Consider the following 144,179-nt stretch of genomic DNA (forward strand, 5'->3'; position numbering starts at 1 on the left):
CCTTTGTACATTTCCTAGCTCCGTAACTTATCATCCGAATAAATCCACACCTGCGTTTCTAACTTAAATGCCTTAAAACTTCCCACATACAGGACAACACTACAAAGGGTTAGCTAAAATAAACAGACACCTGCATTCCTCTTCCAGCCAGGCTTTCAGAAAAATTCATTCCGCAGTCACAAAATCACACAGGGACTCTCACTCAACGACCAGACATTTACAACAGTCTCTCTTCTTTCCTATTAATTTTTGGATCCATGACCTTTCAGGGAATTCGTAGTTTTGTCTAAATAATTCCTCACATAACTTTTGTAGTGGACTACCGGTATTGTTTTTTTTTTCGTTCCTTCACCCACCATTCCCATTGGGCTGCTGGCAGGTCCCACCCTGCTCTAATCATTTTCTCCATTAGTTTCTTTTGCTTTTCCGCCAGATGGCAGGTAAGCGACCCTTCTGGTCCCCACTCGAGGTTACTTGTTTTCATGGCCATTCCTGGGTAGGACTAGTACCGTTTGGAATCTACTCTCAGTGGTCCGCTTCCTTCCTAGCGCAACTTGGAGTAGACCGTCTCCTGGCTACTGTCAGGTCACAAGTTCTGTTGTTACACAAATTTATACAATTCTTAAAACGCGTTTAAGCAATTCCCGCAGTGCTCTACGTATCCTTAACGACTACCTACCACCGCTCTGCCCGTTGGTCCGACCCTGTTCACAGGTTTGGATTCCGTTAGCCGCTGTACACCGTTTTTTTCAAATTACTCTACTGGGTCCGGAAGATGTCTTTCAGTATCACGATCCCACGGTCTAAGTGTGTTCCCTACGCCTACTTGGTTCCTGGCCGTTACGTGGGACAAAAGTCCTCTTAATTGAGGCTCAGGCTAGGCGTTTGAGATATTAGACCATCTCCTCATGTCGATCAACCAGCTTCCACCTTCCGCATCCTTTATAATTAAAAATAGTTTTTTATACTCACCCGGGTTTTTGCAAGGGCGTCCAGCGACTCCGGGAAATCCTGCCGACTATGCCACTGTTAGCGTGAATGTTTTCTCAGAAGAATCACTCAACACTCAGAGTCGGTTCCAACGCCAATGCGGCCTTTATTAACGCTCAGCGGGGAGGAAGTCTCAGGACTGGATCCAGCCTTCTCTCCACAGAACAAAGGGTTTCATGGATTTTTATATGTTTCACAACAGTTTACTACAGTTACTCAGCCCATTACGGCTGGACACAATCCGATCATAACGATTATAGATTACATATAGGTTCTTTTAACCCAATAGAATTCCCCCGGTACCTCAGAAACTGCATGTTAGGTTTTTGTCAGCTCGGGCTGATTAATGACCTTGTTAGATGAGATAGGTTCTCTCCTTATCTCTCTCTTCCTGGGGAAATAACTGGTTCATTATTCTTATCTTGTATCCAAGGCATTCCTGGTAGTGGGCCTCACAGGGTCATTGCTCGGTCATTGCTCGGTCAGTCCCAGTTCATTACTTGACTAACGGGGTTTCCATCATGCTTGGGCAGCCATTTTATATGTGGCCATATTCAACTTATATGAGTTTAGATATATTCAGCAGGTGCCTAATTCCTTCAACATGACCCAGAATGTGACACCGCGTGAACCGGATTGTGACCCCATGTGAGGCAGACTGTGACCCCATGTGACCCAGAGTGTGACCCAATGTGACCCAGAGTGTGACCGCATGTGAACAATAGTGTGACACCATATGATCCAGAGTGTGTCCCCGTGTGACCCAGAGTGTGACCCCATGTGACCCAGAGAGTGGCAAAGTGTGACGAAGTGTGTGACCTCATGTGACCCAAAGTGCGCCCCCGTGTGACCCAGAGTGACCACCATGTGAACCAGAGTGACACCATGTGACCAGTGTGTGGCCCCGTGTAAACCAGTGTGTGACACTATGTGACCCATAGTGTGACACCGTGTGACCCAGAGTGTGAGCCCACGTGACCCAGAGTGTGATATTTTGTGACCCAGAGTCTGACACCTCGTGACCCAGCATGTGACCCCATGTGCCCCAGAGTGTGACCCCATGTGACCCAGAGTGATACCATGTGACCCGGATTGACACATGTGACCCAGTGTGTAACCCCATATGATGAAGTGTGTGACCCCGTGTGACCCAGAGTGTGACCCCGTGTGATTCAAAGTGCGACCCCGTGTGACCCCTTGTGACCACCATGTGACGCAGAGTGTGACCCCATGTGACCCAGAGTGTGATCCCATGTGACCCAGAGTGTGACCCCATGTGACCCAAAGAGTGACCCCATGTGATCCAGAGAGTGACACCATGTGACCCAGAGTTTGACCCCGGGTGAGCCAGACTGTGACCCCATGTGACCCAGAGTGACCACCACGTAACCCAGACTGACACCATGTGACCAGTGTGTGACCCCGTGTAAACCAGTGTGTGACAGCATGTGACCCATAGTGTGACACCGTGTGACCCAGAGTGTGAGCCCATGTGACCCAGAGTGTGATGCTTTGTGACCCACAGTGTGACAATACGTGACCCAGTGTGTGACCCCATGTGCCGCAGAGTGTGACCCCATGTGACCCAGAGTGACACCATGTGACCCGGAGTGATACCATGTGACCCAGTGTGTGACCACATATGACCAAGTGTGTGACCACGTGTGAACCAGATTGTGACCCCATGTGAACCAGCGTGTGACACCGTGAGATCCAGATTGTGACCCCATGTGACGCGGAGTGTGATACCACGTGACCTAGAGAGTGACCCAGTGTGACCCAGAATGTGACTCCTTGTGACCCAGAGTCACCACCATGTGACCCAGAGTGTGAGCCCATGTGACCCAGAGTGTGACGCCACGTGACCCAGAGTGTGACCCTTTGTGAAACACAGTGTGACACCATGTGACCCAGAGTGTGATCCTTTGTGAACCGGAGTGTGACACCATGTGACCCAGAGTCTGACACCACGTGACCCAGCGTGTGACACCATGTGACCCAGACTGTGACTCCATGTCACCCAGAGAGTGACACCGTATGACGCAGAGTGTGAACCCATGTGACACAGAGTGTGACCCCGTGTGACCCAAAGTGCGACCCCGTGTGACCCAGAGTGACCACCATGTTATCCAGAGTGTGACGCCACGTGCCCCAGAGTGTGACACCACGTGAACTAGAATGTGACACCAAGTGACCCAGAGAGTGAGACCATGTGACCCAGTGTGTAAGCACATCTGACGCAGAGTGTGACTCCACGTGACTCAGTGTGACACCACGTTCCCCAGAGTGTGACACCACGTGACCCTGAGTGTGACCCCGTGTGACCCAGACAGTGACACCATGTGACCCAGTATGTAACCCCATGTGACCCAGACTGTGACTCCACGTGACTCAGTGTGACACCACATAGAAACATAGAAACATAGAAAATAGGTGCAGGAGTAGGCCATTCGGCCCTTCGAGCCTGCACCGCCATTCAATAAGATCATGGCTGATCATTCCTTCAGTACCCCTTTCCTCCTTTCTCTCCATACCCCTTGATCCCCTTAACCGTAAGGGCCATATCTAACTCCCTCTTGAATATATCCAATGAACTGGCGTCAACAACTCTCTGCGGCAGGGAATTCCACAGGTCAACAACTCTCTGAGTGAAGAAGTTTCACCTCATCTCAGTCCTAAATGGCCTAACTCTTATACTAAGACTATGTCCCCTGGTGCTGGACTTCCCCAGCATCGGGAACATTCTTCCCGCATCTAACCTATCCAGTCCCGTCAGAATCTTATATGTTTCTATGAGATCCCCTCTCATCCTTCTAAATGCTAGTGAATAAAGACCCAGTTAATCCAGCCTCTCCTCATATGACAGTCCAGCCATCCCTGGAATCAGTCTGGTGAACCTTCGCTGCACTCCCTCAATAGCAAGAACATCCTTCCTCAGACTAGGAGACCAAAACTGAACACAATTTTCCAGGTGAGGCCTCACTAAGGCCCTGTACAACTGCAGTAAGACCTCCCTGCTCCTATACTCAAATCCCCTTGCTATGAAGGCCAACATACCATTTGCCTTCTTTACCGCCTGCTGTACCTGCATGCCAACTTTCAGTGAATGATGAACCATGACACCAGGGTGTCATTGCACCTCCCATTTTCTAGTCTGCCGCCATTCAGATAATATTCTGCTTTCGTGTTTTTGCCCCCAAAATGGATAACCTCACATTTATCCACATTATATTGCATTTGCCATGTATTTGCCCACTCACCTAACCTGTCCAAGTCACCCTGCAGCCTCTTAGCGTCCTCCTCACAGCTCACACCGCCAGCTAGTTTAGTGTCATCCGCAAACTTGGAGATATTATACTCTATTCCTTCATCCAAATCGTTAATGTATATTGTAAAGAGCTGGGGTCCCAGCACTGAGCCCTGCAGCACCCCACTAGTAATTGCCTGCCATTCTGAAAAGGACCCGTTTATCCCGACTCTCTGCTTCCTGTCTGCCAACCAGTTCTTTATCCACATCAGTACATTACCCCCAATACCATGCGCTTTGATTTTGTACACCAATCTCTTGTTCGGGACCTTGTCAAACGCCTTTTGAAAGTCCAAATACACCACATCCACTGGTTCTCCCTTGTCCACTCTACTAGTTACATCCTCAAAAAATTCCAGAAGATTCATCAAGCATGATTTCCCTTTCATAAATCCATGCTGACTCGGTCCGATCCTGTCACTGCTTTCCAAATGGGCTGCTATTTCGTCCTTAATGATTGATTCCAACATTTTCCCCACCACTGATGTCAGGCTAACCGGTCTATAATTACCCGCTTTCTCTTTCCCTCCTTTTTTAAAAAGTGTCATTACGTTAGCTACCCTCCAGTCCATAGGAACTGATCCAGAGTCGACATGACCCAGAGTGTGACACCACGTGACCCAGACAGTGACCCTATGTGACCCAGAGGGTGACATCACGTGATCCAGCGTATGACCCTGTGTGACCCAGAGTGACACCATGTGACCCAGAGTGACACCATGTGATCCAGTGTTTGACCCCATGTGCTAAAAAGTGTGACCCCATGTGACCCAGAGTGTGACCCCGTGTGATCCAGAGAGTGACACCGTGTGACACAGAGTGTGACCCCGGGTGAGCCAGAGTGTGACCACATGTGACCCAGAGTGACCAACATGTAACCCAGAGTGACACCATGTGACCAGTGTGTGAGCCTCCGTGTCAACCAGTGTGTGACACCATGTGACCCATAGTGTGACACCGTGTGACCCAGAGTCTGAGTCAATGTGTCCCAGAGTGTGATGCTTTGTGACCCAGAGTGTGACTCCTTGTGACCCAGAGTCACCACCATGTGACCCAGAGTGTGAGCCCATGTGACCCAGAGTGTGACGCCACGTGACCCAGAGTGTGACCCTTTGTGAAACAGTGTGACACCATGTGACCCAGAGTGTGATCCTTTGTGAACCAGAGTGTGACACCATGTGACCCAGAGTCTGACACCACGTGACCCAGCGTGTGACACCATATGACCCAGACTGTGACTCCATGTCACCCAGAGAGTGACACCGTATGACGCAGAGTGTGAACCCATGTGACACAGAGTGTGACCCCGTGTGACCCAAAGTGCGACCCCGTGTGACCCAGAGTGACCACCATGTTATCCAGAGTGTGACGCCACGTGCCCCAGAGTGTGACACCACGTGACCTAGAATGTGACACCAAGTGACCCAGAGAGTGAGACCATGTGACCCAGTGTGTAAGCACATCTGACGCAGAGTGTGACTCCACGTGACTCAGTGTGACACCACGTTCCCCAGAGTGTGACACCACGTGACCCTAAGTGTGACCCCGTGTGACCCAGACAGTGACACCATGTGACCCAGTGTGTAACCCCATGTGACCCAGACTGTGACTCCACGTGACCCAGTGTGACACCACATGACCCAGAGTGTGACCCCACGTGACCCAGAGTGTGACACCACGTGACCCAGACAGTGACCCTATGTGACCCAGAAGGTGACATCACGTGATCCAGCGTATGACCCTGTGTGACCCAGACTGACACCATGTGACCCAGAGTGACACCATGTGATCCAGTGTTTGACCCCATGTGCCCAAAAGTGTGACCCCGGGTGAGCCAGAGTGTGACCACATGTGACCCAGAGTGACCAACATGTAACCCAGAGTGACACCATGTGACCAGTGTGTGACCCCCATGTCAACCAGTGTGTGACACCATGTGACCCATAGTGTGACACCGTGTGACCCAGAGTCTGAGTCAATGTGTGCCAGAGTGTGATATTTTGGGACCCAGAGTTTGATGCCTCGTGACCCACCGTGTGACCCCATGTGCCCAGAGTGTGACCGCATGTGACCCAGAGTGACACCATGTGACCCGGAGTGATACCATGTGACCCAGTGTGTGACCCCATATAACCAAAGTGGGTGACTCCGTGTAACCCAGAGTGACCACCATGTGACGCAGAGTGTGACTTCATGTGACCCAGAGAGTGACCCCATGTGACCCAGAGTGTGACCCTATGTGACCCAGAGAGTGACCCCATGTGACCCAACAAGTGACCCCGGGTGAGCCAGAGTGTAACCCCATGTGACCCAGAGTGACCACAATGTAACTCAGAGTGACACCATTTGACCAGTGTGTGACCCCGTGTAAACCAGTGTGTGACAGCATGTGACCCATAGTGTGACACCGTGTGACCCAGAGTGTGAGCCCATGTGACCCAGAGTGTGATGCTTTGTGAACCAGAGTGTGACACCATGTGACCCAGAGTCTGACACGACGTGACCCAGAGTGTGACACCATGTGACCCAGACTGTGACTCCATGTGACCCAGAGAGTGACACCGTGTGACGCAGAGTGTGACCCCATGTGACACAGAGTGCGACCCCGTGTGAACGGAAGTGCGACCCCGTGTGACCCAAAGTGCGACCCCGTGTGACCCAGAGTGACCCCCATGTGACCCAGAGTGTGAACCCGTGTGAGCCAAATTGTGACCCCGTGTGACCCGGACTGACAACCATGTGACGCAGAGTGTGACCCCATGTGACCCAGAGTGTGACCCCGTGTGACCCAAAGTGCGACCCCGTGTGATCCAGAGTGACCACCATGTGAACCAGAGTGTGACACCATGTGACCCAGCGTGTGATCCTTTGTGAACCAAAGTGTGACACCATGTGACCCAGAATCTGACACCATGTGACCTAGAGCGTGACACCGTGCGACGCAGAGTGTGACCCCATGTGACACTAAGTGTGACCCCGTGTGACCCAGAGTGACCACTATGTGATGCAAAGTGTGATCCCATGTGACCCAGAGTGTGACCCCGTGTGACCCAAAGTGCGACCCCGTGTGACCCAGAGTGACTACCATGTGATCCAGAGTGTGACACTAAGTGCCCCAGAGTGTGACACCACGTGATCTAGCGTGTGACCCCAAGTGACCCAGAGATTGAGACCATGTGACCCAGTGTGTAAGCCCACCTGACGCAGAGTGTGACTCCACGTGACTCAGTGTGAGACCACGTGCCCCAGAGTGTGACACCACGTGACCCTGAGTGTGACCCCGTGTGACCCAGAAAGTGACACTATGTGACCCAGTGTGTAACCCTCTGTGATGCAGACTGTGACTCCACGTGTCTCAGTGTGACACAACATGACCCAGAGTATGACCCCACGTGACCCAGAGTGTGACACCACGTGACCCAGACAGTGATCCTATGTGACCCAGTCGGTGACACCAAGTGATCCAGCGTGTGACCCTGTGTGACCCAGAGTGACACCATGTGACCCAGAGTGACACCATGTGACGCAGTGTTTGACCCCATGTGCCCAAGAGTGTGACCCCATGTGACCCAGAGAGTGACACCGTGTGACCCAGACAGCGACCCCGGGTGAGACAGAGTGTGACCCCATGTGACGCAGAGTGATCACCATGTAACCCAGAGTGACACCATGTGACCAGTGTGTGACCCCGTGTAAACCAGTGTGTGACACCATGTGACCCATAGTGTGACACCGTATGACCCAGAATGTGAGCCCATGTGACCCAGAGTGTGATATGTTGTGACCCAGAGTGTGACACCTCATGACCCAGAGTTTGACCCCATGTGCCCCAGAGTGTGACCTCATGTGACCCAGAGTGACACCATGTGACCCGGAGTGATACCATGTGACCCAGTGTGTAACCCCATATGACCAAGTGTGTGACCCCGTGTGACCCAGAGTGTTACCCCGTGTGACCCAAAGTGCGACTCCGTGTGACCCAGAGTGACCACCATGTGACGCAGAGTGTGACACTATGTGACCCACAGTGTGATCCCATGTGACCCAGAGTTTAACCAAATGTGACCCAGAGAGTGACACCGTGAGACCCAGAGTGTGAGCCAATGTGACCCAGAGTGTGATGCATTGTGACCCACAGTGTGACATCACGTGACCCAGCATGTGACCCCATGTGCCATAGAGTGTGACCCCATGTGACCCAGAGTGACACCATGTGACCCGGAGTGATACCATGTGACCCAGAGTGTGACCCCATGTGACCCAGAGTGTGGCCCCATGTGACCCAGATAGTGACCACCTTGTAACCCAGAGTGACACCATGTGACCAGTGTGTGACCCCGTGTAAACCAGTGTGTGACAGCATGTGACCCATAGTGTGACACCGTGTGACCCAGAGTGTGAGCCAATGTGACCCAGAGTGTGATGCATTGTGACCCACAGTGTGATACCACGTGACCCAGCATGTGACCCCGGGTGAGCCAGAGTGTGACCACACGTGACCCAGAGTGACCACAATGTAACTCAAAGTGACACCATTTGACCAGTGTGTGACCCCGTGTAAACCAGTGTGTGACAGCATGTGACCCATAGTGTGACACCGTGTGACCCAGAGTGTGAGCCCATGTGACCCACAGTGTGATGCTTTGTGAACCAAAGTGTGACACCATGTGACCCAGAGTCTGACACGACGTGACCCAGAGTGTGACACCATGTGACCCAGACTGTGACTCCATGTGACCCAGAGAGTGACACCGTGTGACGCAGAGTGTGACCCCATGTGACACAGAGTGCGAACCCGTGTGAACGGAAGTGCGACCCCGTGTGACCCAAAGTGCGACCCCGTGTGACCCAGAGTGACCCCCATGTGACCCAGAGTGTGAACCCGTGTGAGCCAAAGTGTGACCCCGTGTGACCCGGACTGACAACCATGTGACGCAGAGTGTGACCCCATGTGACCCAGAGTGTGACCCCGTGTGATCCAAAGTGCGACCCCGTGTGATCCAGAGTGACCACCATGTGAACCAGAGTGTGACACCATGTGACCCAGCGTGTGATCCTTTGTGAACCAAAGTGTGACACCATGTGACCCAGAATCTGACACCATGTGACCTAGAGCGTGACACCGTGCGACGCAGAGTGTGACCCCATGTGACACAAAGTGTGACCCCGTGTGACCCAGAGTGACTACCATGTGATGCAAAGTGTGATCCCATGTGACCCAGAGTGTGACCCCGTGTGACCCAAAGTGCGACCCCGTGTGACCCAGAGTGACTACCATGTGATCCAGAGTGTGACACTAAGTGCCCCAGAGTGTGACACCACGTGACTCAGTGTGACACCACGTGCCCCAGAGTGTGACACCACGTGACCCTGAGTGTGACCCCGTGTGACCCAGAAAGTGACACTATGTGACCCAGTGTGTAACCCTCTGTGATGCAGACTGTGACTCCACGTGACTCAGTGTGACACAACATGACCCAGAGTATGACCCCACGTGACCCAGAGTGTGACACCACGTGACCCAGACAGCGACCCTATGTGACCCAGTCGGTGACACCAAGTGATCCAGCGTGTGACCCTGTGTGACCCAGAGTGACACAGAGTGACACCATGTGACGCAGTGTTTGACCCCATGTGCCCAAGAGTGTGACCCCATGTGACCCAGAGAGTGACCCCGGGTGAGACAGAGTGTGACCCCATGTGACGCAGAGTGATCACCATGTAACCCAGAGTGACACCATGTGACCAGTGTGTGACCCCGTGTAAACCAGTGTGTGACACCATGTGACCCATAGTGTGACACCGTGTGACCCAGAATGTGAGCCCATGTGACCCAGAGTGACACCATGTGACCCGGAGTGATACCATGTGACCCAGTGTGTAACCCCATATGACCAAGTGTGTGACCCCGTGTGACCCAGAGTGTTACCCCGTGTGACCCAAAGTGCGACTCCGTGTGACCCAGAGTGACCACCATGTGACGCAGAGTGTGACACTATGTGACCCACAGTGTGATCCCATGTGACCCAGAGTTTAACCAAATGTGACCCAGAGAGTGACACCGTGAGACCCAGAGTGTGAGCCAATGTGACCCAGAGTGTGATGCATTGTGACCCACAGTGTGACATCACGTGACCCAGCATGTGACCCCATGTGCCATAGAGTGTGACCCCATGTGACCCAGAGTGACACCATGTGACCCGGAGTGATACCATGTGACCCAGAGTGTGACCCCATGTGACCCAGAGTGTGACCCCATGTGACCCAGATAGTGACCACCTTGTAACCCAGAGTGACACCATGTGACCAGTGTGTGACCCCGTGTAAACCAGTGTGTGACAGCATGTGACCCATAGTGTGACACCGTGTGACCCAGAGTGTGAGCCAATGTGACCCAGAGTGTGATGCATTGTGACCCACAGTGTGACACCTCGTGACCCAGCATGTGACCCCGGGTGAGCCAGAGTGTGACCACACGTGACCCAGAGTGACCACCATGTAACCCAGAGTGACATCATGTGACCAGTGTGTGACCCGTGTAAACCAGTATGTGACACCATGTGACCCATAGTGTGACACCATGTGACAGAGAGTGTGAGCCCATGTAACCCAGAGTGTGATATTTTGTGACCCAGAGTGTGACACCTCGTGATCCAGTGTGTGACCCCATGTGCTCCAGAGTATGACCGCATGTGACCCAGAGTGACACCATGTGACCCGGAGTGGTACCATGTGACCCAGTGTGTAAACCCATATGACCAAGTGTGTGACACCGTGTGACACAGAATGTGGCCCTTGTGACCCAGAGAGTGACCCCACGTGACCCACAGAGTGACGCCGTGTGACCCATAGTTTGACCCCGGGTTAGCCAGAGTGTGACCCCATGTGACCCAGAGTGACACCATGTGACCCGGAGTGGTACCATGTGACCCAGTGTGTAAACCCATATGTCCAAGTGTGTGACCCCATGTGATCCAGAGTGTGACCCCGTATGACCCAGAGTGTTACACCGTGTGACCCAGATTGTGACCCCATGTGAGTCGGAGTGTGACACCGCGTGACACAGAGAGTGACCCCGTGTGACCCAGAGTGTGACTCCTTGTGATCCAGAGTCACCTCCATGTGACCCAGAGTGTGAGCCGATGTGACCCAGAGTGTGACACCGTGCGACCCAGAATGTGACACCACGTGACCCAGAGTGTCACCCTTTGTGAACCAGAGTGTAACACCATGTCACCCAGAGTGTGATCCTTTGTGAACCAGAGTCTGACACAATGTGACCCAGAGTCTGACACCACGTGACCCAGAGTGTGACACCATGTGACCCAGACTGTGACTTCATGTGACGCAGAGAGTTACACCCTGTGACGCAGAGCGTGACCCCATGTGACACAGAGTGTGACCCCGTGTGACCCAAAGTGCGACACCATGTGACCCAGAGTGACCACCATGTGACGCAGTGTGATCCCATGTGACCCAGAGTGTGACCCCGTGTGACCCAAAGTGCGATCCCGTGTGACCCAGAGTGACCACCATGTGATCCAGAGTGCGACATCACGTGCCCCAGAGTGTGACACCACGTGACCTAGCGTGTGACCCCATGTGACCCAGAGTGTGACCCAGTGTGACCCAAAGTGCGACGCCGTGTGACCCAGAGTGACCAACATGTGATGCAGAGTGTGACCCCATGTGACCCAGAGTGTGACCCCGTGTGACCCAAAGTGCGACACCGTGTGACCCAAATTGACCACCATGTTATCCAGAGTGTGACACCACGTGACCTAGCGTGTGACCCAAGTAACCCAGAGAGTGTGACCATGTGACCCAGTGTGTAACCACATCTGACGCAGAGTGTGACTCCACGTGACTCAGTGTGACACCACATGCCCCAGAGTGTGACACCACGTGACCCTCAGTGTGACCCCGTGTGACCCAGAGTGTGACACCATGTGACCCAGTGTGTAACCCCATATGACGCAGACTGTGACTCCACGTGAATCAGTGTGACACCGCATGACCAGAGTGTGACCCCACGTGACCCAGAGTGTGACACGACGTGACCCAGACAATGACCCTATGTGACACAGAGGGTGACATTACGTGACCCAGCGTGTGACCCTGTGTGACCCACAGTGACACCATGTGACCCAGAGTGACACCATGTGACGCAGTGTTTGACCCCATGTGCCCAAGAGTGTGACCCCATGTGACCCAGTGTGACCCCGTGTGACCCAGAGAGTGACACCGTGTGACCCAGACTGTGACCCCGGGTGAGACAGAGTATGACCCCATGTGACCCAGAGTGACCACCATGTAACCCAGAGTGACACCATGTGACCAGTGTGTGACCCCGTGTAAACCAGTGTGTGACCCCATGTGACCCAGAGAGTGACCCCATGTGACCCAGAGAGTGATGCCGTGTGACCCATAGTGTGACCCCGGGTTAGCCAGAGTGTGACCCCATGTGGCCCAGAGTGACCACCATGTAACCCAGAGTGACACCATGTGACCAGTGTGTGACCCGTGTAAACCAGTGTGTGACACCATGTGACCCATAGTGTGACACCGTGTGACCCAGAATGTGAGCCCATGTGACCCATAGTGTGATATTTTGTGACCTAGAGTGTGACACCTCGTGATCCAGCGTGTGACCCCATGTGCCCCAGAGTATGACCGTATTTGACCCAGAGTGACACCATGTGACCCGGAGTGGTACCATGTGACCCGGTGTGTAAAACCATATGACCAAGGTTGTGACTCCGTGTGACCCAGAGTGTGACCCCTGTGACCCAGAGTGTGACCCCGTGTGACCCAAAATGCGACCTGTGTGACCCGGAGTGCTACCATGTGACCCAGAGAGTGACCCCATGTGACCCAGAGAGTGACGCCGTGTGACCCATAGTTTGACCCTGGATTAGCCAGAGTGTGACCCCATGTGACCCAGAGTGACACCATGTGACCCAGAGTGACACCATGTGACGCAGTGTTTGACCCCATGTGCCCAAGAGTGTGACCCCATGTGACCCAGTGTGACCCCGTGTGACCCAGAGAGTGATGCCGTGTGACCCATAGTGTGACCCCGGGTTAGCCAGAGTGTGACCCCATGTGACCCAGAGTGACCACCATGTAACCCAGAGTGACACCATGTGACCAGTGTGTGACCCGTGTAAACCAGTGTGTGACACCATGTGACCCATAGTGTGACACCGTGTGACCCAGAATGTGAGCCCATGTGACCCATAGTGTGATATTTTGTGACCTAGAGTGTGACACCTCGTTATCCAGCGTGTGACCCCATGTGCCCCAGAGTATGACCGTATTTGACCCAGAGTGACACCATGTGACCCGGAGTGGTACCATGTGACCCGGTGTGTAAAACCATATGACCAAGTGTGTGACTCCGTGTGACCCAGAGTGTGACCCCTGTGACCCAGAGTGTGACCCCGTGTGACCCAAAATGCGACCTGTGTGACCCGGAGTGCTACCATGTGACCCAGAGAGTGACCCCATGTGACCCAGAGAGTGACGCCGTGTGACCCATAGTTTGACCCTGGATTAGCCAGAGTGTGACCCCATGTGACCCAGAGTGACACCATGTGACCCAGAGTGACACCATGTGACGCAGTGTTTGACCCCATGTGCCCAAGAGTGTGACCCCATGTGACCCAGTGTGACCCCGTGTGACCCAGAGAGTGACACCGTGTGACCCAGACTGTGACCCCGGGTGAGACAGAGTGTGACCCCATGTGACCCAGCGTGACCACTATGTAACCCAGAGTGACACCATGTGACCAGTGTGTGACCCCGTGCAAACCAGTGTGTGATGCCATGTGACCCAGAGTGTGACCCCATGTGACCCAGAGAGTGACCCCATGTGACCCAGAGAGTGACGCCGTGTGACCCATAGTGTGACCCTGGATTAGCCAGAGTCTGACCCCATGTGACCCAGAGTGACCACCATGTAACCCAGAGTGACACCATGTGACCAGTGTGTGACCCGTGTAAACCAGTGTGTGACACCATGTGACCCATAGTGTGACACCGTGTGACCCAGAGTGTGAGCCCATGTGACCCAGAGTGTGATATTTTGTGACCTAGAGTGTGACACCTCGTGATCCAACGTGTGACCCCATGTTCCCCAGAGTATGACCGTATGTGACCCTGAGTGACACCATGTGACCCGGAGTGGTACCATGTGACCCAGTTTGTAAAATCATATGACCAAGTATGTGACTCCGTGTGACCCAGAGTGTGACCCCATGTGACCCAGAGTGTGACCCCGTGTGACCCAAAGTGCGATCCCGTGTGACCCGGAGTGCTACCATATGACCCAGAGAGTGACCCCATGTGACCCAGAGAATGACGCCGTGTGACCCATAGTTTGACCCCGGATTAGCCAGAGTGTGACCCCATGTGACCCAGAGTGACACCATGTGACCCGAAGTGGTACCATGTGACCCAGTGTGTAAACCCATATGACCAAGTGTGTGACCCCGTGTGACCCAGAGTGTGACCCCGTGTGACCCAGAGTGTTACACCGTGTGACCCAGATTGTGACCCCATGTGAGGCGGAGTGTGACACCGCGTGACACAGAGAGTGACCCCGTGTGACCCAGAGTGTGACTCCTTGTGACCCAGAGTCACCACCATGTGACCCAGAGTGTGAGCCCATGTGACCCAGAGTGTGACACCGTGCGACCCAGAATTTGACCCCACGTGACCCAGAGTGTCACCCTTTGTGAACCAGAGTCTGACACCATGTGACCCAGAGTCTGACACCACGTGACCCAGAGTGTGACACCATGTGACCCAGACTGTGACTTCATGTGACGCAGAGTGTGACACCATGTGACCCAGACTGTGACTTCATGTGACCCAAAGTGCGACACCGTGTGACCCAGAGTGACCACCATGTGACCCAGTGTGATTCCATGTGACCCAGAGCGTGACCCCCGTGTGCCACCAAGTGCGACCCCGTGTGACCCAGAGTGACCACCGTGTGATCCAGAGTGTGACACCACGTGCCCCAGAGTGTGACCCCATGTGACCCAGTGTGACCCCGTGTGACCCAGAGAGTGACACCGTGTGACCCAGACTGTGACCCCGGGTGAGACAGAGTGTGACCCCATGTGACCCAGCGTGACCACTATGTAACCCAGAGTGACACCATGTGACCAGTGTGTGACCCCGTGCAAACCAGTGTGTGATGCCATGTGACCCAGAGTGTGACCCCATGTGACCCAGAGAGTGACCCCATGTGACCCAGAGAGTGACGCCGTGTGACCCATAGTGTGACCCTGGGTTAGCCAGAGTGTGACCCCATGTGACCCAGAGTGACCACCATGTAACCCAGAGTGACACCATGTGACCAGTGTGTGACCCGTGTAAACCAGTGTGTGACACCATGTGACCCATAGTGTGACACCGTGTGACCCAGAGTGTGAGCCCATGTGACCCAGAGTGTGATATTTTGTGACCTAGAGTGTGACACCTCGTGATCCAGCGTGTGACCCCATGTTCCCCAGATTATGACCGTATGTGACCCTGAGTGACACCATGTGACCCGGATTGGTACCATGTGACCCAGTGTGTAAAACCATATGACCAAGTATGTGACTCCGTGTGACCCAGAGTGTGACCCCTGTGACCCAGAGTGTGACCCCGTGTGACCCAAAGTGCGACCCCGTGTGACCCGGAGTGCTACCATATGACCCAGAGAGTGACCCCATGTGACCCAGAGAGTGACGCCGTGTGACCCATAGTTTGACCCTGGATTAGCCAGAGTGTGACCCCATGTGACCCAGAGTGACACCATGTGACCCAGAGTGACACCATGTGACGCAGTGTTTGACCCCATGTGCCCAAGAGTGTGACCCCATGTGACCCAGTGTGACCCCGTGTGACCCAGAGAGTGACACCGTGTGACCCAGACTGTGACCCCGGGTGAGACAGAGTGTGACCCCATGTGACCCAGCGTGACCACTATGTAACCCAGAGTGACACCATGTGACCAGTGTGTGACCCCGTGCAAACCAGTGTGTGATGCCATGTGACCCAGTGTGACCCAAAGTGCGATCCCGTGTGACCCGGAGTGCTACCATATGACCCAGAGAGTGACCCCATGTGACCCAGAGAATGACGCCGTGTGACCCATAGTTTGACCCCGGATTAGCCAGAGTGTGACCCCATGTGACCCAGAGTGACACCATGTGACCCGGAGTGGTACCATGTGACCCAGTGTGTAAACCCATATGACCAAGTGTGTGACCCCGTGTGACCCAGAGTGTGACCCCGTGTGACCCAGAGTGTTACACCGTGTGACCCAGATTGTGACCCCATGTGAGGCGGAGTGTGACACCGCGTGACACAGAGAGTGACCCCGTGTGACCCAGAGTGTGACTCCTTGTGACCCAGAGTCACCACCATGTGACCCAGAGTGTGAGCCCATGTGACCCAGAGTGTGACGCCATGTGACCCAGAGTGTGACACCGTGCGACCCAGAATTTGACCCCACGTGACCCAGAGTGTCACCCTTTGTGAACCAGAGTCTGACACCATGTGACCCAGAGTCTGACACCACGTGACCCAGAGTGTGACACCATGTGACCCAGACTGTGACTTCATGTGACGCAGAGTGTGACACCATGTGACCCAGACTGTGACTTCATGTGACCCAAAGTGCGACACCGTGTGACCCAGAGTGACCACCATGTGACCCAGTGTGATTCCATGTGACCCAGAGCGTGACCCCCGTGTGCCACCAAGTGCGACCCCGTGTGACCCAGAGTGACCACCGTGTGATCCAGAGTGTGACACCACGTGCCCCAGAGTGTGACACCACGTGACCTAGCGTGTGACCCCATGTGACCCATAATGTGACCCCGTGTGACCCAAAGTGCGACCCAGAGTGACCACCATGTGACGCAGAATGTGACCCCATGTGACCCAGAGTGTGACCCCGTGTGACCCAAAGTGCAACCCCGTGTAACCCAAATTGACCACCATGTGATCCAGAGTGTGGCACCACGTGCCCAAGAGTGTGACACCACGTGACCTAGCGTGTGACCCCAAGTGACCCAGAGAGTGTGACCATGTGACCCAGTGTGTAACCACATCTGACGCAGAGTGTAACTCCACGTAATTCAGTGTGACACCACGTGCCCCAGAGTGTGACACCACGTGAACTAGCGTGTGACCCCATGTGACCCAGAGTGTGACCCCGTGTGACCCAGAGTGTGACACCATGTGACCCAGTGTGTAACCCCATGTGACGCAGACTGTGACTCCACGTGAATCAGTGTGACACCGCATGACCCAGAGTGTGACCCCACGTGACCCAGAGTGTGACACGACGTGACCCAGACAATGACCCTATGTGACACAGAGGATGACATTACGTGACCCAGCGTGTGACCCTGTGTGACCCACAGTGACACCATGTGATACAGAGTGACACCATGTGATGCAGTGTTTGACCCCATGTGCCCAAGAGTGTGACCCCATGTGACCCAGTGTGATCCCGTGTGACCCAGAGAGTGACACCGTGTGACCCAGACTGTGACCCCAGCTGAGACAGAGTGTAACCCCATGTGACCCAGAGTGACCACCATGTAACCCAGAGTGACACCATGTGACCAGTGTGTGACCCCGTGTAAACCAGTGTGTGACCCCATGTGACCCAGAGAGTGACCCCATGTGACCCAGAGAGTGATGCCGTGTAACCCATAGTGTGACCCCGGGTTAGCCAGAGTGTGACCCCGTGTGACCCAGAGTGTTACACCGTGTGACCCAGATTGTGACCCCATGTGAGGCGGAGTGTGACACCGCGTGACACATAGAGTGACCCCGTGTGACCCAGAGTGTGACTCCTTGTGACCCAGAGTCACCACCATGTGACCCAGAGTGTGAGCCCATGTGACCCAGAGTGTGACGCCATGTGACCCAGAGTGTGACACCGTGCGACCCAGAATTTGACCCCACGTGACCCAGAGTGTCACCCTTTGTGAACCAGAGTCTGACACCATGTGACCCAGAGTCTGACACCACGTGACCCAGAGTGTGACACCATGTGACCCAGACTGTGACTTCATGTGACGCAGAGTGTGACACCATGTGACCCAGACTGTGACTTCATGTGACCCAAAGTGCGACACCGTGTGACCCAGAGTGACCACCATGTGACCCAGTGTGATTCCATGTGACCCAGAGCGTGACCCCCGTGTGCCACCAAGTGCGACCCCGTGTGACCCAGAGTGACCACCGTGTGATCCAGAGTGTGACACCACGTGCCCCAGAGTGTGACACCACGTGACCTAGCGTGTGACCCCATGTGACCCATAATGTGACCCCGTGTGACCCAAAGTGCGACCCAGAGTGACCACCATGTGACGCAGAATGTGACCCCATGTGACCCAGAGTGTGACCCCGTGTGACCCAAAGTGCAACCCCGTGTAACCCAAATTGACCACCATGTGATCCAGAGTGTGGCACCACGTGCCCAAGAGTGTGACACCACGTGACCTAGCGTGTGACCCCAAGTGACCCAGAGTGTGACCATGTGACCCAGTGTGTAACCACATCTGACGCAGAGTGTAACTCCACGTAATTCAGTGTGACACCACGTGCCCCAGAGTGTGACACCACGTGAACTAGCGTGTGACCCCATGTGACCCAGAGTGTGACCCCGTGTGACCCAGAGTGTGACACCATGTGACCCAGTGTGTAACCCCATGTGACGCAGACTGTGACTCCACGTGAATCAGTGTGACACCGCATGACCCAGAGTGTGACCCCACGTGACCCAGAGTGTGACACGACGTGACCCAGACAATGACCCTATGTGACACAGAGGATGACATTACGTGACCCAGCGTGTGACCCTGTGTGACCCACAGTGACACCATGTGATACAGAGTGACACCATGTGATGCAGTGTTTGACCCCATGTGCCCAAGAGTGTGACCCCATGTGACCCAGTGTGATCCCGTGTGACCCAGAGAGTGACACCGTGTGACCCAGACTGTGACCCCAGCTGAGACAGAGTGTAACCCCATGTGACCCAGAGTGACCACCATGTAACCCAGAGTGACACCATGTGACCAGTGTGTGACCCCGTGTAAACCAGTGTGTGACCCCATGTGACCCAGAGAGTGACCCCATGTGACCCAGAGAGTGATGCCGTGTAACCCATAGTGTGACCCCGGGTTAGCCAGAGTGTGACCCCATGTGACCCAGAGTGACCACCATGTAACCCAGAGTGGTACCATGTGACCCAGTGTGTAAACCCATATGACCAAGTGTGTGACCCCATGTGATCCAGAGTGTGACCCCGTATGACCCAGAGTGTTACACGTGTGACCCAGATTGTGACCCCATGTGAGTCGGAGTGTGACACCGCGTGACACAGAGAGTGACCCCGTGTGACCCAGAGTGTGACTCCTTGTGACCCAGAGTCACCACCATGTGACCCAGAGTGTGAGCCGATGTGACCCAGAGTGTGACGCCATGTGACCCAGAGTGTAACACCGTGCGACCCAGAATGTGACACCACGTGACCCAGAGTGTCACCCTTTGTGAACCAGAGTGTAACACCATGTCACCCAGAGTGTGATCCTTTGTGAACCAGAGTCTGACACAATGTGACCCAGAGTCTGACACCACGTGACCCAGAGTGTGACACCATGTGACCCAGACTGTGACTTCATGTGACGCAGAGAGTTACACCCTGTGACGCAGAGCGTGACCCCATGTGACACAGAGTGTGACCCCGTGTGACCCAAAGTGCGACACCATGTGACCCAGAGTGACCACCATGTGACGCAGTGTGATCCCATGTGACCCAGAGTGTGACCCCGTGTGACCCAAAGTGCGATCCCGTGTGACCCAGAGTGACCACCATGTGATCCAGAGTGTGACATCACGTGCCCCAGAGTGTGACACCACGTGACCTAGCGTGTGACCCCATGTGACCCAGAGTGTGACCCAGTGTGACCCAAAGTGCGACGCCGTGTGACCCAGAGTGACCACCATGTGACGCAGAGCGTGACCCCATGTGACCCAGAGTGTGACCCCGTGTGACCCAAAGTGCGACACCGTGTGACCCAAATTGACCACCATGTTATCCAGAGTGTGACACCACGTGACCTAGCGTGTGACCCAAGTAACCCAGAGAGTGTGACCATGTGACCCAGTGTGTAACCACATCTGACGCAGAGTGTGACTCCACGTGACTCAGTGTGACACCACATGCCCCAGAGTGTGACACCACGTGACCCTGAGTGTGACCCTGTGTGACCCAGAGTGTGACACCATGTGACCCAGTGTGTAACCCCATATGACGCAGACTGTGACTCCACGTGAATCAGTGTGACACCGCATGACCCAGAGTGTGACCCCACGTGACCCAGAGTGTGACACGACGTGACCCAGACAATGACCCTATGTGACACAGAGGGTGACATTACGTGACCCAGCGTGTGACCCTGTGTGACCCACAGTGACACCATGTGACCCAGAGTGACACCATGTGACGCAGTGTTTGACCCCATGTGCCCAAGAGTGTGACCCCATGTGACCCAGTGTGACCCCGTGTGACCCAGAGAGTGACACCGTGTGACCCAGACTGTGACCCCGGGTGAGACAGAGTATGACCCCATGTGACCCAGAGTGACCACCATGTAACCCAGAGTGACACCATGTGACCAGTGTGTGACCCCGTGTAAACCAGTGTGTGACCCCATGTGACCCAGAGAGTGACCCCATGTGACCCAGAGAGTGATGCCGTGTGACCCATAGTGTGACCCCGGGTTAGCCAGAGTGTCACCCCATGTGACCCAGAGTGACCACCATGTAACCCAGAGTGACACCATGTGACCAGTGTGTGACCCGTGTAAACCAGTGTGTGACACCATGTGACCCATAGTGTGACACCGTGTGACCCAGAATGTGAGCCCATGTGACCCAGAGTGTGATATTTTGTGACCTAGAGTGTGACACCTCGTTATCCAGCGTGTGACCCCATGTGCCCCAGAGTATGACCGTATTTGACCCAGAGTGACACCATGTGACCCGGAGTGGTACCATGTGACCAGGTGTGTAAAACCATATGACCAAGTGTGTGACTCCGTGTGACCCAGAGTGTGACCCCTGTGACCCAGAGTGTGACCCCGTGTGACCCAAAATGCGACCTGTGTGACCCGGAGTGCTACCATGTGACCCAGAGAGTGACCCCATGTGACCCAGAGAGTGACGCCGTGTGACCCATAGTTTGACCCTGGATTAGCCAGAGTGTGACCCCATGTGACCCAGAGTGACACCATGTGACCCAGAGTGACACCATGTGACGCAGTGTTTGACCCCATGTGCCCAAGAGTGTGACCCCATGTGACCCAGTGTGACCCCGTGTGACCCAGAGAGTGACACCGTGTGACCCAGACTGTGACCCCGGGTGAGACAGAGTGTGACCCCATGTGACCCAGCGTGACCACTATGTAACCCAGAGTGACACCATGTGACCAGTGTGTGACCCCGTGCAAACCAGTGTGTGATGCCATGTGACCCAGAGTGTGACCCCATGTGACCCAGAGAGTGACCCCATGTGACCCAGAGAGTGACGCCGTGTGACCCATAGTGTGACCCTGGGTTAGCCAGAGTCTGACCCCATGTGACCCAGAGTGACCACCATGTAACCCAGAGTGACACCATGTGACCAGTGTGTGACCCGTGTAAACCAGTGTGTGACACCATGTGACCCATAGTGTGACACCGTGTGACCCAGAGTGTGAGCCCATGTGACCCAGAGTGTGATATTTTGTGACCTAGAGTGTGACACCTCGTGATCCAACGTGTGACCCCATGTTCCCCAGAGTATGACCGTATGTGACCCTGAGTGACACCATGTGACCCGGAGTGGTACCATGTGACCCAGTTTGTAAAATCATATGACCAAGTATGTGACTCCGTGTGACCCAGAGTGTGACCCCATGTGACCCAGAGTGTGACCCCGTGTGACCCAAAGTGCGATCCCGTGTGACCCGGAGTGCTACCATATGACCCAGAGAGTGACCCCATGTGACCCAGAGAATGACGCCGTGTGACCCATAGTTTGACCCCGGATTAGCCAGAGTGTGACCCCATGTGACCCAGAGTGACACCATGTGACCCGAAGTGGTACCATGTGACCCAGTGTGTAAACCCATATGACCAAGTGTGTGACCCCGTGTGACCCAGAGTGTGACCCCGTGTGACCCAGAGTGTTACACCGTGTGACCCAGATTGTGACCCCATGTGAGGCGGAGTGTGACACCGCGTGACACAGAGAGTGACCCCGTGTGACCCAGAGTGTGACTCCTTGTGACCCAGAGTCACCACCATGTGACCCAGAGTGTGAGCCCATGTGACCCAGAGTGTGACACCGTGCGACCCAGAATTTGACCCCACGTGACCCAGAGTGTCACCCTTTGTGAACCAGAGTCTGACACCATGTGACCCAGAGTCTGACACCACGTGACCCAGAGTGTGACACCATGTGACCCAGACTGTGACTTCATGTGACGCAGAGTGTGACACCATGTGACCCAGACTGTGACTTCATGTGACCCAAAGTGCGACACCGTGTGACCCAGAGTGACCACCATGTGACCCAGTGTGATTCCATGTGACCCAGAGCGTGACCCCCGTGTGCCACCAAGTGCGACCCCGTGTGACCCAGAGTGACCACCGTGTGATCCAGAGTGTGACACCACGTGCCCCAGAGTGTGACACCACGTGACCTAGCATGTGATCCCATGTGGCCAATAATGTGACCCCGTGTGACCCAAAGTGCGACCCAGAGTGACCACCATGTGACGCAGAGTGTGACCCCATGTGACCCAGAGTGTGACCCCGTGTGACCCAAAGTGCAACCCCGTGTAACCCAAATTGACCACCATGTCATCCAGAGTGTGGCACCACGTGCCCAAGAGTGTGACACCACGTGACCTAGCGTGTGACCCCAAGTGACCCAGAGAGTGTGACCATGTGACCCAGTGTGTAACCACATCTGACGCAGAGTGTAACTCCACGTAATTCAGTGTGACACCACGTGCCCCAGAGTGTGACACCACGTGAACTAGCGTGTGACCCCGTGTGACCCAGAGTGTGACACCATGTGACCCAGTGTGTAACCCCATGTGACGCAGACTGTGACTCCACGTGAATCAGTGTGACACCGCATGACCCAGAGTGTGACCCCACGTGACCCAGAGTGTGACACGACGTGACCCAGACAATGACCCTATGTGACACAGAGGATGACATTACGTGACCCAGCGTGTGACCCTGTGTGACCCACAGTGACACCATGTGATACAGAGTGACACCATGTGATGCAGTGTTTGACCCCATGTGCCCAAGAGTGTGACCCCATGTGACCCAGTGTGATCCCGTGTGACCCAGAGAGTGACACCGTGTGACCCAGACTGTGACCCCGGCTGAGACAGAGTGTGACCCCATGTGACCCAGAGTGACCACCATGTAACCCAGAGTGACACCATGTGACCAGTGTGTGACCCCGTGTAAACCAGTGTGTGACCCCATGTGACCCAGAGAGTGACCCCATGTGACCCAGAGAGTGATGCCGTGTAACCCATAGTGTGACCCCGGGTTAGCCAGAGTGTGACCCCATGTGACCCAGAGTGACCACCATGTAACCCAGAGTGGTACCATGTGACCCAGTGTGTAAACCCATATGACCAAGTGTGTGACCCCATGTGATCCAGAGTGTGACCCCGTATGACCCAGAGTGTTACACGTGTGACCCAGATTGTGACCCCATGTGAGTCGGAGTGTGACACCGCGTGACACAGAGAGTGACCCCGTGTGACCCAGAGTGTGACTCCTTGTGACCCAGAGTGTCACCCTTTGAGAACCAGAGTGTAACACCATGTCACCCAGAGTGTGATCCTTTGTGAACCAGAGTCTGACACAATGTGACCCAGAGTCTGACACCACGTGACCCAGAGTGTGACACCATGTGACCCAGACTGTGACTTCATGTGACGCAGAGAGTTACACCCTGTGACGCAGAGCGTGACCCCATGTGACACAGAGTGTGACCCCGTGTGACCCAAAGTGCGACACCATGTGACCCAGAGTGACCACCATGTGACGCAGTGTGATCCCATGTGACCCAGAGTGTGACCCCGTGTGACCCAAAGTGCGATCCCATGTGACCCAGAGTGACCACCATGTGATCCAGAGTATGACATCACGTGCCCCAGAGTGTGACACCACGTGACCTAGCGTGTGACCCCATGTGACCCAGAGTGTGACCCAGTGTGACCCAAAGTGCGACGCCGTGTGACCCAGAGTGACCACCATGTGACGCAGAGTGTGACCCCATGTGACCCAGAGTGTGACCCCGTGTGACCCAAAGTGCGACACCATGTGACCCAAATTGACCACCATGTTATCCAGAGTGTGACACCACGTGACCTAGCGTGTGACCCAAGTAACCCAGAGAGTGTGACCATGTGACCCAGTGTGTAACCACATCTGACGCAATGTGTGACTCCACGTGACTCAGTGTGACACCACATGCCCCAGAGTGTGACACCACGTGACCCTGAGTGTGACCCTGTGTGACCCAGAGTGTGACACCATGTGACCCAGTGTGTAACCCCATATGACGCAGACTGTGACTCCACGTGAATCAGTGTGACACCGCATGACCCAGAGTGTGACCCCACGTGACCCAGAGTGTGACACGACGTGACCCAGACAATGACCCTATGTGACACAGAGGATGACATTACGTGACCCAGCGTGTGACCCTGTGTGACCCACAGTGACACCATGTGACCCAGAGTGACACCATGTGACGCAGTGTTTGACCCCATGTGCCCAAGAGTGTGACCCCATGTGACCCAGTGTGACCCCGTGTGACCCAGAGAGTGACACCGTGTGACCCAGACTGTGACCCCGGGTGAGACAGAGTATGACCCCATATGACCCAGAGTGACCACCATGTAACCCAGAGTGACACCATGTGACCAGTGTGTGACCCCGTGTAAACCAGTGTGTGACCCCATGTGACCCAGAGAGTGACCCCATGTGACCCAGAGAGTGATGCCGTGTGACCCATAGTGTGACCCCGGGTTAGCCAGAGTGTGACCCCATGTGACCCAGAGTGACCACCATGTAACCCAGAGTGACACCATGTGACCAGTGTGTGACCCGTGTAAACCAGTGTGTGACACCATGTGACCCATAGTGTGACACCGTGTGACCCAGAATGTGAGCCCATGTGACCCAGAGTGTGATATTTTGTGACCTAGAGTGTGACACCTCGTGATCCAGCGTGTGACCCCATGTGCCCCAGAGTATGACCGTATTTGACCCAGAGTGACACCATGTGACCCGGAGTGGTACCATGTGACCCAGTGTGTAAAACCATATGACCAAGTGTGTGACTCCGTGTGACCCAGAGTGTGACCCCTGTGACCCAGAGTGTGACCCCGTGTGACCCAAAATGCGACCTGTGTGACCCGGAGTGCTACCATGTGACCCAGAGAGAGACCCCATGTGACCCAGAGAGTGACGCCGTGTGACCCATAGTTTGACCCTGGATTAGCCAGAGTGTGACCCCATGTGACCCAGAGTGACACCATGTGACCCAGAGTGACACCATGTGACGCAGTGTTTGACCCCATGTGCCCAAGAGTGTGACCCCATGTGACCCAGAGAGTGACGCCGTGTGACCCATAGTTTGACCCTGGATTAGCCAGAGTGTGAGCCCATGTGACCCAGAGTGACACCATGTGACCCAGAGTGACACCATGTGACGCAGTGTTTGACCCCATGTGCCCAAGAGTGTGACCCCATGTGACCCAGTGTGACCCCGTGTGACCCAGAGAGTGACACCGTGTGACCCAGACTGTGACCCCGGGTGAGACAGAGTGTGACCCCATGTGACCCAGCGTGACCACTATGTAACCCAGAGTGACACCATGTGACCAGTGTGTGACCCCGTGCAAACCAGTTTGTGATGCCATGTGACCCAGAGTGTGACCCCATGTGACCCAGAGAGTGACCCCATGTGACCCAGAGAGTGACGCCGTGTGACCCATAGTGTGACCCTGGGTTAGCCAGAGTGTGACCCCATCTGACCCAGAGTGACCACCATGTAACCCAGAGTGACACCATGTGACCAGTGTGTGACCCGTGTAAACCAGTGTGTGACACCATGTGACCCATAGTGTGACACCGTGTGACCCAGAGTGTGAGCCCATGTGACCCAGAGTGTGATATTTTGTGACCTAGAGTGTGACACCTCGTGATCCAGCGTGTGACCCCATGTTCCCCAGAGTATGACCGTATGTGACCCTGAGTGACACCATGTGACCCGGAGTGGTACCATGTGACCCAGTTTGTAAAACCATATGACCAAGTATGTGACTCCGTGTGACCCAGAGTGTGACCCCTGTGACCCAGAGTGTGACCCCGTGTGACCCAAAGTGCGATCCCGTGTGACCCGGAGTGCTACCATATGACCCAGAGAGTGACCACATGTGACCCAGAGAATGACGCCGTGTGACCCATAGTTTGACCCCGGATTAGCCAGAGTGTGACCCCATGTGACCCAGAGTGACACCATGTGACCCGGAGTGGTACCATGTGACCCAGTGTGTAAACCCATATGACCAAGTGTGTGACCCCGTGTGACCCAGAGTGTGACCCCGTGTGACCCAGAGTGTGACACCATGTGACCCAGACTGTGACTTCATGTGACGCAGAGAGTTACACCCTGTGACGCAGAGCGTGACCCCATGTGACACAGAGTGTGACCCCGTGTGACCCAAAGTGCGACACCATGTGACCCAGAGTGACCACCATGTGACGCAGTGTGATCCCATGTGACCCAGAGTGTGACCCCGTGTGACCCAAAGTGCGATCCCATGTGACCCAGAGTGACCACCATGTGATCCAGAGTATGACATCACGTGCCCCAGAGTGTGACACCACGTGACCTAGCGTGTGACCCCATGTGACCCAGAGTGTGACCCAGTGTGACCCAAAGTGCGACGCCGTGTGACCCAGAGTGACCACCATGTGACGCAGAGTGTGACCCCATGTGACCCAGAGTGTGACCCCGTGTGACCCAAAGTGCGATACCGTGTGACCCAAATTGACCACCATGTTATCCAGAGTGTGACACCACGTGACCTAGCGTGTGACCCAAGTAACCCAGAGAGTGTGACCATGTGACCCAGTGTGTAACCACATCTGACGCAATGTGTGACTCCACGTGACTCAGTGTGACACCACATGCCCCAGAGTGTGACACCACGTGACCCTGAGTGTGACCCTGTGTGACCCAGAGTGTGACACCATGTGACCCAGTGTGTAACCCCATATGACGCAGACTGTGACTCCACGTGAATCAGTGTGACACCGCATGACCCAGAGTGTGACCCCACGTGACCCAGAGTGTGACACGACGTGACCCAGACAATGACCCTATGTGACACAGAGGGTGACATTACGTGACCCAGCGTGTGACCCTGTGTGACCCACAGTGACACCATGTGACCCAGAGTGACACCATGTGACGCAGTGTTTGACCCCATGTGCCCAAGAGTGTGACCCCATGTGACCCAGTGTGACCCCATGTGACCCAGAGAGTGACACCGTGTGACCCAGACTGTGACCCCGGGTGAGACAGAGTATGACCCCATATGACCCAGAGTGACCACCATGTAACCCAGAGTGACACCATGTGACCAGTGTGTGACCCCGTGTAAACCAGTGTGTGACCCCATGTGACCCAGAGAGTGACCCCATGTGACCCAGAGAGTGATGCCGTGTGACCCATAGTGTGACCCCGGGTTAGCCAGAGTGTGACCCCATGTGACCCAGAGTGACCACCATGTAACCCAGAGTGACACCATGTGACCAGTGTGTGACCCGTGTAAACCAGTGTGTGACACCATGTGACCCATAGTGTGACACCGTGTGACCCAGAATGTGAGCCCATGTGACCCAGAGTGTGATATTTTGTGACCTAGAGTGTGACACCTCGTGATCCAGCGTGTGACCCCATGTGCCCCAGAGTATGACCGTATTTGACCCAGAGTGACACCATGTGACCCGGAGTGGTACCATGTGACCCAGTGTGTAAAACCATATGACCAAGTGTGTGACTCCGTGTGACCCAGAGTGTGACCCCTGTGACCCAGAGTGTGACCCCGTGTGACCCAAAATGCGACCTGTGTGACCCGGAGTGCTACCATGTGACCCAGAGAGTGACCCCATGTGACCCAGAGAGTGACGCCGTGTGACCCATAGTTTGACCCTGGATTAGCCAGAGTGTGACCCCATGTGACCCAGAGTGACACCATGTGCCCAAGAGTGTGACCCCATGTGACCCAGAGAGTGACGCCGTGTGACCCATAGTTTGACCCTGGATTAGCCAGAGTGTGACCCCATGTGACCCAGAGTGACACCATGTGACCCAGAGTGACACCATGTGACGCAGTGTTTGACCCCATGTGCCCAAGAGTGTGACCCCATGTGACCCAGTGTGACCCCGTGTGACCCAGAGAGTGACACCGTGTGACCCAGACTGTGACCCCGGGTGAGACAGAGTGTGACCCCATGTGACCCAGCGTGACCACTATGTAACCCAGAGTGACACCATGTGACCAGTGTGTGACCCCGTGCAAACCAGTGTGTGATGCCATGTGACCCAGAGTGTGACCCCATGTGACCCAGAGAGTGACCCCATGTGACCCAGAGAGTGACGCCGTGTGACCCATAGTGTGACCCTGGGTTAGCCAGAGTGTGACCCCATGTGACCCAGAGTGACCACCATGTAACCCAGAGTGACACCATGTGACCAGTGTGTGACCCGTGTAAACCAGTGTGTGACACCATGTGACCCATAGTGTGACACCGTGTGACCCAGAGTGTGAGCCCATGTGACCCAGAGTGTGATATTTTGTGACCTAGAGTGTGACACCTCGTGATCCAGCGTGTGACCCCATGTTCCCCAGAGTATGACCGTATGTGACCCTGAGTGACACCATGTGACCCGGAGTGGTACCATGTGACCCAGTTTGTAAAACCATATGACCAAGTATGTGACTCCGTGTGACCCAGAGTGTGACCCCTGTGACCCAGAGTGTGACCCCGTGTGACCCAAAGTGCGATCCCGTGTGACCCGGAGTGCTACCATATGACCCAGAGAGTGACCCCATGTGACCCAGAGAATGACGCCGTGTGACCCATAGTTTGACCCCGGATTAGCCAGAGTGTGACCCCATGTGACCCAGAGTGACACCATGTGACCCGGAGTGGTACCATGTGACCCAGTGTGTAAACCCATATGACCAAGTGTGTGACCCCGTGTGACCCAGAGTGTGACCCCGTGTGACCCAGAGTGTTACACCGTGTGACCCAGATTGTGACCCCATGTGAGGCGGAGTGTGACACCGCGTGACACAGATAGTGACCCCGTGTGACCCAGAGTGTGACTCCTTGTGACCCAGAGTCACCACCATGTGACCCAGAGTGTGAGCCCATGTGACCCAGAGTGTGACGCCATGTGACCCAGAGTGTGACACCGTGCGACCCAGAATTTGAGCCCACGTGACCCAGAGTGTCACCCTTTGTGAACCAGAGTCTGACACCATGTGACCCAGAGTCTGACACCACGTGACCCAGAGTGTGACACCATGTGACCCAGACTGTGACTTCATGTGACCCAAAGTGCGACACCGTGTGACCCAGAGTGACCACCATGTGACCCAGTGTGATTCCATGTGACCCAGAGCGTGACCCCCATGTGCCACAAAGTGCGACCCCGTGTGACCCAGAGTGACCACCGTGTGATCCAGAGTGTGACACCACGTGCCCCAGAGTGTGACACCACGTGATCTAGCGTGTGACCCCATGTGACCCATAATGTGACCCCGTGTGACCCAAAGTGCGACCCAGAGTGACCACCATGTGACGCAGAGTGTGACCCCATGTGACCCAGAGTGTGACCCCGTGTGACCCAAAGTGCAACCCCGTGTAACCCAAATTGACCACCATGTCATCCAGAGTGTGGCACCACGTGCCCATGAGTGTGACACCACGTGACCTAGCGTGTGACCCCAAGTGACCCAGAGAGTGTGACCATGTGACCCAGTGTGTAACCACATCTGACGCAGAGTGTAACTCCACGTAATTCAGTGTGACACCACGTGCCCCAGAGTGTGACACCACGTGAACTAGCGTGTGACCCCATGTGACCCAGAGTGTGACCCCGTGTGACCCAGAGTGTGACACCATGTGACCCAGTGTGTAACCCCATGTGACGCAGACTGTGACTCCACGTGAATCAGTGTGACACCGCATGACCCAGAGTGTGACCCCACGTGACCCAGAGTGTGACACGACGTGACCCAGACAATGACCCTATGTGACACAGAGGATGACATTACGTGACCCAGCGTGTGACCCTGTGTGACCCACAGTGACACCATGTGATACAGAGTGACACCATGTGATGCAGTGTTTGACCCCATGTGCCCAAGAGTGTGACCCCATGTGACCCAGTGTGATCCCGTGTGACCCAGAGAGTGACACCGTGTGACCCAGACTGTGACCCCGGCTGAGACAGAGTGTGACCCCATGTGACCCAGAGTGACCACCATGTAACCCAGAGTGACACCATGTGACCAGTGTGTGACCCCGTGTAAACCAGTGTGTGACCCCATGTGACCCAGAGAGTGACCCCATGTGACCCAGAGAGTGATGTCGTGTAACCCATAGTGTGACCCCGGGTTAGCCAGAGTGTGACCCCATGTGACCCAGAGTGACCACCATGTAACCCAGAGTGGTACCATGTGACCCAGTGTGTAAACCCATATGACCAAGTGTGTGACCCCATGTGATCCAGAGTGTGACCCCGTATGACCCAGAGTGTTACACGTGTGACCCAGATTGTGACCCCATGTGAGTCGGAGTGTGACACCGCGTGACACAGAGAGTGACCCCGTGTGACCCAGAGTGTGACTCCTTGTGACCCAGAGTCACCACCATGTGACCCAGAGTGTGAGCCGATGTGACCCAGAGTGTGACGCCATGTGACCCAGAGTGTAACACCGTGCGACCCAGAATGTGACACCACGTGACCCAGAGTGTCACCCTTTGTGAACCAGAATATAACACCATGTCACCCAGAGTGTGATCCTTTGTGAACCAGAGTCTGACACAATGTGACCCAGAGTCTGACACCACGTGACCCAGAGTGTGACACCATGTGACCCAGACTGTGACTTCATGTGACGCAGAGAGTTACACCCTGTGACGCAGAGCGTGACCCCATGTGACACAGAGTGTGACCCCGTGTGACCCAAAGTGCGACACCATGTGACCCAGAGTGACCACCATGTGACGCAGTGTGATCCCATGTGACCCAGAGTGTGACCCCGTGTGACCCAAAGTGCGATCCCGTGTGACCCAGAGTGACCACCATGTGATCCAGAGTGTGACATCACGTGCCCCAGAGTGTGACACCACGTGACCTAGCGTGTGACCCCATGTGACCCAGAGTGTGACCCAGTGTGACCCAAAGTGCGACGCCGTGTGACCCAGAGTGACCACCATGTGACGCAGAGCGTGACCCCATGTGACCCAGAGTGTGACCCCGTGTGACCCAAAGTGCGACACCGTGTGACCCAAATTGACCACCATGTTATCCAGAGTGTGACACCATGTGACCTAGCGTGTGACCCAAGTAACCCAGAGAGTGTGACCATGTGACCCAGTGTGTAACCACATCTGACGCAGAGTGTGACTCCACGTGACTCAGTGTGACACCACATGCCCCAGAGTGTGACACCACGTGACCCTGAGTGTGACCCTGTGTGACCCAGAGTGTGACACCATGTGACCCAGTGTGTGACCCCGTGTGACCCAAAGTGCGATCCCGTGTGACCCGGAGTGCTACCATATGACCCAGAGAGTGACCCCATGTGACCCAGAGAATGACGCCGTGTGACCCATAGTTTGACCCCGGATTAGCCAGAGTGTGACCCCATGTGACCCAGAGTGACACCATGTGACCCGGAGTGGTACCATGTGACCCAGTGTGTAAACCCATATGACCAAGTGTGTGACCCCGTGTGACCCAGAGTGTGACCCCGTGTGACCCAGAGTGTTACACCGTGTGACCCAGATTGTGACCCCATATGAGGCGGAGTGTGACACCGCGTGACACAGAGAGTGACCCCGTGTGACCCAGAGTGTGACTCCTTGTGACCCAGAGTCACCACCATGTGACCCAGAGTGTGAGCCCATGTGACCCAGAGAGTGATGCCGTGTGACCCATAGTGTGACCCCGGGTTAGCCAGAGTGTGACCCCATGTGACCCAGAGTGACCACCATGTAACCCAGAGTGACACCATGTGACCAGTGTGTGACCCGTGTAAACCAGTGTGTGACACCATGTGACCCATAGTGTGACACCGTGTGACCCAGAATGTGAGCCCATGTGACCCAGAGTGTGATATTTTGTGACCTAGAGTGTGACACCTCGTGATCCAGCGTGTGACCCCATGTGCCCCAGAGTATGACCGTATTTGACCCAGAGTGACACCATGTGACCCGGAGTGTAACCATGTGACCCAGTGTGTAAAACCATATGACCAAGTGTGTGACTCCGTGTGACCCAGAGTGTGACCCCTGTGACCCAGAGTGTGACCCCGTGTGACCCAAAATGCGACCTGTGTGACCCGGAGTGCTACCATGTGACCCAGAGAGTGACCCCATGTGACCCAGAGAGTGACGCCGTGTGACCCATAGTTTGACCCTGGATTAGCCAGAGTGTGACCCCATGTGACCCAGAGTGACACCATGTGACCCAGAGTGACACCATGTGACGCAGTGTTTGACCCCATGTGCCCAAGAGTGTGACCCCATGTGACCCAGTGTGACCCCGTGTGACCGAGAGAGTGACACCGTGTGACCCAGACTGTGACCCCGGGTGAGACAGAGTGTGACCCCATGTGACCCAGCGTGACCACTATGTAACCCAGAGTGACACCATGTGACCAGTGTGTGACCCCGTGCAAACCAGTGTGTGATGCCATGTGACCCAGAGTGTGACCCCATGTGACCCAGAGAGTGACCCCATGTGACCCACAGAGTGACGCCGTGTGACCCATAGTGTGACCCTGGGTTAGCCAGCGTGTGACCCCATGTGACCCAGAGTGACCACCATGTAACCCAGAGTGACACCATGTGACCAGTGTGTGACCCGTGTAAACCAGTGTGTGACACCATGTGACCCATAGTGTGACACCGTGTGACCCAGAGTGTGAGCCCATGTGACCCAGAGTGTGATATTTTGTGACCTAGAGTGTGACACCTCGTGATCCAGCGTGTGACCCCATGTTCCCCAGAGTATGACCGTATGTGACCCTGAGTGACACCATGTGACCCGGAGTGGTACCATGTGACCCAGTTTGTAAAACCATATGACCAAGTATGTGACTCCGTGTGACCCAGAGTGTGACCCCTGTGACCCAGAGTGTGACCCCGTGTGACCCAAAGTGCGATCCCGTGTGACCCGGAGTGCTACCATATGACCCAGAGAGTGACCCCATGTGACCCAGAGAATGACGCCGTGTGACCCATAGTTTGACCCCGGATTAGCCAGAGTGTGACCCCATGTGACCCAGAGTGACACCATGTGACCCGGAGTGGTACCATGTGACCCAGTGTGTAAACCCATATGACCAAGTGTGTGACCCCGTGTGACCCAGAGTGTGACCCCGTGTGACCCAGAGTGTTACACCGTGTGACCCAGATTGTGACCCCATGTGAGGCGGAGTGTGACACCGCGTGACACAGAGAGTGACCCCGTGTGACCCAGAGTGTGACTCCTTGTGACCCAGAGTCACCACCATGTGACCCAGAGTGTGAGCCCATGTGACCCAGAGTGTGACGCCATGTGACCCAGAGTGTGACACCGTGCGACCCAGAATTTGAGCCCACGTGACCCAGAGTGTCACCCTTTGTGAACCAGAGTCTGACACCATGTGACCCAGAGTCTGACACCACGTGACCCAGAGTGTGACACCATGTGACCCAGACTGTGACTTCATGTGACGCAGAGTGTGACACCATGTGACCCAGACTGTGACTTCATGTGATCCAAAGTGCGACACCGTGTGACCCAGAGTGACCACCATGTGACCCAGTGTGATTCCATGTGACCCAGAGCGTGACCCCCATGTGCCACAAAGTGCGACCCCGTGTGACCCAGAGTGACCACCGTGTGATCCAGAGTGTGACACCACGTGCCCCAGAGTGTGACACCACGTGATCTAGCGTGTGACCCCATGTGACCCATAATGTGACCCCGTGTGACCCAAAGTGCGACCCAGAGTGACCACCATGTGACGCAGAGTGTGACCCCATGTGACCCAGAGTGTGACCCCGTGTGACCCAAAGTGCAACCCCGTGTAACCCAAATTGACCACCATGTCATCCAGAGTGTGGCACCACGTGCCCATGAGTGTGACACCACGTGACCTAGCGTGTGACCCCAAGTGACCCAGAGAGTGTGACCATGTGACCCAGTGTGTAACCACATCTGACGCAGAGTGTAACTCCACGTAATTCAGTGTGACACCACGTGCCCCAGAGTGTGACACCACGTGAACTAGCGTGTGACCCCATGTGACCCAGAGTGTGACCCCGTGTGACCCAGAGTGTGACACCATGTGACCCAGTGTGTAACCCCATGTGACGCAGACTGTGACTCCACGTGAATCAGTGTGACACCGCATGACCCAGAGTGTGACCCCACGTGACCCAGAGTGTGACACGACGTGACCCAGACAATGACCCTATGTGACACAGAGGATGACATTACGTGACCCAGCGTGTGACCCTGTGTGACCCACAGTGACACCATGTGATACAGAGTGACACCATGTGATGCAGTGTTTGACCCCATGTGCCCAAGAGTGTGACCCCATGTGACCCAGTGTGATCCCGTGTGACCCAGAGAGTGACACCGTGTGACCCAGACTGTGACCCCGGCTGAGACAGAGTGTGACCCCATGTGACCCAGAGTGACCACCATGTAACCCAGAGTGACACCATGTGACCAGTGTGTGACCCCGTGTAAACCAGTGTGTGACCCCATGTGACCCAGAGAGTGACCCCATGTGACCCAGAGAGTGATGCCGTGTAACCCATAGTGTGACCCCGGGTTAGCCAGAGTGTGACCCCATGTGACCCAGACTGACCACCATGTAACCCAGAGTGGTACCATGTGACCCAGTGTGTAAACCCATATGACCAAGTGTGTGACCCCATGTGATCCAGAGTGTGACCCCGTATGACCCAGAGTGTTACACGTGTGACCCAGATTGTGACCCCATGTGAGTCGGAGTGTGACACCGCGTGACACAGAGAGTGACCCCGTGTGACCCAGAGTGTGACTCCTTGTGACCCAGAGTCACCACCATGTGACCCAGAGTGTGAGCCGATGTGACCCAGAGTGTGACGCCATGTGACCCAGAGTGTAACACCGTGCGACCCAGAATGTGACACCACGTGACCCAGAGTGTCACCCTTTGTGAACCAGAGTGTAACACCATGTCACCCAGAGTGTGATCCTTTGTGAACCAGAGTCTGACACAATGTGACCCAGAGTCTGACACCACGTGACCCAGAGTGTGACACCATGTGACCCAGACTGTGACTTCATGTGACGCAGAGAGTTACACCCTGTGACGCAGAGCGTGACCCCATGTGACACAGAGTGTGACCCCGTGTGACCCAAAGTGCGACACCATGTGACCCAGAGTGACCACCATGTGACGCAGTGTGATCCCATGTGACCCAGAGTGTGACCCCGTGTGACCCGAAGTGCAATCCCGTGTGACCCAGAGTGACCACCATGTGATCCAGAGTGTGACATCACGTGCCCCAGAGTGTGACACCACGTGACCTAGCGTGTGACCCCATGTGACCCAGAGTGTGACCCAGTGTGACCCAAAGTGCGACGCCGTGTGACCCAGAGTGACCACCATGTGACGCAGAGCGTGACCCCATGTGACCCAGAGTGTGACCCCGTGTGACCCAAAGTGCGACACCGTGTGACCCAAATTGACCACCATGTTATCCAGAGTGTGACACCACGTGACCTAGCGTGTGACCCAAGTAACCCAGAGAGTGTGACCATGTGACCCAGTGTGTAACCACATCTGACGCAGAGTGTGACTCCACGTGACTCAGTGTGACACCACATGCCCCAGAGTGTGACACCACGTGACCCTGAGTGTGACCCTGTGTGACCCAGAGTGTGACACCATGTGACCCAGTGTGTGACCCCGTGTGACCCAAAGTGCGATCCCGTGTGACCCGGAGTGCTACCATATGACCCAGAGAGTGACCCCATGTGACCCAGAGAATGACGCCGTGTGACCCATAGTTTGACCCCGGATTAGCCAGAGTGTGACCCCATGTGACCCAGAGTGACACCATGTGACCCGGAGTGGTACCATGTGACCCAGTGTGTAAACCCATATGACCAAGTGTGTGACCCCGTGTGACCCAGAGTGTGACCCCGTGTGACCCAGAGTGTTACACCGTGTGACCCAGATTGTGACCCCATGTGAGGCGGAGTGTGACACCGCGTGACACAGAGAGTGACCCCGTGTGACCCAGAGTGTGACTCCTTGTGACCCAGAGTCACCACCATGTGACCCAGAGTGTGAGCCCATGTGACCCAGAGTGTGACGCCATGTGACCCAGAGTGTGACACCGTGCGACCCAGAATTTGACCCCACGTGACCCAGAGTGTCACCCTTTGTGAACCAGAGTCTGACACCATGTGACCCAGAGTCTGACACCACGTGACCCAGAGTGTGACACCATGTGACCCAGACTGTGACTTCATGTGACGCAGAGTGTGACACCATGTGACCCAGACTGTGACTTCATGTGACCCAAAGTGCGACACCGTGTGACCCAGAGTGACCACCATGTGACCCAGTGTGATTCCATGTGACCCAGAGCGTGACCCCCATGTGCCACAAAGTGCGACCCCGTGTGACCCAGAGTGACCACCGTGTGATCCAGAGTGTGACACCACGTGCCCCAGAGTGTGACACCACGTGATCTAGCGTGTGACCCCATGTGACCCATAATGTGACCCCGTGTGACCCAAAGTGCGACCCAGAGTGTGAGCCCATGTGACCCAGAGTGTGACGCCATGTGACCCAGAGTGTGACACCGTGCGACCCAGAATTTGACCCCACGTGACCCAGAGTGTCACCCTTTGTGAACCAGAGTCTGACACCATGTGACCCAGAGTCTGACACCACGTGACCCAGAGTGTGACACCATGTGACCCAGACTGTGACTTCATGTGACGCAGAGTGTGACACCATGTGACCCAGACTGTGACTTCATGTGACCCAAAGTGCGACACCGTGTGACCCAGAGTGACCACCATGTGACCCAGTGTGATTCCATGTGACCCAGAGCGTGACCCCCGTGTGACCCAAAGTGCAACCCCGTGTAACCCAAATTGACCACCATGTCATCCAGAGTGTGGCACCACGTGCCCATGAGTGTGACACCACGTGACCTAGCGTGTGACCCCAAGTGACCCAGAGAGTGTGACCATGTGACCCAGTGTGTAACCACATCTGACGCAGAGTGTAACTCCACGTAATTCAGTGTGACACCACGTGCCCCAGAGTGTGACACCACGTGAACTAGCGTGTGACCCCATGTGACCCAGAGTGTGACCCCGTGTGACCCAGAGTGTGACACCATGTGACCCAGTGTGTAACCCCATGTGACGCAGACTGTGACTCCACGTGAATCAGTGTGACACCGCATGACCCAGAGTGTGACCCCACGTGACCCAGAGTGTGACACGACGTGACCCAGACAATGACCCTATGTGACACAGAGGATGACATTACGTGACCCAGCGTGTGACCCTGTGTGACCCACAGTGACACCATGTGATACAGAGTGACACCATGTGATGCAGTGTTTGACCCCATGTGCCCAAGAGTGTGACCCCATGTGACCCAGTGTGATCCCGTGTGACCCAGAGAGTGACACCGTGTGACCCAGACTGTGACCCCGGCTGAGACAGAGTGTGACCCCATGTGACCCAGAGTGACCACCATGTAACCCAGAGTGACACCATGTGACCAGTGTGTGACCCCGTGTAAACCAGTGTATGACCCCATGTGACCCAGAGAGTGACCCCATGTGACCCAGAGAGTGATGCCGTGTAACCCATAGTGTGACCCCGGGTTAGCCAGAGTGTGACCCCATGTGACCCAGAGTGACCACCATGTAACCCAGAGTGGTACCATGTGACCCAGTGTGTAAACCCATATGACCAAGTGTGTGACCCCATGTGATCCAGAGTGTGACCCCGTATGACCCAGAGTGTTACACGTGTGACCCAGATTGTGACCCCATGTGAGTCGGAGTGTGACACCGCGTGACACAGAGAGTGACCCCGTGTGACCCAGAGTGTGACTCCTTGTGACCCAGAGTCACCACCATGTGACCCAGAGTGTGAGCCGATGTGACCCAGAGTGTGACGCCACGTGACCCAGAGTGTAACACCGTGCGACCCAGAATGTGACACCACGTGACCCAGAGTGTCACCCTTTGTGAACCAGAGTGTAACACCATGTCACCCAGAGTGTGATCCTTTGTGAACCAGAGTCTGACACAATGTGACCCAGAGTCTGACACCACGTGACCCAGAGTGTGACACCATGTGACCCAGACTGTGACTTCATGTGACGCAGAGAGTTACACCCTGTGACGCAGAGCGTGACCCCATGTGACACAGAGTGTGACCCCGTGTGACCCAAAGTGCGACACCATGTGACCCAGAGTGACCACCATGTGACGCAGTGTGATCCCATGTGACCCAGAGTGTGACCCCGTGTGACCCAAAGTGCGATCCCGTGTGACCCAGAGTGACCACCATGTGATCCAGAGTGTGACATCACGTGCCCCAGAGTGTGACACCACGTGACCTAGCGTGTGACCCCATGTGACCCAGAGTGTGACCCAGTGTGACCCAAAGTGCGACGCCGTGTGACCCAGAGTGACCACCATGTGACGCAGAGCGTGACCCCATGTGACCCAGAGTGTGACCCCGTGTGACCCAAAGTGCGACACCGTGTGACCCAAATTGACCACCATGTTATCCAGAGTGTGACACCACGTGACCTAGCGTGTGACCCAAGTAACCCAGAGAGTGTGACCATGTGACCCAGTGTGTAACCACATCTGACGCAGAGTGTGACTCCACGTGACTCAGTGTGACACCACATGCCCCAGAGTGTGACACCACGTGACCCTGAGTGTGACCCTGTGTGACCCAGAGTGTGACACCATGTGACCCAGTGTGTAACCCCATATGACGCAGACTGTGACTCCACGTGAATCAGTGTGACACCGCATGACCCAGAGTGTGACCCCACGTGACCCAGAGTGTGACACGACGTGACCCAGACAATGACCCTATGTGACACAGAGGATGACATTACGTGACCCAGCGTGTGACCCTGTGTGACCCACAGTGACACCATGTGATACAGAGTGACACCATGTGATGCAGTGTTTGACCCCATGTGCCCAAGAGTGTGACCCCATGTGACCCAGTGTGATCCCGTGTGACCCAGAGAGTGACACCGTGTGACCCAGACTGTGACCCCGGCTGAGACAGAGTGTGACCCCATGTGACCCAGAGTGACCACCATGTAACCCAGAGTGACACCATGTGACCAGTGCGTGACCCCGTGTAAACCAGTGTATGACCCCATGTGACCCAGAGAGTGACCCCATGTGACCCAGAGAGTGATGCCGTGTAACCCATAGTGTGACCCCGGGTTAGCCAGAGTGTGACCCCATGTGACCCAGAGTGACCACCATGTAACCCAGAGTGGTACCATGTGACCCAGTGTGTAAACCCATATGACCAAGTGTGTGACCCCATGTGATCCAGAGTGTGACCCCGTATGACCCAGAGTGTTACACGTGTGACCCAGATTGTGACCCCATGTGAGTCGGAGTGTGACACCGCGTGACACAGAGAGTGACCCCGTGTGACCCAGAGTGTGACTCCTTGTGACCCAGAGTCACCACCATGTGACCCAGAGTGTGAGCCGATGTGACCCAGAGTGTGACGCCATGTGACCCAGAGTGTAACACCGTGCGACCCAGAATGTGACACCACGTGACCCAGAGTGTCACCCTTTGTGAACCAGAGTGTAACACCATGTCACCCAGAGTGTGATCCTTTGTGAACCAGAGTCTGACACAATGTGACCCAGAGTCTGACACCACGTGACCCAGAGTGTGACACCATGTGACCCAGACTGTGACTTCATGTGACGCAGAGAGTTACACCCTGTGACGCAGAGCGTGACCCCATGTGACACAGAGTGTGACCCCGTGTGACCCAAAGTGCGACACCATGTGACCCAGAGTGACCACCATGTGACGCAGTGTGATCCCATGTGACCCAGAGTGTGACCCCGTGTGACCCAAAGTGCGATCCCGTGTGACCCAGAGTGACCACTATGTGATCCAGAGTGTGACATCACGTGCCCCAGAGTGTGACACCACGTGACCTAGCGTGTGACCCCATGTGACCCAGAGTGTGACCCAGTGTGACCCAAAGTGCGACGCCGTGTGACTCAGAGTGACCACCATGTGACGCAGAGCGTGACCCCATGTGACCCAGAGTGTGACCCCGTGTGACCCAAAGTGCGACACCGTGTGACCCAAATTGACCACCATGTTATCCAGAGTGTGACACCACGTGACCTAGCGTGTGACCCAAGTAACCCAGAGAGTGTGACCATGTGACCCAGTGTGTAACCACATCTGACGCAGAGTGTGACTCCACGTGACTCAGTGTGACACCACATGCCCCAGAGTGTGACACCACGTGACCCTGAGTGTGACCCTGTGTGACCCAGAGTGTGACACCATGTGACCCAGTGTGTAACCCCATATGACGCAGACTGTGACTCCACGTGAATCAGTGTGACACCGCATGACCCAGAGTGTGACCCCACGTGACCCAGAGTGTGACACGACGTGACCCAGACAATGACCCTATGTGACACAGAGGGTGACATTACGTGACCCAGCGTGTGACCCTGTGTGACCCACAGTGACACCATGTGACCCAGAGTGACACCATGTGACGCAGTGTTTGACCCCATGTGCCCAAGAGTGTGACCCCATGTGACCCAGTGTGACCCCGTGTGACCCAGAGAGTGACACCGTGTGACCCAGACTGTGACCCCGGGTGAGACAGAGTATGACCCCATGTGACCCAGAGTGACCACCATGTGATGCAGTGTTTGACCCCATGTGCCCAAGAGTGTGACCCCATGTGACCCAGTGTGATCCCGTGTGACCCAGAGAGTGACACCGTGTGACCCAGACTGTGACCCCGGCTGAGACAGAGTATGACCCCATGTGACCCAGAGTGACCACCATGTAATCCAGAGTGACACCATGTGACCAGTGTGTGACCCCGTGTAAACCAGTGTGTGACCCCATGTGACCCAAAGAGTGACCCCATGTGACCCAGAGAGTGATGCCGTGTGACCCATAGTGTGACCCCGGGTTAGCCAGAGTGTGACCCCATGTGACCCAGAGTGACCACCATGTAACCCAGAGTGACACCATGTGACCAGTGTGTGACCCGTGTAAACCAGTGTGTGACACCATGTGACCCATAGTGTGACACCGTGTGACCCAGAATGTGAGCCCATGTGACCCAGAGTGTGATATTTTGTGACCTAGAGTGTGACACCTCATGATCCAGCGTGTGACCCCATGTGCCCCAGAGTATGACCGTATTTGACCCAGAGTGACACCATGTGACCCGGAGTGGTACCATGTGACCCAGTGTGTAAAACCATATGACCAAGTGTGTGACTCCGTGTGACCCAGAGTGTAACCCCTGTGACCCAGAGTGTGACCCCGTGTGACCCAAAATGCAACCTGTGTGACCCGGAGTGCTACCATGTGACCCAGAGAGTGACCCCATGTGACCCAGAGAGTGACGCCGTGTGACCCATAGTTTGACCCTGGATTAGCCAGAGTGTGACCCCATGTGACCCAGAGTGACACCATGTGACCCAGAGTGACACCATGTGACGCAGTGTTTGACCCCATGTGTCCAAGAGTGTGACCCCATGTGACCCAGTGTGACCCCGTGTGACCCAGAGAGTGACACCGTGTGACCCAGACTGTGACCCCGGGTGAGACAGAGTGTGACCCCATGTGACCCAGCGTGACCACTATGTAACCCAGAGTGACACCATGTGACCAGTGTGTGACCCCGTGCAAACCAGTGTGTGATGCCTTGTGACCCATAGTGTGACCCTGGGTTAGCCAGAGTGTGACCCCATGTGACCCAGAGTGACCACCATGTAACCCAGAGTGACACCATGTGACCAGTGTGTGACCCGTGTAAACCAGTGTGTGACACCATGTGACCCATAGTGTGACACCGTGTGACCCAGAGTGTGAGCCCATGTGACCCAGAGTGTGATATTTTGTGACCTAGAGTGTGACACCTCGTGATCCAGCGTGTGACCCCATGTTCCCCAGAGTATGACCGTATGTGACTCTGAGTGACACCATGTGACCCGGAGTGGTACCATGTGACCCAGTTTGTAAAACCATATGACCAAGTATGTGACTCCGTGTGACCCAGAGTGTGACCCCTGTGACCCAGAGTGTGACCCCGTGTGACCCAAAGTGCGATCCCGTGTGACCCGGAGTGCTACCATATGACCCAGAGAGTGACCCCATGTGACCCAGAGAATGACGCCGTGTGACCCATAGTTTGACCCCGGATTAGCCAGAGTGTGACCCCATGTGACCCAGAGTGACACCATGTGACCCGGAGTGGTACCATGTGACCCAGTGTGTAAACCCATATGACCAAGTGTGTGACCCCGTGTGACCCAGAGTGTGACCCCGTGTGACCCAGAGTGTTACACCGTGTGACCCAGATTGTGACCCCATGTGAGGCGGAGTGTGACACCGCGTGACACAGAGAGTGACCCCGTGTGACCCAGAGTGTGACTCCTTGTGACCCAGAGTCACCACCATGTGACCCAGAGTGTGAGCCCATGTGACCCAGAGTGTGACGCCATGTGACCCAGAGTGTGACACCGTGCGACCCAGAATTTGACCCCACGTGACCCAGAGTGTCACCCTTTGTGAACCAGAGTCTGACACCATGTGACCCAGAGTCTGACACCACGTGACCCAGAGTGTGACACCATGTGACCCAGACTGTGACTTCATGTGACGCAGAGTGTGACACCATGTGACCCAGACTGTGACTTCATGTGACCCAAAGTGCGACACCGTGTGACCCAGAGTGACCACCATGTGACCCAGTGTGATTCCATGTGACCCAGAGCGTGACCCCCGTGTGCCACAAAGTGCGACCCCGTGTGACCCAGAGTGACCACCGTGTGATCCAGAGTGTGACACCACGTGCCCCAGAGTGTGACACCACGTGACCTAGCGTGTGACCCCATGTGACCCATAATGTGACCCCGTGTGACCCAAAGTGCGACCCAGAGTGACCACCATGTGACGCAGAGTGTGACCCCATGTGACCCAGAGTGTGACCCCGTGTGACCCAAAGTGCAACCCTGTGTAACCCAAATTGACCACCATGTGATCCAGAGTGTGGCACCACGTGCCCAAGAGTGTGACACCACGTGACCTAGCGTGTGACCCCAAGTGACCCAGAGAGTGTGACCATGTGACCCAGTGTGTAACCACATCTGACGCAGAGTGTAACTCCACGTAATTCAGTCTGACACCACGTGACCCAGAGTGTGACACCATGTGACCCAGACTGTGACTTCATGTGACGCAGAGTGTGACACCATGTGACCCAGACTGTGACTTCATGTGACCCAAAGTGCGACACCGTGTGACCCAGAGTGACCACCATGTGACCCAGTGTGATTCCATGTGACCCAGAGCGTGACCCCCGTGTGCCACAAAGTGCGACCCCGTGTGACCCAGAGTGACCACCGTGTGATCCAGAGTGTGACACCACGTGCCCCAGAGTGTGACACCACGTGACCTAGCGTGTGACCCCATGTGACCCATAATGTGACCCCGTGTGACCCAAAGTGCGACCCAGAGTGACCACCATGTGACGCAGAGTGTGACCCCATGTGACCCAGAGTGTGACCCCGTGTGACCCAAAGTGCAACCCTGTGTAACCCAAATTGACCACCATGTGATCCAGAGTGTGGCACCACGTGCCCAAGAGTGTGACACCACGTGACCTAGCGTGTGACCCCAAGTGACCCAGAGAGTGTGACCATGTGACCCAGTGTGTAACCACATCTGACGCAGAGTGTAACTCCACGTAATTCAGTGTGACACCACGTGCCCCAGAGTGTGACACCACGTGAACTAGCGTGTGACCCCATGTGACCCAGAGTGTGACCCCGTGTGACCCAGAGTGTGACACCATGTGACCCAGTGTGTAACCCCATGTGACGCAGACTGTGATTCCACGTGAATCAGTGTGACACCGCATGACCCAGAGTGTGACCCCACGTGACCCAGAGTGTGACACGACGTGACCCAGACAATGACCCTATGTGACACAGAGGATGACATTACGTGACCCAGCGTGTGACCCTGTGTGACCCACAGTGACACCATGTGACCCAGAGTGACACCATGTGATGCAGTGTTTGACCCCATGTGCCCAAGAGTGTGACCCCATGTGACCCAGTGTGATCCCGTGTGACCCAGAGAGTGACACCGTGTGACCCAGTCTGTGACCCCGGCTGAGACAGAGTGTGACCCCATGTGACCCAGAGTGACCACCATGTAACCCAGAGTGACACCATGTGACCAGTGTGTGACCCCGTGTAAACCAGTGTGTGACCCCATGTGACCCAGAGAGTGACCCCATGTGACCCAGAGAGTGATGCCGTGTGACCCATAGTGTGACCCCGGGTTAGCCAGAGTGTGACCCCATGTGACCCAGAGTGACACCATGTGACCAGTGTGTGACCCGTGTAAACCTGTGTGTGACACCATGTGACCCATAGTGTGACACCGTGTGACCCAGAATGTGAGCCCATGTGACCCAGAGTGTGATATTTTGTGACCTAGAGTGTGACACCTCGTGATCCAGCGTGTGACCCCATGTGCCCCAGAGTATGACCGTATTTGACCCAGAGTGACACCATGTGACCCGGAGTGGTACCATGTGACCCAGTGTGTAAAACCATATGACCAAGTGTGTGACTCCGTGTGACCCAGAGTGTGACCCCTGTGACCCAGAGTGTGACCCCGTGTGACCCAAAATGCGACCTGTGTGACCCGGAGTGCTACCATGTGACCCAGAGAGTGACCCCATGTGACCCAGAGAGTGACGCCGTGTGACCCATAGTTTGACCCCGGATTAGCCAGAGTGTGACCCCATGTGACCCAGAGTGACACCATGTGACCCAGAGTGACACCATGTGACGCAGTGTTTGACCCCATGTGCCCAAGAGTGTGACCCCATGTGACCCAGTGTGAACCCGTGTGACCCAGAGAGTGACACCGTGTGACCCAGACTGTGACCCCGGGTGAGACAGAGTGTGACCCCATGTGACCCAGAGTGACCACCATGTAACCCAGAGTGACACCATGTGACCAGTGTGTGACCCGTGTAAACCAGTGCGTGACACCATGTGACCCATAGTGTGACACCGTGTGACCCAGAGTGTGAGCCCATGTGACCCAGAGTGTGATATTTTGTGACCTAGTGTGTGACACCTCGTGATCCAGCGTGTGACCACATGTTCCCCAGAGTATGACCGTATGTGGCCCAGAGTGACACCATGTGACCCGGAGTGGTACCATGTGACCCAGTGTGTAAAACCATATGACCAAGTGTGTGACTCCGTGTGACCCAGAGTGTGACCCCTGTGACCCATAGTGTGACCCCGTGTGACCCAAAGTGCGACCCCGTGTGACCCGGAGTGCTACCATATGACCCAGAGAGTGACCCCATGTGACCCAGAAAATGACGCCGTGTGACCCATAGTTTGACCCGGATTAGCCAGAGTGTGACCCCATGTGACCCAGAGTGACACCATGTGACCCGGAGTGGTACCATGTGACCCAGTGTGTAAACCCATATGACCAAGTGTGTGACCCCGTGTGACCCAGAGTGTGAACCCGTGTGACCCAGAGTGTTACACCGTGTGACCCAGATTGTGACCCCATGTGAGGCGGAGTGTGACACAGAGAGTGACACCGTGCGACCCAGAATTTGACCCCACGTGACCCAGAGTGTCACCCTTTGTGAACCAGAGTCTGACACCATGTGACCCAGAGTCTGACACCACGTGACCCAGAGTGTGACACCATGTGACCCAGACTGTGACTTCATGTGACGCAGAGTGTGACACCATGTGACCCAGACTGTGACTTCATGTGACCCAAAGTGCGACACCGTGTGACCCAGAGTGACCACCATGTGACCCAGTGTGATTCCATGTGACCCAGAGTGTTACCCCGTGTGCCCCAAAGTGCGACCCCGTGTGACCCAGAGTGACCACCGTGTGATCCAGAGTGTGACACCACGTGCCCCAGAGTGTGACACCACGTGACCTAGCGTGTGACCCCATGTGACCCATAATGTGACCCCGTGTGACCCAAAGTGCGACCCAGAGTGACCACCATGTGACGCAGAGTGTGACCCCATGTGACCCAGAGTGTGACCCTGTGTGACCCAAAGTGCGAACCCGTGTAACCCAAATTGACCACCATGTGATCCAGAGTGTGGCACCACGTGCCCAAGAGTGTGACACCACGTGACCTAGCGTGTGACCCCAAGTGACCCAGGGAGTGTGACCAAGTGACCCAGTGTGTAACCACATCTGACGCAGAGTGTAACTCCACGTGATTCAGTGTGACACCACGTGCCCCAGAGTGTGACACCACGTGAACTAGCGTGTGACCCCATGTGACCCAGAGTGTGACCCCATGTGACCCAAAGTGCGACGCCGTGTGACCCAGAGTGACCACCATGTGACACAGAGTGTGGCCCCATGTGACCCAGAGTGTGACCCCGTGTAAACCAGTGTGTGACACCATCTGACCCATAGTGTGACCCCATGTGACCCAGAGTGTGACACCGCGTGACCCGGATTGTGACCCTATGTGACGCAGAGTATGACACCTTGTGACCCAGAGTGTGACCCCATGTGACCCAGAGTGTGACCCCGTGTGACCCAGAGAGTGGCACCATGTGACGCAGAGTGTGACCGCATGTGACCCAGAGAGTGGCAACGTGAGTTCCAGAGTGTGACCCCATGTGACCCAGAGTGTGACCTCGTGTGACCCAGAGAGTGGCAACGTGTGACCCAGAGTGTGACCCCATGTGACCCAGAGTGTGACACCATGTGACCCAGAGTGTGACCCCGTGTGACACAGTGTGTGACACCATGTGACCCAGAGTGTGACCCTGTGTGACCAAGAGAGTGGCAAAGTGTGACCCAGAGTGTGACCCCATGTGACCCAGAGTGTGACCCCATGTGACCCAAAGTGTGACCCCGTGTGACCCAGAGAGTGGCAAAGTGTGACCCAGATTGTGACCCCATGTGACCCAAAGTGCGACCCAGTTTGACCCAGAGTGACCACCATGTGAACCAGAGTGACACCATGTGACCCACAGTGTGACACCATGTGACCCAGAGTGTGACACCGCGTGAGCCAGAAAGTGACACCGTGTGACCCAGAGTGTGACCCCATGTGACCCAGAGTGTGAACCTATGTGACTCAGTGTGACCCCATGAGACCCAGGGTGACACCATGTTACCTAGTGTGTGAACCCATGTGACGCAGCGTGTGACATCACGTGACACAGCGTGTGACCCTGTGTGACCCAGAGTGACACCATGTGCCCCAGAGTGACACCATGTGACCCAGAGCGTGACCCCATGTGACCCAGAGTGTGACACCGTGTGACCCAGAGAGTGACACCGTGTGACACAGAGTGTGACCCCATGTGACCCAGAATGTGACCACCATGTAACCCAGAGTGACACCATGTGCCCAGTGTGTGACCACGTGTAAACCAGTGTGTGACACCTTCTGACCCATAGTGTGACACCGTGTGACCCAGAGTGTGACCACATGTGACCCAGAGTGTGACCCCAGCTGACCCAGAGTGTGACACCATGTGACCCAGATTGTGAATCCATGTGATCCAGAGTGTGACACCGTGTGACCCAAACTGTGACCCCCATGTCACCCAGACTGTGACCCCATGTGACCCAGAGTGTGACGCTATGTGACCCAAAGTGTGACCCCGTGTGACCCAGAATGTGGCAACGTGTGACCCAGAGTGTGACCCCATGTGACCCAGAGTGTGGCAAAGTGTGACCCAAAGTGTGACACCATGTGACCCAGAGTGTGACCCCGTGTGACACAGTGTGTGACACCATGTGACCCAGAGTGTGACCCTCTGTGACCAAGAGAGTGGCAAAGTGTGACCCAGTGTGACCCAGAGTGACCACCATGTGAACCAGAGAGACACCATGTGATCCAGAGTGTGACCCCGTGTAAACCAGTGTGTGATACCATCTGACCCATAGTGTGATGCCCTGTGACCCAATTGTGAGACCATGTGAACCAGAGTGTGATAATTTGTGAGCAGAGTGTGACATCACGTGACCCAGCGTGTGACACCATGTGCCCCAGAGTGTGACCCCATGTGACCCAGAGTGACACCATGTGACCCGGAGTGATACCATGTGACCCATATGATCAAGTGTGTGACCCCGTGTTACCCAGAGTGTGACCCCGTGTGACACAGAGTTTGAAACCGTGTGACCCAGATTGTGACCCCATGTGATGCAGAGTGTGACAGCTCGTGACCCAGAGAGTGACCCTGTGTGACCCAGAGTGTGGCTCCATGTGACCCAGAGTCACCACCATGTGACCCAGAGTGTGAGCCATTGTGAACCAGAGTGTGACAGAATGTGACCCATGTCTCACACCACATGACTCAGAGTGTGACCCCATGTGACCCAGAGTGTGACACCATGTGACCCAGACTGTGACTCCATGTGACCCAGACTGTGACACCATGTGACCCAGAGAGTGACACCGTGTGACGCAGAGTGTGACCCCGTGTGACCCAAAGTGCGAACCCGTGTGACCCAGAGTGTGATCCCATGTGACCCAGAGTGTGACCCCATGTGACAGAGTATGACACCGTGTGACCCAGAGTGTGACACCGTGTGACCCAGAGTGTGACCCCATGTGACCCAGAGTGTGACACCGTATGACCCAGAGAGTGACACCGTGTGACCCAGAGAGTGGCACCGTTTTACCCAGAGTGTGACTCCATGTGACCCAGAGTGTGACCCCGTGTGACCCAGAGTGTGACACCATGTGACCCAGAGTGTGACACCGTATGACCCAGAGAGTGACACCGTGTGACCCAGAGTGTGCCGCCACGTGACCCAGAGTGTGACCTCATGTGACGCAGAGTGTGACCCCATGTGACCCAGAGTGTGACACCACGTGACCCAGAGAGTGGCACCGTATGATCCAGAGTGTGACCACATGTGACTGAGAGAGTGACACCGTGTGACCCAGAGAGTGGCACCGTTTTACCCAGAGTGTGACTCCATGTGACCCAGAGTGTGACCCCGTGTGACCCAGAGTGTGACACCATGTGACCCAGAGTGTGACCCCGTATGACCCAGAGAGTGGCACCATTTTACCCAGAGTGTGACACCATGTGACCCAGAGTGTGACCCCGTGTGACACAGTGTGTGACACCATGTGACCCAGAGTGTGACCCTGTGTGACCAATAGAGTGGCAAAGTGTGACCCAGAGTGTGACCCCATGTGACCCAGAGTGTGACCCCATGTGACCCAAAGTGTGACCCCGTGTGAAACAGTGTGTGACACCGTGTGACCCAGATTGTGAATTCATTGATCCAGAGTGTGACACCGTGTGACCCAGACTGTGGCCCCCATGTCACCCAGACTGTGAGCCCGTGTGACCGAGAGTGTGACACCTTGTGACGCAGAGTGTAACCCAGTCTGAACCACAGTGTGACGCCGTGTGACCCGGAATGTGACCCCATGAGATGCAGAGTGTGACCCCATGTGACCCAGAATGTGACACCGCGTGACCCGGATTGTGACCCTATGTGACGCAGAGTATTTCACCTTGTGACCCAGAGTGTGGCCCCATGTGACCCAGAGTGTGACCCCGTGTGACCCAGAGAGTGGCACCGTGTGACGCAGAGTGTGACCGCATGTGACCGAGAGAGTGGCAACGTGTGACCCAGAGTATGACCCCGTGTGACACAGTGTGTGACACCATGTGACCCAGAGTGTGACCCTGTGTGACCAATAGAGTGGCAAAGTGTGACCCAGAGTGTGACCCCATGTGACCCAGAGTGTGACCCCATCTGACCCAAAGTGCGACCCCGTGTGACCCAGAGAGTGGCAAAGTGTGACCCAGATTGTGACCCCATGTGACCCAAAGTGCGACCCAGTGTGACCCAGAGTGACCACCATGTGAACCAGAGTGACACCATGTGATCCAGAGTGTGACACCATGCGACCCAGAGTGTGACCCCACGTGACTCAGTGTGACCCCATGAGAGCCAGGGTGACACCATGTTACGCAGAATGTGAACCCATATGACGCAGCGTGTAACATCACGTGACACAGAGTGTGACCCTGTGTGAACCAGATTGACACCATGTGCTCCAGAGTGACACCGTGTGACCCAGAGCGTGACCCCATGTGACCCAGAGTGTGACACCGTGTGACCCAGAGAGTGACACCGTGTGACCCAGAGTGTGACCCCATGTGACCCAGAATGTGACCACCATGTAACCCAGAGTGACACCATGTTACCCAGTGTGTGAACCCATGTGACGCAGCGTGTAACATCACGTGACACAGCGTGTGACCCTGTGTGACCCAGAGTGACACCATGTGCCCCAGAGTGACACCGTGTGACCCAGAGCGTGACCCCATGTGACCCAGAGTGTGACACCGTGTGACCCAGAGAGTGTCACCGTGTGACCCATAGTGTGACACCATGTGACCCAGAGTGTGACCCCGTGTGACCCAAAGTGCGACCCAGTGTGACCCAGAGTGACCACCATGTGAACCAGAGTGGCACCATGTGACCCAGTGTGTGACCCCGTGTGCCCCAGAGAATGACACCGTGTGACCCAGAGTGTGACCCCAGCTGAGCCAGAGTGTGAACCTATGTGACCCAGAGTGACCACCATGTAACCCAGAGTGACACCATGTGCCCAGTGTGTGACCACGTGTAAACCAGTGTGTGACACCATCTGACCCATAGTGTGACCCCATGTGACCCAGAGTGTGACCCCATGTGACCCAGAGTGTGACCCCATGTGATCCAGAGTGTGACACCATGCGACCCAGAGTGTGACCCCACGTGACTCAGGGTAACACCATGAGACCCAGGGTGACACCATGTTACCCAGAGTGTGAACCCATGTGACGCAGCGTGTAACATCACGTGACACAGCGTGTGACCCTGTGTGACCCAGAGTGACACCATGTGCTCCAGAGTGACACCGTGTGACCCAGAGCGTGACCCCATGTGACCCAGAGTGTGACCCCATGTGACCCAAAGTGCGACCCAGTGTGACCCAGAGTGACCACCATTGAACCAGAGTGACACCATGTGACCCAGAGTGTGACCCCGTGTGACCCAGAGAGTGACACCGTGTGACCCAGAGTGTGACCCCAGCTGAGCCAGAGTGTGACCCCATGTGACCCAGAGTGACCACCATGTAACCCAGAGTGACACCATGTGACTAGTGTGTGACCCCGTGTAAACCAGTGTGTGACACCATCTGACCCATAGTGTGACCCCATGTGACCCAGAGTGTGACACCGTGTGACCCAGATTGTAAATTCATTGATCCAGAGTGTGACACGGTGTGACCCAGACTGTGACCCCCATGTCACCCAGACTGTGAGCCCGTGTGACCCAGAGTGTGACACCTTGTGACGCAGAGTGTGACCCAGTCTGAACCACAGTGTGACGCCGTGTGACCCGGAGTGTGACCCCATGAGATGCAGAGTGTGACCCCATGTGACCCAGAATGTGACACCGCGTGACCCGGATTGTGACCCCATGTGACGCAGAGTGTGACACCATGTGACCCAGAGTGTGGCCCCATGTGACCCAGAGTGTGACCCCGTGTGACCCAGAGAGTGGCACCGTGTGACGCAGAGTGTGACCGCATGTGACCGAGAGAGTGGCAACGTGTGAACCAGAGTGTGACCCCATGTGACACAGAGTGTGGCAAAGTGTGACCCAGAGTGTGACACCATGTGACCCAGAGTGTGAGCCCGTGTGACACAGTGTGTGACACCATGTGACCCAGAGTGTGACCCTGTGTGACCAATAGAGTGGCAAAGTGTGACCCAGATTGTGACCCCATGTGACCCAGAGTGTGACCCCATCTGACCCAAAGTGCGACCCCGTGTGACCCAGAGAGTGGAAAAGTGTGACCCAGATTGTGACCCCATGTGACCCAAAGTGCGACCCAGTGTGACCCAGAGTGACCACCATGTGAACCAGAGTGACACCATGTGATCCAGAGTGTGACACCATGCGACCCAGAGTGTGACCCCACGTGACTCAGTGTGACCCCATGAGACCCAGGGTGACACCATGTTACGCAGAGTGTGAACCCATATGACGCAGCGTGTAACATCACGTGACACAGAGTGTGACCCTGTGTGAACCAGATTGACACCATGTGCTCCAGAGTGACACCGTGTGACCCAGAGCGTGACCCCATGTGACCCAGAGTGTGACACCGTGTGACCCAGAGAGTGACACCGTGTGACCCAGAGTGTGACCCCATGTGACCCAGAATGTGACCACCATGTAACCCAGAGTGACACCATGTGCCCAGTGTGTGACCACGTGTAAACCAGTGTGTGACACCTTCTGACCCATAGTGTGACACCATGTGACCCAGAGTGTGACCCTGTGTGACCAAGAGAGTGGCAAAGTGTGACCCAGAGTGTGACCCCATGTGACCCAGAGTGTGACCCCATGTGACCCAAAGTGTGACCCCGTGTGACACAGAGAGTGGCAAAGTATGACCCAGTGTGACCGAGAGTGACCACCATGTGAACCAGAGTGACACCATTTGACCCAGAGTGTGACCCCGTGTAAACCAGTGTGTGACACCATCTGACCCATAGTGTGATGCCCTGTGACGCAGATTGTGAGACCATGTGAACCAGAGTGTGATAATTTGTGAGCAGAGTGTGACACCACGTGACCCAGCGTGTGACACCATGTGCCCCAGAGTGTGACCCCATGTGACCCAGAGTGACACCATGTGACCCGGAGTGATACCATGTGACCCAGTGTGTGACCCATATGATCAAGTGTGTGACCCCGTGTGACCCAGAGTGTGACCCCGTGTGACACAGAGTTTGAAACCGTGTGACCCAGATTGTGACCCCATGTGATGCAGAGTGTGACAGCTCGTGACCCAGAGAGTGACCCTGTGTGACCCAGAGTGTGGCTCCATGTGACCCAGAGTCACCACCATGTGACCCAGAGTGTGAGCCATTGTGAACCAGAGTGTGACAGAATGTGACCCATGTCTCACACCACATGACTCAGAGTGTGACCCCATGTGACCCAGAGTGTGACACCATGTGACCCAGACTGTGACTCCATGTGACCCAGACTGTGACACCATGTGACCCAGAGAGTGACACCGTGTGACGCAGAGTGTGACCCCGTGTGACCAAAAGTGCGAACCCGTGTGACCCAGAGTGTGATCCCATGTGACCCAGAGTGTGACCCCATGTGACAGAGTATGACACCGTGTGACCCAGAGTGTGACCCCATGTGACCCAGAGTGTGACACCGTTTGACCCAGAGTGACACCATGTGCCCAGTGTGTGACCACGTGTAAACCAGTGTGTGACACCTTCTGACCCATAGTGTGACACCATGTGACCCAGAGTGTGACCCTGTGTGACCAAGAGAGTGGCAAAGTGTGACCCAGAGTGTGACCCCATGTGACCCAGAGTGTGACCCCATGTGACCCAAAGTGTGACCCCGTGTGACACAGAGAGTGGCAAAGTATGACCCAGTGTGACCGAGAGTGACCACCATGTGAACCAGAGAGACACCATTTGACCCAGAGTGTGACCCCGTGTAAACCAGTGTGTGACACCATCTGACCCATAGTGTGATGCCCTGTGACCCAGATTGTGAGACCATGTGAACCAGAGTGTGATAATTTGTGAGCAGAGTGTGACACCACGTGACCCAGCGTGTGACACCATGTGCCCCAGAGTGTGACCCCATGTGACCCAGAGTGACACCATGTGACCCGGAGTGATACCATGTGACCCAGTGTGTGACCCATATGATCAAGTGTGTGACCCCGTGTGACCCAGAGTGTGACCCCGTGTGACACAGAGTTTGAAACCGTGTGACCCAGATTGTGACCCCATGTGATGCAGAGTGTGACAGCTCGTGACCCAGAGAGTGACCCTGTGTGACCCAGAGTGTGGCTCCATGTGACCCAGAGTCACCACCATGTGACCCAGAGTGTGAGCCATTGTGAACCAGAGTGTGACAGAATGTGACCCATGTCTCACACCACATGACTCAGAGTGTGACCCCATGTGACCCAGAGTGTGACACCATGTGACCCAGACTGTGACTCCATGTGACCCAGACTGTGACACCATGTGACCCAGAGAGTGACACCGTGTGACGCAGAGTGTGACCCCGTGTGACCCAAAGTGCGAACCCGTGTGACCCAGAGTGTGATCCCATGTGACCCAGAGTGTGACCCCATGTGACAGAGTATGACACCGTGTGACCCAGAGTGTGACCCCATGTGACCCAGAGTGTGACACCGTTTGACCCAGAGTGTGACCCCATGTGACCCAGAGTGTGACCCATGTGACCCAAACTGCGACCCCGTGTGACCCAGAGTGTGCCGCCACGTGACCCAGAGTGTGACCTCATGTGACGCAGAGTGTGACCCCATGTGACCCAGAGTGTGACACCACGTGACCCAGAGAGTGGCACCGTATGATCCAGAGTGTGACCACATGTGACTGAGAGAGTGACACCGTGTGACCCAGAGAGTGGCACCGTTTTACCCAGAGTGTGACTCCATGTGACCCAGAGTGTGACCCCGTGTGACCCAGAGTGTGACACCATGTGACCCAGAGTGTGACCCCGTATGACCCAGAGAGTGGCAAAGTGTGACCCAGAGTGTGACACCATGTGACCCAGAGTGTGACCCCGTGTGACCCAGAGTGTGACACCATGTGACCCAGAGTGTGACACCATATGACCCAGAGAGTGACACCGTGTGACCCAGAGTGTGCCGCCACGTGACCCAGAGTGTGACCTCATGTGACGCAGAGTGTGACACCATGTGACCCAGAGTGTGACCCTGTGTGACCAATAGAGTGGCACCGTATGATCCAGAGTGTGACCACATGTGACTGAGAGAGTGACACCGTGTGACCCAGAGAGTGGCACCATTTTACCCAGAGTGTGACACCATGTGACCCAGAGTGTGACCCCGTGTGACACAGTGTGTGACACCATGTGACCCAGAGTGTGACCCTGTGTGACCAATAGAGTGGCAAAGTGTGACCCAGAGTGTGACCCCCATGTGACACAGAGTGTGACCCCATGTGACCCAAAGTGTGACCCCGTGTGACACAGTGTGTGACACCGTGTGACCCAGATTGTGAATTCATTGATCCAGAGTGTGACACCGTGTGACCCAGACTGTGGCCCCCATGTCACCCAGACTTTGAGCCCGTGTGACCCAGAGTGTGACCCCTTGTGACGCAGAGTGTGACCCAGTCTGAACCACAGTGTGACGCCGTGTGACCCGGAATGTGACCCCATGAGATGCAGAGTGTGACCCCATGTGACCCAGAATGTGACACCGCGTGACCCGGATTGTGACCCTATGTGACGCAGAGTATTTCACCTTGTGACCCAGAGTGTGGCCCCATGTGACCCAGAGTGTGACCCCGTGTGACCCAGAGAGTGGCACCGTGTGACGCAGAGTGTGACCGCATGTGACCTAGAGAGCGGCAACGTGTGAACCAGAGTGTGACCCCATGTGACCCAGAGTGTGGCAAAGTGTGACCCAGAGTGTGACACCATGTGACCCAGAGTGTGACCCTGTGTGATCAATAGAGTGGCAAAATGTGACCCAGATTGTGACCCCATGTGACCCAAAGTGCGACCCAGTGTGACCCAGAGTGACCACCATGTGAACCAGAGTGACACCATGTGATCCAGAGTGTGACACCATGCGACCCAGACTGTGACCCCACGTGACTCAGTGTGACCCCATGAGACCCAGGGTGACACCATGTTACGCAGTGTGTGAACCCATGTGACGCAGTGTGTAACATCACGTGACGCAGCGTGTGACCCTGTGTGACCCAGATTGACACCATGTGCTCCAGAGTGACACCGTGTGACCCAGAGCGTGACCCCATGTGACCCAGAGTGTGACCCCGTGTGACCCAAAGTGCGACCCAGTGTGACCCATAGTATGACCCCATGTTACCCAGAGTGTGACCCCGTGTGACCCAAAGTGCGACCCAGTGTGACACAAAGTGACCACCATGTGAACCAGAGTGACACCATGTGACCCAGAGTGTGACCCCGTGTGACCCAGAGAGTGACACCGTGTGACCCAGAGTGTGACCCCGGCTGAGCCAGAGTGTAACCCCATGTGACCCAGAGTGATCACCATGTAACCCAGATTGACACTATGTGACCAGTATGTGACCCCGTGTAAACCAGTGTGTGACACCATCTGACCCGTAGCGTGACCCCATGTGACCCAGAGTGTGACCCCATGTGACCCAGAGTGTGACACCGTGTGACCCAGATTGCGAATTCATTGATCCAGAGTGTGACACCGTGTGACCCACACTGTGGCCCCCATATCACCCAGACTGTGAGCCCGTGTGACCCAGAGTGTGACACCTTGTGACGCAGAGTGTGACCCAGTCTGAACCACAGTGTGACGCCGTGTGACCCAGAGTGTGACACCATGTGACCCAGATTATGAATCCATGTGATCCAGAGTGTGACACCGTGTGACCCAAACTGTGACCCCCATGTCACCCAGACTGTGACCCCGTGTGACCCAGAGTGTGACCCCTTGTGACGCAGAGTGTGACCCAGTCTGAACCACAGTGTGACGCCGTATGACCCGGAGTGTGACCCCATGAGATGCAGAGTGTGACCCCATGTGACCCAGAATGTGACACCGCGTGACCCGGATTGTCACCCCATGTGACCCAGAGTGTGACCCCGTGTGACCCAGAGAGTGGCACCGTGTGACGCAGAGTGTGACCGCATGTGACCCAGAGTGTGGCAACGTGTGCCCCAGAGTGTGACCCCATGTGACCCAGAGTGTGACCCCGTGTGGCACAGTGTGTGACACCATGTGACCCAGAGTGTGACCCCATGTGACCTAGAGTGTGACCCCGTGTGACCCAGAGAGTGGCACCGTGTGACGCAGAGTGTGACCGCCTGTGACCCAGAGAGTGGCAACGTGTGACCCAGAGTGTGACCCCATGTGACCCAGAGTGTGACAAAGTGTGACCCAGAGTGTGACACCATGTGACCCAGAGTGTGACCCCGTGTGACACAGTGTGTGACACCATGTGACCCAGAGTGTGACCCTGTGTGACCAATAGAGCATCAAAGTGTTGACACAGAGTGTGACCCCATGTGACCCAGAGTGTAACCCCATGTGACCCAAAGTGTGACCCCGTGTGACCCAGAGAATGGCAAAGTGTGACCCAGATTGTGACCCCATGTGACCCAAAGTGCGACCCAGTGTGACCCAGAGTGACCACCATGTGAACCAGAGTGTGACCCCATGAGACCCAGGGTGCCACCATGTTACCCAGTGTGTGAACCCATGTGACGCAGCGTGTAACATCACGTGACACAGCGTGTGACCCTGTGTGACCCAGAGTGACACCATGTGCCCCAGAGTGACACCGTGTGACCCAGAGCATGACCCCATGTGACCCAGAGTGTGACACCGTGTGACCCAGAGAGTGTCACCGTGTGACCCATAGTGTGACCCCATGTGACCCAGAGTGTGACCCCGTGTGACCCAAAGTGCGACCCAGTGTGACCCAGAGTGACCACCATGTGAACCAGAGTGACACCATGTGACCCAGTGTGTGACCCCGTGTGACCCAGAGAATGACACCGTGTGACCCAGAGTGTGACCCCGGCTGAGCCAGAGTGTGACCCCATGTGACCCAGAGTGACCACCATGTAACCCAGAGTGACACCATGTGCCCAGTGTGTGACCACGTGTAAACCAGTGTGTGACACCATCTGACCCATAGTGTGACCCCATGTGACCCAGAGTGTGACCCCATGTGAGCCAGATTGTGACCCCATGTGATCCAGAGTGTGACACCATGCGACCCGGAGTGTGACCCCACGTGACGCAGAGTGTGACGCCTTGTGACCCAGAGTGTGGCCCCACGTGACTCAGTGTGACCCCATGAGACCCAGGGTGACACCATGTTACCCAGTGTGTGAACCCATGTGACGCAGCGTGTAACATCACGTGACACAGCGTGTGACCCTGTGTGACCCAGAGTGACACCATGTGCCCCAGAGTGACACCGTGTGACCCAGAGCGTGACCCCATGTGACCCAGAGTGTGACACCATGTGACCCAGAGTGTGACCCCGTGTGACCCAAAGTGCGACCCAGTGTGACCCAGAGTGACCACCATGTGAACCAGAGTGGCACCATGTGACCCAGTGTGTGACTCCGTGTGCCCCAGAGAATGACACCGTGTGACCCAGAGTGTGACCCCAGCTGAGCCAGAGTGTGAACCTATGTGACCCAGAGTGACCACCATGTAACCCAGAGTGACACCATGTGCCCAGTGTGTGACCACGTGTAAACCAGTGTGTGACACCATCTGACCCATAGTGTGACCCCATGTGACCCAGAGTGTGACCCCATGTGACCCAGAGTGTGACCCCATGTGATCCAGAGTGTGACACCATGCGACCCGGAGTGTGACCCCACGTGACTCAGGGTGACACCATGAGACCCAGGGTGACACCATGTTACCCAGTGTGTGAACCCATGTGACGCAGCGTGTAACATCACGTGACACAGCATGTGACCCTGTGTGACCCAGAGTGACACCATGTGCTCCAGAGTGACACCGTGTGACCCAGAGCGTGACCCCATGTGACCCAGAGTGTGACCCCATGTGACCCAAAGTGCGACCCAGTGTGACCCAGAGTGACCACCATTGAACCAGAGTGACACCATGTGACCCAGAGTGTGACCCCGTGTGACCCAGAGAGTGACACCGTGTGACCCAGAGTGTGACCCCGGCTGAGCCAGAGTGTGACCCCATGTGACCCAGAGTGACCACCATGTAACCCAGAGTGACACCATGTGACCAGTGTGTGACCCCGTGTAAACCAGTGTGTGACACCATCTGACCCATAGTGTGACCCCATGTGACCCTGAGTGTGACCCCATGTGACCCAGAGTGTGACACCGTGTGACCCAGATTGTAAATTCATTGATCCAGAGTGTGACACCGTGTGACCCAGACTGTGGCCCCCATGTCACCCAGACTGTGAGCCCGTGTGACCCAGAGTGTGACACCTTGTGACGCAGAGTGTGACCCAGTCTGAACCACAGTGTGACGCCGTGTGACCCGGAGTGTGACCCCATGAGATGCAGAGTGTGACCCCATGTGACCCAGAATGTGACACCGCGTGACCCGGATTGTGACCCCATGTGATGCAGAGTGTGACACCATGTGACCCAGAGCGTGACCCCATGTGACCCAGAGTGTGACACCGTGTGACGCAGAGAGTGACACCGTGTGACCCATAGTGTGACCCCATGTGACCCAGAATGTGACCCCGTGTGACACAAAGTGCGACCCAGTGTGACCCAGAGTGACCACCATGTGAACCAGAGTGACGCCATGTGACCCAGAGTGTGACCCCGTGTAAACCAGTGTGTGACACCATCTGACCCATAGTGTGATGCCCTGTGACCCAGATTGTGACCCCACGTGACTCAGTGTGACCCCATAAGACCCCGGGTGAAACCATGTTACCCAGTGTGTGAACCCATGTGACGCAGCCTGTGACATCACGTGACTCAGCGTGTGACCCTGTGTGACCCAGAGTGACACCATGTGCCCCAGATTGACACCATGTGACCGAGAGCGTGACCCCATGTGACCCACAGTGTGACACCGTGTGACCTAGAGAGTGACACCGTGTGACCCAGAGTGTGACCACCTGTGACCCAGAGTGTGACCCCATGTGACCCAGAGTGTGACACCATGTGACCCAGATTATGAATCCATGTGATCCAGAGTGTGACACCGTGTGACCCAAACTGTGACCCCCATGTCACCCAGACTGTGACCCCGTGTGACCCAGAGTGTGACCCCTTGTGACGCAGAGTGTGACCCAGTCTGAACCACAGTGTGACGCCGTATGACCCGGAGTGTTACCCCATTAGATGCAGAGTGTGACCCCATGTGACCCAGAATGTGACACCGCGTGACCCGGATTGTCACCCCATGTGACGCAGAGTGTGACCCCTTGTGACGCAGAGTGTGACCCAGTCTGAACCACAGTGTGACGCCGTATGACCCGGAGTGTTACCCCATGAGATGCAGAGTGTGACCCCATGTGACCCAGAATGTGACACCGCGTGACCCGGATTGTCACCCCATGTGACGCAGAGTGTGACACCTTGTGACCCAGAGTGTGACCCCATGTGACCCAGAGTGTGGCAAAGTGTGACCCAGAGTGTGACACCATGTGACCAAGAGAGTGGCAAAGTGTGACCCAGAGTGTCACCCCATGTGACGCAGAGTGTGACACCTTGTCACCCAGAGTGTGACCCCATGTGACCCAGAGTGTGACCCCGTGTGACCCAGAGAGTGGCACCGTGTGACGCAGAGTGTGACCGCATGTGACCCAGAGTGTGGCAACGTGTGACCCAGAGTGTGACCCCATGTGACCCAGAGTGTGACGCCGTGTGACAGTGTGTGACACCATGTGACCCAAAATGTGACTCCGTGTGACCCAGAAAGTGGCAAAGTGTGACCCAGAGTGTGACCCCATGTGACCCAGAATGTGGCAACGTGTGACCCAGAGTGTGACCCCATGTGACCCAGAATGTGGCAACGTGTGACCCAGAGTGTGACCCCATGTGACCCAGAGTGTGGCAAAGTGTGACCCAGAGTGTGACACCATGTGACCAAGAGAGTGGCAAAGTGTGACCCAGAGTGTGACCCCATGTGACCCAGAGTGTGACCCCGTGTGACCCAGAGTGTGACACTATGTGACCCAGAGTGTGACCCTGTGTGACCCAGAGTGACACCATGTGACACAGAGCGTGACCCCATGTGACCCAGAGTGTGACACCGTGTGACCCAGAGTGTGACCCCATGTGACCCAGAATGTGACCACCATGTAACCCAGAGTGACACCATGTGCCCAGTGTGTGACCACGTGTAAACCAGTGTGTGACACCTTCTGACCCATAGTGTGACACCGTGTGACCCAGAGTGTGACCACATGTGCCCCAGAGTGTGACCCCAGGTGACCCAGAGTGTGACACCATGTGACCCAGATTGTGAATCCATGTGATCCAGAGTGTAACACCGTGTGACCCAAACTGTGACCCCCATGTCACCCAGTCTGTGACCCCATGTGACCCAGAGTGTGACGCTATGTGACCCAAAGTGTGACCCCGTGTGACCCAGAATGTGGCAACGTGTGACCCAGAGTGTGACCCCATGTGACCCAGAGTGTGGCAAAGTGTGACCCATAGTGTGACACCATGTGACCCAGTGCGTGACCCCGTGTGACACAGTGTGTGACACCATGTGACCCAGAGTGTGACCCTGTGTGACCAAGAGAGTGGCAAAGTGTGACCCAGAGTGTGACCCCATGTGACCCAGAGTGTGACCCCATGTGACCCAAAGTGTGACCCCGTGTGACACAGAGAGTGGCAAAGTATGACCCAGTGTGACCCAGAGTGACCACCATGTGAACCAGAGAGACACCATGTGACCCAGAGTGTGACCCCGTGTAAACCAGTGTGTGACACCATCTGACCCATAGTGTGATGCCCTGTGACCCAGATTGTGAGACGATGTGAACCAGAGTGTGATAATTTGTGAGCAGAGTGTGACACCACGTGACCCAGCGTGTGACACCATGTGCCCCAGAGTGTGACCCCATGTGACCCAGAGTGACACCATGTGACCCGGAGTGATACCATGTGACCCAGTGTGTGACCCATATGATCAAGTGTGTGACCCCGTGTGACCCAGAGTGTGACCCCGTGTGACACAGAGTTTGAAACCGTGTGACCCAGATTGTGACCCCATGTGATGCAGAGTGTGACAGCTCGTGACCCAGAGAGTGACCCTGTGTGACCCAGAGTGTGGCTCCATGTGACCCAGAGTCACCACCATGTGACCCAGAGTGTGAGCCATTGTGAACCAGAGTGTGACAGAATGTGACCCATGTCTCACACCACATGACTCAGAGTGTGACCCCATGTGACCCAGAGTGTGACACCATGTGACCCAGACTGTGACTCCATGTGACCCAGACTGTGACACCATGTGACCCAGAGAGTGACACCGTGTGACGCAGAGTGTGACCCCGTGTGACCAAAAGTGCGAACCCGTGTGACCCAGAGTGTGATCCCATGTGACCCAGAGTGTGACCCCATGTGACAGAGTATGACACCGTGTGACCCAGAGTGTGACCCCATGTGACCCAGAGTGTGACACCGTTTGACCCAGAGTGTGACCCCATGTGACCCAGAGTGTGATCCATGTGACCCAAACTGCGACCCCATGTGACCCAGAGTTTGACACCGTGTGACCCAGAGTGTGACCCCATGTGACCCAGAGTGTGACACCGTATGACCCAGAGAGTGACACCGTGTGACCCAGAGAGTGGCACCGTTTTACCCAGAGTGTGACTCCATGTGACCCAGAGTGTGACCCCGTGTGACCCAGAGTGTGACACCATGTGACCCAGAGTGTGACACCGTATGACCCAGAGAGTGACACCGTGTGACCCAGAGTGTGCCGCCACGTGACCCAGAGTGTGACCTCATGTTACACAGAGTGTGACCCCATGTGACCCAGAGTGTGACACCACGTGACCCAGAGAGTGGCACCGTATGATCCAGAGTGTGACCACATGTGACTGAGAGAGTGACACCGTGTGACCCAGAGAGTGGCACCGTTTTACCCAGAGTGTGACTCCATGTGACCCAGAGTGTGACCCCGTGTGACCCAGAGTGTGACACCATGTGACCCAGAGTGTGACCCCGTATGACCCAGAGAGTGGCAAAGTGTGACCCAGAGTGTGACACCATGTGACCCAGAGTGTGACCCCGTGTGACACAGTGTGTGACACCATGTGACCCAGAGTGTGACCCTGTGTGACCAATAGAGTGGCAAAGTGTGACCCAGAGTGTGACCCCATGTGACCCAGAGTGTGACCCCATGTGACCCAAAGTGTGAACCCATGTGAAACAGTGTGTGACACCGTGTGACCCAGATTGTGAATTCATTGATCCAGAGTGTGACACCGTGTGACCCAGACTGTGGCCCCCATGTCACACAGACTGTGAGCCCGTGTGACCTAGAGTGTGACACCTTGTGACGCAGAGTGTGACCCAGTCTGAACCACAGTGTGACGCCGTGTGACCCGGAATGTGACCCCATGAGATGCAGAGTGTGACCCCATGTGACCCAGAATGTGACACCGCGTGACCCGGATTGTGACCCTATGTGACGCAGAGTATTTCACCTTGTGACCCAGAGTGTGGCCCCATGTGACCCAGAGTGTGACCCCGTGTGACCCAGAGAGTGGCACCGTGTGACGCAGAGTGTGACCGCATGTGACCGAGAGAGTGGCAACGTGTGAACCAGAGTGTGACCCCATGTGACCCAGAGTGTGTCAAAGTGTGACCCAGAGTGTGACACCATGTGACCCAGAGTGTGACCCCGTGTGACACAGCGTGTGACACCATGTGACCCAGAGTGTGACCCTGTGTGACCAATAGAGTGGCAAAGTGTGACCCAGAGTGTGACCCCGTGTGACACAGAGTATGACACCATGTGACCCAGAGTGTGAGCCCAGGTGAGCCAGAGTAACACCAAGTGACCCAGTGTGTGACACTACGTGACCCAGAGTGTGACCCCATGTGACCCAGAGTGACACCATGTGAGCCAGAGTAACACCATGTGATCCAGTGTGTGACACTACGTGACCCAGAGGGTGACCCCATGTGACCCTGAGTGTGACCCCATGTGACCCAGAGTGTGACCCCATGTGACCCAGAGTGTGACTTCGTGTGACCCAGATTGTGAATCCATGTGATCCAGAGTGTGACACCGTGTGACCCAGACTGTGACCCCCATGTCACCCAGACTGTGACCCCGTGTGACCCACAGTGACCACCATGTGAACCAGAGTGACACCATGTGACCCAGAGTGTGACCCCTTGTGACCCAGAGAGTGACACCGTGTGACCCAGAGTGTGATCCCGGGTGAGCCAGAGTGTGACCCCATGTGACCCAGAGTGACCACCATGTAACCCAGAGTGACAGCATGTGACCAGTGTGTGACCCCGTGTAAACCAGTGTGTGACACCATCTGACCCATAGTGTGACACCATGTGACCCAGAGTGTGACGCCATGTGACCCAGAGTGTGATCCCATGTGACCCAGAGTGAGACACCGTGTGACCCAGATTGTGAATCCTTGTGATCCAGAGTGTGACACCGTATGACCCAGATTGTGACTCCCATGTCACTCTGACTGTGACCCCGTGTGACCCAGAGTGTGACCCCTTGTGACGCAAAGCGTGACTCAGTCTGAACGAGAGTGAGACGCCCTGTGACCCGGAGTGTGACCCCATGAGATGCAGAGTGTGACCCCATGTGACCCAGAATATGACACCGCGTGACCCGGATTGTGACCCCATGTGACGCAGAGTGTGACGCAGAGTGTGACCCCGGGTGTGCCAGAGTGTGACCCCATGTGACCCAGAGTGACCACCATGTTACCCAGAGTGACACCATGCGACCAGTGTGTGACCCCGTGTAAACCAGTGAGTGGCACCGTGTGACCCATAGTGTGAACCCATGTGACCCAGAGTGTGACCCCGTGTGACCCAGATTGTGAATCCATGTGATCCAGAGTGTGACACCGTGTGACCCAGACTGTGACCCCCATGTCACCCAGACTGTGAACCCGTGTGACCCAGAGTGACCACCATGTGAACCAGTGAAAGCATGTGACCCAGAGTGTGACCCCGTGTGACCCAGAGAGTGACCCCATGTGACCCAGAATGTGACACCGTGTGACCCAGATTGTGAATCCATGTGATCCAGAGTGTGACACCGTGTGACCCAGACTGTGACTCCCATGTCACTCTGACTGTGACCCCGTGTGACCCAGAGTGTGACCCCTTGTGACGCAAAGCGTGACTCAGTCTGAACGAGAGTGAGATGCCCAGTGACCCGGAGTGTGACCCCATGAGATGCAGAGTGTGACCCCATGTGACCCAGAATATGACACCGCGTGACCCGGATTGTGACCCCATGTGACGCAGAGTGTGACACCTTGTGACCCAGAGTGTGACCCCATGTGACCCAGTGTGTAACCGCATGTGACCCAGCGTGTGACCCCATATGACCAAGAGTGTGACCCCATGTGACCCAGAGTGTGAGACCGTGTGACCCGGAGTGTGACCCCATGAGACGCAGAGTGTGACCCCCATGTAACCCAGAGTGTGGCACCGTGTGACCCAGCGTGTGACCCCGTGCGACCCAGAGTGTGACACCGCGTGACCCGGATTGTGACCCCATGTGACGCAGTGTGACCCCATGTGACCCAGAGAGTGGCACCATGTGACCCAGAGTGTGACCCCATGCGACCCAGAGTGACACCATGTGAGCTAGAGTAAGACCATGTGACCCAGTGTGTGACACTACGTGGCCCAGAGGCTGACCCCATGGTTCACAACAAGTGACGCAGATGCAGACCCCATGTTACCAAGAGTCTGACCCCATGTGACCCAGAGTGTGACACCACGTGACCTAGAGTATGACCCCATGTGATCAGAGTGACAGCGTGCGATGCAGCGTTTGATCTCATGTGACCAAGAGTGTGCCCGGATGTGACCCAGAGTGTGAACCCAGGTGACCGGAGTGTGACACCATGTGACCCAGAGTGTAACCCCATGTGACTCACTGTGACCCCATGAGACCCAAGGTGACACCATGTTACCCAGTGTGTGAACCCATGTGACGTTGCGTGTGACATCACGTGACACAGCGTGTGACCCTGTGTGACCCACAGTGACACCATGTGACCCAGAGTGACACCACGTGACCCAGCGTGTGATCCTGTGTGACCCAGAGTGACACCATGTGATCCAGAGAGTGACACCACGTGACCCAGCGTGTGACCCCGTGTGCCCCAGAGTGTGACACCGTGTGACCAAGAGAGTGACACCGTGTGACCCAGAGTGTGACCCCGGGTAGCCAGAGTGTGACCCCATGTGACCCAGAGTGACCACAATTTGACCCAGGGAGTGGCACCGTGTGACCCATAGTGTGAACCCATATGACCCAGAGTGTGACCCCGTGTGACCCAGATTGTGAATCCATGTGATCCAGAGTGTGACCCCGGGTAGCCAGAGTGTGAACCCATATGACCCAGAGTGTGACCCCGTGTGACCCAGATTGTGAATCCATGTGATCCAGAGTGTGACACCGTGTGACCCAGACTGTGACCCCCATGTCACCCAGACTGTGAACCCGTGTGACCCAGAGTGACCACCATGTGAACCAGTGACAGCATGTGACCCAGAGTGTGACCCCGTGTGACCCAGAGAGTGACACCGTGTGACGCAGAGTGTGACCCCGGGTGTGCCAGAGTGTGACCCCATGTGACCCAGAGTGACCACCATGTTACCCAGAGTGACACCATGTGACCAGTGTGTGACCCCGTGTAAACCAGTGTGTGACACCTTCTGACCCATAGTGTGACCCCATGTGACCCAGAGTGTGACCCCATGTGACCCAGAGTGTGACACCGTGTGACCGAGTGTGTGACGCCATGTGACCCAGTGTGTAACCGCATGTGACCCAGCGTGTGACCCCATATGACCAAGAGTGTGACCCCATGTGACCCAGAGTGTGAGACCGTGTGACCCGGAGTGTGACCCCATGAGACGCAGAGTGTGACCCCCATGTAACCCAGAGTGTGGCACCGTGTGACCCAGCGTGTGACCCCGTGCGACCCAGAGTGTGACACCGCGTGACCCGGATTGTGACCCCATGTGACGCAGTGTGACCCCATGTGACCCAGAGAGTGGCACCATGTGACCCAGAGTGTGACCCCATGCGACCCAGAGTGACACCATGTGAGCTAGAGTAAGACCATGTGACCCAGTGTGTGACACTACGTGGCCCAGAGGCTGACCCCATGGTTCACAACAAGTGATGCAGATGCAGACCCCATGTTACCAAGAGTCTGACCCCATGTGACCCAGAGTGTGACCCAATGTGACCAAGAGTGTGACCCCATGTGACCCAGAGTGTGACACCGTGTGACCCAGATTGTGAATCGATGTGATCCAGAGTGTGACCCCATGTGACCCAGAGTGTGATCCCATGTGACCCAGAGTGTGACACCGTGTGACCGAGTGTGTGACGCCATGTGACCCAGTGTGTAACCGCATGTGACCCAGCGTGTGACCCCATATGACCAAGAGTGTGACCCCATGTGACCCAGAGTGTGAGACCGTGTGACCCGGAGTGTGACCCCATGAGACGCAGAGTGTGACCCCCATGTAACCCAGAGTGTGGCACCGTGTGAACCAGCGTGTGACCCCGTGCGACCCAGAGTGTGACACCGCGTGACCCGGATTGTGACCCCATGTGACGCAGTGTGACTCCATGTGACCCAGAGAGTGGCACCATGTGACCCAGAGTGTGACCCCATGCGACCCAGAGTGACACCATGTGAGCTAGAGTAAGACCATGTGACGCAGTGTGTGACACTACGTGGCCCAGAGGCTGACCCCATGGTTCACAACAAGTGATGCAGATGCAGACCCCATGTTACCAAGAGTCTGACCCCATGTGACCCAGAGTGTGACCCAATGTGACCTAGAGTGTGACCCCATGTGACCCAGAGTGTGACACCGTGTGACCCAGATTGTGAATCGATGTGATCCAGAGTGTGACACCGTGTGACCCAGACTGTGACTCCCATGTTACTCAGACTGTGACCTTGTGTCACCCAGAGTGTGACCCCTTGTGACGCAGAGTGTGACCCAGTCTGAACCAGAGTGTGACGCCATGTGATCCGGAGTGTGACCCCATGAGATGCAAAGTGTGACCCCATGTGACCCAGAACGTGACACCGCGTGACCCGGATTGTGACCCCATGTGACGCAGAGTGTGACACCTTGTGACACAGAGTGTGACCCCATGTGACCCAGAGTGTGACCCCGTGTGACCCAGAGAGTGACACCGTGTGACCCAGACTGTGACCCCATGTGACCCAGAGTGTGATCTCGTGTGACCCAGAGAGTGGCAAAGTGTGACCCAGAGTGTGACCCCATGTGACCCAAAGTGCGACCCGGTGTGACCCAGAGTGACCACCATGTGAACCAGAGTGAAACAATGTGACCCAGAATGCGGCAGCACGTGACCCGGATTGTGAACCCATGTGACGCAGGGTGTAACACCTTGTGACCCAGAATGTGACAGCATGTGACCCAGAGTGTGACCTCATGTGATCCAGAGAGTGGCAAAGTGTGTCCCAGAGTGTGACCCCATGTGACCCAAAGTGCGACACCATGTGACCCAGAATGTGACCCACATGTCACCCAGACTGTGACTTCGTGTGACCCAGAGTGTGACCCCTTGTGACGCAGAGTGTGACCCAGTCTGAACCAGAGTGTGACGCCGTGTGACCCGGAGTGTGACCCCATGAGATGCAGAGTGTGACCCCATGTGACCCAGAACGTGACACCGCGTGACCCGGATTGTGACCCCATGTGACGCAGAATGTGACACCTTGTGACACAGAGTGTGACCCCATGTGACCCAGAGTGTGACCTCGTGTGACCCAGAGAGTGACACCGTGTGACGCAGAGTGTGACCCCATGTGACCCAGAGAGTGGCAATGTGTGACCCAGAGTGTGATCCCATGTGACCCAGAGTGTGATCTCGTGTGACCCAGAGAGTGGCAAAGTGTGACCCAGAGTGTGACCCCATGTGACCCAAAGTGCGACCCGGTGTGACCCAGAGTGACCACCATGTGAACCAGAGTGACACAATGTGAGCCAGAATGTGACACCACGTTACCCGGATTGTGACCCCATGTGACGCATGGTGTAACACCTTGTGACCCAGGGTGTGACCCCATGTGACACAGAGTGTGACCCCATGTGACCAAGAGTGTGGCAAAGTGTGACCCAGAATGTGACAGCGTGTGACCTCGTGTGATCCAGAGAGTGGCAAAGTGTGACCCAGAGTGTGACCCCATGTGACCCAAAGTGCGACACCATGTGACCCAGAGTGTGACACCATGTGACACAGAGTGTGAGCCCGTGTGACCCAGAGAGTGACAGCGTGTGACCCAGAGTGTGACCCCGGGTGAGCCAGATTGTGACCCCATGTGACCCAGAGTGACCACCATGTGACCCAGAGAGTAGCACCATGATCCAGGGTGTGACCCCATGTGACCCAGAGTGTGACCCCGTGTGACACAGAGTATGACACCATGTGATCCAGAGTGTGACCCCATGTGAGCCACAGTAACACCATGTGACCCAGTGTGTGACACTACGTGACCCAGAGTTTGACCCCATGTGACCCAGAGAGACACCATGTGAGCCAGAATGACACATTGTGAACCAGCGTGTGACCCTGTGTGACACAGAGTGTCGCACCATGTGACCCAGAGTGTGAGCCCAGGTGAGCCAGAGTAACACCAAGTGACCCAGTGTGTGACACTACGTGACCCAGAGTGTGACCCCATGTGACCCAGAGTGACACCATGTGAGCCAGAGTAACACCATGTGATCCAGTGTGTGACACTACGTGACCCAGAGGGTGACCCCATGTGACCCTGAGTGTGACCCCATGTGACCCAGAGTGTGACCCCATGTGACCCAGAGTGTGACTTCGTGTGACCCAGATTGTGAATCCATGTGATCCAGAGTGTGACACCGTGTGACCCAGACTGTGACCCCCATGTCACCCAGACTGTGACCCCGTGTGACCCACAGTGACCACCATGTGAACCAGAGTGACACCATGTGACCCAGAGTGTGACCCCTTGTGACCCAGAGAGTGACACCGTGTGACCCAGAGTGTGATCCCGGGTGAGCCAGAGTGTGACCCCATGTGACCCAGAGTGACCACCATGTAACCCAGAGTGACAGCATGTGACCAGTGTGTGACCCCGTGTAAACCAGTGTGTGACACCATCTGACCCATAGTGTGACACCATGTGACCCAGAGTGTGACGCCATGTGACCCAGAGTGTGATCCCATGTGACCCAGAGTGAGACACCGTGTGACCCAGATTGTGAATCCTTATGATCCAGAGTGTGACACCGTATGACCCAGATTGTGACTCCCATGTCACTCTGACTGTGACCCCGTGTGACCCAGAGTGTGACCCCTTGTGACGCAAAGCATGACTCAGTCGGAACGAGAGTGAGACGCCCTGTGACCCGGAGTGTGACCCCATGAGATGCAGAGTGTGACCCCATGTGACCCAGAATATGACACCGCGTGACCCGGATTGTGACCCCATGTGACGCAGAGTGTGACACCTTGTGACCCAAAGTGTGACCCCATGTGACCCAGCGTGTGACCCCATATGACCAAGAGTGTGACCCCATGTGACCCAGAGTGTGAGACCGTGTGACCCGGAGTGTGACCCCATGAGACGCAGAGTGTGACCCCCATGTAACCCAGAGTGTGGCACCGTGTGACCCAGCGTGTGACCCCGTGCGACCCAGAGTGTGACACCGCGTGAGCCGGATTGTGACACCATGTGACGCAGTGTGACCCAGAGTGTGACACTGTGTGACTCAGAGTGTGACACCGTGTAACCAAGAGAGTGACACCGTGTGACCCAGAGTGTGACCCCGGGTAGCCAGAGTGTGACCCCATGTGACCCAGAGTGTGACCCCGTGTGACCCAGATTGTGAATCCATGTGATCCAGAGTGTGACACCATGTGACCCAGACTGTGACCCCCATGTCACCCAGACTGTGAACCCGTGTGACCCAGAGTGACCACCATGTGAACCAGTGAAAGCATGTGACCCAGAGTGTGACCCCGTGTGACCCAGAGAGTGACACCGTGTGACGCAGAGTGTGACCCCGGGTGTGCCAGAGTGTGACCCCATGTGACCCAGAGTGACCACCATGTTACCCAGAGTGACACCATGTGACCAGTGTGTGACCCCGTGTAAACCAGTGAGTGGCACCGTGTGACCCATCGTGTGAACCCATGTGACCCAGAGTGTGACCCCGTGTGACCCAGATTGTGAATCCATGTGATCCAGAGTGTGACACCGTGTGACCCAGACTGTGACCCCCATGTCACCCAGACTGTGAACCCGTGTGACCCAGAGTGACCACCATGTGAACCAGTGAAAGCATGTGACCCAGAGTGTGACCCCGTGTGACCCAGAGAGTGACCCCATGTGACCCAGAATGTGACACCGTGTGACCCAGATTGTGAATCCATGTGATCCAGAGTGTGACACCGTGTGACCCAGACTGTGACTCCCATGTCACTCTGACTGTGACCCCGTGTGACCCAGAGTGTGACCCCTTGTGACGCAAAGCGTGACTCAGTCTGAACGAGAGTGAGATGCCCAGTGACCCGGAGTGTGACCCCATGAGATGCAGAGTGTGACCCCATGTGACCCAGAATATGACACCGCGTGACCCGGATTGTGACCCCATGTGACGCAGAGTGTGACACCTTGTGACCCAGAGTGTGACCCCATGTGACCCAGTGTGTAACCGCATGTGACCCAGCGTGTGACCCCATATGACCAAGAGTGTGACCCCATGTGACCCAGAGTGTGAGACCGTGTGACCCGGAGTGTGACCCCATGAGACGCAGAGTGTGACCCCCATGTAACACAGAGTGTGGCACCGTGTGACCCAGCGTGTGACCCCGTGCGACCCAGAGTGTGACACCGCGTGACCCGGATTGTGACCCCATGTGACGCAGTGTGACCCCATGTGACCCAGAGAGTGGCACCATGTGACCCAGAGTGTGACCCCATGCGACCCAGAGTGACACCATGTGAGCTAGAGTAAGACCATGTGACCCAGTGTGTGACACTACGTGGCCCAGAGGCTGACCCCATGGTTCACAACAAGTGACGCAGATGCAGACCCCATGTTACCAAGAGTCTGACCCCATGTGACCCTGAGTGTGACACCACGTGACCTAGAGTATGACCCCATGTGATCAGAGTGACAGCGTGCGATGCAGTGTTTGATCTCATGTGACCAAGAGTGTGCCCGGATGTGACCCAGAGTGTGAACCCAGGTGACCAGAGTGTGACACCATGTGACCCAGAGTGTAACCCCATGTGACTCACTGTGACCCCATGAGACCCAAGGTGACACCATGTTACCCAGTGTGTGAACCCATGTGACGTAGCGTGTGACATCACGTGACACAGCGTGTGACCCTGTGTGACCCACAGTGACACCATGTGACCCAGAGTGACACCACGTGACCCAGCGTGTGATCCTGTGTGACCCAGAGTGACACCATGTGATCCAGAGAGTGACACCACGTGACCCAGCGTGTGACCCCGTGTGCCCCAGAGTGTGACACCGTGTGACCAAGAGAGTGACACCGTGTGACCCAGAGTGTGACCCCGGGTAGCCAGAGTGTGACCCCATGTGACCCAGAGTGACCACCATTTGACCCAGGGAGTGGCACCGTGTGACCCATAGTGTGAACCCATATGACCCAGAGTGTGACCCCGTGTGACCCAGATTGTGAATCCATGTGATCCAGAGTGTGACACCGTGTGACTCAGACTGTGGCCCCCATGTCACCCAGACTGTGAACCCGTGTGACCCAGAGTGACCACCATGTGAACCAGTGACAGCATGTAACCCAGAGTGTGACCCCGTGTGACCCAGAGAGTGACACCGTGTGACGCAGAGTGTGACCCCGGGTGTGCCAGAGTGTGACCCCATGTGACCCAGAGTGACCACCATGTTACCCAGAGTGACACCATGTGACCAGTGTGTGACCCCGTGTAAACCAGTGTGTGACACCTTCTGACCCATAGTGTGACCCCATGTGACCCAGAGTGTGACCCCATGTGACCCAGAGTGTGACACCGTGTGACCGAGTGTGTGACGCCATGTGACCCAGTGTGTAACCGCATGTGACCCAGCGTGTGACCCCATATGACCAAGAGTGTGACCCCATGTGACCCAGAGTGTGAGACCGTGTGACACGGAGTGTGACCCCATGAGACGCAGAGTGTGACCCCCATGTAACCCAGAGTGTGGCACCGTGTGACCCAGCGTGTGACCCCGTGCGACCCAGAATGTGACACCGCGTGACCCGGATTGTGACCCCATGTGACGCAGTGTGACCCCATGTGACCCAGAGAGTGGCACCATGTGACCCAGAGTGTGACCCCATGCGACCCAGAGTGACACCATGTGAGCTAGAGTAAGACCATGTGACCCAGTGTGTGACACTACGTGGCCCAGAGGCTGACCCCATGGTTCACAACAAGTGATGCAGATGCAGACCCCATGTTACCAAGAGTCTGACCCCATGTGACCCAGAGTGTGACCCAATGTGACCAAGAGTGTGACCCCATGTGACCCAGAGTGTGACACCATGTGACCCAGATTGTGAATCGATGTGATCCAGAGTGTGACCCCATGTGACCCAGAGTGTGACCCCATGTGACCCAGAGTGTGACACCGTGTGACCGAGTGTGTGACGCCATGTGACCCAGTGTGTAACCGCATGTGACCCAGCGTGTGACCCCATATGACCAAGAGTGTGACCCCATGTGACCCAGAGTGTGAGACCGTGTGACCCGGAGTGTGACCCCATGAGACGCAGAGTGTGACCCCCATGTAACCCAGAGTGTGGCACCGTGTGAACCAGCGTGTGACCCCGTGCGACCCAGAGTGTGACACCGCGTGACCCGGATTGTGACCCCATGTGACGCAGTGTGACCCCATGTGACCCAGAGAGTGGCACCATGTGACCCAGAGTGTGACCCCATGCGACCCAGAGTGACACCATGTGAGCTAGAGTAAGACCATGTGACCCAGTGTGTGACACTACGTGGCCCAGAGGCTGACCCCATGGTTCACAACAAGTGATGCAGATGCAGACCCCATGTTACCAAGAGTCTGACCCCATGTGACCCAGAGTGTGACCCAATGTGACCAAGAGTGTGACCCCATGTGACCCAGAGTGTGACACCGTGTGACCCAGATTGTGAATCGATGTGATCCAGAGTGTGACCCCATGTGACCCAGAGTGTGACCCCATGTGACCCAGAGTGTGACACCGTGTGACCGAGTGTGTGACGCCATGTGACCCAGTGTGTAACCGCATGTGACCCAGCGTGTGACCCCATATGACCAAGAGTGTGACCCCATGTGACCCAGAGTGTGAGACCGTGTGACCCGGAGTGTGACCCCATGAGACGCAGAGTGTGACCCCCATGTAACCCAGAGTGTGGCACCGTGTGAACCAGCGTGTGACCCCGTGCGACCCAGAGTGTGACACCGCGTGACCCGGATTGTGACCCCATGTGACGCAGTGTGACCCCATGTGACCCAGAGAGTGGCACCATGTGACCCAGAGTGTGACCCCATGCGACCCAGAGTGACACCATGTGAGCTAGAGTAAGACCATGTGACCCAGTGTGTGACACTACGTGGCCCAGAGGCTGACCCCATGGTTCACAACAAGTGATGCAGATGCAGACCCCATGTTACCAAGAGTCTGACCCCATGTGACCCAGAGTGTGACCCAATGTGACCTAGAGTGTGACCCCATGTGACCCAGAGTGTGACACCGTGTGACCCAGATTGTGAATCGATGTGATCCAGAGTGTGACACCGTGTGACCCAGACTGTGACTCCCATGTTACTCAGACTGTGACCTTGTGTCACCCAGAGTGTGACCCCTTGTGACGCAGAGTGTGACCCAGTCTGAACCAGAGTGTGACGCCGTGTGACCCGGAGTGTGACCCCATGAGATGCAAAGTGTGACCCCATGTGACCCAGAACGTGACACCGCGTGACCCGGATTGTGACCCCATGTGACGCAGAGTGTGACACCTTGTGACACAGAGTGTGACCCCATGTGACCCAGAGTGTGACCCCGTGTGACCCAGAGAGTGACACCGTGTGACCCAGAATGTGACCCCATGTGACCCAGAGTGTGATCTCGTGTGACCCAGAGAGTGGCAAAGTGTGACCCAGAGTGTGACCCCATGTGACCCAAAGTGCGACCCGGTGTGACCCAGAGTGACCACCATGTGAACCAGAGTGAAACAATGTGACCCAGAATGCGGCAGCACGTGACCCGGATTGTGAACCCATGTGACGCAGGGTGTAACACCTTGTGACCCAGAATGTGACAGCATGTGACCCAGAGTGTGACCTCATGTGATCCAGAGAGTGGCAAAGTGTGTCCCAGAGTGTGACCCCATGTGACCCAAAGTGCGACACCATGTGACCCAGAATGTGACCCACATGTCACCCAGACTGTGACTTCGTGTGACCCAGAGTGACCACCATGTGAACCAGTGACAGCATGTAACCCAGAGTGTGACCCCGTGTGACCCAGAGAGTGACACCGTGTGACGCAGAGTGTGACCCCGGGTGTGCCAGAGTGTGACCCCATGTGACCCAGAGTGACCACCATGTTACCCAGAGTGACACCATGTGACCAGTGTGTGACCCCGTGTAAACCAGTGTGTGACACCTTCTGACCCATAGTGTGACCCCATGTGACCCAGAGTGTGACCCCATGTGACCCAGAGTGTGACACCGTGTGACCGAGTGTGTGACGCCATGTGACCCAGTGTGTAACCGCATGTGACCCAGCGTGTGACCCCATATGACCAAGAGTGTGACCCCATGTGACCCAGAGTGTGAGACCGTGTGACCCGGAGTGTGACCCCATGAGACGCAGAGTGTGACCCCCATGTAACCCAGAGTGTGGCACCGTGTGACCCAGCGTGTGACCCCGTGCGACCCAGAATGTGACACCGCGTGACCCGGATTGTGACCCCATGTGACGCAGTGTGACCCCATGTGACCCAGAGAGTGGCACCATGTGACCCAGAGTGTGACCCCATGCGACCCAGAGTGACACCATGTGAGCTAGAGTAAGACCATGTGACCCAGTGTGTGACACTACGTGGCCCAGAGGCTGACCCCATGGTTCACAACAAGTGATGCAGATGCAGACCCCATGTTACCAAGAGTCTGACCCCATGTGACCCAGAGTGTGACCCAATGTGACCAAGAGTGTGACCCCATGTGACCCAGAGTGTGACACCATGTGACCCAGATTGTGAATCGATGTGATCCAGAGTGTGACCCCATGTGACCCAGAGTGTGACCCCATGTGACCCAGAGTGTGACACCGTGTGACCGAGTGTGTGACGCCATGTGACCCAGTGTGTAACCGCATGTGACCCAGCGTGTGACCCCATATGACCAAGAGTGTGACCCCATGTGACCCAGAGTGTGAGAACGTGTGACCCGGAGTGTGACCCCATGAGACGCAGAGTGTGACCCCCATGTAACCCAGAGTGTGGCACCGTGTGAACCAGCGTGTGACCCCGTGCGACCCAGAGTGTGACACCGCGTGACCCGGATTGTGACCCCATGTGACGCAGTGTGACCCCATGTGACCCAGAGAGTGGCACCATGTGACCCAGAGTGTGACCCCATGCGACCCAGAGTGACACCATGTGAGCTAGAGTAAGACCATGTGACCCAGTGTGTGACACTACGTGGCCCAGAGGCTGACCCCATGGTTCACAACAAGTGATGCAGATGCAGACCCCATGTTACCAAGAGTCTGACCCCATGTGACCCAGAGTGTGACCCAATGTGACCAAGAGTGTGACCCCATGTGACCCAGAGTGTGACACCGTGTGACCCAGATTGTGAATCGATGTGATCCAGAGTGTGACCCCATGTGACCCAGAGTGTGACCCCATGTGACCCAGAGTGTGACACCGTGTGACCGAGTGTGTGACGCCATGTGACCCAGTGTGTAACCGCATGTGACCCAGCGTGTGACCCCATATGACCAAGAGTGTGACCCCATGTGACCCAGAGTGTGAGACCGTGTGACCCGGAGTGTGACCCCATGAGACGCAGAGTGTGACCCCCATGTAACCCAGAGTGTGGCACCGTGTGAACCAGCGTGTGACCCCGTGCGACCCAGAGTGTGACACCGCGTGACCCGGATTGTGACCCCATGTGACGCAGTGTGACCCCATGTGACCCAGAGAGTGGCACCATGTGACCCAGAGTGTGACCCCATGCGACCCAGAGTGACACCATGTGAGCTAGAGTAAGACCATGTGACCCAGTGTGTGACACTACGTGGCCCAGAGGCTGACCCCATGGTTCACAACAAGTGATGCAGATGCAGACCCCATGTTACCAAGAGTCTGACCCCATGTGACCCAGAGTGTGACCCAATGTGACCTAGAGTGTGACCCCATGTGACCCAGAGTGTGACACCGTGTGACCCAGATTGTGAATCGATGTGATCCAGAGTGTGACACCGTGTGACCCAGACTGTGACTCCCATGTTACTCAGACTGTGACCTTGTGTCACCCAGAGTGTGACCCCTTGTGACGCAGAGTGTGACCCAGTCTGAACCAGAGTGTGACGCCGTGTGACCCGGAGTGTGACCCCATGAGATGCAAAGTGTGACCCCATGTGACCCAGAACGTGACACCGCGTGACCCGGATTGTGACCCCATGTGACGCAGAGTGTGACACCTTGTGACACAGAGTGTGACCCCATGTGACCCAGAGTGTGACCCCGTGTGACCCAGAGAGTGACACCGTGTGACCCAGAATGTGACCCCATGTGACCCAGAGTGTGATCTCGTGTGACCCAGAGAGTGGCAAAGTGTGACCCAGAGTGTGACCCCATGTGACCCAAAGTGCGACCCGGTGTGACCCAGAGTGACCACCATGTGAACCAGAGTGAAACAATGTGACCCAGAATGCGGCAGCACGTGACCCGGATTGTGAACCCATGTGACGCAGGGTGTAACACCTTGTGACCCAGAATGTGACAGCATGTGACCCAGAGTGTGACCTCATGTGATCCAGAGAGTGGCAAAGTGTGTCCCAGAGTGTGACCCCATGTGACCCAAAGTGCGACACCATGTGACCCAGAATGTGACCCACATGTCACCCAGACTGTGACTTCGTGTGACCCAGAGTGTGACCCCTTGTGACGCAGAGTGTGACCCAGTCTGAACCAGAGTGTGACGCCGTGTGACCCGGAGTGTGACCCCATGAGATGCAGAGTGTGACCCCATGTGACCCAGAACGTGAAACCGCGTGACCCGGATTGTGACCCCATGTGACGCAGAATGTGACACCTTGTGACACAGAGTGTGACCCCATGTGACCCAGAGTGTGACCTCGTGTGACCCAGAGAGTGACACCGTGTGACGCAGAGTGTGACCCCATGTGACCCAGAGAGTGGCAATGTGTGACCCAGAGAGTGGCAATGTGTGACCCAGAGTGTGATCCCATGTGACCCAGAGTGTGATCTCGTGTGACCCAGAGAGTGGCAAAGTGTGACCCAGAGTGTGACCCCATGTGACCCAAAGTGCGACCCGGTGTGACCCAGAGTGACCACCATGTGAACCAGAGTGACACAATGTGAGCCAGAATGTGACACCACGTTACCCGGATTGTGACCCCATGTGACGCATGGTGTAACACCTTGTGACCCAGGGTGTGACCCCATGTGACACAGAGTGTGACCCCATGTGACCCAGAGTGTGGCAAAGTGTGACCCAGAATGTGACAGCGTGTGACCTCGTGTGATCCAGAGAGTGGCAAAGTGTGACCCAGAGTGTGACCCCATGTGACCCAAAGTGCGACACCATGTGACCCAGAGTGTGACCCCATGTGACACAGAGTGTGAGCCCGTGTGACCCAGAGAGTGACAGCGTGTGACCCAGAGTGTGACCCCGGGTGAGCCAGATTGTGACCCCATGTGACCCAGAGTGACCACCATGTGACCCAGAGAGTGGCACCATGATCCAGGGTGTGACCCCATGTGACCCAGATTGTGACCCCGTGTGACACAGAGTATGACACCATGTGATCCAGAGTGTGACCCCATGTGAGCCACAGTAACACCATGTGACCCAGTGTGTGACACTACGTGACCCAGAGTTTGACCCCATGTGACCCAGAGAGACACCATGTGAGCCAGAATGACACATTGTGAACCAGCGTGTGACCCTGTGTGACACAGAGTGTCGCACCATGTGACCCAGAGTGTGAGCCCAGGTGAGCCAGAGTAACACCAAGTGACCCAGTGTGTGACACTACGTGACCCAGAGTGTGACCCCATGTGACCCAGAGTGACACCATGTGAGCCAGAGTAACACCATGTGATCCAGTGTGTGACACTACGTGACCCAGAGGGTGACCCCATGTGACCCTGAGTGTGACCCCATGTGACCCAGAGTGTGACCCCATGTGACCCAGAGTGTGACTTCGTGTGACCCAGATTGTGAATCCATGTGATCCAGAGTGTGACACCGTGTGACCCAGACTGTGACCCCCATGTCACCCAGACTGTGACCCCGTGTGACCCAGATTGTGAATCCATGTGACCCAGAGTGTGATCCCGGGTGAGCCAGAGTGTGACCCCATGTGACCCAGAGTGACCACCATGTAACCCAGAGTGACAGCATGTGACCAGTGTGTGACCCCGTGTAAACCAGTGTGTGACACCATCTGACCCATAGTGTGACACCATGTGACCCAGAGTGTGACGCCATGTGACCCAGATTGTGAATCCTTGTGATCCAGAGTGTGACACCGTATGATCCAGATTGTGACTCCCATGTCACTCTGACTGTGACCCCGTGTGACCCAGAGTGTGACCCCTTGTGACGCAAAGCGTGACTCAGTCTGAACGAGAGTGAGACGCCCTGTGACCCGGAGTGTGACCCCATGAGATACAGAGTGTGACCCCATGTGACCCAGAATATGACACCGCGTGACCCGGATTGTGACCCCATGTGACGCAGAGAGTGACACCTTGTGACACAAAGTGTGACCCCATGTGACCCAGCGTGTGACCCCATATGACCAAGAGTGTGACCCCATGTGACCCAGAGTGTGACCCCCATGTAACCCAGAGTGTGGCACCGTGTGACCCAGCGTGTGACCCCGTGCGACCCAGAGTGTGACACCGCGTGAGCCGGATTGTGACCCCATGTGACGCAGTGTGACCCCATGTGACCCAGAGTGTGACACTGTGTGACTCAGAGTGTGACACCGTGTAACCAAGAGAGTGACACCGTGTGACCCAGAGTGTGAGACCGTGTGACCCGGAGTGTGACCCCATGAGACGCAGAGTGTGACCCCCATGTAACCCAGAGTGTGGCACCGTGTGACCCAGCGTGTGACCCCGTGCGACCCAGAGTGTGACACCGCGTGAGCCGGATTGTGACCCCATGTGGCGCAGTGTGACCCCATGTGACCCAGAGTGTGACACTGTGTGACTCAGAGTGTGACACCGTGTAACCAAGAGAGTGACACCGTGTGACCCAGAGTGTGACCCCGGGTAGCCAGAGTGTGACCCCATGTGACCCAGAGTGTGACCCCGTGTGACCTAGATTGTGAATCCATGTGATCCAGAGTGTGACACCGTGTGACCCAGACTGTGACCCCCATGTCACCCAGACTGTGAACCCGTGTGACCCAGAGTGACCACCATGTGAACCAGTGAAAGCATGTGACCCAGAGTGTGACCCCGTGTGACCCAGAGAGTGACACCGTGTGACGCAGAGTGTGACCCCGGGTGTGCCAGAGTGTGACCCCATGTGACCCAGAGTGACCACCATGTTACCCAGAGTGACACCATGTGACCAGTGTGTGACCCCGTGTAAACCAGTGTGTGACACCTTCTGACCCATAGTGTGACCCCATGTGACCCAGAGTGTGACCCCATGTGACTCAGAGTGTGACACCGTGTGACCGAGTGTGTGACGCCATGTGACCCAGTGTGTAACCGCATGTGACCCAGCGTGTGACCCCATATGACCAAGAGTGTGACCCCATGTGACCCAGAGTGTGAGACCGTGTGACCCGGAGTGTGACCCCATGAGACGCAGAGTGTGACCCCCATGTAACCCAGAGTGTGGCACCGTGTGACCCAGCGTGTGACCCCGTGCGACCCAGAGTGTGACACCGCGTGACCCGGATTGTGACCCCATGTGACGCAGTGTGACCCCATGTGACCCAGAGAGTGGCACCATGTGACCCAGAGTGTGACCCCATGCGACCCAGAGTGACACCATGTGAGCTAGAGTAAGACCATGTGACCCAGTGTGTGACACTACGTGGCCCAGAGGCTGACCCCATGGTTCACAACAAGTGATGCAGATGCAGACCCCATGTTACCAAGAGTCTGACCCCATGTGACCCAGAGTGTGACCCAATGTGACCAAGAGTGTGACCCCATGTGACCCAGAGTGTGACACCGTGTGACCCAGATTGTGAATCGATGTGATCCAGAGTGTGACCCCATGTGACCCAGAGTGTGACCCCATGTGACCCAGAGTGTGACACCGTGTGACCGAGTGTGTGACGCCATGTGACCCAGTGTGTAACCGCATGTGACCCAGCGTGTGACCCCATATGACCAAGAGTGTGACCCCATGTGACCCAGAGTGTGAGACCGTGTGACCCGGAGTGTGACCCCATGAGACGCAGAGTGTGACCCCCATGTAACCCAGAGTGTGGCACCGTGTGAACCAGCGTGTGACCCCGTGCGACCCAGAGTGTGACACCGCGTGACCCGGATTGTGACCCCATGTGACGCAGTGTGACCCCATGTGACCCAGAGAGTGGCACCATGTGACCCAGAGTGTGACCCCATGCGACCCAGAGTGACACCATGTGAGCTAGAGTAAGACCATGTGACCCAGTGTGTGACACTACGTGGCCCAGAGGCTGACCCCATGGTTCACAACAAGTGATGCAGATGCAGACCCCATGTTACCAAGAGTCTGACCCCATGTGACCCAGAGTGTGACCCAATGTGACCTAGAGTGTGACCCCATGTGACCCAGAGTGTGACACCGTGTGACCCAGATTGTGAATCGATGTGATCCAGAGTGTGACACCGTGTGACCCAGACTGTGACTCCCATGTTACTCAGACTGTGACCTTGTGTCACCCAGAGTGTGACCCCTTGTGACGCAGAGTGTGACCCAGTCTGAACCAGAGTGTGACGCCATGTGACCCGGAGTGTGACCCCATGAGATGCAAAGTGTGACCCCATGTGACCCAGAACGTGACACCGCGTGACCCGGATTGTGACCCCATGTGACGCAGAGTGTGACACCTTGTGACACAGAGTGTGACCCCATGTGACCCAGAGTGTGACCCCGTGTGACCCAGAGAGTGACACCGTGTGACCCAGACTGTGACCCCATGTGACCCAGAGTGTGATCTCGTGTGACCCAGAGAGTGGCAAAGTGTGACCCAGAGTGTGACCCCATGTGACCCAAAGTGCGACCCGGTGTGACCCAGAGTGACCACCATGTGAACCAGAGTGAAACAATGTGACCCAGAATGCGGCAGCACATGACCCGGATTGTGAACCCATGTGACGCAGGGTGTAACACCTTGTGACCCAGAATGTGACAGCATGTGACCCAGAGTGTGACCTCATGTGATCCAGAGAGTGGCAAAGTGTGTCCCAGAGTGTGACCCCATGTGACCCAAAGTGCGACACCATGTGACCCAGAATGTGACCCACATGTCACCCAGACTGTGACTTCGTGTGACCCAGAGTGTGACCCCTTGTGACGCAGAGTGTGACCCAGTCTGAACCAGAGTGTGACGCCGTGTGACCCGGAGTGTGACCCCATGAGATGCAGAGTGTGACCCCATGTGACCCAGAACGTGACACCGCGTGACCCGGATTGTGACCCCATGTGACGCAGAATGTGACACCTTGTGACACAGAGTGTGACCCCATGTGACCCAGAGTGTGACCTCGTGTGACCCAGAGAGTGACACCGTGTGACGCAGAGTGTGACCCCATGTGACCCAGAGAGTGGCAATGTGTGACCCAGAGAGTGGCAATGTGTGACCCAGAGTGTGATCCCATGTGACCCAGAGTGTGATCTCGTGTGACCCAGAGAGTGGCAAAGTGTGACCCAGAGTGTGACCCCATGTGACCCAAAGTGCGACCCGGTGTGACCCAGAGTGACCACCATGTGAACCAGAGTGACACAATGTGAGCCAGAATGTGACACCACGTTACCCGGATTGTGACCCCATGTGACGCATGGTGTAACACCTTGTGACCCAGGGTGTGACCCCATGTGACACAGAGTGTGACCCCATGTGACCCAGAGTGTGGCAAAGTGTGACCCAGAATGTGACAGCGTGTGACCTCGTGTGATCCAGAGAGTGGCAAAGTGTGACCCAGAGTGTGACCCCATGTGACCCAAAGTGCGACACCATGTGACCCAGAGTGTGACCCCATGTGACACAGAGTGTGAGCCCGTGTGACCCAGAGAGTGACAGCGTGTGACCCAGAGTGTGACCCCGGGTGAGCCAGATTGTGACCCCATGTGACCCAGAGTGACCACCATGTGACCCAGAGAGTGGCACCATGATCCAGGGTGTGACCCCATGTGACCCAGAGTGTGACCCCGTGTGACACAGAGTATGACACCATGTGATCCAGAGTGTGACCCCATGTGAGCCACAGTAACACCATGTGACCCAGTGTGTGACACTACGTGACCCAGAGTTTGACCCCATGTGACCCAGAGAGACACCATGTGAGCCAGAATGACACATTGTGAACCAGCGTGTGACCCTGTGTGACACAGAGTGTCGCACCATGTGACCCAGAGTGTGAGCCCAGGTGAGCCAGAGTAACACCAAGTGACCCAGTGTGTGACACTACGTGACCCAGAGTGTGACCCCATGTGACCCAGAGTGACACCATGTGAGCCAGAGTAACACCATGTGATCCAGTGTGTGACACTACGTGACCCAGAGGGTGACCCCATGTGACCCTGAGTGTGACCCCATGTGACCCAGAGTGTGACCCCATGTGACCCAGAGTGTGACTTCGTGTGACCCAGATTGTGAATCCATGTGATCCAGAGTGTGACACCGTGTGACCCAGACTGTGACCCCCATGTCACCCAGACTGTGACCCCGTGTGACCCAGATTGTGAATCCATGTGACCCAGAGTGTGATCCCGGGTGAGCCAGAGTGTGACCCCATGTGACCCAGAGTGACCACCATGTAACCCAGAGTGACAGCATGTGACCAGTGTGTGACCCCGTGTAAACCAGTGTGTGACACCATCTGACCCATAGTGTGACACCATGTGACCCAGAGTGTGACGCCATGTGACCCAGATTGTGAATCCTTGTGATCCAGAGTGTGACACCGTATGATCCAGATTGTGACTCCCATGTCACTCTGACTGTGACCCCGTGTGACCCAGAGTGTGACCCCTTGTGACGCAAAGCGTGACTCAGTCTGAACGAGAGTGAGACGCCCTGTGACCCGGAGTGTGACCCCATGAGATGCAGAGTGTGACCCCATGTGACCCAGAACGTGACACCGCGTGACCCGGATTGTGACCCCATGTGACGCAGAATGTGACACCTTGTGACACAGAGTGTGACCCCATGTGACCCAGAGTGTGACCTCGTGTGACCCAGAGAGTGACACCGTGTGACGCAGAGTGTGACCCCATGTGACCCAGAGAGTGGCAATGTGTGACCCAGAGAGTGGCAATGTGTGACCCAGAGTGTGATCCCATGTGACCCAGAGTGTGATCTCGTGTGACCCAGAGAGTGGCAAAGTGTGACCCAGAGTGTGACCCCATGTGACCCAAAGTGCGACCCGGTGTGACCCAGAGTGACCACCATGTGAACCAGAGTGACACAATGTGAGCCAGAATGTGACACCACGTTACCCGGATTGTGACCCCATGTGACGCATGGTGTAACACCTTGTGACCCAGGGTGTGACCCCATGTGACACAGAGTGTGACCCCATGTGACCCAGAGTGTGGCAAAGTGTGACCCAGAATGTGACAGCGTGTGACCTCGTGTGATCCAGAGAGTGGCAAAGTGTGACCCAGAGTGTGACCCCATGTGACCCAAAGTGCGACACCATGTGACCCAGAGTGTGACCCCATGTGACACAGAGTGTGAGCCCGTGTGACCCAGAGAGTGACAGCGTGTGACCCAGAGTGTGACCCCGGGTGAGCCAGATTGTGACCCCATGTGACCCAGAGTGACCACCATGTGACCCAGAGAGTGGCACCATGATCCAGGGTGTGACCCCATGTGACCCAGAGTGTGACCCCGTGTGACACAGAGTATGACACCATGTGATCCAGAGTGTGACCCCATGTGAGCCACAGTAACACCATGTGACCCAGTGTGTGACACTACGTGACCCAGAGTTTGACCCCATGTGACCCAGAGAGACACCATGTGAGCCAGAATGACACATTGTGAACCAGCGTGTGACCCTGTGTGACACAGAGTGTCGCACCATGTGACCCAGAGTGTGAGCCCAGGTGAGCCAGAGTAACACCAAGTGACCCAGTGTGTGACACTACGTGACCCAGAGTGTGACCCCATGTGACCCAGAGTGACACCATGTGAGCCAGAGTAACACCATGTGATCCAGTGTGTGACACTACGTGACCCAGAGGGTGACCCCATGTGACCCTGAGTGTGACCCCATGTGACCCAGAGTGTGACCCCATGTGACCCAGAGTGTGACTTCGTGTGACCCAGATTGTGAATCCATGTGATCCAGAGTGTGACACCGTGTGACCCAGACTGTGACCCCCATGTCACCCAGACTGTGACCCCGTGTGACCCACAGTGACCACCATGTGAACCAGAGTGACACCATGTGACCCAGAGTGTGACCCCTTGTGACCCAGAGAGTGACACCGTGTGACCCAGAGTGTGATCCCGGGTGAGCCAGAGTGTGACCCCATGTGACCCAGAGTGACCACCATGTAACCCAGAGTGACAGCATGTGACCAGTGTGTGACCCCGTGTAAACCAGTGTGTGACACCATCTGACCCATAGTGTGACACCATGTGACCCAGAGTGTGACGACATGTGACCCAGAGTGTGATCCCATGTGACCCAGAGTGAGACACCGTGTGACCCAGATTGTGAATCCTTGTGATCCAGAGTGTGACACCGTATGACCCAGATTGTGACTCCCATGTCACTCTGACTGTGACCCCGTGTGACCCAGAGTGTGACCCCTTGTGACGCAAAGCGTGACTCAGTCTGAACGAGAGTGAGACGCCCTGTGACCCGGATTGTGACCCCATGTGACGCAGTGTGACCCCATGTGACCCAGAGAGTGGCACCATGTGACCCAGAGTGTGACCCCATGCGACCCAGAGTGACACCATGTGAGCTAGAGTAAGACCATGTGACCCAGTGTGTGACACTACGTGGCCCAGAGGCTGACCCCATGGTTCACAACAAGTGATGCAGATGCAGACCCCATGTTACCAAGAGTCTGACCCCATGTGACCCAGAGTGTGACCCAATGTGACCAAGAGTGTGACCCCATGTGACCCAGAGTGTGACACCGTGTGACCCAGATTGTGAATCGATGTGATCCAGAGTGTGACCCCATGTGACCCAGAGTGTGACCCCATGTGACCCAGAGTGTGACACCGTGTGACCGAGTGTGTGACGCCATGTGACCCAGTGTGTAACCGCATGTGACCCAGCGTGTGACCCCATATGACCAAGAGTGTGACCCCATGTGACCCAGAGTGTGAGACCGTGTGACCCGGAGTGTGACCCCATGAGACGCAGAGTGTGACCCCCATGTAACCCAGAGTGTGGCACCGTGTGAACCAGCGTGTGACCCCGTGCGACCCAGAGTGTGACACCGCGTGACCCGGATTGTGACCCCATGTGACGCAGTGTGACCCCATGTGACCCAGAGAGTGGCACCATGTGACCCAGAGTGTGACCCCATGCGACCCAGAGTGACACCATGTGAGCTAGAGTAAGACCATGTGACCCAGTGTGTGACACTACGTGGCCCAGAGGCTGACCCCATGGTTCACAACAAGTGATGCAGATGCAGACCCCATGTTACCAAGAGTCTGACCCCATGTGACCCAGAGTGTGACCCAATGTGACCTAGAGTGTGACCCCATGTGACCCAGAGTGTGACACCGTGTGACCCAGATTGTGAATCGATGTGATCCAGAGTGTGACACCGTGTGACCCAGACTGTGACTCCCATGTTACTCAGACTGTGACCTTGTGTCACCCAGAGTGTGACCCCTTGTGACGCAGAGTGTGACCCAGTCTGAACCAGAGTGTGACGCCATGTGACCCGGAGTGTGACCCCATGAGATGCAAAGTGTGACCCCATGTGACCCAGAACGTGACACCGCGTGACCCGGATTGTGACCCCATGTGACGCAGAGTGTGACACCTTGTGACACAGAGTGTGACCCCATGTGACCCAGAGTGTGACCCCGTGTGACCCAGAGAGTGACACCGTGTGACCCAGACTGTGACCCCATGTGACCCAGAGTGTGATCTCGTGTGACCCAGAGAGTGGCAAAGTGTGACCCAGAGTGTGACCCCATGTGACCCAAAGTGCGACCCGGTGTGACCCAGAGTGACCACCATGTGAACCAGAGTGAAACAATGTGACCCAGAATGCGGCAGCACGTGACCCGGATTGTGAACCCATGTGACGCAGGGTGTAACACCTTGTGACCCAGAATGTGACAGCATGTGACCCAGAGTGTGACCTCATGTGATCCAGAGAGTGGCAAAGTGTGTCCCAGAGTGTGACCCCATGTGACCCAAAGTGCGACACCATGTGACCCAGAATGTGACCCACATGTCACCCAGACTGTGACTTCGTGTGACCCAGAGTGTGACCCCTTGTGACGCAGAGTGTGACCCAGTCTGAACCAGAGTGTGACGCCGTGTGACCCGGAGTGTGACCCCATGAGATGCAGAGTGTGACCCCATGTGACCCAGAACGTGACACCGCGTGACCCGGATTGTGACCCCATGTGACGCAGAATGTGACACCTTGTGACACAGAGTGTGACCCCATGTGACCCAGAGTGTGACCTCGTGTGACCCAGAGAGTGACACCGTGTGACGCAGAGTGTGACCCCATGTGACCCAGAGAGTGGCAATGTGTGACCCAGAGAGTGGCAATGTGTGACCCAGAGTGTGATCCCATGTGACCCAGAGTGTGATCTCGTGTGACCCAGAGAGTGGCAAAGTGTGACCCAGAGTGTGACCCCATGTGACCCAAAGTGCGACCCGGTGTGACCCAGAGTGACCACCATGTGAACCAGAGTGACACAATGTGAGCCAGAATGTGACACCACGTTACCCGGATTGTGACCCCATGTGACGCATGGTGTAACACCTTGTGACCCAGGGTGTGACCCCATGTGACACAGAGTGTGACCCCATGTGACCCAGAGTGTGGCAAAGTGTGACCCAGAATGTGACAGCGTGTGACCTCGTGTGATCCAGAGAGTGGCAAAGTGTGACCCAGAGTGTGACCCCATGTGACCCAAAGTGCGACACCATGTGACCCAGAGTGTGACCCCATGTGACACAGAGTGTGAGCCCGTGTGACCCAGAGAGTGACAGCGTGTGACCCAGAGTGTGACCCCGGGTGAGCCAGATTGTGACCCCATGTGACCCAGAGTGACCACCATGTGACCCAGAGAGTGGCACCATGATCCAGGGTGTGACCCCATGTGACCCAGAGTGTGACCCCGTGTGACACAGAGTATGACACCATGTGATCCAGAGTGTGACCCCATGTGAGCCACAGTAACACCATGTGACCCAGTGTGTGACACTACGTGACCCAGAGTTTGACCCCATGTGACCCAGAGAGACACCATGTGAGCCAGAATGACACATTGTGAACCAGCGTGTGACCCTGTGTGACACAGAGTGTCGCACCATGTGACCCAGAGTGTGAGCCCAGGTGAGCCAGAGTAACACCAAGTGACCCAGTGTGTGACACTACGTGACCCAGAGTGTGACCCCATGTGACCCAGAGTGACACCATGTGAGCCAGAGTAACACCATGTGATCCAGTGTGTGACACTACGTGACCCAGAGGGTGACCCCATGTGACCCTGAGTGTGACCCCATGTGACCCAGAGTGTGACCCCATGTGACCCAGAGTGTGACTTTGTGTGACCCAGATTGTGAATCCATGTGATCCAGAGTGTGACACCGTGTGACCCAGACTGTGACCCCCATGTCACCCAGACTGTGACCCCGTGTGACCCACAGTGACCACCATGTGAACCAGAGTGACACCATGTGACCCAGAGTGTGACCCCTTGTGACCCAGAGAGTGACACCGTGTGACCCAGAGTGTGATCCCGGGTGAGCCAGAGTGTGACCCCATGTGACCCAGAGTGACCACCATGTAACCCAGAGTGACAGCATGTGACCAGTGTGTGACCCCGTGTAAACCAGTGTGTGACACCATCTGACCCATAGTGTGACACCATGTGACCCAGAGTGTGACGACATGTGACCCAGAGTGTGATCCCATGTGACCCAGAGTGAGACACCGTGTGACCCAGATTGTGAATCCTTGTGATCCAGAGTGTGACACCGTATGACCCAGATTGTGACTCCCATGTCACTCTGACTGTGACCCCGTGTGACCCAGAGTGTGACCCCTTGTGACGCAAAGCGTGACTCAGTCTGAACGAGAGTGAGACGCCCTGTGACCCGGATTGTGACCCCATGTGACGCAGTGTGACCCCATGTGACCCAGAGAGTGGCACCATGTGACCCAGAGTGTGACCCCATGCGACCCAGAGTGACACCATGTGAGCTAGAGTAAGACCATGTGACCCAGTGTGTGACACTACGTGGCCCAGAGGCTGACCCCATGGTTCACAACAAGTGATGCAGATGCAGACCCCATGTTACCAAGAGTCTGACCCCATGTGACCCAGAGTGTGACCCAATGTGACCAAGAGTGTGACCCCATGTGACCCAGAGTGTGACACCGTGTGACCCAGATTGTGAATCGATGTGATCCAGAGTGTGACCCCATGTGACCCAGAGTGTGACCCCATGTGACCCAGAGTGTGACACCGTGTGACCGAGTGTGTGACGCCATGTGACCCAGTGTGTAACCGCATGTGACCCAGCGTGTGACCCCATATGACCAAGAGTGTGACCCCATGTGACCCAGAGTGTGAGACCGTGTGACCCGGAGTGTGACCCCATGAGACGCAGAGTGTGACCCCCATGTAACCCAGAGTGTGGCACCGTGTGAACCAGCGTGTGACCCCGTGCGACCCAGAGTGTGACACCGCGTGACCCGGATTGTGACCCCATGTGACGCAGTGTGACCCCATGTGACCCAGAGAGTGGCACCATGTGACCCAGAGTGTGACCCCATGCGACCCAGAGTGACACCATGTGAGCTAGAGTAAGACCATGTGACCCAGTGTGTGACACTACGTGGCCCAGAGGCTGACCCCATGGTTCACAACAAGTGATGCAGATGCAGACCCCATGTTACCAAGAGTCTGACCCCATGTGACCCAGAGTGTGACCCAATGTGACCTAGAGTGTGACCCCATGTGACCCAGAGTGTGACACCGTGTGACCCAGATTGTGAATCGATGTGATCCAGAGTGTGACACCGTGTGACCCAGACTGTGACTCCCATGTTACTCAGACTGTGACCTTGTGTCACCCAGAGTGTGACCCCTTGTGACGCAGAGTGTGACCCAGTCTGAACCAGAGTGTGACGCCATGTGACCCGGAGTGTGACCCCATGAGATGCAAAGTGTGACCCCATGTGACCCAGAACGTGACACCGCGTGACCCGGATTGTGACCCCATGTGACGCAGAGTGTGACACCTTGTGACACAGAGTGTGACCCCATGTGACCCAGAGTGTGACCCCGTGTGACCCAGAGAGTGACACCGTGTGACCCAGACTGTGACCCCATGTGACCCAGAGTGTGATCTCGTGTGACCCAGAGAGTGGCAAAGTGTGACCCAGAGTGTGACCCCATGTGACCCAAAGTGCGACCCGGTGTGACCCAGAGTGACCACCATGTGAACCAGAGTGAAACAATGTGACCCAGAATGCGGCAGCACATGACCCGGATTGTGAACCCATGTGACGCAGGGTGTAACACCTTGTGACCCAGAATGTGACAGCATGTGACCCAGAGTGTGACCTCATGTGATCCAGAGAGTGGCAAAGTGTGTCCCAGAGTGTGACCCCATGTGACCCAAAGTGCGACACCATGTGACCCAGAATGTGACCCACATGTCACCCAGACTGTGACTTCGTGTGACCCAGAGTGTGACCCCTTGTGACGCAGAGTGTGACCCAGTCTGAACCAGAGTGTGACGCCGTGTGACCCGGAGTGTGACCCCATGAGATGCAGAGTGTGACCCCATGTGACCCAGAACGTGACACCGCGTGACCCGGATTGTGACCCCATGTGACGCAGAATGTGACACCTTGTGACACAGAGTGTGACCCCATGTGACCCAGAGTGTGACCTCGTGTGACCCAGAGAGTGACACCGTGTGACGCAGAGTGTGACCCCATGTGACCCAGAGAGTGGCAATGTGTGACCCAGAGAGTGGCAATGTGTGACCCAAAGTGTGATCCCATGTGACCCAGAGTGTGATCTCGTGTGACCCAGAGAGTGGCAAAGTGTGACCCAGAGTGTGACCCCATGTGACCCAAAGTGCGACCCGGTGTGACCCAGAGTGACCACCATGTGAACCAGAGTGACACAATGTGAGCCAGAATGTGACACCACGTTACCCGGATTGTGACCCCATGTGACGCATGGTGTAACACCTTGTGACCCAGGGTGTGACCCCATGTGACACAGAGTGTGACCCCATGTGACCCAGAGTGTGGCAAAGTGTGACCCAGAATGTGACAGCGTGTGACCTCGTGTGATCCAGAGAGTGGCAAAGTGTGACCCAGAGTGTGACCCCATGTGACCCAAAGTGCGACACCATGTGACCCAGAGTGTGACCCCATGTGACACAGAGTGTGAGCCCGTGTGACCCAGAGAGTGACAGCGTGTGACCCAGAGTGTGACCCCGGGTGAGCCAGATTGTGACCCCATGTGACCCAGAGTGACCACCATGTGACCCAGAGAGTGGCACCATGATCCAGGGTGTGACCCCATGTGACCCAGAGTGTGACCCCGTGTGACACAGAGTATGACACCATGTGATCCAGAGTGTGACCCCATGTGAGCCACAGTAACACCATGTGACCCAGTGTGTGACACTACGTGACCCAGAGTTTGACCCCATGTGACCCAGAGAGACACCATGTGAGCCAGAATGACACATTGTGAACCAGCGTGTGACCCTGTGTGACACAGAGTGTCGCACCATGTGACCCAGATTGTGAGCCCAGGTGAGCCAGAGTAACACCAAGTGACCCAGTGTGTGACACTACGTGACCCAGAGTGTGACCCCATGTGACCCAGAGTGACACCATGTGAGCCAGAGTAACACCATGTGATCCAGTGTGTGACACTACGTGACCCAGAGGGTGACCCCATGTGACCCTGAGTGTGACCCCATGTGACCCAGAGTGTGACCCCATGTGACCCAGAGTGTGACTTCGTGTGACCCAGATTGTGAATCCATGTGATCCAGAGTGTGACACCGTGTGACCCAGACTGTGACCCCCATGTCACCCAGACTGTGACCCCGTGTGACCCACAGTGACCACCATGTGAACCAGAGTGACACCATGTGACCCAGAGTGTGACCCCTTGTGACCCAGAGAGTGACACCGTGTGACCCAGAGTGTGATCCCGGGTGAGCCAGAGTGTGACCCCATGTGACCCAGAGTGACCACCATGTAACCCAGAGTGACAGCATGTGACCAGTGTGTGACCCCGTGTAAACCAGTGTGTGACACCATCTGACCCATAGTGTGACACCATGTGACCCAGAGTGTGACGACATGTGACCCAGAGTGTGATCCCATGTGACCCAGAGTGAGACACCGTGTGACCCAGATTGTGAATCCTTGTGATCCAGAGTGTGACACCGTATGACCCAGATTGTGACTCCCATGTCACTCTGACTGTGACCCCGTGTGACCCAGAGTGTGACCCCTTGTGACGCAAAGCGTGACTCAGTCTGAACGAGAGTGAGACGCCCTGTGACCCGGAGTGTGACCCCATGAGATGCAGAGTGTGACCCCATGTGACCCAGAATATGACACCGCGTGACCCGGATTGTGACCCCATGTGACGCAGAGTGTGACACCTTGTGACCCAAAGTGTGATCCAGCGTGTGACCCCATATGACCAAGAGTGTGACCCCATGTGACCCAGAGTGTGAGACCGTGTGACCCGGAGTGTGACCCCATGAGACGCAGAGTGTGACCCCCATGTAACCCAGAGTGTGGCACCGTGTGACCCAGCGTGTGACCCCGTGCGACCCAGAGTGTGACACCGCGTGAGCCGGATTGTGACCCCATGTGACGCAGTGTGACCCCATGTGACCCAGAGTGTGACACTGTGTGACTCAGAGTGTGACACCGTGTAACCAAGAGAGTGACACCATGTGACCCAGAGTGTGACCCCGGGTAGCCAGAGTGTGACCCCATGTGACCCAGAGTGTGACCCCGTGTGACCCAGATTGTGAATCCATGTGATCCAGAGTGTGACACCGTGTGACCCAGACTGTGACCCCCATGTCACCCAGACTGTGAACCCGTGTGACCCAGAGTGACCACCATGTGAACCAGTGAAAGCATGTGACCCAGAGTGTGACCCCGTGTGACCCAGAGAGTGACACCGTGTGACGCAGAGTGTGACCCCGGGTGTGCCAGAGTGTGACCCCATGTGACCCAGAGTGACCACCATGTTACCCAGAGTGACACCATGTGACCAGTGTGTGACCCCGTGTAAACCAGTGAGTGGCACCGTGTGACCCATAGTGTGAACCCATGTGACCCAGAGTGTGACCCCGTGTGACCCAGATTGTGAATCCATGTGATCCAGAGTGTGACACCGTGTGACCCAGACTGTGACCCCCATGTCACCCAGACTGTGAACCCGTGTGACCCAGAGTGACCACCATGTGAACCAGTGAAAGCATGTGACCCAGAGTGTGACCCCGTGTGACCCAGAGAGTGACCCCATGTGACCCAGAATGTGACACCGTGTGACCCAGATTGTGAATCCATGTGATCCAGAGTGTGACACCGTGTGACCCAGACTGTGACTCCCATGTCACTCTGACTGTGACCCCGTGTGACCCAGAGTGTGACCCCTTGTGACGCAAAGCGTGACTCAGTCTGAACGAGAGTGAGATGCCCAGTGACCCGGAGTGTGACCCCATGAGATGCAGAGTGTGACCCCATGTGACCCAGAATATGACACCGCGTGACCCGGATTGTGACCCCATGTGACGCAGAGTGTGACACCTTGTGACCCAGAGTGTGACCCCATGTGACCCAGTGTGTAACCGCATGTGACCCAGCGTGTGACCCCATATGACCAAGAGTGTGACCCCATGTGACCCAGAGTGTGAGACCGTGTGACCCGGAGTGTGACCCCATGAGACGCAGAGTGTGACCCCCATGTAACCCAGAGTGTGGCACCGTGTGACCCAGCGTGTGACCCCGTGCGACCCAGAGTGTGACACCGCGTGACCCGGATTGTGACCCCATGTGACGCAGTGTGACCCCATGTGACCCAGAGAGTGGCACCATGTGACCCAGAGTGTGACCCCATGCGACCCAGAGTGACACCATGTGAGCTAGAGTAAGACCATGTGACCCAGTGTGTGACACTACGTGGCCCAGAGGCTGACCCCATGGTTCACAACAAGTGACGCAGATGCAGACCCCATGTTACCAAGAGTCTGACCCCATGTGACCCAGAGTGTGACACCACGTGACCTAGAGTATGACCCCATGTGATCAGAGTGACAGCGTGCGATGCAGTGTTTGATCTCATGTGACCAAGAGTGTGCCCGGATGTGACCCAGAGTGTGAACCCAGGTGACCAGAGTGTGACACCATGTGACCCAGAGTGTAACCCCATGTGACTCACTGTGACCCCATGAGACCCAAGGTGACACCATGTTACCCAGTGTGTGAACCCATGTGACGTAGCGTGTGACATCACGTGACACAGCGTGTGACCCTGTGTGACCCACAGTGACACCATGTGACCCAGAGTGACACCACGTGACCCAGCGTGTGATCCTGTGTGACCCAGAGTGACACCATGTGATCCAGAGAGTGACACCACGTGACCCAGCGTGTGACCCCGTGTGCCCCAGAGTGTGACACCGTGTGACCAAGAGAGTGACACCGTGTGACCCAGAGTGTGACCCCGGGTAGCCAGAGTGTGACCCCATGTGACCCAGAGTGACCAACATTTGACCCAGGGAGTGGCACCGTGTGACCCATAGTGTGAACCCATATGACCCAGAGTGTGACCCCGTGTGACCCAGATTGTGAATCCATGTGATCCAGAGTGTGACACCGTGTGACCCAGACTGTGACCCCCATGTCACTCAGACTGTGAACCCGTGTGACCCAGAGTGACCACCATGTGAACCAGTGACAGCATGTGACCCAGAGTGTGACCCCGTGTGACCCAGAGAGTGACACCGTGTGACGCAGAGTGTGACCCCGGGTGTGCCAGAGTGTGACCCCATGTGACCCAGAGTGACCACCATGTTACCCAGAGTGACACCATGTGACCAGTGTGTGACCCCGTGTAAACCAGTGTGTGACACCTTCTGACCCATAGTGTGACCCCATGTGACCCAGAGTGTGACCCCATGTGACCCAGAGTGTGACACCGTGTGACCGAGTGTGTGACGCCATGTGACCCAGTGTGTAACCGCATGTGACCCAGCGTGTGACCCCATATGACCAAGAGTGTGACCCCATGTGACCCAGAGTGTGAGACCATGTGACCCGGAGTGTGACCCCATGAGACGCAGAGTGTGACCCCCATGTAACCCAGAGTGTGGCACCGTGTGACCCAGCGTGTGACCCCGTGCGACCCAGAGTGTGACACCGCGTGACCCGGATTGTGACCCCATGTGACGCAGTGTGACCCCATGTGACCCAGAGAGTAGCACCATGTGACCCAGAGTGTGACCCCATGCGACCCAGAGTGACACCATGTGAGCTAGAGTAAGACCATGTGACCCAGTGTGTGACACTACGTGGCCCAGAGGCTGACCCCATGGTTCACAACAAGTGATGCAGATGCAGACCCCATGTTACCAAGAGTCTGACCCCATGTGACCCAGAGTGTGACCCAATGTGACCAAGAGTGTGACCCCATGTGACCCAGAGTGTGACACCGTGTGACCCAGATTGTGAATCGATGTGATCCAGAGTGTGACCCCCATGTGACCCAGAGTGTGACCCCATGTGACCCAGAGTGTGACACCGTGTGACCGAGTGTGTGACGCCATGTGACCCAGTGTGTAACCACATGTGACCCAGCGTGTGACCCCATATGACCAAGAGTGTGACCCCATGTGACCCAGAGTGTGAGACCGTGTGACCCGGAGTGTGACCCCATGAGACGCAGAGTGTGACCCCCATGTAACCCAGAGTGTGGCACCGTGTGAACCAGCGTGTGACCCCGTGCGACCCAGAGTGTGACACCGCGTGACCCGGATTGTGACCCCATGTGACGCAGTGTGACCCCATGTGACCCAGAGAGTGGCACCATGTGACCCAGAGTGTGACCCCATGCGACCCAGAGTGACACCATGTGAGCTAGAGTAAGACCATGTGACCCAGTGTGTGACACTACGTGGCCCAGAGGCTGACCCCATGGTTCACAACAAGTGATGCAGATGCAGACCCCATGTTACCAAGAGTCTGACCCCATGTGACCCAGAGTGTGACCCAATGTGACCTAGAGTGTGACCCCATGTGACCCAGAGTGTGACACCGTGTGACCCAGATTGTGAATCGATGTGATCCAGAGTGTGACACCGTGTGACCCAGACTGTGACTCCCATGTTACTCAGACTGTGACCTTGTGTCACCCAGAGTGTGACCCCTTGTGACGCAGAGTGTGACCCAGTCTGAACCAGAGTGTGACGCCGTGTGACCCGGAGTGTGACCCCATGAGATGCAAAGTGTGACCCCATGTGACCCAGAACGTGACACCGCGTGACCCGGATTGTGACCCCATGTGACGCGGATTGTGACACCTTGTGACACAGAGTGTGACCCCATGTGACCCAGAGTGTGACCCCGTGTGACCCAGAGAGTGACACCGTGTGACCCAGAATGTGACCCCATGTGACCCAGAGTGTGATCTCGTGTGACCCAGAGAGTGGCAAAGTGTGACCCAGAGTGTGACACCATGTGACCCAAAGTGCGACCCGGTGTGACCCAGAGTGACCACCATGTGAACCAGAGTGAAACAATGTGACCCAGAATGCGGCAGCACGTGACCCGGATTGTGAACCCATGTGACGCAGGGTGTAACACCTTGTGACCCAGAATGTGACAGCATGTGACCCAGAGTGTGACCTCATGTGATCCAGAGAGTGGCAAAGTGTGTCCCAGAGTGTGACCCCATGTGACCCAAAGTGCGACACCATGTGACCCAGAATGTGACCCACATGTCACCCAGACTGTGACTTCGTGTGACCCAGAGTGTGACCCCTTGTGACGCAGAGTGTGACCCAGTCTGAACCAGAGTGTGACGCCGTGTGACCCGGAGTGTGACCCCATGAGATGCAGAGTGTGACCCCATGTGACCCAGAACGTGACACCGCGTGACCCGGATTGTGACCCCATGTGACGCAGAATGTGACACCTTGTGACACAGAGTGTGACCCCATGTGACCCAGAGTGTGACCTCGTGTGACCCAGAGAGTGACACCGTGTGACGCAGAGTGTGACCCCATGTGACCCAGAGAGTGGCAATGTGTGACCCAGAGAGTGGCAATGTGTGACCCAGAGTGTGATCCCATGTGACCCAGAGTGTGATCTCGTGTGACCCAGAGAGTGGCAAAGTGTGACCCAGAGTGTGACCCCATGTGACCCAAAGTGCGACCCGGTGTGACCCAGAGTGACCACCATGTGAACCAGAGTGACACAATGTGAGCCAGAATGTGACACCACGTTACCCGGATTGTGACCCCATGTGACGCAGTGTGACCCCATGTGACCCAGAGAGTAGCACCATGTGAACCAGAGTGTGACCCCATGCGACCCAGAGTGACACCATGTGAGCTAGAGTAAGACCATGTGACCCAGTGTGTGACACTACGTGGCCCAGAGGCTGACCCCATGGTTCACAACAAGTGATGCAGATGCAGACCCCATGTTACCAAGAGTCTGACCCCATGTGACCCAGAGTGTGACCCAATGTGACCAAGAGTGTGACCCCATGTGACCCAGAGTGTGACACCGTGTGACCCAGATTGTGAATCGATGTGATCCAGAGTGTGACCCCATGTGACCCAGAGTGTGACCCCATGTGACCCAGAGTGTGACACCGTGTGACCGAGTGTGTGACGCCATGTGACCCAGTGTGTAACCACATGTGACCCAGCGTGTGACCCCATATGACCAAGAGTGTGACCCCATGTGACCCAGAGTGTGAGACCGTGTGACCCGGAGTGTGACCCCATGAGACGCAGAGTGTGACCCCCATGTAACCCAGAGTGTGGCACCGTGTGAACCAGCGTGTGACCCCGTGCGACCCAGAGTGTGACACCGCGTGACCCGGATTGTGACCCCATGTGACGCAGTGTGACCCCATGTGACCCAGAGAGTGGCACCATGTGACCCAGAGTGTGACCCCATGCGACCCAGAGTGACACCATGTGAGCTAGAGTAAGACCATGTGACCCAGTGTGTGACACTACGTGGCCCAGAGGCTGACCCCATGGTTCACAACAAGTGATGCAGATGCAGACCCCATGTTACCAAGAGTCTGACCCCATGTGACCCAGAGTGTGACCCAATGTGACCTAGAGTGTGACCCCATGTGACCCAGAGTGTGACACCGTGTGACCCAGATTGTGAATCGATGTGATCCAGAGTGTGACACCGTGTGACCCAGACTGTGACTCCCATGTTACTCAGACTGTGACCTTGTGTCACCCAGAGTGTGACCCCTTGTGACGCAGAGTGTGACCCAGTCTGAACCAGAGTGTGACGCCGTGTGACCCGGAGTGTGACCCCATGAGATGCAAAGTGTGACCCCATGTGACCCAGAACGTGACACCGCGTGACCCGGATTGTGACCCCATGTGACGCGGATTGTGACACCTTGTGACACAGAGTGTGACCCCATGTGACCCAGAGTGTGACCCCGTGTGACCCAGAGAGTGACACCGTGTGACCCAGAATGTGACCCCATGTGACCCAGAGTGTGATCTCGTGTGACCCAGAGAGTGGCAAAGTGTGACCCAGAGTGTGACACCATGTGACCCAAAGTGCGACCCGGTGTGACCCAGAGTGACCACCATGTGAACCAGAGTGAAACAATGTGACCCAGAATGCGGCAGCACGTGACCCGGATTGTGAACCCATGTGACGCAGGGTGTAACACCTTGTGACCCAGAATGTGACAGCATGTGACCCAGAGTGTGACCTCATGTGATCCAGAGAGTGGCAAAGTGTGTCCCAGAGTGTGACCCCATGTGACCCAAAGTGCGACACCATGTGACCCAGAATGTGACCCACATGTCACCCAGACTGTGACTTCGTGTGACCCAGAGTGTGACCCCTTGTGACGCAGAGTGTGACCCAGTCTGAACCAGAGTGTGACGCCGTGTGACCCGGAGTGTGACCCCATGAGATGCAGAGTGTGACCCCATGTGACCCAGAACGTGACACCGCGTGACCCGGATTGTGACCCCATGTGACGCAGAATGTGACACCTTGTGACACAGAGTGTGACCCCATGTGACCCAGAGTGTGACCTCGTGTGACCCAGAGAGTGACACCGTGTGACGCAGAGTGTGACCCCATGTGACCCAGAGAGTGGCAATGTGTGACCCAGAGAGTGGCAATGTGTGACCCAGAGTGTGATCCCATGTGACCCAGAGTGTGATCTCGTGTGACCCAGAGAGTGGCAAAGTGTGACCCAGAGTGTGACCCCATGTGACCCAAAGTGCGACCCGGTGTGACCCAGAGTGACCACCATGTGAACCAGAGTGACACAATGTGAGCCAGAATGTGACACCACGTTACCCGGATTGTGACCCCATGTGACGCATGGTGTAACACCTTGTGACCCAGGGTGTGACCCCATGTGACACAGAGTGTGACCCCATGTGACCCAGAGTGTGGCAAAGTGTGACCCAGAATGTGACAGCGTGTGACCTCGTGTGATCCAGAGAGTGGCAAAGTGTGACCCAGAGTGTGACCCCATGTGACCCAAAGTGCGACACCATGTGACCCAGAGTGTGACCCCATGTGACACAGAGTGTGAGCCCGTGTGACCCAGAAAGTGACAGCGTGTGACCCAGAGTGTGACCCCGGGTGAGCCAGATTGTGACCCCATGTGACCCAGAGTGACCACCATGTGACCCAGAGAGTGGCACCATGATCCAGGGTGTGACCCCATGTGACCCAGAGTGTGCCCCGTGTGACACAGAGTATGACACCATGTGATCCAGAGTGTGACTCCATGTGAGCCACAGTAACACCATGTGACCCAGTGTGTGACACTACGTGACCCAGAGTTTGACCCCATGTGACCCAGAGAGACACCATGTGAGCCAGAATGACACATTGTGAACCAGCGTGTGACCCTGTGTGACACAGAGTGTCGCACCATGTGACCCAGAGTGTGAGCCCAGGTGAGCCAGAGTAACACCAAGTGACCCAGTGTGTGACACTACGTGACCCAGAGTGTGACCCCATGTGACCCAGAGTGACACCATGTGAGCCAGAGTAACACCATGTGATCCAGTGTGTGACACTACGTGACCCAGAGGGTGACCCCATGTGACCCTGAGTGTGACCCCATGTGACCCAGAGTGTGACCCCATGTGACCCAGAGTGTGACTTCGTGTGACCCAGATTGTGAATCCATGTGATCCAGAGTGTGACACCGTGTGACCCAGACTGTGACCCCCATGTCACCCAGACTGTGACCCCGTGTGACCCACAGTGACCACCATGTGAACCAGAGTGACACCATGTGACCCAGAGTGTGACCCCTTGTGACCCAGAGAGTGACACCGTGTGACCCAGAGTGTGATCCCGGGTGAGCCAGAGTGTGACCCCATGTGACCCAGAGTGACCACCATGTAACCCAGAGTGACAGCATGTGACCAGTGTGTGACCCCGTGTAAACCAGTGTGTGACACCATCTGACCCATAGTGTGACACCATGTGACCCAGAGTGTGACGCCATGTGACCCAGAGTGTGATCCCATGTGACCCAGAGTGAGACACCGTGTGACCCAGATTGTGAATCCTTGTGATCCAGAGTGTGACACCGTATGATCCAGATTGTGACTCCCATGTCACTCTGACTGTGACCCCGTGTAACCCAGAGTGTGACCCCTTGTGACGCAAAGCGTGACTCAGTCTGAACGAGAGTGAGACGCCCTGTGACCCGGAGTGTGACCCCATGAGATGCAGAGTGTGACCCCATGTGACCCAGAATATGACACCGCGTGACCCGGATTGTGACCCCATGTGACGCAGAGAGTGACACCTTGTGACCCAAAGTGTGACCCCATGTGACCCAGCGTGTGACCCCATATGACCAAGAGTGTGACCCCATGTGACCCAGAGTGTGAGACCGTGTGACCCGGAGTGTGACCCCATGAGACGCAGAGTGTGACCCCCATGTAACCCAGAGTGTGGCACCGTGTGACCCAGCGTGTGACCCCGTGCGACCCAGAGTGTGACACCGCGTGAGCCGGATTGTGACCCCATGTGACGCAGTGTGACCCCATGTGACCCAGAGTGTGACACTGTGTGACTCAGAGTGTGACACCGTGTAACCAAGAGAGTGACACCGTGTGACCCAGAGTGTGACCCCGGGTAGCCAGAGTGTGACCCCATGTGACCCAGAGTGTGACCCCGTGTGACCCAGATTGTGAATCCATGTGATCCAGAGTGTGACACCATGTGACCCAGACTGTGACCCCCATGTCACCCAGACTGTGACCCCGTGTGACCCACAGTGACCACCATGTGAACCAGTGAAAGCATGTGACCCAGAGTGTGACCCCGTGTGACCCAGAGAGTGACACCGTGTGACACAGAGTGTGACCCCGGGTGTGCCAGAGTGTGACCCCATGTGACCCAGAGTGACCACCATGTTACCCAGAGTGACACCATGTGACCAGTGTGTGACCCCGTGTAAACCAGTGAGTGGCACCGTGTGACCCATAGTGTGAACCCATGTGACCCAGAGTGTGACCCCGTGTGACCCAGATTGTGAATCCATGTGATCCAGAGTGTGACACCGTGTGACCCAGACTGTGACCCCCATGTCACCCAGACTGTGAACCCGTGTGACCCAGAGTGACCACCATGTGAACCAGTGAAAGCATGTGACCCAGAGTGTGACCCCGTGTGACCCAGAGAGTGACCCCATGTGACCCAGAATGTGACACCGTGTGACCCAGATTGTGAATCCATGTGATCCAGAGTGTGACACCGTGTGACCCAGACTGTGACTCCCATGTCACTCTGACTGTGACCCCGTGTGACCCAGAGTGTGACCCCTTGTGACGCAAAGCGTGACTCAGTCTGAACGAGAGTGAGATGCCCAGTGACCCGGAGTGTGACCCCATGAGATGCAGAGTGTGACCCCATGTGACCCAGAATATGACAACGCGTGACCCGGATTGTGACCCCATGTGACGCAGAGTGTGACACCTTGTGACCCAGAGTGTGACCCCATGTGACCCAGTGTGTAACCGCATGTGACCCAGCGTGTGACCCCATATGACCAAGAGTGTGACCCCATGTGACCCAGAGTGTGAGACCGTGTGACCCGGAGTGTGACCCCATGAGACGCAGAGTGTGACCCCCATGTAACCCAGAGTGTGGCACCGTGTGACCCAGCGTGTGACCCCGTGCGACCCAGAGTGTGACACCGCGTGACCCGGATTGTGACCCCATGTGACGCAGTGTGACCCCATGTGACCCAGAGAGTGGCACCATGTGACCCAGAGTGTGACCCCATGCGACCCAGAGTGACACCAAGTGAGCTAGAGTAAGACCATGTGACCCAGTGTGTGACACTACGTGGCCCAGAGGCTGACCCCATGGTTCACAACAAGTGATGCAGATGCAGACCCCATGTTACCAAGAGTCTGACCCCATGTGACCCAGAGTGTGACCCAATGTGACCAAGAGTGTGACCCCATGTGACCCAGAGTGTGACACCGTGTGACCCAGATTGTGAATCGATGTGATCCAGAGTGTGACCCCATGAGACGCAGAGTGTGACCCCCATGTAACCCAGAGTGTGGCACCGTGTGAACCAGCGTGTGACCCCGTGCGACCCAGAGTGTGACACCGCGTGACCCGGATTGTGACCCCATGTGGCGCAGTGTGACCCCATGTGACCCAGAGTGTGACACTGTGTGACTCAGAGTGTGACACCGTGTAACCAAGAGAGTGACACCGTGTGACCCAGAGTGTGACCCCGGGTAGCCAGAGTGTGACCCCATGTGACCCAGAGTGTGACCCCGTGTGACCCAGATTGTGAATCCATGTGATCCAGAGTGTGACACCGTGTGACCCAGACTGTGACCCCCATGTCACCCAGACTGTGAACCCGTGTGACCCAGAGTGACCACCATGTGAACCAGTGAAAGCATGTGACCCAGAGTGTGACCCCGTGTGACCCAGAGAGTGACACCGTGTGACGCAGAGTGTGACCCCGGGTGTGCCAGAGTGTGACCCCATGTGACCCAGAGTGACCACCATGTTACCCAGAGTGACACCATGTGACCAGTGTGTGACCCCGTGTAAACCAGTGTGTGACACCTTCTGACCCATAGTGTGACCCCATGTGACCCAGAGTGTGACCCCATGTGACCCAGAGTGTGACACCGTGTGACCGAGTGTGTGACGCCATGTGACCCAGTGTGTAACCGCATGTGACCCAGCGTGTGACCCCATATGACCAAGAGTGTGACCCCATGTGACCCAGAGTGTGAGACCGTGTGACCCGGAGGGTGACCCCATGAGACGCAGAGTGTGACCCCCATGTAACCCAGAGTGTGGCACCGTGTGACCCAGAGTGTGACCCCATGCGACCCAGAGTGACACCATGTGAGCTAGAGTAAGACCATGTGACCCAGTGTGTGACACTACGTGGCCCAGAGGCTGACCCCATGGTTCACAACAAGTGATGCAGATGCAGACCCCATGTTACCAAGAGTCTGACCCCATGTGACCCAGAGTGTGACCCAATGTGACCAAGAGTGTGACCCCATGTGACCCAGAGTGTGACACCGTGTGACCCAGATTGTGAATCGATGTGATCCAGAGTGTGACCCCATGTGACCCAGAGTGTGACCCCATGTGACCCAGAGTGTGACACCGTGTGACCGAGTGTGTGACGCCATGTGACCCAGTGTGTAACCGCATGTGACCCAGCGTGTGACCCCATATGACCAAGAGTGTGACCCCATGTGACCCAGAGTGTGAGACCGTGTGACCCGGAGTGTGACCCCATGAGACGCAGAGTGTGACCCCCATGTAACCCAGAGTGTGGCACCGTGTGAACCAGCGTGTGACCCCGTGCGACCCAGAGTGTGACACCGCGTGACCCGGATTGTGACCCCATGTGGCGCAGTGTGACCCCATGTGACCCAGAGTGTGACACTGTGTGACTCAGAGTGTGACACCGTGTAACCAAGAGAGTGACACCGTGTGACCCAGAGTGTGACCCCGGGTAGCCAGAGTGTGACCCCATGTGACCCAGAGTGTGACCCCGTGTGACCCAGATTGTGAATCCATGTGATCCAGAGTGTGACACCGTGTGACCCAGACTGTGACCCCCATGTCACCCAGACTGTGAACCCGTGTGACCCAGAGTGACCACCATGTGAACCAGTGAAAGCATGTGACCCAGAGTGTGACCCCGTGTGACCCAGAGAGTGACACCGTGTGACGCAGAGTGTGACCCCGGGTGTGCCAGAGTGTGACCCCATGTGACCCAGAGTGACCACCATGTTACCCAGAGTGACACCATGTGACCAGTGTGTGACCCCGTGTAAACCAGTGTGTGACACCTTCTGACCCATAGTGTGACCCCATGTGACCCAGAGTGTGACCCCATGTGACCCAGAGTGTGACACCGTGTGACCGAGTGTGTGACGCCATGTGACCCAGTGTGTAACCGCATGTGACCCAGCGTGTGACCCCATATGACCAAGAGTGTGACCCCATGTGACCCAGAGTGTGAGACCGTGTGACCCGGAGTGTGACCCCATGAGACGCAGAGTGTGACCCCCATGTAACCCAGAGTGTGGCACCGTGTGACCCAGCGTGTGACCCCGTGCGACCCAGAGTGTGACACCGCGTGACCCGGATTGTGACCCCATGTGACGCAGTGTGACCCCATGTGACCCAGAGAGTGGCACCATGTGACACAGAGTGTGACCCCATGCGACCCAGAGTGACACCATGTGAGCTAGAGTAAGACCATGTGACCCAGTGTGTGACACTACGTGGCCCAGAGGCTGACCCCATGGTTCACAACAAGTGATGCAGATGCAGACCCCATGTTACCAAGAGTCTGACCCCATGTGACCCAGAGTGTGACCCAATGTGACCAAGAGTGTGACCCCATGTGACCCAGAGTGTGACACCGTGTGACCCAGATTGTGAATCGATGTGATCCAGAGTGTGACCCCATGTGACCCAGAGTGTGACCCCATGTGACCCAGAGTGTGACACCGTGTGACCGAGTGTGTGACGCCATGTGACCCAGTGTGTAACCGCATGTGACCCAGCGTGTGACCCCATATGACCAAGAGTGTGACCCCATGTGACCCAGAGTGTGAGACCGTGTGACCCGGAGTGTGACCCCATGAGACGCAGAGTGTGACCCCCATGTAACCCAGAGTGTGGCACCGTGTGAACCAGCGTGTGACCCCGTGCGACCCAGAGTGTGACACCGCGTGACCCGGATTGTGACCCCATGTGACGCAGTGTGACCCCATGTGACCCAGAGAGTGGCACCATGTGACCCAGAGTGTGACCCCATGCGACCCAGAGTGACACCATGTGAGCTAGAGTAAGACCATGTGACCCAGTGTGTGACACTACGTGGCCCAGAGGCTGACCCCATGGTTCACAACAAGTGATGCAGATGCAGACCCCATGTTACCAAGAGTCTGACCCCATGTGACCCAGAGTGTGACCCAATGTGACCTAGAGTGTGACCCCATGTGACCCAGAGTGTGACACCGTGTGACCCAGATTGTGAATCGATGTGATCCAGAGTGTGACACCGTGTGACCCAGACTGTGACTCCCATGTTACTCAGACTGTGACCTTGTGTCACCCAGAGTGTGACCCCTTGTGACGCAGAGTGTGACCCAGTCTGAACCAGAGTGTGACGCCGTGTGACCCGGAGTGTGACCCCATGAGATGCAAAGTGTGACCCCATGTGACCCAGAACGTGACACCGCGTGACCCGGATTGTGACCCCATGTGACGCAGAGTGTGACACCTTGTGACACAGAGTGTGACCCCATGTGACCCAGAGTGTGACCCCGTGTGACCCAGAGAGTGACACCGTGTGACCCAGAATGTGACCCCATGTGACCCAGAGTGTGATCTCGTGTGACCCAGAGAGTGGCAAAGTGTGACCCAGAGTGTGACCCCATGTGACCCAAAGTGCGACCCGGTGTGACCCAGAGTGACCACCATGTGAACCAGAGTGAAACAATGTGACCCAGAATGCGGCAGCACGTGACCCGGATTGTGAACCCATGTGACGCAGGGTGTAACACCTTGTGACCCAGAATGTGACAGCATGTGACCCAGAGTGTGACCTCATGTGATCCAGAGAGTGGCAAAGTGTGTCCCAGAGTGTGACCCCATGTGACCCAAAGTGCGACACCATGTGACCCAGAATGTGACCCACATGTCACCCAGACTGTGACTTCGTGTGACCCAGAGTGTGACCCCTTGTGACGCAGAGTGTGACCCAGTCTGAACCAGAGTGTGACGCCGTGTGACCCGGAGTGTGACCCCATGAGATGCAGAGTGTGACCCCATGTGACCCAGAACGTGACACCGCGTGACCCGGATTGTGACCCCATGTGACGCAGAATGTGACACCTTGTGACACAGAGTGTGACCCCATGTGACCCAGAGTGTGACCTCGTGTGACCCAGAGAGTGACACCGTGTGACGCAGAGTGTGACCCCATGTGACCCAGAGAGTGGCAATGTGTGACCCAGAGAGTGGCAATGTGTGACCCAGAGTGTGATCCCATGTGACCCAGAGTGTGATCTCGTGTGACCCAGAGAGTGGCAAAGTGTGACCCAGAGTGTGACCCCATGTGACCCAAAGTGCGACCCGGTGTGACCCAGAGTGACCACCATGTGAACCAGAGTGACACAATGTGAGCCAGAATGTGACACCACGTTACCCGGATTGTGACCCCATGTGACGCATGGTGTAACACCTTGTGACCCAGGGTGTGACCCCATGTGACACAGAGTGTGACCCCATGTGACCCAGAGTGTGGCAAAGTGTGACCCAGAATGTGACAGCGTGTGACCTCGTGTGATCCAGAGAGTGGCAAAGTGTGACCCAGAGTGTGACCCCATGTGACCCAAAGTGCGACACCATGTGACCCAGAGTGTGACCCCATGTGACACAGAGTGTGAGCCCGTGTGACCCAGAGAGTGACAGCGTGTGACCCAGAGTGTGACCCCGGGTGAGCCAGATTGTGACCCCATGTGACCCAGAGTGACCACCATGTGACCCAGAGAGTGGCACCATGATCCAGGGTGTGACCCCATGTGACCCAGAGTGTGACCCCGTGTGACACAGAGTATGACACCATGTGATCCAGAGTGTGACCCCATGTGAGCCACAGTAACACCATGTGACCCAGTGTGTGACACTACGTGACCCAGAGTTTGACCCCATGTGACCCAGAGAGACACCATGTGAGCCAGAATGACACATTGTGAACCAGCGTGTGACCCTGTGTGACACAGAGTGTCGCACCATGTGACCCAGAGTGTGAGCCCAGGTGAGCCAGAGTAACACCAAGTGACCCAGTGTGTGACACTACGTGACCCAGAGTGTGACCCCATGTGACCCAGAGTGACACCATGTGAGCCAGAGTAACACCATGTGATCCAGTGTGTGACACTACGTGACCCAGAGGGTGACCCCATGTGACCCTGAGTGTGACCCCATGTGACCCAGAGTGTGACCCCATGTGACCCAGAGTGTGACTTTGTGTGACCCAGATTGTGAATCCATGTGATCCAGAGTGTGACACCGTGTGACCCAGACTGTGACCCCCATGTCACCCAGACTGTGACCCCGTGTGACCCACAGTGACCACCATGTGAACCAGAGTGACACCATGTGACCCAGAGTGTGACCCCTTGTGACCCAGAGAGTGACACCGTGTGACCCAGAGTGTGATCCCGGGTGAGCCAGAGTGTGACCCCATGTGACCCAGAGTGACCACCATGTAACCCAGAGTGACAGCATGTGACCAGTGTGTGACCCCGTGTAAACCAGTGTGTGACACCATCTGACCCATAGTGTGACACCATGTGACCCAGAGTGTGACGACATGTGACCCAGAGTGTGATCCCATGTGACCCAGAGTGAGACACCGTGTGACCCAGATTGTGAATCCTTGTGATCCAGAGTGTGACACCGTATGACCCAGATTGTGACTCCCATGTCACTCTGACTGTGACCCCGTGTGACCCAGAGTGTGACCCCTTGTGACGCAAAGCGTGACTCAGTCTGAACGAGAGTGAGACGCCCTGTGACCCGGAGTGTGACCCCATGAGATGCAGAGTGTGACCCCATGTGACCCAGAATATGACACCGCGTGACCCGGATTGTGACCCCATGTGACGCAGAGTGTGACACCTTGTGACCCAAAGTGTGACCCCATGTGATCCAGCGTGTGACCCCATATGACCAAGAGTGTGACCCCATGTGACCCAGAGTGTGAGACCGTGTGACCCGGAGTGTGACCCCATGAGACGCAGAGTGTGACCCCCATGTAACCCAGAGTGTGGCACCGTGTGACCCAGCGTGTGACCCCGTGCGACCCAGAGTGTGACACCGCGTGAGCCGGATTGTGACCCCATGTGACGCAGTGTGACCCCATGTGACCCAGAGTGTGACACTGTGTGACTCAGAGTGTGACACCGTGTAACCAAGAGAGTGACACCGTGTGACCCAGAGTGTGACCCCGGGTAGCCAGAGTGTGACCCCATGTGACCCAGAGTGTGACCCCGTGTGACCCAGATTGTGAATCCATGTGATCCAGAGTGTGACACCGTGTGACCCAGACTGTGACCCCCATGTCACCCAGACTGTGAACCCGTGTGACCCAGAGTGACCACCATGTGAACCAGTGAAAGCATGTGACCCAGAGTGTGACCCCGTGTGACCCAGAGAGTGACACCGTGTGACGCAGAGTGTGACCCCGGGTGTGCCAGAGTGTGACCCCATGTGACCCAGAGTGACCACCATGTTACCCAGAGTGACACCATGTGACCAGTGTGTGACCCCGTGTAAACCAGTGAGTGGCACCGTGTGACCCATAGTGTGAACCCATGTGACCCAGAGTGTGACCCCGTGTGACCCAGATTGTGAATCCATGTGATCCAGAGTGTGACACCGTGTGACCCAGACTGTGACCCCCATGTCACCCAGACTGTGAACCCGTGTGACCCAGAGTGACCACCATGTGAACCAGTGAAAGCATGTGACCCAGAGTGTGACCCCGTGTGACCCAGAGAGTGACCCCATGTGACCCAGAATGTGACACCGTGTGACCCAGATTGTGAATCCATGTGATCCAGAGTGTGACACCGTGTGACCCAGACTGTGACTCCCATGTCACTCTGACTGTGACCCCGTGTGACCCAGAGTGTGACCCCTTGTGACGCAAAGCGTGACTCAGTCTGAACGAGAGTGAGATGCCCAGTGACCCGGAGTGTGACCCCATGAGATGCAGAGTGTGACCCCATGTGACCCAGAATATGACACCGCGTGACCCGGATTGTGACCCCATGTGACGCAGAGTGTGACACCTTGTGACCCAGAGTGTGACCCCATGTGACCCAGTGTGTAACCGCATGTGACCCAGCGTGTGACCCCATATGACCAAGAGTGTGACCCCATGTGACCCAGAGTGTGAGACCGTGTGACCCGGAGTGTGACCCCATGAGACGCAGAGTGTGACCCCCATGTAACCCAGAGTGTGGCACCGTGTGACCCAGCGTGTGACCCCGTGCGACCCAGAGTGTGACACCGCGTGACCCGGATTGTGACCCCATGTGACGCAGTGTGACCCCATGTGACCCAGAGAGTGGCACCATGTGACCCAGAGTGTGACCCCATGCGACCCAGAGTGACACCATGTGAGCTAGAGTAAGACCATGTGACCCAGTGTGTGACACTACGTGGCCCAGAGGCTGACCCCATGGTTCACAACAAGTGACGCAGATGCAGACCCCATGTTACCAAGAGTCTGACCCCATGTGACCCAGAGTGTGACACCACGTGACCTAGAGTATGACCCCATGTGATCAGAGTGACAGCGTGCGATGCAGTGTTTGATCTCATGTGACCAAGAGTGTGCCCGGATGTGACCCAGAGTGTGAACCCAGGTGACCAGAGTGTGACACCATGTGACCCAGAGTGTAACCCCATGTGACTCACTGTGACCCCATGAGACCCAAGGTGACACCATGTTACCCAGTGTGTGAACCCATGTGACGTAGCCTGTGACATCACGTGACACAGCGTGTGACCCTGTGTGACCCACAGTGACACCATGTGACCCAGAGTGACACAACGTGACCCAGCGTGTGATCCTGTGTGACCCAGAGTGACACCATGTGATCCAGAGAGTGACACCACGTGACCCAGCGTGTGACCCCGTGTGCCCCAGAGTGTGACACCGTGTGACCAAGAGAGTGACACCGTGTGACCCAGAGTGTGACCCCGGGTAGCCAGAGTGTGACCCCATGTGACCCAGAGTGACCAACATTTGACCCAGGGAGTGGCACCGTGTGACCCATAGTGTGAACCCATATGACCCAGAGTGTGACCCCGTGTGACCCAGATTGTGAATCCATGTGATCCAGAGTGTGACACCGTGTGACCCAGACTGTGACCCCCATGTCACTCAGACTGTGAACCCGTGTGACCCAGAGTGACCACCATGTGAACCAGTGACAGCATGTGACCCAGAGTGTGACCCCGTGTGACCCAGAGAGTGACACCGTGTGACGCAGAGTGTGACCCCGGGTGTGCCAGAGTGTGACCCCATGTGACCCAGAGTGACCACCATGTTACCCAGAGTGACACCATGTGACCAGTGTGTGACCCCGTGTAAACCAGTGTGTGACACCTTCTGACCCATAGTGTGACCCCATGTGACCCAGAGTGTGACCCCATGTGACCCAGAGTGTGACACCGTGTGACCGAGTGTGTGACGCCATGTGACCCAGTGTGTAACCGCATGTGACCCAGCGTGTGACCCCATATGACCAAGAGTGTGACCCCATGTGACCCAGAGTGTGAGACCATGTGACCCGGAGTGTGACCCCATGAGACGCAGAGTGTGACCCCCATGTAACCCAGAGTGTGGCACCGTGTGACCCAGCGTGTGACCCCGTGCGACCCAGAGTGTGACACCGCGTGACCCGGATTGTGACCCCATGTGACGCAGTGTGACCCCATGTGACCCAGAGAGTAGCACCATGTGACCCAGAGTGTGACTCCATGCGACCCAGAGTGACACCATGTGAGCTAGAGTAAGACCATGTGACCCAGTGTGTGACACTACGTGGCCCAGAGGCTGACCCCATGGTTCACAACAAGTGATGCAGATGCAGACCCCATGTTACCAAGAGTCTGACCCCATGTGACCCAGAGTGTGACCCAATGTGACCAAGAGTGTGACCCCATGTGACCCAGAGTGTGACACCGTGTGACCCAGATTGTGAATCGATGTGATCCAGAGTGGGACCCCATGTGACCCAGAGTGTGACCCCATGTGACCCAGAGTGTGACACCGTGTGACCGAGTGTGTGACGCCATGTGACCCAGTGTGTAACCGCATGTGACCCAGCGTGTGACCCCATATGACCAAGAGTGTGACCCCATGTGACCCAGAGTGTGAGACCGTGTGACCCGGAGTGTGACCCCATGAGACGCAGAGTGTGACCCCCATGTAACCCAGAGTGTGGCACCGTGTGAACCAGCGTGTGACCCCGTGCGACCCAGAGTGTGACACCGCGTGACCCGGATTGTGACCCCATGTGACGCAGTGTGACCCCATGTGACCCAGAGAGTGGCACCATGTGACCCAGAGTGTGACCCCATGCGACCCAGAGTGACACCATGTGAGCTAGAGTAAGACCATGTGACCCAGTGTGTGACACTACGTGGCCCAGAGGCTGACCCCATGGTTCACAACAAGTGATGCAGATGCAGACCCCATGTTACCAAGAGTCTGACCCCATGTGACCCAGAGTGTGACCCAATGTGACCTAGAGTGTGACCACATGTGACCCAGAGTGTGACACCGTGTGACCCATATTGTGAATCGATGTGATCCAGAGTGTGACACCGTGTGACCCAGACTGTGACTCCCATGTTACTCAGACTGTGACCTTGTGTCACCCAGAGTGTGACCCCTTGTGACGCAGAGTGTGACCCAGTCTGAACCAGAGTGTGACGCCGTGTGACCCGGAGTGTGACCCCATGAGATGCAAAGTGTGACCCCATGTGACCCAGAACGTGACACCGCGTGACCCGGATTGTGACCCCATGTGACGCAGAGTGTGACACCTTGTGACACAGAGTGTGACCCCATGTGACCCAGAGTGTGACCCCGTGTGACCCAGAGAGTGACACCGTGTGACCCAGAATGTGACCCCATGTGACCCAGAGTGTGATCTCGTGTGACCCAGAGAGTGGCAAAGTGTGACCCAGAGTGTGACACCATGTGACCCAAAGTGCGACCCGGTGTGACCCAGAGTGACCACCATGTGAACCAGAGTGAAACAATGTGACCCAGAATGCGGCAGCACGTGACCCGGATTGTGAACCCATGTGACGCAGGGTGTAACACCTTGTGACCCAGAATGTGACAGCATGTGACCCAGAGTGTGACCCAATGTGACCAAGAGTGTGACCCCATGTGACCCAGAGTGTGACACCGTGTGACCCAGATTGTGAATCGATGTGATCCAGAGTGTGACCCCATGTGACCCAGAGTGTGACCCCATGTGACCCAGAGTGTGACACCGTGTGACCGAGTGTGTGACGCCATGTGACCCAGTGTGTAACCACATGTGACCCAGCGTGTGACCCCATATGACCAAGAGTGTGACCCCATGTGACCCAGAGTGTGAGACCGTGTGACCCGGAGTGTGACCCCATGAGACGCAGAGTGTGACCCCCATGTAACCCAGAGTGTGGCACCGTGTGAACCAGCGTGTGACCCCGTGCGACCCAGAGTGTGACACCGCGTGACCCGGATTGTGACCCCATGTGACGCAGTGTGACCCCATGTGACCCAGAGAGTGGCACCATGTGACCCAGAGTGTGACCCCATGCGACCCAGAGTGACACCATGTGAGCTAGAGTAAGACCATGTGACCCAGTGTGTGACACTACGTGGCCCAGAGGCTGACCCCATGGTTCACAACAAGTGATGCAGATGCAGACCCCATGTTACCAAGAGTCTGACCCCATGTGACCCAGAGTGTGACCCAATGTGACCTAGAGTGTGACCCCATGTGACCCAGAGTGTGACACCGTGTGACCCAGATTGTGAATCGATGTGATCCAGAGTGTGACACCGTGTGACCCAGACTGTGACTCCCATGTTACTCAGACTGTGACCTTGTGTCACCCAGAGTGTGACCCCTTGTGACGCAGAGTGTGACCCAGTCTGAACCAGAGTGTGACGCCGTGTGACCCGGAGTGTGACCCCATGAGATGCAAAGTGTGACCCCATGTGACCCAGAACGTGACACCGCGTGACCCGGATTGTGACCCCATGTGACGCAGAGTGTGACACCTTGTGACACAGAGTGTGACCCCATGTGACCCAGAGTGTGACCCCGTGTGACCCAGAGAGTGACACCGTGTGACCCAGAATGTGACCCCATGTGACCCAGAGTGTGATCTCGTGTGACCCAGAGAGTGGCAAAGTGTGACCCAGAGTGTGACCCCATGTGACCCAAAGTGCGACCCGGTGTGACCCAGAGTGACCACCATGTGAACCAGAGTGAAACAATGTGACCCAGAATGCGGCAGCACGTGACCCGGATTGTGAACCCATGTGACGCAGGGTGTAACACCTTGTGACCCAGAATGTGACAGCATGTGACCCAGAGTGTGACCTCATGTGATCCAGAGAGTGGCAAAGTGTGTCCCAGAGTGTGACCCCATGTGACCCAAAGTGCGACACCATGTGACCCAGAATGTGACCCACATGTCACCCAGACTGTGACTTCGTGTGACCCAGAGTGTGACCCCTTGTGACGCAGAGTGTGACCCAGTCTGAACCAGAGTGTGACGCCGTGTGACCCGGAGTGTGACCCCATGAGATGCAGAGTGTGACCCCATGTGACCCAGAACGTGACACCGCGTGACCCGGATTGTGACCCCATGTGACGCAGAATGTGACACCTTGTGACACAGAGTGTGACCCCATGTGACCCAGAGTGTGACCTCGTGTGACCCAGAGAGTGACACCGTGTGACGCAGAGTGTGACCCCATGTGACCCAGAGAGTGGCAATGTGTGACCCAGAGAGTGGCAATGTGTGACCCAGAGTGTGATCCCATGTGACCCAGAGTGTGATCTCGTGTGACCCAGAGAGTGGCAAAGTGTGACCCAGAGTGTGACCCCATGTGAACCAAAGTGCGACCCGGTGTGACCCAGAGTGACCACCATGTGAACCAGAGTGACACAATGTGAGCCAGAATGTGACACCACGTTACCCGGATTGTGACCCCATGTGACGCATGGTGTAACACCTTGTGACCCAGGGTGTGACCCCATGTGACACAGAGTGTGACCCCATGTGACCCAGAGTGTGGCAAAGTGTGACCCAGAATGTGACAGCGTGTGACCTCGTGTGATCCAGAGAGTGGCAAAGTGTGACCCAGAGTGTGACCCCATGTGACCCAAAGTGCGACACCATGTGACCCAGAGTGTGACCCCATGTGACACAGAGTGTGAGCCCGTGTGACCCAGAGAGTGACAGCGTGTGACCCAGAGTGTGACCCCGGGTGAGCCAGATTGTGACCCCATGTGACCCAGAGTGACCACCATGTGACCCAGAGAGTGGCACCATGATCCAGGGTGTGACCCCATGTGACCCAGAGTGTGCCCCGTGTGACACAGAGTATGACACCATGTGATCCAGAGTGTGACTCCATGTGAGCCACAGTAACACCATGTGACCCAGTGTGTGACACTACGTGACCCAGAGTTTGACCCCATGTGACCCAGAGAGACACCATGTGAGCCAGAATGACACATTGTGAACCAGCGTGTGACCCTGTGTGACACAGAGTGTCGCACCATGTGACCCAGAGTGTGAGCCCAGGTGAGCCAGAGTAACACCAAGTGACCCAGTGTGTGACACTACGTGACCCAGAGTGTGACCCCATGTGACCCAGAGTGACACCATGTGAGCCAGAGTAACACCATGTGATCCAGTGTGTGACACTACGTGACCCAGAGGGTGACCCCATGTGACCCTGAGTGTGACCCCATGTGACCCAGAGTGTGACCCCATGTGACCCAGAGTGTGACTTCGTGTGACCCAGATTGTGAATCCATGTGATCCAGAGTGTGACACCGTGTGACCCAGACTGTGACCCCCATGTCACCCAGACTGTGACCCCGTGTGACCCACAGTGACCACCATGTGAACCAGAGTGACACCATGTGACCCAGAGTGTGACCCCTTGTGACCCAGAGAGTGACACCGTGTGACCCAGAGTGTGATCCCGGGTGAGCCAGAGTGTGACCCCATGTGACCCAGAGTGACCACCATGTAACCCAGAGTGACAGCATGTGACCAGTGTGTGACCCCGTGTAAACCAGTGTGTGACACCATCTGACCCATAGTGTGACACCATGTGACCCAGAGTGTGACGCCATGTGACCCAGAGTGTGATCCCATGTGACCCAGAGTGAGACACCGTGTGACCCAGATTGTGAATCCTTGTGATCCAGAGTGTGACACCGTATGATCCAGATTGTGACTCCCATGTCACTCTGACTGTGACCCCGTGTAACCCAGAGTGTGACCCCTTGTGACGCAAAGCGTGACTCAGTCTGAACGAGAGTGAGACGCCCTGTGACCCGGAGTGTGACCCCATGAGATGCAGAGTGTGACCCCATGTGACCCAGAATATGACACCGCGTGACCCGGATTGTGACCCCATGTGACGCAGAGAGTGACACCTTGTGACCCAAAGTGTGACCCCATGTGACCCAGCGTGTGACCCCATATGACCAAGAGTGTGACCCCATGTGACCCAGAGTGTGAGACCGTGTGACCCGGAGTGTGACCCCATGAGACGCAGAGTGTGACCCCCATGTAACCCAGAGTGTGGCACCGTGTGACCCAGCGTGTGACCCCGTGCGACCCAGAGTGTGACACCGCGTGAGCCGGATTGTGACACCATGTGACGCAGTGTGACCCAGAGTGTGACACTGTGTGACTCAGAGTGTGACACCGTGTAACCAAGAGAGTGACACCGTGTGACCCAGAGTGTGACCCCGGGTAGCCAGAGTGTGACCCCATGTGACCCAGAGTGTGACCCCGTGTGACCCAGATTGTGAATCCATGTGATCCAGAGTGTGACACCATGTGACCCAGACTGTGACCCCCATGTCACCCAGACTGTGAACCCGTGTGACCCAGAGTGACCACCATGTGAACCAGTGAAAGCATGTGACCCAGAGTGTGACCCCGTGTGACCCAGAGAGTGACACCGTGTGACGCAGAGTGTGACCCCGGGTGTGCCAGAGTGTGACCCCATGTGACCCAGAGTGACCACCATGTTACCCAGAGTGACACCATGTGACCAGTGTGTGACCCCGTGTAAACCAGTGAGTGGCACCGTGTGACCCATAGTGTGAACCCATGTGACCCAGAGTGTGACCCCGTGTGACCCAGATTGTGAATCCATGTGATCCAGAGTGTGACACCGTGTGACCCAGACTGTGACCCCCATGTCACCCAGACTGTGAACCCGTGTGACCCAGAGTGACCACCATGTGAACCAGTGAAAGCATGTGACCCAGAGTGTGACCCCGTGTGACCCAGAGAGTGACCCCATGTGACCCAGAATGTGACACCGTGTGACCCAGATTGTGAATCCATGTGATCCAGAGTGTGACACCGTGTGACCCAGACTGTGACTCCCATGTCACTCTGACTGTGACCCCGTGTGACCCAGAGTGTGACCCCTTGTGACGCAAAGCGTGACTCAGTCTGAACGAGAGTGAGATGCCCAGTGACCCGGAGTGTGACCCCATGAGATGCAGAGTGTGACCCCATGTGACCCAGAATATGACAACGCATGACCCGGATTGTGACCCCATGTGACGCAGAGTGTGACACCTTGTGACCCAGAGTGTGACCCCATGTGACCCAGTGTGTAACCGCATGTGACCCAGCGTGTGACCCCATATGACCAAGAGTGTGACCCCATGTGACCCAGAGTGTGAGACCGTGTGACCCGGAGTGTGACCCCATGAGACGCAGAGTGTGACCCCCATGTAACCCAGAGTGTGGCACCGTGTGACCCAGCGTGTGACCCCGTGCGACCCAGAGTGTGACACCGCGTGACCCGGATTGTGACCCCATGTGACGCAGTGTGACCCCATGTGACCCAGAGAGTGGCACCATGTGACCCAGAGTGTGACCCCATGCGACCCAGAGTGACACCATGTGAGCTAGAGTAAGACCATGTGACCCAGTGTGTGACACTACGTGGCCCAGAGGCTGACCCCATGGTTCACAACAAGTGATGCAGATGCAGACCCCATGTTACCAAGAGTCTGACCCCATGTGACCCAGAGTGTGACCCAATGTGACCAAGAGTGTGACCCCATGTGACCCAGAGTGTGACACCGTATGACCCAGATTGTGAATCGATGTGATCCAGAGTGTGACCCCATGTGACCCAGAGTGTGACCCCATGTGACCCAGAGTGTGACACCGTGTGACCGAGTGTGTGACGCCATGTGACCCAGTGTGTAACCGCATGTGACCCAGCGTGTGACCCCATATGACCAAGAGTGTGACCCCATGTGACCCAGAGTGTGAGACCGTGTGACCCGGAGTGTGACCCCATGAGACGCAGAGTGTGACCCCCATGTAACCCAGAGTGTGGCACCGTGTGAACCAGCGTGTGACCCCGTGCGACCCAGAGTGTGACACCGCGTGACCCGGATTGTGACCCCATGTGACGCAGTGTGACCCCATGTGACCCAGAGAGTGGCACCATGTGACCCAGAGTGTGACCCCATGCGACCCAGAGTGACACCATGTGAGCTAGAGTAAGACCATGTGACCCAGTGTGTGACACTACGTGGCCCAAAGGCTGACCCCATGGTTCACAACAAGTGATGCAGATGCAGACCCCATGTTACCAAGAGTCTGACCCCATGTGACCCAGAGTGTGACCCAATGTGACCTAGAGTGTGACCTCATGTGATCCAGAGAGTGGCAAAGTGTGTCCCAGAGTGTGACCCCATGTGACCCAAAGTGCGACACCATGTGACCCAGAATGTGACCCACATGTCACCCAGACTGTGACTTCGTGTGACCCAGAGTGTGACCCCTTGTGACGCAGAGTGTGACCCAGTCTGAACCAGAGTGTGACGCCGTGTGACCCGGAGTGTGACCCCATGAGATGCAAAGTGTGACCCCATGTGACCCAGAACGTGACACCGCGTGACCCGGATTGTGACCCCATGTGACGCAGAGTGTGACCACTTGTGACACAGAGTGTGACCCCATGTGACCCAGAGTGTGACCCCGTGTGACCCAGAGAGTGACACCGTGTGACCCAGACTGTGACCCCATGTGACCCAGAGTGTGATCTCGTGTGACCCAGAGAGTGGCAAAGTGTGACCCAGAGTGTGACACCATGTGACCCAAAGTGCGACCCGGTGTGACCCAGAGTGACCACCATGTGAACCAGAGTGAAACAATGTGACCCAGAATGCGGCAGCACGTGACCCGGATTGTGAACCCATGTGACGCAGGGTGTAACACCTTGTGACCCAGAATGTGACAGCATGTGACCCAGAGTGTGACCTCATGTGATCCAGAGAGTGGCAAAGTGTGTCCCAGAGTGTGACCCCATGTGACCCAAAGTGCGACACCATGTGACCCAGAATGTGACGCCATGTGACACAGAGTGTGAGCCCGTGTGACCCAGAGAGTGACAGCGTGTGACCCAGAGTGTGACCCCGGGTGAGCCAGAATGTGACCCCATGTGACCCAGAGTGACCACCATGTGACCCAGAGAGTGGCACCATGATCCAGAGTGTGACCCCATGTGACCCAGAGTGTGACCCCGTGTGACACAGAGTATGACACCATGTGATCCAGAGTGTGACCCCATGTGAGCCACAGTAACACCATGTGACCCAGTGTGTGACACTACGTGACCCAGAGTTTGACCCCATGTGACCCAGAGAGACACCATGTGAGCCAGAATGACACATTGTGAACCAGCGTGTGACCCTGTGTGACACAGAGTGTCGCACCATGTGACCCAGAATGTGAGCCCAGGTGAGCCAGAGTAACACCAAGTGACCCAGTGTGTGACACTACGTGACCCAGAGTGTGACCCCATGTGACCCAGAGTGACACCATGTGAGCCAGAGTAACACCATGTGATCCAGTGTGTGACACTACGTGACCCAGAGGGTGACCCCATGTGACCCTGAGTGTGACCCCATGTGACCCAGAGTGTGATCCCATGTGACCCAGATTGTGAATCGATGTGATCCAGAGTGTGACACCGTGTGACCCAGACTGTGACTCCCATGTTACTCAGACTGTGACCTTGTGTCACCCAGAGTGTGACCCCTTGTGACGCAGAGTGTGACCCAGTCTGAACCAGAGTGTGACGCCGTGTGACCCGGAGTGTGACCCCATGAGATGCAAAGTGTGACCCCATGTGACCCAGAACGTGACACCGCGTGACCCGGATTGTGACCACATGTGACGCAGAGTGTGACACCTTGTGACACAGAGTGTGACCCCATGTGACCCAGAGTGTGACCCCGTGTGACCCAGAGAGTGACACCGTGTGACCCAGACTGTGACCCCATGTGACCCAGAGTGTGATCTCGTGTGACCCAGAGAGTGGCAAAGTGTGACCCAGAGTGTGACCCCATGTGACCCAAAGTGCGACCCGGTGTGACCCAGAGTGACCACCATGTGAACCAGAGTGAAACAATGTGACCCAGAATGCGGCAGCACGTGACCCGGATTGTGAACCCATGTGACGCAGGGTGTAACACCTTGTGACCCAGAATGTGACAGCATGTGACCCAGAGTGTGACCTCATGTGATCCAGAGAGTGGCAAAGTGTGTCCCAGAGTGTGACCCCATGTGACCCAAAGTGCGACACCATGTGACCCAGAATGTGACCCACATGTCACCCAGACTGTGACTTCGTGTGACCCAGAGTGTGACCCCTTGTGACGCAGAGTGTGACCCAGTCTGAACCAGAGTGTGACGCCGTGTGACCCGGAGTGTGACCCCATGAGATGCAAAGTGTGACCCCATGTGACCCAGAACGTGACACCGCGTGACCCGGATTGTGACCCCATGTGACGCAGAGTGTGACACCTTGTGACACAGAGTGTGACCCCATGTGACCCAGAGTGTGACCCCGTGTGACCCAGAGAGTGACACCGTGTGACCCAGACTGTGACCCCATGTGACCCAGAGTGTGATCTCGTGTGACCCAGAGAGTGGCAAAGTGTGACCCAGAGTGTGACACCATGTGACCCAAAGTGCGACCCGGTGTGACCCAGAGTGACCACCATGTGAACCAGAGTGAAACAATGTGACCCAGAATGCGGCAGCACGTGACCCGGATTGTGAACCCATGTGACGCAGGGTGTAACACCTTGTGACCCAGAATGTGACAGCATATGACCCAGAGTGTGACCTCATGTGATCCAGAGAGTGGCAAAGTGTGTCCCAGAGTGTGACCCCATGTGACCCAAAGTGCGACACCATGTGACCCAGAATGTGACCCCATGTGACACAGAGTGTGAGCCCGTGTGACCCAGAGAGTGACAGCGTGTGACCCAGAGTGTGACCCCGGGTGAGCCAGAATGTGACCCCATGTGACCCAGAGTGACCACCATGTGACCCAGAGAGTGGCACCATGATCCAGAGTGTGACCCCATGTGACCCAGAGTGTGACCCCGTGTGACACAGAGTATGACACCATGTGATCCAGAGTGTGACCCCATGTGAGCCACAGTAACACCATGTGACCCAGTGTGTGACACTACGTGACCCAGAGTTTGACCCCATGTGACCCAGAGAGACACCATGTGAGCCAGAATGACACATTGTTAACCAGCGTGTGACCCTGTGTGACACAGAGTGTCGCACCATGTGACCCAGAATGTGAGCCCAGGTGAGCCAGAGTAACACCAAGTGACCCAGTGTGTGACACTACGTGACCCAGAGTGTGACCCCATGTGACCCAGAGTGACACCATGTGAGCCAGAGTAACACCATGTGATCCAGTGTGTGACACTACGTGACCCAGAGGGTGACCCCATGTGACCCTGAGTGTGACCCCATGTGACCCAGAGTGTGATCCCATGTGACCCAGATTGTGATTTCGTGTGACCCAGATTGTGAATCCATGTGATCCAGAGTGTGACACAATGTGACCCAGAGTGTGACCCCGTGTGACCCAGAGAGTGACACCGTGTGACCCAGAGTGTGACCCCGGGTGAGCCAGAGTGTGACCCCATGTGACCCAGAGTGACCACCATGTAACCCAGAGTGACATCATGTGACCAGTGTGTGACCCCGTGTAAACCAGTGTGTGACACCATCTGACCCATAGTGTGACACCATGTGACCCAGAGTGTGATGCCATGTGACCCAGAGTGTGACCCCATGTGACCCAGAGTGAGACACCATGTGACCCAGATTGTGAATCCATGTGATCCAGAGTGTAACACCGTGTGACCCAGACTGTGACTCCCATGTCACTCTGACTGTGACCCCGTGTGAGCCAGAGTGTGACCCCTTGTGACGCAAAGTGTGACTCAGTCTGAACGAGAGTGAGACGCCGTGTGACCCGGAGTGTGACCCCATGAGATGCAGAGTGTGACCCCATGTGACCCAGAATGTGACACCGCGTGACCCGGATTGTGACCCCCATGTGACGCAGAGTGTGACACCTTGTGACCCAGAGTGTGACCCCATGTGACCCAGGGTGTGACCCCATGTGACCCAGAGAGTGGCACCGTGTGACGCAGAGTGTGACCCCATGTGACCCAGAGAGTGGCAACGTGTGACCCAGAGTCTGACCCCATGTGACCCAGAGTGTGGCAAAGTGTGACCAAGAGTGTGACAGCATGTGACCCAGAGTGTGACCCCATGTGACCCAGAGTATGACTCCGTGTGAGCCAGAGTGTGACCCCATGTGACCCAGAGTGACCACCATGTGTCCAGTGTGTGACCCCGTGTAAACCAGTGTGTGACACCATCTGACCCATAGTGTGACACCATGTGACCCAGAGTGTGACGCCATGTGACCCAGAGTGAGACCCCGTGTGACCCAGAGTGTGACCCCTTGTGACGCAAAGTGACTCAGTCTGAACGAGAGTGAGACGCCCTGTGACCCGGAGTGTGACCCCATGAGATGCAGAGTGTGACCCCATGTGACCCAGAATGTGACACCGCGTGACCCGATTGTGACCCCATGTGACCCAGGGTGTGACCCCGTGTGACCCAGAGAGTGGCACCGTTGACGCAGAGTATGACCCCATTTGACCCAGAGAGTGGCAACTTGTGACCCAGAGTGTGACCCCATGTGACCCAGAGTGTGGCAAAGTGTGACCCAGAGTGTGACAGCATGTGACCCAGAGTGTGACCTCATGTGACCCAGGGAGTGGCAAACTGTGACTCAGAGTGTGACCAAATGTGACCCAAAGTGCGACCCGGTGTGACCCAGAGTGACCACCATGTGAACCAGAGTGACACCATGTGACCCAGAGTGTGACCCCATGTGACCCAGAGTGTGACCCCGTGTGACGCAGAGAGTGACAGCGTGTGACTCAGAGTGTGACCCCGGGTGAGCCAGAGTGTGACCCCATGTGACCCAGAGTGACCACCATGTGACCCAGAGAGTGGCATCGTGTGATCCAGAGTGTGAACCCGTGTGACTCAGAGTGTGACACCGTGTGACACAGTCTGTTAGACCATGTGACCCAGAGTGTGACCCTGTGTGACCCAGAGAGTGGCAAAGTGTGACCCAGTGTGTGACCCCATGTAAACCAGTGTGTGACACCATCTGACCCATAGTGTGACCCCATGTGACCCAGAGTGTGACCCCATGTGACCCAGAGTGTGACCCCATGTGACCCAGAGTGTGACTTCGTGTGACCCAGATTGTGAATCCATGTGATCCAGAGTGTGACATCGTGTGACCCAGACTGTGACCCACATGTCACCCAGACTGTGACTTCGTGTGACCCAGATTGTGACCCCTTGTGATGCAGAGTGTGACCCATGTCTGAACCAGAGTGTGACGCCGTGTGACCTGGAGTGTGACCCCATGAGATGCAGAGTGTGACCCCATGTGACCCAGAATGTGATGCCATGTGACCCGGATTGTGACTCCCATGTGACGCAGATTGTGACACCTTGTGATCCAGAGTGTGACACCGTGTGACCCAGACTGTGACTCCCATGTCACTCTGACTGTGACCCCGTGTGAGCCAGAGTGTGACCCCTTGTGACGCAAAGTGTGACTCAGTCTGAACGAGAGTGAGACGCCGTGTGACCCGGAGTGTGACCCCATGAGATGCAGAGTGTGACCCCATGTGACCCAGAATGTGACACCGCGTGACCCGGATTGTGACCCCCATGTGACGCAGAGTGTGACACCTTGTGACCCAGAGTGTGACCCCATGTGACCCAGGGTGTGACCCCATGTGACCCAGAGAGTGGCACCGTGTGACGCAGAGTGTGACCCCATGTGACCCAGAGTGTGACAACGTGTGACCCAGAGTCTGACCCCATGTGACCCAGAGTGTGGCAAAGTGTGACCCAGAGTGTGACAGCATGTGACCCAGAGTGTGACCCCATGTGACCCACAGTATGACACCGTGTGAGCCAGAGTGTGACCCCATGTGACCCAGAGTGACCACCATGTGACCAGTGTGTGACCCCGTGTAAACCAGTGTGTGACACCATCTGACCCATAGTGTGACACCATGTGACCCAGAGTGTGACCCGATGTGACCCTTAGTGTGACACCACGTGACCCAGAGTGTGACACCATGTGACCCAGAGTGTGACCCCACGTGACCCAGATTGTGATCCCACGTGACTCAGTGTGACCCCAGAATGACACCATGTGACCTAGAGTGTGACCCCATGTGACCCAGCGTGTGACATCATGTGACCCAGCATTTGAACCTGTGTGACCCAGAGTGAAACCATGAGACCCAGAGTGACACCATGTGACCCAGTGTGTAACCCCATGTGCCCAAGAGTGTGACCCCATGTGACCCAGAGAGTGATTCCATGTGACCCAGATTGTGACACCGCGTGACCCCATGTGACCCAGAGTATGATCCTGTGTGACCCAGAGAGTGGCACCGTGTGATTAAGTATTTCACACCACGTGACCCAGAATATGACCCGGTGTGACCGAGAGTGTGACACCACATGACACAGAGTGTGACCCCACGTGACCCAGAGTGTGACACCACGTGACCCAGCGTGTGAACCTGTGTGACCCAGAGTGACACCATGTGACCCAGAGTGACACCATGTGACCCTGTGTTTGACACCATGTGCCCAAGAGTGTGACAGCATGTGACTCACAGTGTGTTCCCATGTGACCCAGACTGTGACTCTATGTGACTCAGAGTGTGACCCCACGTGACCCAGAGTGTGACACCACGTGACCCAGCGTGTGAACCTGTGTGACCCAGAGTGACACCATGTGACCCAGAGTGACACCATGTGACCCTGTGTTTGACACAATGTGCCCAATAATGTGACTCCGTGTGACGCAATGTGTGACAGCATGTGACTCACAGTGTGACACCATGTGACCCAGACTGTGACTCTATGTGACCCAGTGTGTGACCCGATGTGACCCAGTGTGAAACCGCATGTGACCCAGCGTGTGACCCCATGTGCCCCAGAGTGTGACTCCATGTGACCCAGAGTGACACCATGTGACCCAGTGTGTGACCCCATTTGACTCAGAGTGTGACCCCGTGTGACCCAGAGAGTGGATAAGTGTGAACCAGAGTGTGACCCCATGTGACCCAGAGTGTGACCCCGGGTGACAAAGATTGTGACCCCATGTGACCCAAAGTGACCACCATGTAACCCAGAGTGACACCATGTGACCAGTGTGTGACCCCGTGTAAACCAGTGTGTGATACCATGTGAACCATAGCGTAACCCCATGTGCCCCAGAGTGTGACCCCATGTGACCCAGAGTGACACCATGTGACCCGGAGTGATACCATGTGACCCAGTGTGTGACCCCATATGACCAAGTGTGTGACCCCGTGTGACCCAGAGAGTGAAACCATGTGACCAAGTGTGTGACCCCATGTGACCCAGAGAGTGACACCATGTGACCCAGTGTGTAATACCATGTGACGCAGACTGTGACTCCACGTGATTCAGTGCGGCCCCATGCGCCCCAGAGTGTGACACCACGTGACCCAGTGTGACCCCATATGACCCAGAATGACACCTTGTGAACCAGCATGTGACCCTGTGTGACACAGAGTGTGACACCATGTGACCCAGAGTGTGACACCATGTGAGCCAGAATAACACCATGTGACCCAGTGTGTGACACTACGTGACCCAGAGTGTGACCCCATGTGACCCAGAGTGACACCATGTGAGCCAGAGTAACACCATGTGATCCAGTGTGTGACATTACGTGACCCAGAGGGTGACCCCATGGTTTAAAACAAGTGACGCAGAGGCAGACACCATGTGACCAAGAGTGTGACCCCATGTGACTCCGAGTGTGACACCACGTGACACAGAGTATGACCCCATGTGATCAGAGTGACAGCGTGTGACGCAGTGTTTGACCCCATGTGACCCAGAGTTTGCACCGGTGTGACCCAGAGTGTGACACCACGTGACCCAGAGTGTGACCCGATGTGACCCAGAGTGTGACAACACGTGACCCAGAATATGACCCGATGTGACCCAGAGTGTGACACCACGTGCACAAGAGTGTGACAGCATATGACGCAGAGTGTGCCCCGGTGTGAGCCAGAGAGTGACAGCATGTGACCCAGAGTGTGACACCACGTGACCCAGGGAGTGAGACCATGTGACCCAGAGTGTGACCCCATGTGACCCAGAGTGACACTACGTGATTTAGAGTGTGACCCCATGTGACCCAACGTGTGACATCATGTGACCCAGCATGTGACCCTGTGTGACCCAGAGTGAAACCACGTGACCCAGAGTGACACCATGTGACCCAGTGTGTGACCCCGTGTGACCCAGAGTGTGACCCCATGTGACCCAGGGTGACGCCATGTGACCCGGAGTGACACCTTGTGACCCAGTGTGTGACCCCATATGACCAAGTGTGTGACCCCGTGTGACCCAGGGTGTGACCCCGTGTGACCCAGAGTGTGACCCCATGCAATCCAGGGTGACGCCATGTGACCCGGAGTGATGCCTTGTGACCCAGTGTGTGACCCCATATGACCAAGTGTGTGACCCCGTGTGACCCAGTGTGTGACACCGTGTGACCCAGAGTATGACCCCATGTGACACAGAGTGTGACATCGCGTGACCCAGAGAGTGACCCCAAGTGACCCAGAGTGTGACTCCATGTGACCCAGTGTCACCACCATGTGAGCCAGAGTGTGAGCCCATATGACCCAGAGTCTGACACCACGTCACCCAGAGTCTGACCCCATGTGACCCAGAGTGTGACACCATGTGACCCAGAGAGTGGCACCGTGTGACGCAGAGTGTGACCACCATGTGACCCAGAGTGACACCATGTGAGCCAGAGTAACACCATGTGACCCAGTGTGTGACACTACGTGACCAAGAGGGTGACCCCATGTGACCCAGAGTGACACCATGTGACCCAGAGTGTGACACCGCGTGACCCAGAGAGTGACCCCGTGTGACACGGAGTGTGACACCGCGTGACCCAGAGAGTGACCCCAAGTGACCAGAGTGTGACTCCATGTGACCCAGAGAGTGGCACCGTGTGACGCAGAGTGTGACCACCATGTGACCCAGAGTGACACCATGTGACCCAGAGTGTGACACCGCGTGACCCAGAGAGTGACCCCGTGTGACACGGAGTGTGACACCGCGTGACCCAGAGAGTGACCCCAAGTGACCAGAGTGTGACTCCATGTGACCCAGTGTCACCACCATGTGACCCAGAGTGTGAGCCCATACGACCAAGAGTCTGACACTACGTCGCCCAGAGTGGGACCCCATGTGACCCAAAGTGTAACACCATGTCACCCAGAGAGTGGCACCGTGTGACGCAGAGTGTGACCACCATGTGACGCAGAGTGTGACCCCATGTGACGCAGAGTGTGACACCACGTGACCGAGAGTGTGACTCGATGTGACCCTTAGTGTGACACCACGTGACCCAGAGTGTGACACCATGTGACCCAGAGTGTGACCCCACGTGACCCAGGTTGTGATCCCATGTGACTCAGTGTGACCCCATGTGACCCAGAGTGACACCATGTGACCTAGAGTGTGACCCTATGTGACCCAGCGTGTGACATCATGTGACCCAGCATTTGACCCTGTGTGACCCAGAGTGAACCATGTGACCCAGAGTGACACCACGTGACCCAGTGGGTAACCCCATGTGCCCAAGAGTGTGACCCCGTGTTACCCAGAGTGTAACACCATGTGACCCAGAGAGTGATTCCATGTGACCCAGATTGTGACACCGCGTGACCCCATGTGACCCAGAGTATGATCCTGTGTGACCCAGAGAGTGGCACCGTGTGATGAAGTATTTCACAACACGTTACCCAGAATATGACCCGGTGTGACCCAGCGTGTGAACCTGTGTGACCCAGAGTGACACCATGTGACCCAGAGTGACACCATGTGACCCTGTGTTTGACACCATGTGCCCAAGAGTGTGACTCCGTGTGACGCAGAGTGTGACAGCATGTGACTCACAGTGTGTTCCCATGTGACACAGAGTGTGACACCATGTGACCCAGAGTGTGAATCTATGTGACCCAGTGCGTGACCCGATGTGACCCAGTGTGTAACCGCATGTGACCCAGCATGTGACCCATGTGCTGCCCCAGAGTGTGACTCCATGTGATCCAGATTGACACCATGTGACCCAGTGTGTGACCCCATTTGACCCAGCTTGTGACCCCGTGTGACCCAGAGAACGGCGAAGTGTGACCCAGAGTGTGACCCCATGTGACCCAGAGTGTGAGGCCGCGTGACCCAGAGTGTAACCCCGTGTGACCCAAACTGCGACCCCGTGTGACCCAGAGTGACCACCATGTGAACCAGAGTGTGACCCTGTGCGACCCAGAGCGTTACACCGTGTGACCGAGAGTGTGACCCCGGGTGACAAAGATTGTGACCCCATGTGACCCAAAGTGACCACCATTTAACCCAGAGTGACACCATGTGACCAGTGTGTGATACCATGTGAACCATAGCATGACCCCATGTGCCCCAGAGTGTGACCCCATGTGACCCAGAGTGACACCATGTGACCCGGAGTGATACCATGTGACCCAGTGTGTGACCCCATATGACCAAGTGTGTGACCCCGTGTGACCCAGAGAGTGAAACCATGTGACCAAGTGTGTGTCCCGTGTGACCCAGAGAGTGACACCATGTGACCCAGTGTGTAATACCATGTGACGCAGACTGTGACTCCACGTGATTCAGTGCGACCCCATGCGCCCCAGAGTGTGACACCACATGATCCAGTGTGACCCCATATGACCCAGAATGACACCTTGTGAACCAGCATGTGACCTTGTGTGACACAGAGTGTGACACCATGTGACCCAGAGTGTGACACCATGTGAGCCAGAGTAACACCATGTGACCCAGTGTGTGACACTAAGTGACCCAGAGTGTGACCCCATGTGACCCAGAGTGACACCATGTGAGCCAGAGTAACACCATGTGATCCAGTGTGTGACATTACGTGACCCCATGGTTTAAAACAAGTGACGCAGAGGCAGACACCATGTGACACAGAGTTTGCCCCGGTGTGACCCAGAGTGTGACACCACGTGACCCAGAGTGTGACCCGATGTGACCCAGAGTGTGACAACACGTGACCCAGAGTATGACCCGATGTGACCCAGAGTGTGACACCACGTGCACAAGAGTGTGACACCATATGACCCAGAGTGTGCCCCGGTGTGACCGAGAGAGTGACACCATGTGACCCAGAGTGTGACACCACGTGACCCAGAGAGTGACACCATGTGACCCAGAGTGTGACCCCATGTGACCCAGAGTGACACTACGTGATTTAGAGTGTGACCCCATGTGACCCAGCGTGTGACATCATGTGACCCAGCATGTGACCCTGTGTGACCCAGAGTGAAACCATGTGACCCAGAGTGACACCATGTGACCCAGTGTGTGACCCCGTGTGACACAGAGTGTGACCCCATGCGACCCAGGGTGACGCCATGTGACCCGGAGTGACACCTTGTGACCCAGTGTGTGACCCCATATAGCAAGTGTGTGACCCCGTGTGACCCAGTGTGTGACCCCATGTGACACAGAGTGTGACACCGCGTGACCCAGAGAGTGACCCCAAGTGACCCAGTGTGTGACTCCATGTGACCCAGAGTCACCACCATGTGAGCCAGAGTGTGAGCCCATATGACCCAGAGTCTGACACCACGTCACCCAAAATCTGACCCCATGTGACCCAGAGTGTGACACCATGTGACCCAGAGAGTGGCACCGTGTGACGCAGAGTGTGACCACCATGTGACCCAGAGTGACACCATGTGAGCCAGAGTAACACCATGTGACCCAGTGTGTGACACTACGTGACCCAGAGGGTGAACCCATGTGACCCAGAGTGTGACGCCGTGTGACCCAGAGTGACAGCATGTGACCCAGAGTGTGACACCGCGTGACCCAGAGAGTGACCCCGTGTGACACGGAGTGTGACACCGCGTGACCCAGAGAGTGACCCCAAGTGACCAGAGTGTGACTCCATGTGACCCACAGTCACCACCATGTGACCCAGAGTGTGAGCCCATATGACCCAGACTCTGACACTACGTCGGCCAGAGTGTGACCCCATGTGACCCAGAGTGTGAGCCCATACAACCCAGAGTCTGACACTACGTCGCTCAGAGTGTGACCCCATGTGACCCAGAGTGTGACACCATGTGACCCAGAGAGTGGCACCGTGTGACGCAGAGTGTGACCACCATGTGACGCAGAGTGTGACCCCATGTGCCCCAGAGTGTGACCCCATGTGACACGGAGTGTGACACCGCGTGACCCAGAGAGTGACCCCGTGTGACCCAGAGTGTGACATCGTGTGCCCCAGAGTGTGACCCCATGTGACCCAGGGTGACGCCATGTGACCCGGAGTGACACCATGTGACCCAGTGTGTGACCCCATGTGCCCCAGATTGTGACACTGTGTGACCCAAAGTGCGACCCTGTGTGACCCAGAGTTTGACACCATGTGACCCAGAGTGTGACCCAATGTGGGGAAGAGTGTGACTCCACGTGTCTCAGTGTGACACCACGTTCCCCTGAGTGTGACACCACGTGACCTAGCGTGTGACCCCATGTGACCAAGAGAGTGAAACCATGTGACCCAGTGTGTAACCCCATCTGACGCAGAGTGTGACTCCACGTGGCTCAGTGTGACACCACGTGACCCAGAGTGTGACACCACGTGACCCAGAGTGTGACCCCACGTGACCCAGATTGTGATCCCACGTGACTCAGTGTGACCCCATGTGACCCAGAGTGACACCATGTGACTTAGAGTGTGACCCTATGTGACCCAGCGTGTGACATCATGTGACCCAGCATTTGACCCTGTGTGACCCAGAGTGAAACCATGTGACCCAGAGTGACACCATGTGACCCAGTGGATAATCCCATGTGCCCAAGAGTGTGACCCCGTGTGATCCAGAGTGTAACACCATGTGAACCAGAGAGTGATTCCATGTGACCCAGATTGTGACACCGCGTGACCCCATGTGACCCAGAGTATGATCCTGTGTGACCCAGAGAGTGGCACAGTGTTATGAAGTATTTCACACCACGTGACCCAGAATATGACCCGGTGTGACCCAGAGTGTGACACCACATGACACAGAGTGTGACCCCTCATGACCCAGAGTGTGACACCACGTGACCCAGCGTGTGAACCTGTGTGACCCAGAGTGACAGCAGTATAAAGGGGCTGAATATAGAGATTACAGCAGTATAATGGGGCTAGATATAGAGATTACAGTACAGTATAAAGGGGCTGGATATAGAGATTACAGCACAGTATAAAGGGGCTGGATATACAGATTACAGCAGTATAAAGGGGCTGGATATAGAGATTACAGCACAGTATAAAGGGGATGGATATATAGAGTACAGTACAGTATAAAGGGGCTGGATATAGAGATTACAGCAGTATAAAGGGGCTGGATATAGAGATTACAGCAGTATAAAGGGGCTGGATATAGAGATTACAGCAGTATAATGGGGCTGGAGATAGAGATTACAGCACAGTATAAAGGGGCTGGATATAGAGAATACAGTATAGTATAAAGGGGCTGGAAATAGAGATTACAGTACAGTATAAAGGGGCTGGATATAGAGATTACAGTACAGTATAAAGGGGCTGGATATAGAGATTACAGTACAGTATAAAGGGGCTGGATATAGAGATTACAGTACAGTATAAAGGGGCTGGATATAGAGATTACAGTACAGTATAAAGGGGCTGGATATAGAGATTACAGCAGTATAAAGGGCTGGATATAGAGATTACAGCACAGTATAAAGGGGCTGGATATAGAGAGTACAGTACAGTATAAAGGGGCTGGATATAAAGATTACAGCAGTATAAAGGGGCTGGATATAGAGATTACAGCAGTATAAAGGGGCTGGATATAGAGATTACAGCACAGTATAAAGGGGCTGGATATAGAGAGTACAGTACAGTATAAAGGGGCTGGATATAGAGATTACAGTACAGTATAAAGGGGCTGGATATAGAGATTACAGCAGTATAAAGGGGCTGGATATAGAGATTACAGCACAGTATAAAGGGGCTGGATATAGAGAGTACAGTACAGTATAAAGGGGCTGGATATAGAGATTACAGCACAGTATAAAGGGGCTGGATATAGAGATTACAGCAGTATAAAGGGGCTGGATATAGAGATTACAGCAGTATAAAGGGGCTGGATATAGAGATTACAGCACAGTATAAAGGGGCTGGATATAGAGATTACAGTACAGTATAAAGGGGCTGGATATAGAGATTACAGCACAGTATAAAGGGGCTGGATATAGAGATTACAGTACAGTATAAAGGGGCTGGATATAGAGATTACAGCAGTATAAAGGGGCTGGATATAGAGATTACAGTACAGTATAAAGGGGCTGGATATAGAGATTACAGCAGTATGAAGGGACTGGATATAGAGATTACAGTACAGTATAAAGGGGCTGGATATAGAGATTACAGCAGTATAAAGGGGCTGTATATAGAGATTACAGCAGTATAAAGGGGCTGGATATGGAGATTACAGTACAGTATAAAGGGGCTGGATATAGAGATTACAGTACAGTATATAGAGATTACATTACAGTATAAAGGGGCTGGATATAGAGATTACAGTACAGTATAAAGGGGCTGGATATAGAGATTACAGCAGTATAAAGGGGCTGGATATAGAGATTACAGCAGTATAAAGGGGCTGGATATAGAGAGTACAGCAGTATAAAGGGACTGGATATAGAGATTACAGTGCAGTATCATCACAGGCAGTCCCTCGATGCCGAGGATGACTTGCTTCCACGCTATGAATGAGTTCTCAGGTGACTGATGAACTTTTAAATGGTGGAAGATGCCTGTGCGTGAATTCTTTTAATGTGGGGTGGCCGTTGCACACCAGCCACCACACGGGTTTGACGGAGCAAGGTCTTGGTCCAGTGGCAAGGAGATCCAAGCCGACTGGAGACCAGGCTCCACACATGTGCCAATACATACACACAAACTCAGACATACTCCTACTGTCCTCCTTCTGTCCTCCTTCCCACAGGGTCTCTCTCTATGTGGAATTCATAGTACGCAATGTTTGCCTCACAACTTCTCCGTCTCGCTATTGGCCCGTGCTGCGCCTTCCCTTGGTCTTGTCCACGCTGCTCCACCTCTGGGCTCCAACCTCTCTGCTCCGCAGTGCCTCGTCCGTCCTCTCCACTTCCGATCGCCGGACCTCGCTAGTCCCGACCTCCGGACCTCGCTCATCCCGACCTCCGGACCTCGCTCATCCCGACCTCCTCTCCTCCCCACTTCTGTCCTCTGCTTTTCCCATTCCTACTCCTGGGTCCTGACCCCTCCATTAGACTCTATCACACTCCAAGAGATGCTACCAATCATCTACCTGCATTCTGACGACATCTAGTTTTGTCTAACGTCTACAGTGCAGTATAAAGAGGGGCTGGATATAGAGATTGCAGTGCAGTATAATGAATGGTGCCAGAGTGTGAGCCCATACAACCCAGAGTCTGACACTACGTCGCTCAGAGTGTGACCCCATGTGACCCAGAGTGTGACACCATGTGACCCAGAGAGTGGCACCGTGTGACGCAGAGTGTGACCACCATGTGACGCAGAGTGTGACCCCATGTGCCCCAGAGTGTGACCCCATGTGACACGGAGTGTGACACCGCATGACCCAGAGAGTGACCCCGTGTGACCCAGAGTGTGACATCGTGTGCCCCAGAGTGTGACCCCATGTGACCCAGGGTGACGCCATGTGACCCGGAGTGACACCATGTGACCCAGTGTGTGACCCCATGTGCCCCAGATTGTGACACCGTGTGACCCAAAGTGCGACCCTGTGTGACCCAGAGTTTGACACCATGTGACCCAGAGTGTGACCCAATGTGGGGAAGAGTGTGACTCCACGTGTCTCAGTGTGACACCACGTTCCCCTGAGTGTGACACCACGTGACCTAGCGTGTGACCCCATGTGACCAAGAGAGTGAAACCATGTGACCCAGTGTGTAACCCCATCTGACGCAGAGTGTGACTCCACGTGGCTCAGTGTGACACCACGTGACCCAGAGTGTGACACCACGTGACCCAGAGTGTGACCCCACGTGACCCAGATTGTGATCCCACGTGACTCAGTGTGACCCCATGTGACCCAGAGTGACACCATGTGACTTAGAGTGTGACCCTATGTGACCCAGCGTGTGACATCATGTGACCCAGCATTTGACCCTGTGTGACCCAGAGTGAAACCATGTGACCCAGAGTGACACCATGTGACCCAGTGGATAATCCCATGTGCCCAAGAGTGTGACCCCGTGTGATCCAGAGTGTAACACCATGTGAACCAGAGAGTGATTCCATGTGACCCAGATTGTGACACCGCGTGACCCCATGTGACCCAGAGTATGATCCTGTGTGACCCAGAGAGTGGCACAGTGTTATGAAGTATTTCACACCACGTGACCCAGAATATGACCCGGTGTGACCCAGAGTGTGACACCACATGACACAGAGTGTGACCCCTCGTGACCCAGAGTGTGACACCACGTGACCCAGCGTGTGAACCTGTGTGACCCAGAGTGACACCATGTGACCCAGAGTGACACCATGTGACCCTGTGTTTGACACCATGTGCCCAAGAGTGTGACTCCGTGTGACGCAGAGTGTGACAGCATGTGACTCACAGTGTGTTCCCATGTGACACAGAGTGTGACACCATGTGACCCAGAGTGTGAATCTATGTGTCCCAGTGTGTGACCCGATGTGACCCAGTGTGTAACCGCATGTGAACCAGCGTGTGACCCCATGTGCCCCAGAGTGTGACTCCGTGTGACCCAGAGTGACCACCATGTGAACCAGAGTGTGACCCCGTGCGACCCAGAGCGTGACACCGTGTGACCGAGAGTGAGACCCCGGGTGACAAAGATTGTGTCCCCATGTGACCCAAAGTGACCACCATTTAACCCAGAGTGACACCATGTGACCAGTGTGTTACCCCGTATAAACCAGTGTGTGATACCATGTGAACCATAGCGTGACCCCATGTGACCCAGAGTTTGCCCCGGTGTGACCCAGAGTGTGACACCACGTGACCCATAGTGTGACCCGATGTGACCCAGAGTGTGACAACACGTGACCCAGAGTATGACCCGATGTGACCCAGAGTGTGACACCACATGCACAAGAGTGTGACACCATATGACCCAGAGTGTGCCCCGGTGTGACCCAGAGAGTGACAGCATGTGACCCAGAGTGTGACACCACGTGACCCAGAGAGTGACACCATGTGACCCAGAGTGTGACCCCATGTGACCCAGAGTGACACTAAGTGATTTAGAGTGTGACCCCATGTGACCCAGCGTGTGACATCATGTGACCCAGCATGTGACCCTGTGTGACCCAGAGTGAAACCATGTGACCCAGAGTGACACCATGTGACCCAGTGTGTGACCCCGTGTGACACAGAGTGTGACCCCATGCGACCCAGGGTGACGCCATGTGACCCGGAGTGACACCTTGTGACCCAGTGTGTGACCCCATATGACCAAGTGTGTGACCCCGTGTGACCAAGTGTGTGACCCCGTGTGACCCAGAGCGTGACCCCATGTGACACAGTGTGTGACACCGCGTGACCCAGAGAGTGACCCCAAGTGACCCAGTGTGTGACTCTATGTGACCCAGAGTCACCACCAAGTGAGCGAGAGTGTGAGCCCATATGACCCAGAGTCTGACACCGCGTCACCCAGAGTCTGACCCCATGTGACCCAGAGTGTGACACCATGTGACCCAGAGAGTGGCACCGTGTGACGCAGAGTGTGACCACCATGTGACCCAGAGTGACACCATGTGAGCCAGAGTAACACCATGTGACCCAGTGTGTGACACTACGTGACCCAGAGGGTGACCCTATGTGACCCAGAGTGACAGCATGTGACCCAGAGTGTGACACCGCGTGACCCAGAGAGTGACCCCAAGTGACCAGAGTGTGACTCCATGTGACCCAGAGTCACCACCATGTGACCCAGAGTGTGAGCCCATATAACCCAGAGTCTGACACTACGTCGCCCAGAGTGTGACCCCATGTGACCCAGAGTGTGACACCATGTGACCCAGAGAGTGGCACCGTGTGACGCAGAGTGTGACCACCATGTGACGCAGAGTGTGACCCCATGTGCTCCAGAGTGTGACCCCATGTGACACGGAGTGTGACACCGCGTGACCCAGAGAGTGACCCCGTGTGACCCAGGGTGTGACATCGTGTGCCCCAGAGTGTGACCCCATGTGACCCAGGGTGACGCCATATGACCTGGAGTGATACCTTGTGACCCAATATGACCAAGTGTGTGACCCCGTGTGATCCAAAGAGTGAAACCATGTGACCAAGTGTGTGACCCCGTGTGACCCAGAGAGTGACACCATGTGACCCAGTGTGTAATACCATGTGACGCAGACTGTGACTCCACGTGATTCAGTGCGACCCCATGCGCCCCAGAGTGTGACACCACATGATCCAGTGTGACCCCATATGACCCAGAATGACACCTTTTGAACCAGCATGTGACCCTGTGTGACACAGAGTGTGACACCATGTGACCCAGAGTGTGACACCATGTGAGCCAGAGTAACACCATGTGACCCAGTGTGTGACACCATGTGACCCAGAGTGTGACACCATGTGAACCAGAGTAACACCATGTGATCCAGTGTGTGACATTACGTGACCCAGAAGGTGACCCCATGGTTTAAAACAAGTGACGCAGAGGCAGACACCATGTGACCAAGAGTGTGACCCCATGTGACCCCGAGTGTGACACCACATGACACAGAGTATGACCCCATGTGATCAGAGTGACAGCGTGTGACGCAGTGTTTGACCCCATGTGCCCCAGAGTGTGACTCCATGTGACCCAGAGTGACACCATGTGACCCAGTGTGTGACCCCATTTGACTCAGAGTGTGACCCCGTGTGACCCAGAGAGTGGATAAGTGTGAACCAGAGTGTGACCCCATGTGACCCAGAGTGTGACCCCGGGTGACAAAGATTGTGACCCCATGTGACCCAAAGTGACCACCATGTAACCCAGAGTGACACCATGTGACCAGTGTGTGACCCCGTGTAAACCAGTGTGTGATACCATGTGAACCATAGCGTAACCCCATGTGCCCCAGAGTGTGACCCCATGTGACCCAGAGTGACACCATGTGACCCGGAGTGATACCATGTGACCCAGTGTGTGACCCCATATGACCAAGTGTGTGACCCCGTGTGACCCAGAGAGTGAAACCATGTGACCAAGTGTGTGACCCCATGTGACCCAGAGAGTGACACCATGTGACCCAGTGTGTAATACCATGTGACGCAGACTGTGACTCCACGTGATTCAGTGCGGCCCCATGCGCCCCAGAGTGTGACACCACGTGACCCAGTGTGACCCCATATGACCCAGAATGACACCTTGTGAACCAGCATGTGACCCTGTGTGACACAGAGTGTGACACCATGTGACCCAGAGTGTGACACCATGTGAGCCAGAATAACACCATGTGACCCAGTGTGTGACACTACGTGACCCAGAGTGTGACCCCATGTGACCCAGAGTGACACCATGTGAGCCAGAGTAACACCATGTGATCCAGTGTGTGACATTACGTGACCCAGAGGGTGACCCCATGGTTTAAAACAAGTGACGCAGAGGCAGACACCATGTGACCAAGAGTGTGACCCCATGTGACTCCGAGTGTGACACCACGTGACACAGAGTATGACCCCATGTGATCAGAGTGACAGCGTGTGACGCAGTGTTTGACCCCATGTGACCCAGAGTTTGCACCGGTGTGACCCAGAGTGTGACACCACGTGACCCAGAGTGTGACCCGATGTGACCCAGAGTGTGACAACACGTGACCCAGAATATGACCCGATGTGACCCAGAGTGTGACACCACGTGCACAAGAGTGTGACAGCATATGACGCAGAGTGTGCCCCGGTGTGAGCCAGAGAGTGACAGCATGTGACCCAGAGTGTGACACCTCGTGACCCAGGGAGTGAGACCATGTGACCCAGAGTGTGACCCCATGTGACCCAGAGTGACACTACGTGATTTAGAGTGTGACCCCATGTGACCCAACGTGTGACATCATGTGACCCAGCATGTGACCCTGTGTGACCCAGAGTGAAACCACGTGACCCAGAGTGACACCATGTGACCCAGTGTGTGACCCCGTGTGACCCAGAGTGTGACCCCATGTGACCCAGGGTGACGCCATGTGACCCGGAGTGACACCTTGTGACCCAGTGTGTGACCCCATATGACCAAGTGTGTGACCCCGTGTGACCCAGGGTGTGACCCCGTGTGACCCAGAGTGTGACCCCATGCAATCCAGGGTGACGCCATGTGACCCGGAGTGATGCCTTGTGACCCAGTGTGTGACCCCATATGACCAAGTGTGTGACCCCGTGTGACCCAGTGTGTGACACCGTGTGACCCAGAGTATGACCCCATGTGACACAGAGTGTGACATCGCGTGACCCAGAGAGTGACCCCAAGTGACCCAGAGTGTGACTCCATGTGACCCAGTGTCACCACCATGTGAGCCAGAGTGTGAGCCCATATGACCCAGAGTCTGACACCACGTCACCCAGAGTCTGACCCCATGTGACCCAGAGTGTGACACCATGTGACCCAGAGAGTGGCACCGTGTGACGCAGAGTGTGACCACCATGTGACCCAGAGTGACACCATGTGAGCCAGAGTAACACCATGTGACCCAGTGTGTGACAATACGTGACCAAGAGGGTGACCCCATGTGACCCAGAGTGACACCATGTGACCCAGAGTGTGACACCGCGTGACCCAGAGAGTGACCCCGTGTGACACGGAGTGTGACACCGCGTGACCCAGAGAGTGACCCCAAGTGACCAGAGTGTGACTCCATGTGACCCAGAGAGTGGCACCGTGTGACGCAGAGTGTGACCACCATGTGACCCAGAGTGACACCATGTGACCCAGAGTGTGACACCGCGTGACCCAGAGAGTGACCCCGTGTGACACGGAGTGTGACACCGCGTGACCCAGAGAGTGACCCCAAGTGACCAGAGTGTGACTCCATGTGACCCAGTGTCACCACCATGTGACCCAGAGTGTGAGCCCATACGACCAAGAGTCTGACACTACGTCGCCCAGAGTGGGACCCCATGTGACCCAAAGTGTAACACCATGTCACCCAGAGAGTGGCACCGTGTGACGCAGAGTGTGACCACCATGTGACGCAGAGTGTGACCCCATGTGACGCAGAGTGTGACACCACGTGACCGAGAGTGTGACTCGATGTGACCCTTAGTGTGACACCACGTGACCCAGAGTGTGACACCATGTGACCCAGAGTGTGACCCCACGTGACCCAGGTTGTGATCCCATGTGACTCAGTGTGACCCCATGTGACCCAGAGTGACACCATGTGACCTAGAGTGTGACCCTATGTGACCCAGCGTGTGACATCATGTGACCCAGCATTTGACCCTGTGTGACCCAGAGTGAACCATGTGACCCAGAGTGACACCACGTGACCCAGTGGGTAACCCCATGTGCCCAAGAGTGTGACCCCGTGTTACCCAGAGTGTAACACTATGTGACCCAGAGAGTGATTCCATGTGACCCAGATTGTGACACCGCGTGACCCCATGTGACCCAGAGTATGATCCTGTGTGACCCAGAGAGTGGCACCGTGTGATGAAGTATTTCACAACACGTGACCCAGAATATGACCCGGTGTGACCCAGCGTGTGAACCTGTGTGACCCAGAGTGACACCATGTGACCCAGAGTGACACCATGTGACCCTGTGTTTGACACCATGTGCCCAAGAGTGTGACTCCGTGTGACGCAGAGTGTGACAGCATGTGACTCACAGTGTGTTCCCATGTGACACAGAGTGTGACACCATGTGACCCAGAGTGTGAATCTATGTGACCCAGTGTGTGACCCGATGTGACCCAGTGTGTAACCGCATGTGACCCAGCATGTGACCCCATGTGCCCCAGAGTGTGACTCCATGTGATCCAGATTGACACCATGTGACCCAGTGTGTGACCCCATTTGACCCAGCTTGTGACCCCGTGTGACCCAGAGAACGGCGAAGTGTGACCCAGAGTGTGACCCCATGTGACCCAGAGTGTGAGGCCGCGTGACCCAGAGTGTAACCCCGTGTGACCCAAACTGCGACCCCGTGTGACCCAGAGTGACCACCATGTGAACCAGAGTGTGACCCTGTGCGACCCAGAGCGTTACACCGTGTGACCGAGAGTGTGACCCCGGGTGACAAAGATTGTGACCCCATGTGACCCAAAGTGACCACCATTTAACCCAGAGTGACACCATGTGACCAGTGTGTTACCCCGTATAAACCAGTGTGTGATACCATGTGAACCATAGCATGACCCCATGTGCCCCAGAGTGTGACCCCATGTGACCCAGAGTGACACTAAGTGATTTAGAGTGTGACCCCATGTGACCCAGCGTGTGACATCATGTGACCCAGCATGTGACCCTGTGTGACCCAGAGTGAAACCATGTGACCCAGAGTGACACCATGTGACCCAGTGTGTGACCCCGTGTGACACAGAGTGTGACCCCATGCGACCCAGGGTGACGCCATGTGACCCGGAGTGACACCTTGTGACCCAGTGTGTGACCCCATATGACCAAGTGTGTGACCCCGTGTGACCAAGTGTGTGACCCCGTGTGACCCAGAGCGTGACCCCATGTGACACAGTGTGTGACACCGCGTGACCCAGAGAGTGACCCCAAGTGACCCAGTGTGTGACTCTATGTGACCCAGAGTCACCACCAAGTGAGCGAGAGTGTGAGCCCATATGACCCAGAGTCTGACACCGCGTCACCCAGAGTCTGACCCCATGTGACCCAGAGTGTGACACCATGTGACCCAGAGAGTGGCACCGTGTGACGCAGAGTGTGACCACCATGTGACCCAGAGTGACACCATGTGAGCCAGAGTAACACCATGTGACCCAGTGTGTGACACTACGTGACCCAGAGGGTGACCCTATGTGACCCAGAGTGACAGCATGTGACCCAGAGTGTGACACCGCGTGACCCAGAGAGTGACCCCAAGTGACCAGAGTGTGACTCCATGTGACCCAGAGTCACCACCATGTGACCCAGAGTGTGAGCCCATATAACCCAGAGTCTGACACTACGTCGCCCAGAGTGTGACCCCATGTGACCCAGAGTGTGACACCATGTGACCCAGAGAGTGGCACCGTGTGACGCAGAGTGTGACCACCATGTGACGCAGAGTGTGACCCCATGTGCTCCAGAGTGTGACCCCATGTGACACGGAGTGTGACACCGCGTGACCCAGAGAGTGACCCCGTGTGACCCAGGGTGTGACATCGTGTGCCCCAGAGTGTGACCCCATGTGACCCAGGGTGACGCCATATGACCTGGAGTGATACCTTGTGACCCAATATGACCAAGTGTGTGACCCCGTGTGATCCAAAGAGTGAAACCATGTGACCAAGTGTGTGACCCCGTGTGACCCAGAGAGTGACACCATGTGACCCAGTGTGTAATACCATGTGACGCAGACTGTGACTCCACGTGATTCAGTGCGACCCCATGCGCCCCAGAGTGTGACACCACATGATCCAGTGTGACCCCATATGACCCAGAATGACACCTTTTGAACCAGCATGTGACCCTGTGTGACACAGAGTGTGACACCATGTGACCCAGAGTGTGACACCATGTGAGCCAGAGTAACACCATGTGACCCAGTGTGTGACACCATGTGACCCAGAGTGTGACACCATGTGAACCAGAGTAACACCATGTGATCCAGTGTGTGACATTACGTGACCCAGAAGGTGACCCCATGGTTTAAAACAAGTGACGCAGAGGCAGACACCATGTGACCAAGAGTGTGACCCCATGTGACCCCGAGTGTGACACCACATGACACAGAGTATGACCCCATGTGATCAGAGTGACAGCGTGTGACGCAGTGTTTGACCCCATGTGCCCCAGAGTGTGACTCCATGTGACCCAGAGTGACACCATGTGACCCAGTGTGTGACCCCATTTGACTCAGAGTGTGACCCCGTGTGACCCAGAGAGTGGATAAGTGTGAACCAGAGTGTGACCCCATGTGACCCAGAGTGTGACCCCGGGTGACAAAGATTGTGACCCCATGTGACCCAAAGTGACCACCATGTAACCCAGAGTGACACCATGTGACCAGTGTGTGACCCCGTGTAAACCAGTGTGTGATACCATGTGAACCATAGCGTAACCCCATGTGCCCCAGAGTGTGACCCCATGTGACCCAGAGTGACACCATGTGACCCGGAGTGATACCATGTGACCCAGTGTTTGACCCCATATGACCAAGTGTGTGACCCCGTGTGACCCAGAGAGTGAAACCATGTGACCAAGTGTGTGACCCCATGTGAC

This window comes from Pristiophorus japonicus, unplaced genomic scaffold (genome assembly GCF_044704955.1).
Source record: "Pristiophorus japonicus isolate sPriJap1 unplaced genomic scaffold, sPriJap1.hap1 HAP1_SCAFFOLD_457, whole genome shotgun sequence".
Lineage (NCBI taxonomy): Eukaryota > Metazoa > Chordata > Chondrichthyes > Pristiophoridae > Pristiophorus > Pristiophorus japonicus.